This window comes from Pyrus communis, chromosome 7 (assembly GCF_963583255.1).
Source record: "Pyrus communis chromosome 7, drPyrComm1.1, whole genome shotgun sequence".
NCBI lineage: Eukaryota > Viridiplantae > Streptophyta > Magnoliopsida > Rosales > Rosaceae > Pyrus > Pyrus communis.
Window position 1 is genome coordinate 2,335,608 of NC_084809.1, and position 137,798 is coordinate 2,473,405.

At 36.7% G+C, this 137,798-nt stretch overlaps 19 protein-coding genes and 3 pseudogenes across 25 annotated transcripts; 12 read left to right on the forward strand and 10 right to left on the reverse strand.

Moving 5' to 3' along the window:
- The first annotated feature begins 8,350 nt into the window (after positions 1-8,350).
- On the forward strand, positions 8,351-9,200 carry LOC137739019 (uncharacterized). The gene is made up of 3 exons (XM_068478492.1): positions 8,351-8,419; positions 8,513-8,738; positions 9,136-9,200. Exons 1-3 carry the CDS (start codon positions 8,351-8,353, stop codon positions 9,198-9,200), a joined length of 360 nt encoding a protein of 119 aa, XP_068334593.1.
- A 2,866-nt stretch (positions 9,201-12,066) lies between these two features.
- LOC137739466 (serine/threonine-protein kinase PBL34-like) lies at positions 12,067-15,083 on the forward strand. Of its 2 annotated transcripts, none has more exons than XM_068479039.1 (6): positions 12,067-12,794; positions 13,211-13,548; positions 13,678-13,813; positions 13,930-14,066; positions 14,147-14,270; positions 14,471-15,083. In XM_068479039.1, the coding sequence occupies exons 1-6, from the start codon at positions 12,611-12,613 to the stop codon at positions 14,980-14,982; spliced, it is 1,431 nt and encodes a 476-aa protein (XP_068335140.1). In that variant the 5' UTR covers positions 12,067-12,610; the 3' UTR covers positions 14,983-15,083. The 2 variants fall into 2 exon arrangements, with proteins under 2 accessions (XP_068335140.1, XP_068335141.1); XM_068479040.1 differs by having other exon boundaries at positions 12,068-12,794; positions 13,214-13,548.
- A 1,355-nt stretch (positions 15,084-16,438) lies between these two features.
- Positions 16,439-17,898, forward strand: LOC137739467 (hypersensitive-induced response protein 1-like). Its single transcript, XM_068479041.1, has 5 exons — positions 16,439-16,627; positions 16,782-16,902; positions 16,998-17,089; positions 17,157-17,253; positions 17,358-17,898. The coding sequence occupies exons 1-5, from the start codon at positions 16,439-16,441 to the stop codon at positions 17,717-17,719; spliced, it is 861 nt and encodes a 286-aa protein (XP_068335142.1). The 3' UTR covers positions 17,720-17,898.
- Positions 17,899-19,275: 1,377 nt separating this feature from the next.
- LOC137741049 (hypersensitive-induced response protein 2-like) lies at positions 19,276-21,457 on the forward strand (annotated as a pseudogene).
- Positions 21,458-25,433: 3,976 nt separating this feature from the next.
- LOC137740879 (hypersensitive-induced response protein 2-like) lies at positions 25,434-29,580 on the forward strand. 2 transcript variants are annotated; one of them, XM_068480683.1, is made up of 7 exons: positions 25,434-25,665; positions 27,851-28,000; positions 28,252-28,457; positions 28,604-28,724; positions 28,800-28,891; positions 29,007-29,103; positions 29,202-29,580. In XM_068480683.1, the coding sequence occupies exons 3-7, from the start codon at positions 28,269-28,271 to the stop codon at positions 29,393-29,395; spliced, it is 693 nt and encodes a 230-aa protein (XP_068336784.1). In that variant the 5' UTR covers positions 25,434-25,665; positions 27,851-28,000; positions 28,252-28,268; the 3' UTR covers positions 29,396-29,580. The 2 variants fall into 2 exon arrangements, with proteins under 2 accessions (XP_068336784.1, XP_068336785.1); XM_068480684.1 differs by lacking the exon at positions 27,851-28,000.
- Positions 29,581-30,553: 973 nt separating this feature from the next.
- Positions 30,554-31,807, forward strand: LOC137738989 (hypersensitive-induced response protein-like protein 2; annotated as a pseudogene).
- A 291-nt stretch (positions 31,808-32,098) lies between these two features.
- Positions 32,099-34,147, reverse strand: LOC137738982 (glucan endo-1,3-beta-D-glucosidase-like). The gene has a single exon (XM_068478452.1). It carries the CDS (start codon positions 34,145-34,147, stop codon positions 32,099-32,101), a length of 2,049 nt encoding a protein of 682 aa, XP_068334553.1.
- A 511-nt stretch (positions 34,148-34,658) lies between these two features.
- Positions 34,659-37,251, reverse strand: LOC137738988 (mitochondrial outer membrane protein porin of 34 kDa-like). The gene is made up of 6 exons (XM_068478459.1): positions 37,069-37,251; positions 36,869-36,936; positions 36,137-36,247; positions 35,781-35,867; positions 35,413-35,621; positions 34,659-35,298 (listed from the first exon to the last, which is right to left on the reverse strand). Exons 1-6 carry the CDS (start codon positions 37,112-37,114, stop codon positions 34,992-34,994), a joined length of 828 nt encoding a protein of 275 aa, XP_068334560.1. The 5' UTR covers positions 37,115-37,251; the 3' UTR covers positions 34,659-34,991.
- Positions 37,252-39,920: 2,669 nt separating this feature from the next.
- On the reverse strand, positions 39,921-42,092 carry LOC137738987 (probable auxin efflux carrier component 8). The gene is made up of 6 exons (XM_068478458.1): positions 41,456-42,092; positions 41,024-41,198; positions 40,861-40,946; positions 40,611-40,768; positions 40,458-40,534; positions 39,921-40,350 (listed from the first exon to the last, which is right to left on the reverse strand). Exons 1-6 carry the CDS (start codon positions 41,964-41,966, stop codon positions 40,284-40,286), a joined length of 1,074 nt encoding a protein of 357 aa, XP_068334559.1. The 5' UTR covers positions 41,967-42,092; the 3' UTR covers positions 39,921-40,283.
- Positions 42,093-49,302: 7,210 nt separating this feature from the next.
- On the forward strand, positions 49,303-51,747 carry LOC137738985 (pectate lyase). Its single transcript, XM_068478456.1, has 4 exons — positions 49,303-49,708; positions 50,100-50,784; positions 50,882-51,124; positions 51,220-51,747. Exons 1-4 carry the CDS (start codon positions 49,482-49,484, stop codon positions 51,442-51,444), a joined length of 1,380 nt encoding a protein of 459 aa, XP_068334557.1. The 5' UTR covers positions 49,303-49,481; the 3' UTR covers positions 51,445-51,747.
- Positions 51,748-53,310: 1,563 nt separating this feature from the next.
- LOC137738984 (FACT complex subunit SSRP1) lies at positions 53,311-58,820 on the reverse strand. The gene is made up of 16 exons (XM_068478454.1): positions 58,631-58,820; positions 57,818-58,003; positions 57,423-57,528; positions 56,814-56,950; positions 56,514-56,597; positions 56,322-56,416; positions 56,049-56,154; positions 55,740-55,826; positions 55,563-55,655; positions 55,247-55,444; positions 54,997-55,142; positions 54,757-54,907; positions 54,190-54,288; positions 53,929-54,114; positions 53,719-53,797; positions 53,311-53,626 (listed from the first exon to the last, which is right to left on the reverse strand). Exons 1-16 carry the CDS (start codon positions 58,682-58,684, stop codon positions 53,505-53,507), a joined length of 1,929 nt encoding a protein of 642 aa, XP_068334555.1. The 5' UTR covers positions 58,685-58,820; the 3' UTR covers positions 53,311-53,504.
- Positions 58,821-61,461: 2,641 nt separating this feature from the next.
- LOC137738986 (AP2-like ethylene-responsive transcription factor At1g79700) lies at positions 61,462-63,578 on the forward strand. The gene is made up of 7 exons (XM_068478457.1): positions 61,462-61,729; positions 61,814-61,896; positions 62,028-62,125; positions 62,217-62,290; positions 62,390-62,440; positions 62,538-62,614; positions 62,860-63,578. Exons 1-7 carry the CDS (start codon positions 61,500-61,502, stop codon positions 63,465-63,467), a joined length of 1,221 nt encoding a protein of 406 aa, XP_068334558.1. The 5' UTR covers positions 61,462-61,499; the 3' UTR covers positions 63,468-63,578.
- A 567-nt stretch (positions 63,579-64,145) lies between these two features.
- On the reverse strand, positions 64,146-66,402 carry LOC137738983 (uncharacterized). Its single transcript, XM_068478453.1, has one exon. It carries the CDS (start codon positions 66,283-66,285, stop codon positions 64,243-64,245), a length of 2,043 nt encoding a protein of 680 aa, XP_068334554.1. The 5' UTR covers positions 66,286-66,402; the 3' UTR covers positions 64,146-64,242.
- Positions 66,403-67,378: 976 nt separating this feature from the next.
- Positions 67,379-69,035, forward strand: LOC137738808 (AP2-like ethylene-responsive transcription factor At1g79700). The gene is made up of 6 exons (XM_068478281.1): positions 67,379-67,685; positions 67,787-67,884; positions 67,982-68,055; positions 68,150-68,200; positions 68,298-68,374; positions 68,494-69,035. Exons 1-6 carry the CDS (start codon positions 67,379-67,381, stop codon positions 69,033-69,035), a joined length of 1,149 nt encoding a protein of 382 aa, XP_068334382.1.
- Positions 69,036-74,156: 5,121 nt separating this feature from the next.
- On the reverse strand, positions 74,157-77,720 carry LOC137739306 (V-type proton ATPase subunit d2). The gene is made up of 10 exons (XM_068478860.1): positions 77,271-77,720; positions 76,356-76,476; positions 75,995-76,102; positions 75,768-75,870; positions 75,591-75,671; positions 75,397-75,482; positions 75,236-75,295; positions 75,092-75,140; positions 74,666-74,800; positions 74,157-74,558 (listed from the first exon to the last, which is right to left on the reverse strand). Exons 1-10 carry the CDS (start codon positions 77,449-77,451, stop codon positions 74,427-74,429), a joined length of 1,056 nt encoding a protein of 351 aa, XP_068334961.1. The 5' UTR covers positions 77,452-77,720; the 3' UTR covers positions 74,157-74,426.
- An 8,545-nt stretch (positions 77,721-86,265) lies between these two features.
- On the forward strand, positions 86,266-89,222 carry LOC137739882 (plant cysteine oxidase 2-like). 2 transcript variants are annotated; one of them, XM_068479617.1, is made up of 6 exons: positions 86,266-86,554; positions 86,663-86,903; positions 87,496-87,614; positions 87,704-87,986; positions 88,379-88,615; positions 88,716-89,222. In XM_068479617.1, exons 2-6 carry the CDS (start codon positions 86,681-86,683, stop codon positions 88,838-88,840), a joined length of 987 nt encoding a protein of 328 aa, XP_068335718.1. In that variant the 5' UTR covers positions 86,266-86,554; positions 86,663-86,680; the 3' UTR covers positions 88,841-89,222. The 2 variants fall into 2 exon arrangements, with proteins under 2 accessions (XP_068335718.1, XP_068335717.1); XM_068479616.1 differs by having other exon boundaries at positions 86,266-86,903.
- A 7,389-nt stretch (positions 89,223-96,611) lies between these two features.
- On the forward strand, positions 96,612-102,416 carry LOC137738903 (probable WRKY transcription factor 72). Its single transcript, XM_068478375.1, has 4 exons — positions 96,612-96,704; positions 100,623-101,141; positions 101,350-101,463; positions 101,730-102,416. The coding sequence occupies exons 1-4, from the start codon at positions 96,612-96,614 to the stop codon at positions 102,414-102,416; spliced, it is 1,413 nt and encodes a 470-aa protein (XP_068334476.1).
- A 373-nt stretch (positions 102,417-102,789) lies between these two features.
- Positions 102,790-107,184, reverse strand: LOC137740098 (translation factor GUF1 homolog, mitochondrial-like). Of its 2 annotated transcripts, XM_068479906.1 has the most exons (12): positions 106,778-107,184; positions 105,511-106,270; positions 105,215-105,371; positions 105,025-105,079; positions 104,675-104,742; positions 104,498-104,602; positions 104,329-104,400; positions 104,052-104,165; positions 103,647-103,787; positions 103,492-103,551; positions 103,197-103,406; positions 102,790-103,066 (listed from the first exon to the last, which is right to left on the reverse strand). In XM_068479906.1, the coding sequence occupies exons 1-11, from the start codon at positions 107,114-107,116 to the stop codon at positions 103,241-103,243; spliced, it is 2,037 nt and encodes a 678-aa protein (XP_068336007.1). In that variant the 5' UTR covers positions 107,117-107,184; the 3' UTR covers positions 102,790-103,066; positions 103,197-103,240. The 2 variants fall into 2 exon arrangements, 1 of the variants encoding a protein (XP_068336007.1); XR_011069135.1 differs by lacking the exons at positions 102,790-103,066; positions 103,197-103,406; positions 103,492-103,551 and having other exon boundaries at positions 103,938-104,165.
- Positions 107,185-109,927: 2,743 nt separating this feature from the next.
- On the reverse strand, positions 109,928-112,027 carry LOC137739296 (uncharacterized; annotated as a pseudogene).
- Positions 112,028-112,654: 627 nt separating this feature from the next.
- Positions 112,655-115,596, forward strand: LOC137739146 (uncharacterized). 3 transcript variants are annotated; one of them, XM_068478653.1, is made up of 10 exons: positions 112,655-112,798; positions 112,912-113,148; positions 113,335-113,501; positions 113,600-113,698; positions 113,792-113,860; positions 113,940-114,080; positions 114,188-114,277; positions 114,881-115,048; positions 115,158-115,236; positions 115,340-115,596. In XM_068478653.1, the coding sequence occupies exons 1-10, from the start codon at positions 112,669-112,671 to the stop codon at positions 115,465-115,467; spliced, it is 1,308 nt and encodes a 435-aa protein (XP_068334754.1). In that variant the 5' UTR covers positions 112,655-112,668; the 3' UTR covers positions 115,468-115,596. The 3 variants fall into 3 exon arrangements, with proteins under 3 accessions (XP_068334754.1, XP_068334757.1, XP_068334755.1); XM_068478656.1 differs by having other exon boundaries at positions 112,665-112,798; positions 112,931-113,148; XM_068478654.1 differs by having other exon boundaries at positions 112,703-112,842; positions 112,931-113,148.
- Positions 115,597-115,843: 247 nt separating this feature from the next.
- Positions 115,844-119,807, reverse strand: LOC137739147 (serine/threonine-protein kinase PBL34-like). Its single transcript, XM_068478657.1, has 6 exons — positions 119,706-119,807; positions 118,032-118,369; positions 117,785-117,920; positions 116,967-117,103; positions 116,766-116,889; positions 115,844-116,632 (listed from the first exon to the last, which is right to left on the reverse strand). The coding sequence occupies exons 1-6, from the start codon at positions 119,785-119,787 to the stop codon at positions 116,112-116,114; spliced, it is 1,338 nt and encodes a 445-aa protein (XP_068334758.1). The 5' UTR covers positions 119,788-119,807; the 3' UTR covers positions 115,844-116,111.
- A 10,001-nt stretch (positions 119,808-129,808) lies between these two features.
- LOC137740902 (homeobox-leucine zipper protein HAT7) lies at positions 129,809-132,184 on the reverse strand. Its single transcript, XM_068480706.1, has 3 exons — positions 131,833-132,184; positions 131,290-131,699; positions 129,809-130,467 (listed from the first exon to the last, which is right to left on the reverse strand). Exons 1-3 carry the CDS (start codon positions 131,930-131,932, stop codon positions 130,078-130,080), a joined length of 900 nt encoding a protein of 299 aa, XP_068336807.1. The 5' UTR covers positions 131,933-132,184; the 3' UTR covers positions 129,809-130,077.
- Between the last annotated feature and the right edge of the window lie 5,614 nt (positions 132,185-137,798).

A 137,798-nucleotide genomic window follows, 5' to 3' on the forward strand; every position in this document is an offset into this window, starting at 1 on the left:
GGCTCAGAACCCCTTGATTAAAGGCAGCAGCAAGAGTAGATTATGATTCTTTGATGTGAGTGCAATCTAAACTGCAAAAAAGCAGTGAGACTTAGATTAAGAATTTGAGGTGCAAAGAAACAGTTACACTAAAAGTAACTTAAATTGTGATTGTATAATGGACTCAATCTGTGAAAGTGAACTAAATAAAGGGTAAGTCTCAGAACATTAAACATAAAAACTGAAACACCCCTATCTCTCTGCAAATCTTACAAACAAAATCCCAAACGTAATCCTTGAAATCCAAACAGACCTGATTCTGAAACCGTTTCTCTCAGACACCCCATACCATAGAAAATGCACCCTATACCCCAAACATAATGCTCAGTGGGCAGATAGCAATTTGTGCAGGTTGATCAAGATGTCACTAATTAGTTTTTGCCAACAGATGGTTAACCATTTTGCCAAATATTTTTTTGCAGAAAGTGGACCATGTTTAACTTTAAAAGACGATCTCTATTTTGCCTAGGGTTAGATTAAGAGCAGTGTCGATTGACAGATGGAGAGAACTGAATGGTACTAACCGAAGCACAACAATCCTCCAAAGGAAAACAAACAACGAAATGACTTCAAGAAAAATCTGTATCATTTATTCAGTGAAGCATCATAAGTTGGAAAAGAGTAAAATTTAAATTGAAAAACAATAATCTAACAGAGACAAATTTATAACAGAAAACCATTAGAATCTTTACAGAAACCAACAAAAATGGCTGCAAGTTAAAATTCTTAAATTTTGATATTTGGCTTTAAATTTCCCTAGTGTTTATAGTAATTAGTGAAAACAAAATTGGATACATCAGTTAAGAATACACCAAAGCTTAATACACCGTTGTAACATGTTGCAACCATTAGTGCATGTATATACAGACACACATCTAAGATGGGAAAAAAGCCAAAAAAATAAAAACAAATTTTGAAAATACAGCAAAATAAATATATAAAAGCAAATGAGTGCTGCTTCACCTATCTGAAATGAAATGAAAGGCTATACTGAAATGAAAGCTTACCAGGTGCAAATAGAAATAAATTATATAGTTGGGCCTCTTACATGGTTAGATCCTTGGTCTCTAGGAAATATGCTAAAAGGCAGACTAATCAAACTTAGAACTATAGTGTTGTTTGGATTTTTAAAAACTGTTAACTGATTGAAAAACTACACCATTTAAAGAACCAGTGGAGATCAGAATAAGTACGAAATACTACAGAGGTAAATGAACAACCATTAATATAATTTTTTTCTCAGCATGGCAACAACGATCAGAAAAAGAAAAGTAGAAAATCTATGGGATAAATTTAAAGTCTATTTGAAAAGTTCAATATATTTGTTTGGCAAACTCAGTGATCAAACTTCACATTCATGCTTTCGAAAAAGAAAAGAAAACAAAAAAACTGGAATCATTGATAATTCCAAGCAATATAGCAGCTATTATTAAGATCCAAAACGAATTGTGGAAAGTATGGGGACCAAACACTATTAGAAGTTGGAAAGATATGTCGATGCAGTAGTTTGAGAACACAGTTTGGGAAACTTTGGGTAGGAAATATGCTCGCAAGGAAAACCGATAATGGGTGAGTATGACTCTCAAAGTTGGTTTATGTTTAAATTACTAAATTACCATAATCGTTGTTGGTTTGTTTTTACTGATGGTCTACTTTGTATTCAAGTTCTTATAAAGAAAATTGGTTTTTTAACATCCTCTTTTCTAAATTTTAAAAAGGATCGTAATTTTGTAAATAAATTCAATTTCCAAATTGAAATTGCAAAGAAAGTAGATCCCTTAGATGCACATGTCTTTCTTTGTACAGATACTCATATTGTACTTAATTAGCATCACACATCATGATATTAAAGTTCTAATCATGTTAGACCTATGCCGTGTAGCATATGCATGCATTCAACTCAATACCCTAACATTACAGCCAAAATTAATTGATATTATCAAGAAGTTGAGACTTTACCAAAGTAGCAAGGTAGCGGTTGCAAAATTGACAGTCAAAAGCTTTAACTTTGTTTTGATCTGCAAAATACCAAAAAGACATTTACGATCGAGGAAAGAAAACACTTCAGCCATTATCAAATTGTCATCCGAGCGAAATGTATAAAACTATACACATTTACACAGCCAAACTCTATACTTTTTATCAGTTGCTAGTGGGAAATATAAACCTTTAATTAAGTGAACATGTCAGCCAAAAAATTGACAGGATCAGAGCAAAAGAAATCAACTAAAAGGTCTAACTTATGTGGTTGAGCACCATGGGTTAACAAATACCCATCTAACCACAAACCTTTTTCCCCCATCCAAATTTTAATGTTAATTAAGAGATATAAGGAAATGGTAGGCCTTGAAGACCACCTAGATTGTTACATCAGCACAGAAGCCGCCAAGCTACCACTAAAAACTAAGGTATCAGCATCCATGCCCGTTTAGCCTAACAGCGATAAGTGAAATATACACCATGAATGTGGCAGAGACCATTTAATAATATATCAATGTAACAAAACTTGTTGTATCTCGTTTTATACAGTGGTGAATTTGCATCCTTAACTACTGATTAGTTTCGTATCTCCTAGGTTCAAATCAAATTTTATTTTCTAGTGATGTAGCTGTGACAACAGGACTAAAAGTTGGGTACAAAGCTATAACTCAAATCTGGTATAATGGACTCAACCTGTGAAAATGCACCAAACAAACGATAAGTCTCAGAACATCAATTTTCACATCGTCCTCTACATTTGACCAAAGATAAACGCACAAATTTTCAAACAAAGCAAAGAAATTGGAATTTGGTCATCAAAACTAACTAACGAATCATATTGAGACATCTTTGCTTGGTGTGTGGCAATGCTCTAACCCACCATGGGTTTTAAATTATTCTATCCAATTTCAGTGATGAGATTTCACTGGCAGTTGACGACCAGTCATTTATATTTGATGATGTTCTCAATGACCATTTGGATAAAGCTGTTAAATGTGTTTTGGAATCGCACACCCTGTGAAGGCATCGACACCAGGCCACGTCCCTAGAAACGGGCCGTAAAAAAGCATACTCATACCTCCCTTACCCGTTCCCTTTCTTCCAAGTTAGGTTGCCTTGCTGGATTATGGCCAAGTGATAGATCTACCGGATGAGTTGAGACTTGGTTATTTTAACCTTGTTCTTGCCATTGCTGACGGTGACCTATTAGAGCATCAGAGAGCCACAAGTAATGACTTCACTGATACTGCCTTAGTTCAAACTAAGTTATTAAGGCAAGAGAAACTAAGGTTGAGACATGACTTGCAAACTGTGTGCAAGTGCACGTGAGTGCAAGGCTCATGGAGACAAAATCGCAATAGAGAAAATAGGAGAAATAGATCATCAAACGCCATATCAATAACTGAGATTGAATATAATGGGGTGTCATTGTTGTGCTCAACTTGGATACCGGTATATACATGCTCTGACAGTTGGTACGTACATATTTCCAAAGATATAAGCAAGTTTATTGGAATATACATACATACATACATACATACATATATATATATATATATATATATATATATATACGGCGGTTACTAAATAAGAAAACAATTTCATCCCTTTCAGATCTTATATGTATATATAAGCATTCGTTAAACTTCAATGGATGCTTAGTTATCTTAGCCTTGACATTAATGAACAGATACAAATACGCACACTAAATAGAAAGAAACTCAATTCCAATATAAGCATCAGAGCTTCACAATATAAATAAAAAAAGGTAGATAGCTAAATAGACTTTGAACAAAAATGATGGCGTATAATTATATACCTCAAAACAGCATGGAACCAACTTCTTCCTTGAATGATCCAAATTTATAAAATCTGCAAACATTGAAGATCTATTAGCAACTTAGAGACTTTCAAATTTGAAGAGCAAATCTAAAGAAATTTTAGCTAAATGACCAAAGACAGACCAAAAAAAAAAAGAAAAAGGAAATTTACAAATATGATGAATTACAAAACACACCTACTGAAAAATCTCACGTTTGTAAAGACTAGAAGTTTTTGCATGTTAAACCTTCTTAACCACTAACATTACCTCTTGTAATTACTCAAGCTATTATTCATCTATTTCATTGCTAACCCAAGCCCCAAAGGTGGAAGCTGAAGGTGGAAGCACCTGAAGTCAATGCTTCAAGAGGTAAAAAGCAAGCATCGGTCTTCCTAAATTTTGATGCGTAAGATATATATTTGGTAATGGACTGATCCTTTTATGAGCATGTTTATTTACTAAACTTCGATGGTAATAAATTTGGCTTTAAGTTTACTCATGCCACAACCTTGGAAACTACTGCATTTTATTTTGTCGACCCTTTTCAACTTGATATACAACCTCTCCTTTCCCCGCTCTCCCTTATTTATGATTTTAAATCTTGAGTTATGCACCGATCATACCTTGGATGCCCTTGGTTAAGATATTTAAATTTTAATCCTTATGGTAGTTTAGGTTGCACCGGTGCAAAAAGTGAACAACAATCAAAACTGGAGGAAGGTATTTGTTAAATACTCACATATTGGTATTAACATAGCAAAAAAGATAGTGATATATGTGAGTTTTCGTAAGTTTTGACTTGATTTTAGGCATTTTAAGTCTGGGGCATAGTGATAGTGGGTAAGAATCAACTAAAAACTAAAGGAGAATCAAAAGTATTAAACACAAAATATTACATGGCAATGAGAATATATAAACACACACAAAATATTACCTTCCAAAACATTGTCCTCTCAGAAGGACCTTGAAATCCCCACAAAGTTGTCCAATTTCCACTAGAATTCAGCTTCTTACAGTGTTAGATTCCTTCTGGGTAAACCACACAAACCAAAACACCAATCAAATGAAGTAGCTTTAAACATAGGCAACTTATGAGATCTTATCAGATAAAATAATCGAAACAGAGAAACGAGCAACTATATTACTCGGCAAAGATATATTGCTCAGTAAAAATAAATAGAGTAGATAATTTATTTGCGCTGAATTCCCAAGTGCTATTAAACTATCAATGATCAGAAGATAGCTAATGGTGAAAAAGAAGCCTAACCTATTTGAAATGAAATGAAGGGCTATACTGAAATGAAAGCCTACCAGGTGCAAATAGAAACAAACTATATAGTTGGGCCTTGTACATGGTTAGATCCTTGGTGTCCAGTAATTATGCTATAAGGTAGACTAATCAAATGATTACACTTACGACTATAATGTTGTTTGAATTTTTAAAAACTGTTAATTGATTGAAAAACCACACCATTTAGAGAACTAGTGGATATCAGAATAACTATGAAATACTATAGAGGCAAATGAACAACCATTAATATAATTTTTTTCTTAGCATGGCAACAACAATCAGAAAAAGAAAAGGATAAAATCTATGGGATAAATTTAAAGTCTATTTGAAAAGTTCTATATATTTGTTTGTCAAACTCAGTGATCAAACTGCACACTCATGAGTTCCAAAAAGAAAATAAAACGAAGAACTGAAATCATTGACAATTTCAAGCAATATAGCAGCTATTATTAAGATCCAAAACGAAATCTGGAAAGTATGGGGAAATAGTATAAGTAACTAAAACTCTGAGGGTTTTAGCTGTACTTCCACCCTTGAAATAGATTTAGCAAGCACTGGGTTAAATTGACAAAAACATTGAAATTGAAATGCACAGAAGCAAAGGAAATTTAAAAAACCTTAAACCAAATGATAGCCTGGAAATGGAAGCCAATGTGAACTGTTTTTAATCATTCAGGTTCAAATGATTGGCAGGAGAAAGGGCCATTCTTTGAATCAAAATGATATAAAACAGAACATAATTTAGGTGTTCAAATCACCCAAACTGAGAAAAACAAATTACGAAAAGAAATTGACAAAAATAATTAAATTGAATGCACAGAACAAAACAAATTGAGAAAAACACTTAAATTTCTTTATGCAGAGAAGCAAAGGCAAGCACAAAACCTTAAACCAAACCCCAGCCTGGAAATGTCAGAGCTTCAAAGCATGGACATACTCTAAATCTAATCTAATTAAAGCTAATCAAATGAAATTAAAGCTAAGTAAAACAAATAAGAACTTGGAAATAGAAAAGCAGCGTAATAAATAATGAAAAGGCTAAGATTGAAGTTGGATTCATCCTTTACCAAATAAATGTAAAAATGTTTGAAAATTGTCGAATCTTAGGATTATCTTTCATGACACAGAACTTCGGAAACACAATTGACCACTTTCTCATTCTGAGATCATTTGAATGGCCACATTACATCATTGAAAACATATGCAAAACATTATTTGGCATTGGGTGAGGTAGGTTGGAGAAAAGTTATGATGGATGCATGGTATTATAAAATAAAAATAATAAAATCACAGATAATCGAAGCAGGAAGCGATAATTGACAAATTGGTTATTGTTGCTTTTATGGACATTCCTACATAATATATATATATATATATTTATATATACCTGATTGTATATATATTCATTAAGGGTGATTCCACAAATCCAAATAAAAATCCAAGCAAAAGAACACAGCCTGTTTCTCTTCACCTCTTTTTTTCCTTTGTCTTCCACCCCCTTCTGTCCTACTTCTCTCTGCTTCTTCCCCCCTCCCACCCCCCAAGCCCCAAGCAATTAAGGATAATTTAAATAATCATATAATTAATCCAAATTCTCAACTGTACACACAAACCATGTACTTATTCATTAAGACAAACCGTACACACTAACAATACACAACATACCACACAAAAGGCACAAATCAAATAAGTATACAATACATTCAAAATAAGATTGTCAGAATAAGAAAAACGGATGATAACTAAAATTAGCACAAAGCACATGAGGTGTACAACCCTCCAACTTTCTAAATTGACTAAGTCAAAAAACTTTGTAGCAGAAACATGGAGAAGGGATGGAACAAAGAGATCCATTGTGGTGATGTAATAGTCTGTGATGCATGGTAAGTCGAGTTAAATGAAAAAAAAATATCATTTCTTAAAACAACAAATAGACATCTAAACCTACTGTACATATTGGTTGTTAGAAAGTTTCAAACACAGTATAGAGATTTGTATTATAATTTAGTTTGTATAAAAGTTAACAAAATTTAGCAAAATTTTAAAATGGATAGACAAATACCTCAGTAATGGTTGATTTGGTGGCTGTTGTGTGAATGAATGGTTTGATATGTATGCTTGTGTTGGATCTACATGCATATGAAAAATAAAATTAAAAAGTGCATCACACAAATACAGAAGCAACCAAGAAATGGAAAAACAACCTAGCAACATAGAGATATTCGAATGATGTGAAATGGAAAAAGAACGTTTGAGAGATTTTGAGCGTGCTGCTCTCTCCTCCAGAGAGCGTCTTCTCTGTTCTTCGTCCGACGCCCTCTCTCTCTGCGATTTGGGTTTCCCATCGTTTCGAATTCTTTGCGAAGGTACAATCTTTCTTCCTCTGCAACTTCTTCCCATTGTTTCGAATATTGTAAGCATGTATGCAGCGGCAGTCTTGTTGTTCTTCATCTACTTCGGGGGTGTATTCAATTAGGATTTTTAGAGAGTTTCAGGGAATTTAAATCTATAGAATTTGAGAGAGTTTGGGAGGAAAAAAAAAAAAAAAGAATTCCCAGAGATTTTGGGTGAATTAATTATAACTTCCAGAGAATTCACATGAATTGTGAAATAATTTTTACATGGGGTTAGAGAATTGCAGAGAATTTGATCAACAATTTCCTTCTCTTTACAAGCCAAAATTTTCATCCTACTAATACCAAATCGCAATACCAAGTTCATATCCAATGTTTTCAACTAGCTAAATGCGTATGTGATTGATAGAGATTGTTGGTTTATAGTTCAATATGAGAATTGCAGAGATTCTGGCTTTTGTTTGTACTATTGATGGCAGTGCAAGCAATAGTTCAAGTGCTAAATGCGTTAATGGTTATTATACATGATGATCATATTGAACGTCCATTGGCTTGACGACCTATTAGTAGAACTGGATACGATTATATTAACAAGGTATTGAATGAGGATCCTCAAGAATTTCGAGTGCTATATAGGATGTATCCGGATGTTTTCTTAAAGCTATGTGATGTCCTTATGGAAAAGACGCATTTGAAGGGTACAAGATTTATTTGTATTGAAGAAATGGTTGCTACATTTCTACTCACTATTAGTCAAAATTCTAGATATTGTCAAACTCGGGACACATTTCGGTGGTCAAATTTACAACAAGAAAAAATTTCTAAAACATTTTGAAGGTCCTGAACACAATTGCACCAAATTTGATGGTCCAACCTGGATTCACAGTGCCAACTAAAATAAAAGAAAGTACAAGATTTTACCCTTATTTTAAGGCTAGTAATTAGTACTTATCTTAACCATGTCCTGATTAAACTGGTTTCATAAGCATATTAGTACCTATGTATTAATTCTTATAATTATTGTAGGATTGTGTTGGAGCTATTGATGGAACACATATACCAGCAATGGTATCGGGACCCGAAGTAGCTAGCTATCGTTATCGTCATGGTAAAATATCACAAAATGTATTAGCTGCTTATAACTTTGATTTGGAATTCATATATATTCTTAGCGGATGGGAGAGTTCAGCTTATGACTCCAAACTATTACATGATGTTGTATCAAGGAGGAACGGACTTAAAGTGCCAGAAGGTTTGTATTCATTCATTTATTTATTTACACTAGGATGTACCATAAATAATAACTTTATGTGTTTTAATTTTAGGTAAATTTTTTCTAGTGGATTGTGGATTTGCAAATTGTCATCAATTTTTAGCTCTGTTTCGAGGTGTTCGATATCATCTCCAAGATTTTGCTGGTAACGATCGTGACCCTGTAAATGCGAATGAGTTGTTTAATCTTCGATATGTTTTCTTGAGAAACGTAGTGGAGATGATATTTGGTGTATTTAAATCTCAATTCACAATTTTTAAGTATGCACCTCCATTTCCAATTAAAACACAAGCAGAGTTAGTGTTAGCTTATGCAGGGTTGCACAACTTTCTTCGCAAGAAGTGTCGTTCTGATGAATTTCCAATTGAACCAGAAGATGATGAATCTAAAGATGAAGAAAATGATGATGAACTAGGCAATCAAACTCAAGAGCAACAATGACAGATTGCTAATGCATGGAGAGCTGACATAGCTACAAATATGTGGACATATGTTGTGGAGCGATACAAATATGTGGACAGATGCAATTTAAATCCATTGCGTCTTCCGTACAAACACCTGGAGAGCAGCGATATAACCTCGGACTTCGCCAGACGTAAGTTGCTTAATGTGTGTATGAAATTACATGGCACGGTGACAACTAATGTGGAAGTAGGGCCAACTTGGGTTAAGGTTGTATATCTATGTAGACTTGTCAGTCTGTTATTCTTCATGCATTATTGCATTTGTTTCCAATCAACTTAAGCTTTAAGGACAATTGGATATCAACATGGTTGAACGCTGGATAAATCTTTTTGCTTTGAGTAGTTATGTTTTGACACTAATCGATCGGGTTCCTCTTTCACTTTGATAGCAAGTTGAAAACATTGCACATGAACTTGGTATTGCGATTTGGTATTAGTAGGATGAAAATTTTGGCTTGTAAAGAGAAGGAAATTGTTTATCAAATTCTCTGCAATTCTCTAACCCCATGTAAAGAATTCTCTCACAATTCATGTGAATTCTCTAGAAGTTATAATTAATTCACTCAAAATCTCTGAGAATTCTTTTTTTTTTTTTTTTTTTTTTTTTTTTCTCTCAAACTTTCTCAAATTCTATAGATTTAAATTCCCTAAAACTCTCTAAAAATGCTAATTGAAGACACCCCCCCTAAAGTTGTGGAAGACCCTAATTCACAAAAATAGAGACATAATCCTAGCACCCAACTCAACAATTTATAAACATCCATTACAGTTTGAATGAAAGAACAAAATATAAATGGAAATTTTAACAAAGCAAATGGCAATTAGACACTAAACAATGAAAAAAAAGCAGTGCATTACCTTTTGAATCAAGGGAGAAAATTGAAAACTGCCATTCGTCCCTCACCCATCCCCTCCTCACCGTCTCTATGTGTAACCCGTTAATCCTAAAGAATACACACACCCATGTTTTCCGCTCTGTATCTCTCTCCCTGCCCATCTATCTCTCTAAAATGGGAGAAAATCCCATAGATCCTGGCAGAGCACCTACCTAAATCTCTCTCTCACTCAGTCGAAACCCATAGCTTCCATCTTTCTCCAATTTGTCAGGCCGTGTGTCTCCCTCCTCTGTGGTCGCTTTGTCCCCCTCTCTCTGCTCACCAGAGGTACACCCAGCTGTCTTCGAGTAAAAAATGAGAGCGATTGTCTCTCTCTAATTTGTCAGGCGTGATGTCCCCCTCCCTTCTTTCTTGCCGAGTCAAACATGAAATGCAACCAACGGCTGAAAGAAGGTTTTTAAGCCTGAGTGACAATTTTGTAAATTAAGTGAAAGTGGGTTAAAAGCATCCGAGTGGCAATATTGTAAATAAATTGAAATGTGGTCCAAAAAACTGTTCACATGAATAGTGCCAATTTCCCCTCCTACTTTAGACTAAAGTAATTAGAATATCAAATATCAATTGATTAAAAAAACACTCTTGAACATATTACAAGAATTAATTGGCATATAAAGTATACTTTGATATAATTAAAAAAGGAAAAAAATGTTAATGATTTTAAATTCGAGGAGGTGAACCATCCTGGAGTGGCTCAGTGGTTGGACAAATTTTAGGTCCGTATATCATATGATGCATTCTAAGTTTATTTTTAGCACTAAAGAAAACACACGATGGTAATTAGGTGGAGGTTGAAATGCCTTAATGAGTTTTTTCCGCTGTTGAAAATGTAGATTGTCATAACAAAGCCACAAACTGATTCCTTTGTTACGAAAAATGAGAAGTTCGAGGAGGTGATTAGTAGTTGAAGAGTGGAACTAAGATGGATACAATCCAACAGGATCTTCTTCGGATTCTTTTGGTGAGGATTTTGGAAATTTGTGGATCGTGTCCATTCATCGTACGGTTAATTTTTATCAAGTACTATTTGTATTTAATTTTAAATAAAAATATTTAAAATAATTTATGATCGCACAATGAACGATAAACGAATATGATTCATGAATTTTCAGAATCTTTACAAAGAAGATCTGACGAAGAACCGGAATAATCATTATCCATAATATCATGGAGAAGTCGTCGAAAAGAGGAATTAAACTCGGGTGAAAAGAGACAAAAATACTGAATGAACTAATTTAACACCGTGATGACCGACTGACCTACCTAATGCACTATGCATGAGTATGATGATTAATTCTTCTATTATTTGAGTTGATTAAATAAGATTAGTTAGACATTTGATTTGATATCCACTTGGCAACAATTAATTTCATAATAATTCATATCATATACTAACACAATATTATATTGCACAACTTCTTGTGTAAACCACACTTCACCAATATTAAAACCAAACAAAGAAAAATAAATTCTAAAAAATTATACGACTCTATCTTGTTGCATTATTGCATAAATCTGCACTCTGATTTTCCCACATGTCCAAATAAATGTTCATGATTCCCAAACACAAAAAATTATAAAAAGCAGAAATAATTACGCAAAAAATTATAAAATTAAATCTCAAAGTGGCATTAGCAAGTATGCCTTTTGAAATTGGATACAATAACGCACTCATTATTTTGACGATCAAATAATAATGATAGCAAATACATATATTTACATTAATTTTTATAACAGTCACATAATAACGAGAAGAAAATTTTCAATATGTTAAAATACAATTCAACATACAAATATCAATATACAAATATCAATATACAAATGGTTGAATTTTATTTTCAAACATACAAATGCTTATATTATAACATTTGAGATATCATTTTACGTCATTAGCACTTTAAAAAATCTGGACAACGGAGTTGCGCTTTTGATTTGATGTTGGGAATATGCCAAAACTAGTGTTGTGGAGCGGTGCGAAAGCATTCTGCTTTCTCTTCCTCGTCTCTCTCTCATGCCCGACCTGCCCGTCTCCTCTGTTTCAAACCCCGCCCGAACTACCCCCACCATTTCTGAAAAACTTTCCCTCTTTCTTTAAGCAGCACAGCCTTCTGTCCCCCTCTCCCTCTCTCTCCACTATGTCTCTGTCTGTCTGGCCTTTTTGACCAACTGGGTCGGATTCAATTTCAGTTATCGAGCATAAGACTGCTCGATCTTTGCTTCAAGTGGCAGTTCTTGTGAAAATTTCATAGATTTTGTAGTGTTTCTGGGTTGGTTTTGGGTTGCAGTGGATTTTCTGTGGTTCTGAACCACTCTTCTTTCTTTGCTTCGAGTCACATTTATTTGTGAAAATTAAAAATTTCATAGATTTTGTAAATTTTTGGGTCGTTTTTGGTTTTCAGATTGGTGGGTTCGAATGGATTTTTGTGGGTTATGAAATTTCCGGTTCTCTGAGCCATGAGAATCTGAATCTAGAGAGAGTTTGAACTCCGAGGAGATGGGTTTGGTGCTTAATCCTAGCAAGGTGGAGAGTTGGGGTAAAAGTAGCAAATCGAAGGGTAGGAAGAAGAAAGATAAGACGGTGGAGGAACCTGGGTGTTGGGTTAAGCTCAGGTTTGGGACCTGCATGCCTTCGAGATCCAAAGTTAATAGCTCCATCACTGGAACTAGTGTTTCTTATGGTAATTTCTTCACTACCCTTTTCCTTTTTTGGCAATTTCTTGTTGAGAAGCATTAAATTTTGAGGTGGGGATTGTGTTTTTCGGTTGCCCTTTTTCCCCTTTTTGGATGATTAATCTATTTGCTCTGCTAAATTAAGTAAATAGGCATGTAACATCGTATGAGTTTAGGAAAGTGTTTAATTTTGTTTAGGTGATGAATACTGTGTAAATATTGAGAAGACGAATGATTTGAAAGACGATATTCTAAACTACTCTAATTTATGGAGATAAGAGGGGATTGGACCTTATTATATATGGTTGAGGTGTTTGCATTTATTAGACGTACAATTGCAATTTTAGTGTCGGGCATTTATTATACGTTTCCAACAATAGCAACATCTTAGTTGATTCAAGTGTGTTGGACTTTGTGTAACCAGCAGAAACTAAATCTTCGAATGAGAAAAGTAGAGATCGAGAAATTACTCGTGGAGGGTCATCCACCACTACTAGTAATGCTGGCAGTTCTACGTCCACGCCCTATTTTAGTGAGGAACTGAAGGTTGCTTCGCAGCTCCGGAAATTCACATTTAACGAACTTAAGTTAGCGACGAGGAACTTCAGACCTGAGAGTCTTCTTGGTGAGGGTGGATTTGGTTGTGTATTTAAAGGTTGGGTCGAGGAGAATGGAACTGCCCCTGTTAAACCTGGTACCGGGCTTACGGTTGCAGTTAAGACTCTCAACCACGATGGACTTCAGGGTCACAAAGAATGGCTTGTATGGCTTCGCTATCCCTCAACTTACGATTATAACTGTTTTTAACTTGACCTCTTGGATTACATGCGAGTCTCCTTTTCGGTTCAATTTGTATCTAAATCTTCTTCTTTTTTTTTTCATTATTTTCAGGCTGAAATTTATTTTCTTGGTGATCTCATCCATCCTAATTTGGTAAAGTTGATTGGTTACTCGATTGAAGATGATCAGAGGTTGTTGGTCTATGAGTTTTTGCCTAGGGGAAGTTTGGAAAACCACCTCTTCAGAAGTAAGCAACTGGTCCTTTCACATTCTTTGATAATTGCATGTTTACTGAAACTAGCTGTTGAGTTTGCGTTGTTTTGTATTGTTAGTGGTTGCCTAATGATATTTGGTAACAACCAGGGTCCCTGCCTCTTCCGTGGTCTATTAGAATGAAAATTGCACTCGGTGCTGCAAAGGGTCTTGCCTTTCTTCATGAAGAAGTTCAAAAACCGGTCATATACCGCGACTTCAAAACATCTAATATCCTATTAGATGCAGTAAGTGACAGTAACTGAGCATCAAATTCATTTATTTTCCTACTACTATTCTCGTCTGAAAATGGAATGTGTTATTTTAGGATTATAATGCCAAGCTTTCGGATTTCGGACTTGCGAAAGATGGCCCTGAGGGTGATAAAACTCATGTGTCCACACGAGTCATGGGAACATATGGTTATGCAGCCCCAGAGTATGTGATGACCGGTGAGTCCGATAATAATCATCTTTGGCATTTAATAGTTTTGGTAGTTCTATAAAGTTGCAACTCCATCGAATATGCAAAGAGATGGGTTAAAACATCAGTACTTAGCATTTTATCAGGCTTTGGCTTCTGATAAATAATTGCATACCTAGGCCAATCTTGAGCTAGAATTACGAAGTCCTAACATGGCTTTTTGGTTTAGGACATTTGACATCAAAGAGCGATGTCTATAGTTTTGGAGTAGTTCTGCTCGAAATGATAAATGGCAGAAGATCCATGGACAAAAATAGACCAAATGGGGAGCACAATCTTGTGGAGTGGGCGAGGCAACGCTTTGGCGACAAGAAGAGGTTATTCCAGTTAATTGACCCCCGTCTTGAAGGTCATTTTTCAATTAAAGGTGCACAAAAAGCAGTCCAGCTTGCCGCCCACTGCCTCAGCCGTGACCCAAAAGCTAGGCCAATGATGAGTGAAGTTGTTGAAGTCCTAAAGCCTCTACAAAACCTCAAGGACATGGCCAGTTCTTCCTACCAATTCCAAACCATGCAAGAAGCTCGTTCCAGGTCCCTCTCAAGTTCTAAGAACGGCATCAGAACGCAGGCGGTATTCATGCCGAGAAACGGACAGCCCGTAAGGAGCTTGTCGAGCCCGAATGGTCCACCTTCTTCTCCATATTATCCTGGAAAATCGCCTAAACCTAACTCAAAAGAATGATGACATTAGTTTTTGTGTATGATTATGTTAGACTTGACTCTCATATTGTACCAGCTTCAGATTGTTCTGTCATATATAGTACAAACTAAAAAATCTTTTTACTCTCGTGATCTTATCCTCTATGTTTGACTGCAATTAGACACTTGGTGTGACAAGTCCTGCAACTAACTCTTTCGTCAAGGATTACTTTTATGGAAATTTATTTTAAATCTAAAATTATTGGCCGTTGGATTAAATTGTAGTCGTTTTAGTTTTTATTTTTATTTTTATTTTTTTTAAGTTCCATATTCGTTTTTTTTCCTTTTAATTATAGGAAAACTAACGAAAATAATTTGAAATTTTTGAGTTTTAATCAAAATGATAAAAATATGTTGTAAGTGAATACTACCAGGAGTGATTTTTTAGAATAAAAATATAATTTTTCGTTAAAATGAATAGTACATGATGATGTGGTCTGACTATTTGTTTTTTTATAAATAATAAAAAGATAAAGTTCTTGGTGTATGTAAATCCTTTAATTTGTTCATTTACTTTATCGTTTCGAGGTTTTTACTGTTATTTTCACGTTTGGTGGAAATTAAGTGTAATGATCATGTCACTCACTACGTCACTGCATATTTTATTTACGCCGGCGCTCCTCAAAATTTCCAGAGTACAGAATTTTAACCCTTTTAGGCAATCCTTCTGCTTCTTGCTCAAAAGGGTCTCCTAGGTTCTAGATTTCCTCTTCAAATCCAAACAGTTTCATCAAATTATGCGCTTTTTTACGAGCAATGAAAAATCATTGAAGTCGTTATCGAAAAATAAGCAATGCATACACATGAATGAACCGGGGGCAGTTTAAGCATCTACAAATTGTATAAAATCTTGCATCCATTTCTTTCATTATGTGGTAAGATAATTTTTCTCGTACTGCAACTCTATTGAAAGGATTATCACAATTAGAACTGGTAAGTAGAAAAATTAAAAGGCATTTAAGGGAACTTAATGACATTATCCAGAGTCACATGAAAATTTGCAAGTAAAGGAAACTCAATTAATGAAAATGGACAAATTATAGACTTCCTTTCAAATTCATGAAAGCGAAATGAAACAGACTAAGGGTAGTTTTGACTTTTTAAACAGACTAAGGGTAGTTTTGACTTTTTAATCATAAAAGGGTACTGTACAAGGGCAAATTGGTCATTTAGCCAATGAGCTTTGTTCTTTATATCTCAGCAATTTTGGCTTGGATTACAAGAAATAATTCACAAACAACTTTACAACTCTGTCGCTCATTTGGTTGCTCAGAAAATGTGAGTTCGTTTCGTACTCTTTCGCTTTATTTTCTGTTTGGGTGCTGAGAAAACAATAAAACTGAACTTCAACTGAATTTCTTTTCGTAGATTTATGCTTTATTGATTCATATTCTGTTGTGATCTCATACAATTTATGTTACTAGTTTAAGAACTGAAGAATGGGTCAAGCACTTGGTTGTGTTCAAGTGAAGCAGTCAAAAGTTGCTGTCAGGGAGCAATTTGGGAAATTTGATGATGTTCTTAAACCAGGATGCCACTGCATGCCCTGGTGTTTCGGGTACAAGGTAGCCGGTGAGCTCTCTCTGCGTGTGCGGCAACTTGAAGTTCGATGTGAAACCAAAACCAAGGTTTTCGCCTTCTGAATTGAGTCCTTACTTTACATTCCCTGAACGATCTGTAGTGAAATGCATAATGTTTATGTCAGAATTTATAGCATGTGATATATGTCGGAGAAAAAGGGCGAAAAAAATTCTTGCTATGTGACATATTTGGTCTTTTCAGGATAATGTGTTTGTGAATGTGGTTGCGTCGATTCAATATCGCGCCTTGCCAGACAAGATACCGGATGCTTTCTACAAGCTCTCGAACGCCAACTCACAGATTCAGGCCTTTGTATTTGATGGTAAGACTAGAATGCGATTGGTAGAATTCTTGCTTGTACTAGTTGATCAACAGCTAACGCGTTGCCATTCTTTGCGTAACATTCGTTGAGAACAGTTATTAGGGCAAGTGTGCCGAAATTGGAGGTTGATGCCGTCTTTGAGCAGAAGAGTGATATAGCGAAATCTGTTGAGGAGGAGCTTGCAAAGGTGAAACAATTTTTTTGTGTAACACTCGTTGAGAACTGATCGAAATTGTAACCATTTTTCGTTACAGGCGATGTCTGCTTATGGTTTCGAAATAGTAGAGACCCTTATTGTGGATATTGAGCCGGATGTTCATGTGAAGAGAGCGATGAATGAGATCAATGCAGGTAACTTTCACACCAAAAATGTCACGCATGTTGTTCCAAAAGTTCAATTTGTGATTTGTTTGTTGCTCAGTTTGTATATAAGTTTTGCTCTGTCAACGTAACAGCTGCAAGGCAGAGGTTGGCGGCGAAAGAAAAGGCTGAAGCGGAGAAAATCCTACAGATCAAGCGAGCGGAAGGAGAGGCGGAGGCCAAGTTCTTGGCAGGGCTTGGCATAGCGCGCCAGCGCCAGGCCATTGTTGACGGGCTGAGGGACAGCGTGCTTGTCTTCTCCGAGAATGTTCCCGGAACAACAGCCAAGGATGTCATGGACATGGTTTTGGTGACTCAATACTTCGACACCATGAAGGAGATTGGAGCATCCTCAAAGTCATCGTCTGTTTTCATCCCGCACGGGCCAGGCGCGATCAAGGACGTTGCTTCGCAGATTCGAGAGGGTCTCCTTCAAGCTGATCATGCCAAGGCATAGAGAGTGAGAGAGGAAAAAACTCCTTGGGAAATAAATTATCTGCAATGCTTGCGTATTATTATGGAAGGTGTGCTTAAATTATTCATATGAAGAACAAGTTGTGTACTTTACCCAGTACTTACATATCATAAGTTGGCGACTGAGTGCGATTTATTATGTTTATTTTCCTAAATATTATCTGTCTGCAGAAATTAAATGGAAAAATTAAGCGATTTTGCATCAAAAACATCGCAATTTTTGTGTTCATACATGAAAGTTTGAATGCAAAAAAAAAACAAAAAAGAAAAAACGTTGACATTATGTTCTTATTAAGTAGTAATGTTGAGTGTAAGACCTCATCTACCTCTTACCGTAATTTAAAGTAGTAACATTGCTCGTAAGAAAAGAAAAAATAAATAAATAACACATCGCAACATTTTTTATGCATCAAATATCAACCTTAGGGTTTGAATTCTACCCTTTCAAGGATATGCTCAAATCGTATGACAAACTTACAGTGGAGTGATTGTTCAAGTCTACTTGTTGTATATAATTTTTAGTTATTCATCTCTTATGTGGAAACAACATCTTTATAAAACAAGGATAAGGTTGCATACGACAGACATTCCCCTTTACCCTCGCAAAGCATAGAACCTTGTTGGCTTAGAATCGCTTCTTTATTCATGTGGTAAAACAAATAGGAAAGTTGATTTTAACCTAATATCTATAGCATATTTTAGTGAAACCCCAAAATTTTCAAATTTTGAAATTAAGCCCTTTAACCAGCATACCACGTAAGCAAACTTTCCTAAAGTCTAAGGTGAGTCAGGTAGGAGTTATGGTTCAAATAATTTTTATATCTATTTTACCCTTCACGTTCATTAGGGGTGCTTTCTTTTATAATTATTTATTGTTTGTATTTCGATTTTACGCCACTCTTTGATAGGTATGTAAATTTAATCAGTGTTTAAAATAAAATGATGTCATTATTTTAAACACTGATTTTATCAGATCTACCATATAAAACGAACACGCTTAGAGACTCAATTGGTGCCAAAAAAAATAAGAACGGATACAAATAATTCACTTTTTCTTTTTATACTAACATGAAAGCGAAATGAAACGACTAAGGGATTTTTTTTCTTTTGTTGACTTTTTGATCAGATAAGGATATGTACGAGGGCAAATTGGTCATTTAGCCACTGAGCTCTGCTCTACTCTTTATTTCTCAGCAAATTTGGCTTGGACTACAAGAAATTTATCACATTACAAGAACCAGCAGCAGTTTCAACTTTACAAGGTAATTTCCGTACAACTCTGTCTCTTGTTTGGTTGCTCAGAAAATGTGAGTTTGTTTCCTACTCTTTCACTTTATTTTCTGTTTGGGTGCCGAGAAAACAAAGAAAGCAAAAAGGGTTATGTATGAGCTCTTGGGCATTTTGCTCTATTTTCTTTTATAAATGAATATTGCTTTTATTATTCAAATATTAGATCTGTGCTTTAATGCTTCATATTTTGTTGTGATCTGAGTCTTGTATTTATAATTTTGGAAAAATTCAGGATCTTTGTACAGAAAAATGGGTCAAGCACTTGGTTGTGTTCAAGTGAAGCAGTCAAAAGTTGCTGTCAGGGAACAATTTGGGAAGTTTGATGGTGTGCTTGAACCAGGATGCCATTGCATGCCCTGGTGTTTCGGATACAAGGTAGCCGGTGTGCTCTCACTGCGCATGCGACAACTTAAAGTTCAATGCGAAACCAAGACCAAGGTTTTCAGCTGAATGATCTGTTCAATCCATAGTTTTTGTGTCAGGTTATACTATGTGATATATTATCTCCGACAAAAATTTCACCATGTGACATAATTGGTTTGTTTCAGGATAATATGTTTCTGAATGTGGTTGCATCGATTCACTATCGCCCCTTGCCAGACAAGATACCGGATGCTTTCTACAAGCTCTTGAATGCTGACTCGCAGATTCTGGCTTATGTGTTTGATGGTAAGACTTACAGAAAGTGATTGATAGAGATTGTTGGTTTATAGATTAGAAGTAATACTTCGGTATCTTCAGTTATTAGGGAAACTGTGCCAAAATTGGAGCTTGATACCGTCTTTGAGCAGAAAAGTGACATAGCAAAAGCTGTTCAAAAGGAACTTGCAAAGGTGACAGTAAATATCGTATTAGTTAGAAAGGTTATATCTTGGTGTAACTTTTCTTGACATTTTCGTTACAGGTTATGTATGAGTACGGTTTTGAAATAGTCGAGACCCTGATTGTGGACATTGTACCACATGTTGTAGTGATAAAAGCGATGAATGAGATCAGTGCAGGTAAATTTCACAAAAAAAATGTCACACACTTTGTTCCGAAAATTTCAGTTTGTGATTAATTGCTTGTTCTATGTGTTATTTTTCTTTCTGACACAACAGCTAAAAGGAAGAGGCTGGTGGCGAAAGAGAAGGCGGAAGAAGAGAAAATGCTGAAGATCAAGCGAGCGGAAGGAGAGGCCGAGTCCAAGTACTTCGTAGGACTTGGCATAGCGCGCCAGGGCCAGGCCATTGTTGACGGGCTGAGGGACACCGTGCCTGACTGCTTTACACAGATTATGCTAAGGAGGGGATAGAAGCTCCAAACGAACAAATATATCTGCAACGCTTGACTGCAGAATTTATTCATCGAAAACTAGTTACCAAGTATCAACTCTATCAAGTTCTTAAGTTTTAATAGTTGGTGTGACAAATGATAATTATTATGTTAATTCTCTTAAATCTTATCTGTTTTCAGACATCAGGTGTAAAAAAACTAAGTCCTTTTGCATCAACAGCAATGCAATATATGTGTTAAACTGTTTTTACACTTCCTTGAAATGCAGCAACTACATTCTCTGCATGTATGACCTAAGAAACAAAAACAAGACAAGTAAAACGGAAGTTTAGAATCCAAAATCGAAAGCAACAAAGAAAATTTTCCTAATGTCAGCTAAATACCTGCCAATCTAGTAAATCAACAACAACATTAGCGGAAGAATTTTATAGGTTGCATTGAAATTTATTGATTGGATTGATTATGTAACATTTGGAGGTCGGAAAAGGTGAAGATTTTCGAGTTTGGAAGAGAGAGAAGATCTGGTCACACAGAGTGTTCAACCCTAGTGCGCCGAAAAACTCCCTAAACCCTGGTGAGTAAAAAAATTAAAAGGCACTGAAAGGAACTTATTGACATTATACAGAGTCACAAGAAAAATTGCAAGAATGTAAATGGAGAAACTATACTTTTTCCTTTATGCTAACATGAAAGAGAAATGAAACAGAGGGTAATTGTGCCATTTTCATCATAGAAGGGTCGACTGCAAGGGAAAACTGGTCATTTAACAACTGATCCGCTCTGCTACTCTTTATGTCTCAGCAATTTTGGCTTGGATTACAAGAAATAATTCACAAACAATTTTACAAGAACCAGCAGCAGTTTTAGCTTTAAAAGGTAAAGTCCGTATAACTCTGTCTGCCGTTTGGTTGCTCAGAAAATGTGAGTCCATTTTGGTGAGAGACAGTGTGCTTGTCTTCTCCGAAAATGTTCCCGGATCAACGGCCAAGGATGTCATGGACATGGTTTTGGTGACTCAATACTTCGACACCACGAAGGAGATTGGAGCATCCTCAAGTCAGCGTCTGTTTTCATCCCGCACGGGCCAGGTGCGATCAAGGATGTTGCTTCGCAGATTCGAGAGGGTCTCCCTCAAGCTGATTATGCTAAGGCATAGAGAGAGAGAGAGAGAGAGAGAGAGAGAGAGAGAGAGAGAGGAAAAAGCTCAAGGAAATAAATTATCTGTAATGGTTACATATTATTAGGGAGGGTCTGCTTAAATTATTCGTATGAAGAACAAGTTATCAACTCTATCCAGTACTTACATATTATAAGTTGGCGACTGTGCAGTTTATTATGTTTATTTTCTTAAATATTATCTGTTTGCTTGCAGAAATTAATCAACAAAACTTCATCTACGAGGATGTTCTAGCCGACATAACTCTATCAAAATTTAAAAGACAAAACAAAAAGAAATTTTTATTGCGTTTACATAAACACAAATAAAAAAATTCTCATTTTCAGGTCGACAGATGACACTTCATCTCCTTTGTCTGTTTTATCAACTTCCCAAATTAATAAAAATTTGGTTGCAATATTACTACTCTAAATTACTAGGAATTTGAATATGCAACACAGTGGGTTTGAAGAGAAAAAAAAACATTACAACATATTGTATGCATCAAATATATATCTAGGAAAATCTAAAATACGTCTTAGCTAGATTACTAAGTATAGAAATATATGCATCTACCCTTTTAAGGAAATGAAAGAAAAAAGAAGCATATCAACCTTAGGGTTTGAATTCTCTAATCTAGGAAGGGTTGTGATTTTCACACACCCTTAACTACTTTTCCCACACCCTTTCCTATTTTTTAATACTTAATTGGTATCCTACTATTTAATCATCCATATATACCCTTCCTACTTTTTTATGGTAATTAATGAAAGATTAAATAGGGAGGGGTATATATGGAGGGTTAAATAGTAAGATACAAATTAAGTATTAAAAAATATGGAGAAGTGTGGGAAAAGTAGTTAAGGGTGTGTGAAAATCACAACCCATCTGGGAAGTGTCTTGAATATGCTCAAATCGTATGACAAACGTACGGTAGAGTGAGTGCTCAAGTCTACTTGTTGTATATAACTATATGTCATTTTCTCTCATAGCATGGTAACATAAATTTTCTCGCATCACAAATAGTTGGAATACAACTCTAATGAATGCCCTTATCATAAATAAGATTGCAAGTCAAGGAAATTGAACTAATGAATTGTAGGAATTCGACGTGAAAAATTGAGTGTCAGCTGTCGACTACCTGACACCCTCTCCCACTTCCTTTATCCAAGCTTGGAACAGACAGCATAAGTTAACTTACACAAGTGGAGAGACAAAAATTTTACTTTTTGTACTAACATGAAAGCGAAATGAATCAGACTATGGGTTGTTCTTTTTTTATTTTATTTTATTTTAACTTTTTTTTAACTTTTTGATCAGATAAGGATAATACAAAGGTAAACTGGTCATTTTACCCACTGAGCACTGCCGTGCTACCTCTTTATATCTCAGCAAATTTGGATTGGATTACAAGAAAATTATCACAAACAATAATTATTAATTTTACAAGAACAAGCAAAAGTTTCAACTTTATATATACTACTACAAAAAACACTTTGCTCAACGAAATAAGATTTGTTGTGCAAAGTCTGATTTTGTTGCTCAAAACCTTGCGAGGCGAAATTTTTGTCGTGCATGATTGATCGCGCAAAGCTCGTTACGATTGCACGACGAAAATAAATATTTGCCTTTGCGGGTCAAAATATTTCATCGCGTAAAGTTTTTGGTTTTTTATTTTTTATTTAATTAAATTAATTTAATATTTTACGCGATGAAATCAATTGTTTGAAAGACGAAATATTTTGTTGTGCAAGGTATTTTATTTTTGTTTTATTATTTCTCTTATTTTAATTTAATTATAGTAATTGTTTGTGCGACGAAATATTTGGTAGCGTAAGATTTTTCGCATTTTACGTTTTTAATTTAATTTAATTGTATCCTTATTTTTTTTAATTACTTTAATTTAAATTGACCATATTCAAAATAAAATTACATATGAAAAATAGTGATCAAATTATCCATAATATATATTATATTAAAAATGTACACATAAATTAACAAAGTACAATAATAAAATCCTAATACAAGTCTAATGTGGTGGTAGTGGCAGTGGATATGGTCCGATAACGTCTTAGTCCTCAACTTTCGTCGTCAAAGTCTCGACGATTCCCTACAAACAAAACAAACATGGTCAAATAACAAAAAAACAACATAAAATAATACCAAAAAATGGGCATAATCTCCCCTAAAATTGGCATACCCCAAACTCCACCCCACACCAAACCCAATTAATTAACTCCAAAAACACATATTAATGAAAGAAAAAATTTGGGGAGAAAATACCTTTTTGGCAAGATTGAGAGTGAGTGAGAATGAGAGAAATGAGTGAGTGTGAGAGAGTTATAAGAGATAGTGAGAGAGTGAGAGATGAGAGAGAGTGAGAGTGAGATAGAGAAGAGAGAGTGAGTGAGAGTGAGAGATAGAGAAGAGAGATTAAGTGAGAGGAGTGAGTGTGAGAGAGAGGGTCGAATTTAGGGAGAGGGAAAGAGATAAGAGGTAAGAGAATAGAGAAAGACATTGAGAAAATTGTGGAGTAGTTATTTTGGTTTTAAAAACCGTATCACTTTGCATGACAAAATATTGGTCGCGTAAAGTCTTAAAAAAAATTTCTCGTGCCCCATTTTTGGCGCCCACCCAAATTTTTAGGGTTTTGTGCGACTAAGTGTTAGTCATGCAAAGTTTTGTGCAACGAAGGATTCGTCACTCGCAAAGTCTTAAAAAAAATTCCCACATCCCATTTTTGACGCTCACCCAAATTTTAGGATTTTGTGCGACGAAATATATGTTTGCCGCGCAAAATTAAATTTTTTTTTTTTTTTTTATAAATAATAAAAAAGAAAATAATTTTATTTTACAATTTAAAATATAAATAAATTAAAATAAATAGGGTTTAGATGACCAAGTGATTCGTCTCACAAAAAAAAATAATTTAGTTTAACAATATAAAATTAAATAAAAAACAAGTAAATAGGGTTTAAGCGACGAAATATTGTTATTCGTCGCGCAAAGTTTTAAAAAAATAATAAAAACTTATGAAAATAACTATATTTTAAAACTTATAATATAAAATTAAATAAATAAATTGGTTTAGGCGACGAAATATTTGGATTTTGTTGCGCAAAGGTTTTTAAAAAATAATTTTTTTATTTTTGTTAAGACTTTGCGCGACAAAGTTCAAAATTTCGTTGCGCAAAGTAATTTTGAGCGAAGATGTTTGTTTCATTGCACAAAATTGTCTTTTACTTACGCGACGAAGTTTAAAATTTCATCACACAAAGTGATTATGCATGACGATGTGCGTTTCATTGCGCAAGGGGTTTTTTTTACTAGTGTTACTAGGTAATGGCCGTACAACTCTGTCGTTTGTTTAATTGCTCAGAAAATGTGTGTCCGTTTCATACTCCTTCGCTTCATTTTCTGTCTGGGTACCGAGAAAACAAAGAAAGCCGAAAAGGGTTATGTATATATGAACTCTTAGGCGTTATGCTCTTATCTCTTTTATGCATGGATATTGTTTTCATCATTCGAATGTTAGATCTGTGCTTTAATGCTTCATATTTTGTTGTGATCTCAGTCTTGTATTTATAATTTTGGAAAAATTCAGGATCTCTGTACTGAAAAATGGGTCAAGCACATGTCTGTGTTAAAGTGAAGCAGTCAAAAGTTGCTGTGAGGGAACAATTTGGGAAGTTTGATGGTGTGCTTGAACCAGGATTCCGTTGCATGCGTATCGTGTTTCGGGTACAAGGTAGGTGGTGAGCTCTCACTGCGCGTGCCGTGCGACAACTTAAAGTTCAATGCGAAACCAAGACCAAGGTTTTCAGCTTCCCTAGGCTTCCTTTATTTCACATTCCCTGAATGATCTGTTGTGAAATCCTTTGGTTTTCAGCTTCCCTAGGTTTTTCAGCTTCCTATAATTTATATTATACTAAGCCACTAACATGTATAATATAATATAGATAAAAGCATTAAAAAAAGCATTGAAATTATAACTTAGAGAACAAAAGGAAGGGAGCATGTGGAAAGCATAGAAAGCATGAAATTATATCATATATAATTTGTATAACGTAAGGAAAGCATCAGGAAAGCACAGGAAGAAAAGCATCAGTTACCCAGCTCTCGGTACCAGCTGCAGTTGCAGTCGATGGTCAAAGGTGAAGGTCTCCCAGTGGCAGTCTGATTTCTGAGGTTCGAGTGAAGAAAAAAAGGTAGATCCAAATTTTATACAAGGATCAATTTTTTGGTCAATTATCACGATTAAATCATCGCGATTCTCTCCAGATTTAGTGCCATTATCTATGATTTTTTATTTATTATTATTATTTTATTTTTTTTTTGTGATTATCCTCTGAATTTAGTGTCAAAGTATTTGGAAAGTACTGCATCCGGACAATCAGATACACGTATCCCATGTATCCCCACGTGTTAGATATGGGATACGGGGGGTAAACCACTGTGTCCATGCATCGTAGCATCTCATAAGTTGGTGACCGTGTGCGATTTATTGTGTTTATTTTCTCAAAAATTATCTGTTTGCAGAAATTAGATGGAAAAATTAAGTGATTTTGCAACAATAGCATTGCAAATTTTGTGTTAAAACACGAAAGTTTGAACGAAGAAGAACCATGACTTATATTCTAATTGATTGATTTCGTTACATAAAGAATCCAAACCATAATCTCATAAAAAGTTGTTGCAGAGGAAATTAACCAACAAAACTTCATCTACCAGGATGTAGGCTGATTACCACTACGTAAACATACCATAAATTGCATCAACTTTTCCGAATTAATAAAGGTAACTTACAATATTACTACTTTAACTTACGAGGAATTTGAACCTGAAACCAATGAGTTGAACATAGAAAAAATAAAAAACATTGCAACATGTATGCATCAAATATCTAAGAAAATAAAAAAATGCGTCTTAGATTACTAAATATAGAAACATATGCATCTACGCTTTCAAGGAAAAAAGAAAAGAAAAAAAGAAACACATCATCTAAGGTGTATAAATTACTAGATTACATTACATCAACCTTGTACTAGGGTTACAATGCAACCTAGACAATCTAAGCAACAAGTATGTGATGGCAACCAGAGTTTGTCCAAGAGAACCTACCTGTGTGGGACGCCATTGATGTAGGCACGAGATCGTTTTCTACTTCCACTACTCAATAATTCCTTTACTGTATGAATAGGTTTCAATGATTTTAAGGAGTTCAACAAGTGGAAGCTAGCAGGGACTAAACCTCAAATATATACACACACACACACACACATGTATGTATTTATATATATATATATATGTGTATGTATGTATGTATGTATGTATGTATATAGCTAGGGTTCCTACACCGCCGACCTATTAACAGCTGTGTACAACCCTATCAACTTTAACTATAATTGAGTCCTATCATGATTCGATATCTTTGCATTGAATCTTAATAAGGATTCCTATAAGTTAGTTGCATAGAGTTAAGACTCCATGATTCTCATGAAATCAAGATTTCTAGATCACGTGTATCTCAAGCAATCCGTATAATGAGTTGCTTGTAATCCAAGTAATCCAATTCATCACACATTGTCATTCACTGGAACTTTACATTCTCCCACTTGAATGTCAATGAAGATGTCCTAATATAATGAGAACTCATGGGGATCATCGAGTCATCAATATTTTGCGATTAACTTTTCTAGCAACGGGTCACTTTGAATCGAATGCAGCAGAAAACAAAGAACACATCGGGGCACTCTAGGATTGCATCCACATCCAACTTAAAGCACTATGTTACTATCAAAGTCATGATATCAAGAGTTAGTAAGCAAAATGCCAGCTCACCATAAAAAAACTGAGATTGTCATCTGTACAAAAATTTATTAAGATGAAATATGAGTGGTTATTGAATCAAACGTATAAGTTGATAGTACCAAAATAATTCAAACGTTGACTGATAAACCAAGCAAACTTGAACATGGTTGTTCCAGTGAACTGAGTGCTTACTTGCACTCATTAACTGAATCAAAAGTTTCTCTAACACCCATATTGAAAATGTGCTTCTTGAAATCTCCCACTAGTAGAGCCTTTGTCATGTGGGATCAGCTACCATAAGATCTATGCCTATGTGCTGAATATCACTAGTTCCCTTCTTGACTTCATCTATCACCTTCAAGTATTTCATATCCATTAACCTGCTTGCCAACAATCTCTTATTGTTCTTCGTGGAGAACACCTTCAAGTCTACTTGTTGTATATAATTGTGTATCCATTTCTCTCATCACATTGTAAAGGAAACCGAATTAACGAAATGGACAAAAATTGTACTCTTCCTTTTTATACTAACATGAAAGCAAAATGAAGCAGACTAAGTGATTTTTTTGACTTTTTAATCAGATAAGGATACTATACAAGGGAAAACTGGTCATTTACCCACTGAGCTCTGCGCTGCTAGCTCTTTATATCTCAGCAAATTTGGCTTGGATACAAGAAATTTATCACAAACAATAACTTTACAAGAATCAGCAGCAGTTTCAACTTTACAAGGTAAAGGCCTTAAAACTCTGTCCCTTGTTTGGTTGCTCAGAAAATGTGAGTCTGTTTCATACTCTTTCGCTTTATTTTCGGTTTGGGTGCCAAGAAAACAAAGAAAGCCAAAAAGGGTTATGTATGAACTCTTAGGCATTATGCTCTTTTTTCTTTCATACATAAATACAATTCAAAGTTAGATCTGTGCTTTAATGCTTCATATTTTGTTGTGATCTCATTCTTGTATTTATAATTTTGGAAAAATTCAGGATTTGTGTACTGAAAAATGGGTCAATCACTCGGTTGTGTTCAAGTGAAGCAGTCAAATGTTGCTGTGAGGGAACAATTTGGGAAGTTTGATGGTGTGCTTGAACCAGGATTGCATTGCATGCCCTGGTGTTTCGGGTACAAGGTAGCTGGTGAGCTCTCACTGCGCGTGCGACAACTTCAAGTTCATTGCGAAAGCAAGACCAAGGTTTTCAGCTTCTGTAGTCTTTCTTTATTTCACGCACATTCCCTGAATGATCTGTTGTGAAATCCATAGTTTTTGTGTCAGGCTATAATAAGTGGTATTATCTCCGAAATTTTTTTTTGCCATGTGAGTTAATTGCTTTTTTTCAGGATAATATGTTTGTGAAAGTGGTTGCATCGATTCACTATCGCCCCTTTCCAGACAAGATACCGGATGCTTTCTACAAGCTCTTGAATGCCGACTCACAGATTCGGGCTTATGTGTTTGATGGTAAGACTTGCAGAAAGTGATTGATAGAGATTGTTGCTTGTATAGATTGGAAGCTAATATTTTGGTACTCTTCAGTTATTAGGGAAACTGTGCCGAAATTGGAGCTTGATACCGTCTTTGAGCAGAAAAGTGACATAGCAAAAGCTGTTCAAAAGGAACTTGCAAAGGTGACAGTATCATATGAACTAAACTAATTAGAAGGGTTATATCTTGCATAACTTTCGCTGAGAACCGATAAAAAATGTAACCCTTTTTTTTTTTTTTTTGACATTTTCGTTACAGGCTATGTATGATTATGGTTTTGAAATAGTCCAGACCCTGATTGTGGATATTGCACCACATATTGTAGTGATGAATGCGATGCATGAGATCAATGCAGGTAAATTTCACAAAACAAATGTCACTCACTTGTTTTGAAAATTTCAGTTTGTGATTAATTGCTTATTCTATCTGTTATTTTTCTATCTGACACAACAGCTGCAAGGAAGAGACTGGTGGCGGAAGAGAAGGGGGAAGAAGAGAAAATCCTGAAGATCAAGCGAGCGGAAGGAGAGGCAGAGTCCAGGCACTTGGTAGGGCTCGGCATAGCGCGCCAGAGCCAGGCCATTATTGGAGGGCTGAAGGACAGCGTGCTCGACTGTTTTACAGAGATTATGCTAAAGAGGGGATAAAAGCTTCAAATGGACAAGTATATCTGCAATGCTTGACTGCTTAAATTATTCATCGAAGACTAATTATCAACTCTACCAGTTCTAAAGTTTTAATAGTTGGTGTGTCAAATGCTAATTATTATGTTAATTCTCTTAAATCTTATCTGTTTTCAGACATCAGATGTAAAAAAACGAAGTCCTTTGGATCAACAGCATTGCAATATATGGGTTGAAACTGTTTTTACACTTCCTTGAAATGCAGCAACTATATTCTCCGCAGGTATAAACTAAGTTTCGAATTCAAAATCGAAAGCAACAAAGAACTTTTTCCTAATAAATCAGCTAAATACCTGCCAATCTAGTAAATAATCAACAACATTTTCGCCGAATTTTATAGGTTGTGTTGAGATTTATTAATTGGATTGATTATGTTACGTTTGGAGGTTGGATAATGTGAAGATTTTTGAGTTTAGATGAGAGAAAGAAGCGCTGGTCACGAAGAGTGTTCAACCCAAGTGCGCCAATATAATCAAATTGTATGATAAATTTACGGCATAAGCATTCGAGTCTATAAGTTATATACAATAATGCATATATTATGATCACGTGACATGACAAAATTTTCTCCTAAAGCAAATAGTTGACCACAACTCTATGGAAGCCTTATCACTTGGTAAGTAAAAAATTACAACACATTTAAAGGAACTTAATCACATTATACAAAGTCACATGAAAAATTGCAAGTAAAGAAAATTAATTAATGTAAATGACCAAATTATGCTTTTTCCTTTAATACTAGCACGAAGGCGAAATGGAAGAGGGTAATTTTGACTTTTTGATCATAGAAGGGTCGAATCCAAGGGCATACTGGTCATTTACCAACTGATCAGCTTTGGTAATCCTTTTATATCTCACAAATTTTGGCTTGGATTACAAGAAATAATTCACAAACAATTTTACAAAAACCAGCAGCAATTTTAGCTTTAAAAGGTAAAGTCCGTACAACTATGTCTCTCGTTTGTTGCTCAGAAAATATGCGTTCGTTTCGTACTCTTTCGCTTTATTTTCTGTTTGGGTGCCGAGAAAACAATACAACTGGAGTTCAACTGATTTCTTTTCTTTAGATCTATGCCTTATTGATTCATATACAACTTTTGTTACTAGTTTAAGCACTGAAGAATGGGTCAAGCACTTGGTTGTGTTCAAGTGAAGCAGTCAAAAGTTGCCGTGAGGGTGCATTTTGGGAAATTTGATGATGTGCTTGAACCAGGATGCCACTGCATGCCCTGGTGTTTCGGATACAAGGTAGCCGGTGAGATCTCTCTGCGTGTGCGGCAACTTGAAGTTCGATGTGAAACCAAATCCAAGGTTTATGCCTTCTGAATTTAGCCCTTACTTTACATTCCCGGAACGATCTGTAGTGAAATCCACAATGTTTATGTCAGACTATGTGAAATTATGCCGGAGATAAAATCTCAATATGTGACATAATTGGTCTTTTCAGGATAATGTGTTTGTCCAAGTGGTTGCATCGATTCAATATCGCCCATTGCCAGATAAGATGTGGAAAGCTATCTACACGCTCTCAAACGCCAACTCACAGATTCGGACCTATGTGTTTGATGGTAAGACTTGCAGAAAGTGATTGGTAGACATTGTTGCTTGTATAGATTGGAAGCTACTTTCTTACTCTTCAGTTTTTAGGGCAAGAGTGCCGAAATTGAGCTTGATGCTGCCCTTGAGCAGAAGAGTGACATAGCGAAAGCTGTTGACGAGGAGCTTGCAAAGGTGAAACAATTGTTTATTTTTAATAGAAATGGTTATATCTTTGTGTAACATTTGTCGAGAACCAATGAAATTGTAGCCATTTTTTCATTACAGGCAATGTCTGCTTATGGTTTCGAAATAGTCCAGACCCTTATTCTGGATATTGTGCTGGATGTTCATGTGAAGAGAGCGATGAATGAGATCAATGCAGGTAATTTCCACTCAAAAAATGTCACGCAAATTGTTCCGAAATTTCAATTTGTGATTTGGTTATTGCCCTATGTTTTGCTATCTGTCATCATACAACTACAAGGCACAGATTGGCGATGAGAGAAAAGGCTGAAGCAGAGAAAATCATGCAGATCAAGCGAGCGGAAGGAGAGGCAGAGTCCAAGTATTTGGTAGGGCTTGGCATAGCACACCAGCGGCAAGCCATTGTTGACGGGCTGAGAGACAGCGTGCTTGTCTTCTCCGAAAATGTTCCCAGAACAACAGCCAAGGATGTCGTGGACATGGTTTTGGTGACTCAATACTTTGACACCATGGAGGAGATTGGTGCATCCTCAAAGTCAGTCTGTTATCATCCCGCATGGGCCAGGTGCGGTCAAGGACATTGCTTCGCAGATTCGAGAGGGTCTCCCTCAAGCCGATTATGGTAAGGACTAGAGATGGGATAAGAACTTCGGACGAACAAATGCATCTGCAATGCTTGACTCCCTAAATATTAATAGTTGGTGTGATAATTGCTCCTTATCATGTTAATTTTCTTAAAAATTATATGTTTCTAGAAATCAGATGTAAAAAAAATGTCATTTGCATCCACAACATTGCAACTTTTGTGTTAAAGTACGACAAAGTTCTAGTTGATTGATTTCGTTTCTTTACATAAAGAATACGAAATTAAACAAAAAAAATATAAAACTGAACTCATACAAGAAGAAATTAACCAACAAAAGTTCATCTACTGTGAATCCACCATAAGCGATTACTGCGGGAATTCCCGTCGTCGAATTCTTTCAAGCTTCTGATCTTCTCCAAAGCGCCTTCTTTGTCGTACATCCCTTGTAATGCAAATACAAATCCTTTCCATCCTTCCGTGACTCCCGTCCTGCTGAGCGCCGGCAATGCCCAGTTCACTAGCTCATTAGCAAAACCCGCGTCCGAGAACAATACCTCAGTAACTGGCAAAACAGGCAGTATTTGGATTCCAAGTCTGATTTCTCTTGCCTCCGCAGTCGCAAACCAAAGCCCGCTGTCTCTCTTCGTCGCCCATAAAACTCCCACAACTCGGTTTTCCTTTGCGAAATCTTGCTCGTAAATTTGACTCTCTCCTCCCTCTCTTACATGCCACCACATTTGAGCTGCCTGAATTTCCAATGTAGTAAGCAGTGAACCGGTGGCCTCAAGTTGCGCATCGTTATAGGCTTTTCCCATCAGAGAAGCTGCATAGTAAGCGTTAACCGCCTCACTCGTGCTCTCTTGATTCCTCCCGTCTGTGAATTCTGTCAACCCTCCCGCCCACGAGTGCAATTTATAAAGATCAAAGGTTCTCAGACGCGGATAATTTGGATTCGATTGCTTGTCCTTGTTGAGAAAATCGTCCACGAGCGAGTAAGCTTGAGGCTTGTACTTCTCCCCCCATGCAGGATCAATCTTTGCTAACACGGAAATTCCATATATAAAGTACCCCAGATGAAAATGGTGATCGGAATAAAGACCAAACCCGAAATCAGCACCTGGATCAGCTGTGGAGGATTTCGTAACAAGTCCACCCCATTTATTATCGTGCAAAAATCCGTTGCCGCTAAAAGTACCATCCAACCACGGCTCGATTTTCTCCCTTAAGAATGTCCTAATCACGGGGATCACATCAGGGAAAGCTACCTCCTCGGCGATCAGAGCCAGCCTTGCCGCTCTAGCAACCAGTTTCCCATAAAAATATGAAGATGAAGTAGTTGATTGTGTAGAACTAAGAGCGTCAACGTCTCGACGAAGCGCAGATATGATTTCAGGGAATGAATCTTTTTTGACACCTCCAACGGAATTCCAAGTAACTGGAATAGGCTTTGGTGCTAACACCCACGAATCACCAACAACGCCAATCAAATTGCCGTCAATGCTTTTGTACTTAAAATCCTGCAAAACTGTTGCATTGGACAGAAGCTTGAGGTGTAGAGGATGAGCTAGCATGAGCAAGTCTCCACCTATCTTTTCAAATTTATACGACAAAGTATTTGAGTTTTCGAGCACAGCTGCACCAGAAACCGGGTAACAAGAACTGAAGTGGTCAAGAATTCCCTCAGATTTAGGATCAGGATCCGGCATTACAGCAAAACGAACAACCCCAGAAAATTCTTTAAGAGTTAACGTGGATGAGCCGCTGTCGGTTAATTCAGTTGGTAACGACGTGTATACTAGCCATGTTTGATCGTTGTTGAGCTTGACGATGAACTTAGTGTTTGAGCCACTCGCTGAGGATGCCGAGACAATTGTATGATCGGTCGATATAGAAACCGACGTGGGGCGGTAAACAAAACAAGTGAGAAACGGACTTCCTCGAACCAGGTAGAAGCGGAGGTTGGAGGAGGGAAAGTCCAATGTCACACTGAGGTCATTGAAGTCGGAGACTACATGGTGGCCGTTTCTGTTTGAATTTGAGGCGAAGATGGTGAGGTCGGCTTCGAATGGGGATGTGGATACGACGGTAGAGGTGTAGGAGAAAGATGGGTAAGCGAAAGACAGGGAAGAGTTGGCTGATCTGGTGATGTAGGGGTGTATGTACTCCGGTTGGTCGCCATTGTGGAGGACAAAGTTTTGAAAGAATGAGCTGGTGGGGAGTGGGGATGAGAGGAGGTTCGGGGCGAAGAAGGTTGAAGGGTCGGGAAGGACGGCTGATTGAGCTTCCGGGAAAAGGAACGGGGCTGCAGCAGGGGCGGCCTGCGGAGTCAACGCCGAAAAACAGAGAACGCAGATGACGAAAGCAAGAGAAGAGAGCATGCTTGCCATGGTGATGCTTTTGATTTGGTACGTAAGGTGGTTGTGAATAAGACTGTCGATCGGACTTGTTTATTTGTAGGGATGCTTTGGATGTGAAATTTCAGCTTCCGAGTTTAGGTGGGAAATTAGAAAACCTAGTGAGATTTGGTACTTGTTTGGAAAACTAGGAAACATTTAAGGGGTTTTATTTTGTTTGGTCTCCTAATTATATATGGTTTTGTTTAACTTGCTCGTTTTGGAAGAGAGGTAAAAATTTGACAAATAAGACAAAGCTACCCACTACACTCGTTTGCTTTAGGAATTCTTCTGTGTGGAAGTTCTTGGCCGTTCGGCCGAAAAATCACCGGGTAGGGACAGAATACACGGCGGAGGTGGGGCTGGGTGGGGCGGTTTTGTCTTAAGCCGGACAGTGACGGGTTCTCGTCGTCCGAACCTAAGAATTTGCCTTCCGATACCACATCATCAGTATTCAGTAATGAACGGAGTAAATAAAATGCTAACATTCCAAACGGACTTCTCAAATTCAAGATGCCAACGAAGGCCGAAATATCATTGATTATAGGAGGAAGAAAAGAAGAGCCGAAACAGCCACGAAAAATGGTAACAACATTTGAAGACTACCGGGCTTCATCATCCTCCGCTAACACAAGCATGAAAACGGTCGCAAAACATGTCTGAAACCATCGAATTTTTATTTTTACAAACCGAAGCCATCAAAACAGAACGATTTCCCCTACCATATGGACTTGTTCCGAGAAAAAAGAAACATTTAGAACCAAAGAAATGTCAGCCTGGAAAGACAACTATATTACGCTCTACCTCTGCTCCCTGCCGCAGTGAGCAATAAACCCACTCATGGCTTGAGAGCAAGAGCCAACCCAATCTTGGCGCTCTTCTCAATGGCCTTGGTGTCTACCTCTCCTGAAACAGTGAGGAATGACTTTGGGCGCCACTCGTGCTGGATCAGGGCACTTGCTTTGCCAAAGTTGTTTACGCGTGCCTTAATGGATGTCAATGGATCCAGGGCATGCTGGGTGCCAAGAGTGATGGTATTCTCGTTGGTAGGAAACCTGTGGGTCACCTCAGCGCCAACAGCTGTGTTGGAAAGGGGATTGACACTGTGATAGTAGGATACACTGAGGATGTCACCTTTATCATTCCTGTATCATGGGAAAAAAAATCTTTATCACACCATGCACCAAAACTTCAATATCACAAAGCCAATATACATAAAATCAAATAAGCCAGTCGTAGACAACCAAAAGAATACTTACAGGGTCAATGCAGCGACTAGATCAGCATTGGAGAAGCTCAGTCCAGCATTGCATTTAGTCAAATTCCCGGTCTTGGTGTCGAATGACAGATCAGTACCAAGTGCAAGCTGATTGGTTCCAATAACACCAGAGAAGTTAACAATAGGGTTCGCTGTCAAACCAACACTGGAGCTTATCCCTGCATAGTCATGCAGATATTGGAGTTCCACCTGTTAACAATCACCCACATATTAGATAGCAATTCTACAAATGATCCCGATTAATGAAATGCTTTAATACAGAGAGTGAACTCCACCCACAAGTTCTACCACATATTGGCAAACTTAATAGACGAGTGACAGATAAAAAATCAGGCATAACAGTCATACCTTGCCAGACCTCTGATCAGGAACTTTGAAGCTAAAGATTGCCTTCAGGCCAGGAGCAGGTTGATCAACCGTAATAGTGGTGGACAGCTGATAACAAAATAAACCATTGGTAAACCGACTTTAGCAAGAAAAGATGAGTACAAGTTAAAATAATTACTTTATTCGGTTCCAAATGCACTAAAGCTCCTCAGTTCCGTTATATCTGAATGAACATTTAACACTATTTCTAATGGATGTGTGTATGTCCAACAAAAAGCAAAAGAAAAGAAAATACTTTTGGCATTTACAATCATCACCTCAATATGATCCTGTAACAGAATAGATGGAAAAGAAACATAAATGGATGTGGGACTAACATTGGAGTCGGTGTCAACTTTGACATCAGTTGTGACATTCTTGTTCTTCAACTGAGTGTTCACATCAGCCAGAAACAGCTCACCTTTCTTCGTTCCTGAAGAACTGATAGCCTGCAAATATGAAGAAGTAAGTAAATGTAGGATACATGGTTAACTTAGAACTTGTAAACTATATGGCGGATCGAGTTGAACAAAGAGTCGGTAAGAAAGGTATGCGCAAGGCAAATGGCAATGGGCATAAGCATGTAGGGAACACATGGAAAATTATACGAATCACTTTTAATATCAGTGCTGCTCATTAAATTCTATGTTTGGCTAGAAATTTCACTAAATTTCTTAAACTCAGCTAAATCTAATAACACAAATAAAAAAGTTCTACAGAAAAGGTTAACTAACAAAACTAGCAAAGAATCGGCACCCAGGCCAAAATCAAAACGTTCTTAAATTAAACAAAATCAAATAACTAAGACGAACAAGATGCTAGTTCGACTAGCCATTTCAACACATTCACAGCAATAAATCAACAATTGACACTTCCTGCTTAAACGCCACCAAATTCTAAGCATAATATGAAACAAAAAGTTCGAAGTTTTAATCGGAGGCGAATAATTTCACCGAAAGTGGAACAAAATTATATCTCAGAGCATGAAACGAAACCCTACAGATTCAACAAGTGAATATACATATACAAATACAGATCTCAGGGCAAGAAAAAAGTGCGAAAGAACTCACCACTCCAGTGGGAGAGAAGGTGGTGATGGTGAACTTATGGTCGCTCTGGTAATCCCTGTACAGAAGATCTGAAATTTAACAAAAACCCATTAGCAAAAAACGAAATATAAGAAAAACCCATCAATTTTTTACAACCAAATTTATACATATACATGTATATATACATATATCAGATAATATAAAAAGAGGGATAGCTATACCTCTGGCTTTCTTGCCGATGTCGGTGTAAAGCCCAGGTCCCACCATCTTCTCAGCAAAGATTTGGGATTGGAACGCGAACAATGGAAACCCAGAAGGGACTTGGGTGTCTCTGTAGCTCTCTGAGAAGGGGAAGTGAGAAACGGCGAAAGCGACGAGCGATATATAGTGGGGGAGGCGAAAACCCTAAATCACCACCCGATTTCAATTTCACCTTTCTTTTCGGCGAGATTTTGTTTTTACTCTATTTTTTTTATTTCTCGATTAAATGAGGACCGTCGGATCTCGATTTTCTCACCGTTGATTTGCCTATTTAGGGTTTTTTTTTTTTCCCATTTTTTATATAATGTGAATTTATCAAGTGATGCTTGGCGTTTCGGCCAAGCCAATTTGACCGGGTGAATTTACCAAATTGGTCTTTTCATTTCCCAAAAGTAAAGGTCTTTATCTTCTTTTTATTATATAATTGACCAGGAAAATAAATAATACGTTTTATATAGTATATTCATTATTTTTTCTTGGTGTTTAAAGATAAAATGATTGTGATGATCATATGATAACAAACTAGGTGGCTGTGAAAGTGACATCACTTGTTTAGAATTACAAGAATCTTTTTTTTTTTATTGGTCAAAACTCTTACGATCTTTCCTAATAGCGTTGTGATGGTACCAAATTTCATATTTTTGACAAACAAGTCGTACATCAAGTGGCTCAAACTTAGTAGCTAGTCCACTGCATCTTAAGTATCATGTTCAATGCGTGCACAGCCACATGCCACCCATTATAGGTAGGTAGCAAATGACAAATGATTTGTAATATGATAGACTATTAGTACTCACCACATCTTCAATGTGTACACACTATACCCAACAAATAACAAATGATCTATAATATTATTATACTCTAAAGTTGGGGATGAAATTGCATTGTTCGTTAAAGGGCTGATTTTGAGTTACTTACTTTAGCTACAAGTGCAATCGAGGGGGTTTGGTTTTAATTACCTTGCCATGCACTCAATTCCACTCCTAATCCCGAAAATTAATTCCCAAATCCTCAATTTGACAAATATTAATCCTCAAATCACCAATTTAACAAATTAAAACTCTAAATCGAAAATAATTCCCAAATCCCCAATTTGACAAATTAAAATCCTAATTTCAAATTTTAGGATTTGCAAATACTAGAGAGAAGTCGTGGACCCATAGGGACGGTGGTTGGGCGACGAAGTATGGAGGTGGTGGAAGGAAGGATGGGTGGTGAACGACGATGACGAGCTTCTGGTAATCCTCTTCGTACCCTTCCGATCTCGACATACCTCTTGAAAGACCCGTGGGGGTTGTGGATGGGGAACAAAGTGTGGATGTGGTGGAAGGAAGGATGGGTGAAAGGGAGAGGAAGACATAGGAGAGAGCGGGAGGTTTCTAGGGAGAGGAAGTGTGCCAGCAGTGAGATTCAAATCTAAGACCTCTTATTTACAAGTGAAGAAAAATTTTACTAGACCGTAGGACTACGCGACATAAAGACTTTACAATTTCTCTCGAATGCATATCAAAATTTATATTTAAGTTAAACAATTAATGTCTTGCCTTAAGTCATATATGGTCTTAATTAAACAATTAATGTCTTGCCCCAAGTCATATATGGTCTTAATGTGCATGCTCATGGACTTCTTGACTTGGATGTGCATTTAATTTTTTATAAATTTTGAATTATTATTTAAAATTTTAAAGTTAAAAGAGAGTGTTTAAGAAGGATAATATAATTTTGTTTAGTAAATAATTCAAAATTCATAAAAGTTAAGATATAGTGTTTAAGGAGGATAATACAATTTCGTTTAATTGCAATTTAATGTGTTCCTTTTTCAGTTGTAATTGATAATTGGAGGCCTTAAATTAAACTTTTGATTAATCTCTATTTTTCTTTTAATGTTACATCCTGCAAGTGGTATGTGCGAGAGTAGTGTATATTAACAATTTTTTTTTACTAAAAGAAAAGTATGTATACATATTTTATTTATACTTTTTTCACGTATAAATGTATATACATGTATGATGTGTGTCTATCAGTATATTTAAGTTTATACTGATGTAAGTGTGTATTACTTTCAACTTTGTGGCCTAATCTTCACTTCTGCAGTGAAATTACAAATAAAAAATGATAAATAACATATCCAAATTAACACCCGTAAAAGAATGTATGAGATTTTACAAATGTGTGACATGCTATGCTATCAAAGATAGAGATGGATAGATTTATAAAACTATCACTATTCCGTAAAAGAATAAATGAGATTTTACATATGTGTGACATGATATGCTATCAAAGATAGAGATGGATAGATTTATAAAACTATCATTATTTCATGTTATAAATCAAAGTTATAGGGTAATGCTAGAGAGATCATCTAGTTAAATTATATTTTGTGAATTATCTGACATAATTGTTGATGATTGAGTTATTACTTAAGTATTGATTAACGTGCTTATTTCATATTAGTGACACCTCGCATGATTTGCAAATGCAATCTAAAAAGTTAGTTTACTGAACGTTATCTCAAAATACATATCAAGGTCTTTACGGATTTATCATTTACAAATTAGCTTTATTAATTAAAGTACGTGAGTTACACATTCATACACAACAGGACTCGAACGTAGTGTTTTATTTAGTCGCACGCAATTTTTTTTAAAATATTGTCTGTCTTGATGAAGATAAAAACGTCAAACTCACGAATTTATGAAGTTTTGGCACAAGTGAACACTTACGTCGATTGTCCAAAGTGAGTGATCACTTTCTCAATGACTCATGCCTAGGTAGCGGGGTAGACATGCCTGCTATATATAATTAAGCTTGGAATAAAACGTCAGATTGGACCAGAAAATAGGAGTCGGTCATAGTCTGTTCAATAGATACATTCATGTATAAAAGTAGTCGACAGTCGGTACTTTGTTTTCACGTGAATTCCTATGACATTCATGTATGTATGTATGTATGTATGTATGTATGTATGTAGTAAACATATCAGCCATATTACATGTGAAACAAATTCTAAAAAATTAAATGAGAGACTTCCAATAATCTATCCTCATCCCTCTGCAATTTGATCACCATTTCATAGTACCCAAACTGTGCTGCACAAACTTTCGATTTAATCGATTTCGGAACTTTCGAATCGTTGGTATTCTGATCCAGTATCTTCATGGTGAAACTGCGTAATTTACAATCCCAGAAGGAAGTAGTAGGCCAATGCTATTGGCAATGCAATGAGCATCCCAAAAATAACCCTGCAACAACAAAAACAAAACCATATCGTCTCAGAATTGTGTAGTTGGAGAGGTTCTACCGTCTAACCAGTGATATATAATACGAGATGAACAAAATCAATCGTTACCCGGTGCTCAAAATGTCTGGATGTACATTATATTCTTTCGCAAACACGAAAGGAACAATTCCTTGAGGAAGAGTTGCCTGCAGTAATTAAACAACAGACTATTTAGCATTCCTGTGTACCATACACTACAGAGAAGAAAAAATATATATGTACCTGCACTACTGCCACTCTGAGAACTCTGCCCCTTAGTCCAACTGCAAAGGAGGACACCGCCATTATCGCAGGGCCGGCTATGAACTTCAATCCCATGGCTATCATCGCCTTTCGTGTCCCACACACTATTATGCTACCGCGCGATGCCATGAAAAGGCCTATAAGCAGCAGAAATTAATTCATGTGTCCAACTGTTAATGTTCAAGTAACATGGCAGGTGATCAGTAGTTTTTCTCATGTTTCTTCATACCTAAGCTGAACATTGCCATCCCAAGTCCTCCATTCGACAGTATCGCGATTGATTGCGCAATGATTTCTGGCAGCTTCACTTCCCACCTGCAACAGATTATAATTCAACCCGATGCCAAGAAATACACAAATCGAACCAACAAAAGCGACGAAAGTATGCCTACCTGTAGTGTATGCTTGCCCAAATCAGACCCAACAATGTTGCATGAGTGTTTGGGTTGGTTATAAGCTTCCTCCCAACTGTTAACAGAATAGATTTGATCTTCTTGGTATTGTTGGCTCTCGTTTCGTCCTCCGTCTCATCTTTCGATTGCGCTTCGTGAGGCACGTCCATTTCCTCTTTGAACAGAAACAAGACCAAAGGATTGATGATGTTAGAACACAACATGATTTGAAATTAAGAGGCAATGCAGTGTAGCTACCAATTATTAATAGTAACGTTAGAGAAGAAAAAAAATGAAACCGACTCAATAAATGGTAAAACCGTCTGTTCATAAGTTTAGAATATAATCCGGTAACGTGCACGTGTGCCGAATTTGGTGATGCTTTTTTCTTACGCTCTTCAATTTCAAATGCAATGTTTGAATGTTAATTACCTGCAGTGGGTTCCGATGAAGGTGTGACAGACGCCGCCTTAGCGGCCCTGAACTCGAACAGAAACAGCAGCATATTGTACCAGATTAAGCTCTGCAACACAACTATCTGTGTCACAAGCTTGGCCGCCTCATCCCCGTACATGGCCTTCAGCAGCGGAATCCCGAGGATCAACGTGTTAGGAAGCGTCGAAAGAGAGAGGCCGGTTATGATGGAATTCAACCCGCCATAGGAACTGAATTTAGTGACTGCTGCCAGTGCCAGGAATGCAGTCAGTTTTTGGAGGCAGTCCGCGAGGATGAGTTTATGGTTCATTTTGTAAGGGTCGTTGGAAGAAATGATTTGAAAGGACAGAAGAGGGATTGAGAATTTGGCAACAAATTTGTTAATTCCAGAGCATTGATCTGGCGTGAAGAGCTTCCACCATTTCACAGAGAGGTAGGCCAAAATCATGGCAACATATAGAGGAACAGTGGCTGCCACAACATGGTAGACATCTGTTAGAGAAATCATGGCGAGGTTAGAAATTAAACGATGCTCAGCAACGGATATCTACTTCCTGGCTATGTATTTTGGTGATGAATGCTTCATATGCTGGTGGAATTAAAAACAAGAACATAAGAAATCTCTCTTTTATTCTTCTTGTTTGGTGCTTTGTCAGATATGAAAAGTTGAGGAGAGAAATGACTGTTTATATAGAACCTTTATTAAAGTTTTTGTTAATCCCCATATTGGCCTTTGGTGTTGATTTTGTTTGTGTTAGGAACTTAGGAGTGAAAACATAGGTTATTGCCTTTCTATTTGGAGGTGGAGTGTCTACCCTCCCATTTCCATACTCTCTCTATGTCTTTCTGTTTGTGTGGTCACAGTTAAGCCACGTCAACATTTTATATTCCTATTACTTTTTGTTTTATTATTTCTATAAAAAATTAATATAAAATGTTGACGTGACTTAACTGTGACCACACATCACAGTAGGGCATGGGGAGAGTATGGAAATGGAAAGGCAGACAATCCACCTCCTTTCTATTTAGGTAAAAAGAAGTGACTTTCAAGACAATAAGGTTTCTCTCGCTTTACAATCGTTGAAAAGAGAAGGGAGGAAATCTATTGTACGCAATCTTATCCTTACTTTGCAGAGAGATTATTTTCACGACTCGAATATGTGACATTTTGATCACAAAAAAACAATGTTTCCATTATGTCAAGGCTCGCCCTCACTCATTTTTCTTGTTACATGATTGAATAAATCACAACATAAAAACAAAAAAATGAGTGCAAAAGAAGAAAATGTGAATGTGAATGTGAAATCACTATCCTTAAGAAGAAAAAATATACTTTGCTCTTTTCATATAAGAAGTTATTCCTCTTTGAAGAGAAATTAAAGTTCAGACACACTGCATATGGTCCAATATCTTAGTGAATAGAATGTTGAATTTACCTATACGTCTCGAGTTCGAAACTATCCCTCTTCGAACTCTCTCCATTAACAAAATCAATTTTATTTTATCTAGTAATTAAAGATAAAAACACTCCTCCATGCTATTGTGCACTGATTAACTTTTAGCGTATGCCTTATTCCCTTTTTATGATGGTTAAGTATTAAACTATTAATAAACAATAGAGAAGGTCAATCTGTAATTATAGTAAAAATTCAGGGGCTTTTAGTCATCAAATATCAAAAGGTAGATTCCAGTTTGATTTCCTGTGGTCATGTTCTTTAGGCAAAGCAGAGCTATGTAGGTAGGCTGACACATGGTAGCTCGAACACCTTTCTTGGTATCATTTTCCTTCCAAGTTTGTAATTCCTTCTCATTTTTAGTAAAACTTAAAAGAGGTTTATTTAAAAGAAAACTAATTAAAAGAATTTGAAAATTTTGAGTTTTAACGATAGTGGTAAAATAAATAGTAAAGTAAATAGTATCAAGATTGACTTTTTAGTGTAAAAATGTGATTTTTCGTTAAAGTGAACAGTACCGGGAGCTTTTTGTTAAAGTTCCTTTTATTTAATTGCAGAAAATTAATCACATTGCTGACAGCCTGACATAATGTCTAATATACATAAGTGTCGGATAGAATGGAACGGTTGATCTCACCTTTATTAATAGATCGTGTGTTAGTAATAATAATATGATCAGTTTTGTGTCTTCAAAACAGTATCGTTTTAGTTATAAACCCCAAACAACAAATCTTTTTGGTCATTTCAATCCCAATGATTGTAAATAATGAGCTCATTTGGAAGTGTTTATAAAATGATTGAAAGTGCTTCTAGTGAAATAATTTTGGAATCAATCTTTAGTAAAAATGCAAGTGAATTTTCAAAAAGCACTTAAAGTGCTTCTTGTAAGAAGCATCAATTATGTACTTCTTTAAAAAGGATTTACTTAAGAGTTTTTTGAATCCAAAAAAATTTTCGCTAAAAATTCAATCATTTTAAAAACACTTTTAAACGAGTCATATGATTAGAGTTGTTTAACTTTGGAGGGTTTTGAGGAAGAATAAAGGAGTGAAATGAATTGCAAGTGAAGTAATCGAACTTCTGAGTTTATTAACAGTTTGAAGGAAGAATTTTTGCAAAATATGGTCAAAAGTGTTAGAATATGTGTAGTTGGGGAATTTGCTTTTTAAAATGCTAAATTAATTTTCTCTGTAAATGATCATTATCTCTTCCTTCAACTTGTGATTGAATATTTGATTTCCAATTGCTTCGTTGATCTGTTGTTCTTGTCGCAGAACATCACATGAATTTGCCTTTACAAAATCTGAAAAGTGGGTGAATATAAATATCTGTCTGCTGTAGTGCATTGATATATTCCTTCCTGCAGCATATTACGGCAACAGCTAGCATCTTGCATAAAAACCTTATGCAATGTCAAATATTATCACACCAAGGGTGTCGACCATATGAATAGTAGAATACTTAATGCGATTGATTTTACTCTAAATCTTTCGTTAGCGTCAAGTACTTCATATATTTTCTTAAAGTTTCTTCCTAAGTTTTCTTAAGTCTTCCTCTACTACTTTTAACCCAAGTTTCCCTCTCATATTTATTCACATCTTCTAACCGAAGCATCTGTAGGTCTTCGGTTCATGTGTCAAAACCATCTTAACCGATTTTCTCTCATCTTGTTTTCAATAAGAGAAAATCGGTTAAGGTGGTTTGGACATGTAAACCGACCATCTTAACCGATAATGTACAGATACTCCGAATAGAAAATACGACTATACAATGTCAAATTAGCCAAAAACTCTCTCGCGTTTCATATAACTAAGCGGCTTGGCACATACTATCACACATCTAAGTAGGGTTTTCCGACCAAGTGTATTTCTATTAGATGAAAGAATTTAAACAAGTTATAACTCTATATATGTTATCATGCTGTGATAATTAAAGAACTAAGTTTTGTTAATGAATGGTATCAAGGGAATATATTGGAGTATTGATCAATGTTCTGTTCATTGAAGGAAGGAAGGAATGTTTGATATGCTTTCTATATGTAGGTTAGAGAAGGCAAATTTATATTAAAATGCCTTTGTTTTTTGCTACATGGTCATACCAATTTGACTAGACCAAGATCAACTTCACGATTGGAAAACCTTTTTCAATTGTATATATAGGAAATTATTAAAAATTCTTTTATCTTTTTGGTTCTTAATTTAAAATTTTGGCGTCCAATTGTTCACGAAAGCCAAAATAAATTACTAGAGAAGGTCGTGGATGGTAATAATTGTAACTAAGCTGACCAAAAATTTTGATTTGAAACGCTGAGAAACTAGCGATTATTGAGATCTTCTAGGGTGTAAATAGAAGACTTATATTTAGCTACGCCTCTTAAAATTTTATTCTGATCTCATTTTGTTTCTTATAACTCAAAAATCATAATTTTACTCCTAAAACTTAAAATTCATTCTACTTTGACTTTGGACTATCTCTTCTCCCTAAAACTCAAAAGTTGACTCTTGAAACATACGTGAGACCCACCACCCAATAAGATTATGTCACAAGTGCTAATGAATTTGATTATAAATCTTTACTATGCATTAGCCTTCAACAATTTAGAAAATATTAAGTTTAAAAGAAGAAATTAAGAATTGAAATTTTTTGGGTTGTTGTCCTTGAGTTGCAGAGGTGAAAAGAAAATCAAAAAGAAATTGATTAGTCTGGTGCACCCAAACCAAACTCTCATAACGGAATTAACATAACTAAGGCAATATGGAGTGAATTTTGGGTTTTATAGAGTAAAATGACGCATTTTGAGTTTCAAGAGACAAAATGAAATAAAAATCGAGTTCAAATGGGTAAAATGGAGCAGATTTTGAATTTCAAGGAGTAAAGTAGTGACTTTTGAGTTACAAGGAGTAAAATGAGATTAAAGTCAAGTTTTAAGGGGCGTAGAGAGTATAATTTAGGGGGTTTAACTATAAAAAAAATAGAAAATTTCATTTTAATCCTTAAAAAAGATGAGTTTTAGACTATAACCTTGTGTAAGATTAAAATCTAATTTTAGTCCCTGATACATTTAATCATCTCATTTATTAATTATCAATGGCGGAGCTAGGAATATTTTACCAGGTGGGCTAGCTTAAAATTTTAAATTTTTATAAATAAAGAAACTTGATACCGTATTTTTTGTTGAATCAGCTAGCTTAAAAAAATTCACAAGTTCAACCAAAAATTTTTGTAATTAAATAAATACGTGTTAAAATTCAAACAAATCCAAACTTGTACATGTACAAGAAGCGATGAAAAAAAGATGGTATGTAAACTGTATTATATAATTTTATATAGTTAAATCTAAAGAATTCAAATTAATGACTAAATATATGGTGGGTTACATTCGAATATCAATCAAAATTACATGTAAAATTTTATTTTTCACTGGAAGCTACCTGGCTACAGCCCAGGGTAGCCCTTAACCTAGCTCCGCCAGTGTTAATTATATTTTGATGCTTTATTTCTTCTTTTTTCCTAATTTTAATGTATTAATTACATTTAATATTCATTTCATTCATCATAATATATTTTGATGTCTACATTTAGGTAAACTAATTTTTTTATATAATATATTCCAATACAATTTGTATAATATTTTATTTAAGTACATTAATTCATTTGATATATTTCGCCGTATATCCATCGACGGTATGTAAATTTTGGTACATTTGTTCAATATAATACATTTTGGTACAGACATTTCGATATTGACATATAGGTACATTAATTCAATATAATATATTTTGGGACATACATTTAGGTTCATTATAATATCGGTACAAACATTTTGGTACAATCATTTCTATACACTTATGTATTAACATATTTGTATGTCACTAATTTCTTTTATATTTTCTCATTTATAATTTTTTTTTTTTGGTCAAACGATAGATTTTATTAGATTAGATGTTAGATTAGTCACCAGCAGGATTTGAACTCATACCATCATGCAAGCGCTCAACATGTCACATCCCGGCCCAAGCCCCCACCACATCCCGGGCTCGACTCCACCGTAGCACAATATTGTCCGTTTTGGGCCCCGATAGCCCTCACGGTTTTGTTTCTGAGAACTCACATGAGAACTTCTTAGTGGGTCACCCATCTTAGGATTGCTCTCGCGCGAACTAGCTTAACATCGAAGTTCTGATAGAACCCAAAACCAATGAGCTCCCAAAAGACCTCGTGTTAGGTAGAGATGTGAATATACATATAAGGCTTACAGGATCCTTACCCCTGGGCGATGTGAGATCTCACACAACACCTTTTCACCAATGTGGTAAAGGGACACTTGCTTATGTTCATTTGTAATTGAAAGGACTAATATGTGCATATTAATAAAATCAAAATTTAATGTGGGTACATTAAATAAAAATACACCTTAAATAACAAAAATAGAATATAAATTTTAATAAAAGTACGCGTTAAAGGAATAAATTGAATATGTAATCTAGGACAAGGTTTTTTTTAAATTCTAATCTTTTGCAAGAACTAATGTTCAAAAACTCAAAAAAAAAAAAAAAAAAAGTTTATCGGGGTGAAAAAGAAAGAAGAATTATTTAAGGAATAAAGAAACAGAAATATGAAAATGAGATTAAACTATAGAGTAATGGTAGGGAGACTACATTTTTTAAATCAAATTGCAAACCAAATGATGTGTCACCAATAAGAAACAAGCATATTAATCAACACTTAATTAATAATCCAATCATTTCCAATCACATCATTTAGTTAGCAAATTTGGTTTAAAAAATGTTGATATTCCTAGCATTACTCTAAACTATAATTACCCCTGTTATATATAATTGAAACTTTTCTATCAACGATTTTTTTTTTTTGAAACTTGTAAGGCAAAGTTATATTTCTCACAAAGTGTGCATAATTCAGACCAAGAACTAGGAAGTTGGTCTAGTCAAGCTAATTAAAAATTGGTCTCTAAACTCTATTGGCAATGATATTAAACTATACTCTCCCTCTCTATTATTTTTTACAGGATTATGTTTGGATAATATCAAACTTTTAATTAAGGAGGATTCCAAGTTGGTCTTAATCCTTTAAAACATTCCAAATAATTATCCAACGTTTTGAAAAGTGGATATTTGTTAGGTTCACTAGTGTTTATGTGGACAATTATTAGGTTCAGTAGCGTTAAGTGATGATGTGAACAATTATTATAGCAGATTTTTACTCTCAAATCAATTATAGAGTTTTGAATTTCTAAATTGACGCAGTTTAGTTAAGCAAATTTACGACTTAACTTGGCTAAAAGGAGTTGATTTGGGCTCTAAAGACAACAATTAGTAAAGACCAGCTTTAGTATTTGTCCAAAACGTTAGTGGTGACCAACATATTATTGATGAAGTCATCACTTAACACCGATGACCTAACAAATATTTAATTTTTAAAACGTTAAGAAGTCATTTGGAATGTTTTAAAAGCTTGAGACTAATTAAAAATCACCCAAAAAATTGGGTAGTTATCTGTACTTAACCATTTTGCTTATTTTGTGTTTTTTTTTCCGTGAAACTTCATCGAAGTACATCTTATTTTGTCCAGTTGAAAAGAAAAGTAATTATTTTGGGCTTAAAACATGAAAGAGGTTAAACGCTGGGAACATACGACGTCGTTTTTTTCCAGGTTTTTTAAAACTTGTATCATCTTCCTCCTCCATGCTCCCGCAGCGGTTGCTTTCCCCAGTTGCTGCTTCTTCTCAAGCAGATTTCAGGATCTGGGTTGGGAAACTGGGTTCCGATCAAAGGTTTTTTCAGCGTCGGGATGGGCAACTGTCCTTGCTACAACGTGCATCCACCCCTGTATCCATAAATCGTTTCAATTTTATCGGATGTCATTGATCGAAAGAACATATTATTAATTCTGTTATTTTCCTCGTGCATGTTTTGTGGATAGGATAAACGGAGGGAAAAGTATGGTTAGTTATAACTAATAAGCAATTACAACACATGAAAGAGGTTAATTAAGGATATGCTAATTAGGTACTAAACTGGATGGTTGATCGTACGTACGTAGTACTCCTGTTAGCTAACTGCAGTCTAATAGAAATGACCTGTGGATGCGACGGAAAACTTACACAAAATGGTTTCGTTAAAACTTTCAATCTCTATCTTTGTCGTCACGTGAAACCCTATCTCTATCTCTCATCACGTGAAACTGGATGACCGCACACGAATGTGCCGTCGTAGAGGGTGTTCCATTGGGTCCTTTCCTCACATTTTAGTTAGAATGTCAACCGTTAGAAGAAGATGGTTCTCCACCCTTGACGGCTCTAAATTTAGACAATGTTTTTTTCTATAAAACACGAAATTTTCACAGCAAAAACCAAGCCAATACAGTATTAGTATTGCAGTCAACTTAGATTTTTTATTTTTTTTTAGTTCAATTAATCTTTTTCTGGCAAGGTCTAGCTGGGCTGAATCTGATCCCGGTGAAAATCTGGGCTCAATCTCACAGACCTTGACCACTTCTAGAAACATTGTTCTAAAAAAATTATAAAAAAAAGTAGAAGGAAAATACAAAAAATGGTTCTTGGACCAATGGCATCGAAGCTCAATTTGGTCCTCTTTATGATTTCTTTCTGCATGCTGGTTCCAAGCTTGAAGGCTGAGACAGCAAATGACACCCTCAACATTGCTAACTTCGATGCCGTATGGCAGGAACGAGCCATGAAGGCTCAGAAGGCAGCCCTCAAGGCCTACCAACCCAACCCGGAACAAGTCACCGAGGACTTCAACGAAAGCGTTGAACAGTACGTAAATTCGACATTTCATCCTTAATTCTCTTCAAATTTTGTGTATGCGTTTCCCTCCCAATGTTTGTATCATTTCATCTGAATACATACTTTTAATAGAAAATCGACGATAATCAGTTAAATGGTACAAATAGTAGCGCTCGAAATTGATCATGCATGATGATAATGTGGGGTTTTTAACATTCACATTGTACATATATACGTCTCTTTATTAAAAGCGAGACGAGACTATAATTAGTTAGATGGTGCATATATCATTATTCGCAATTGATCATGCATAGTAATGCAGGACAAATAATATTCATCTTGTATATACACGGTTTCGGCAATCAATCAATTAAATGCTACAAATAGCAGTGCTCTTAATCGACCATGCATGATAATGCAGGACCGTCGTTGAGGAGGACCTTGAAGATGATCAGTCTGCGGGTAACAGCACAAGGAGGCATCTGAGAGGAAAACATAACAAGGGCCCTTGCAAGGCCACAAACCCGATCGACCGCTGCTGGCGGTGCCGGGCCAACTGGGCTAACAACCGCAAGAAGCTGGCCAGCTGCGTGAAAGGCTTTGGCCGCAAGACGCGCGGAGGCAAGAAAGGGGCTTACTACATTGTCACCGACTCTTCGGACGACAATGTCCATGACCCTAAGCCCGGAACCCTACGTCACGCCGTGATCCAAACGCAACCGTTGTGGATCATATTTGCACGTAGCATGGTCATCAGGCTGAGCCAAGAGCTCATAGTAACGAGCCACAAGACAATTGACGCACGAGGGGCAAATGTGCACATTGCTCATGGCGCAGGGATCACACTCCAGTTCGTTCAGAACGTAATTATTCATGGCCTCCGCATCCACGATACCGTACCAGGCAGCGGTGGTATGATCAGGGACTCCCTGAGTCACATCGGGATTCGCACACAGAGTGACGGAGATGGTATCTCCATTTATGGGTCGTCTAACATTTGGCTCGACCATCTTTCTATGTGGAATTGCGCGGATGGGCTCATCGACGCCATTCAAGGGTCTACTGCTATTACCATATCCAACTGCCACTTCACCCGTCACAACGACGTACGTTTATTTATTTAATAATAATCGCACGGAGATGTTATTAACACTACAAAATAAGATAACAAAGAATGACTAATTGGTTAAACGAATGGTGCAGGTGATGCTTTTCGGGGCTAGCGATGCGTTTGCAGGGGATGCAATCATGCAAATAACGGTTGCATTTAACCATTTCGGCAAGGGATTGATACAGAGAATGCCAAGATGCAGATGGGGATTTGTCCATGTCGTGAACAATGACTACACACATTGGATCATGTATGCCATCGGAGGAAGCTCTCACCCCACAATTATCAGCCAGGGCAACCGATTCATCGCCCCACCAAACCAGGCTGCAAAAGAAGTACATAGACGAACACAATATTATCAATTAATATATAGGCACGAACACATAATTAATCAAGTGATGTATTAATTTTGTGACGTTTGAATTTATAGGTGACGAAGAGAGACTATGCACCGGAGAGCGTGTGGAAGAGCTGGCAATGGAGATCAGAAGGAGATCTTATGATGAACGGAGCATTCTTTGTTCAGTCTGGAGTGCCGAACAAGAAGCATGGATTTGGCAAGTTAGACATGATCAAAGCAAAACCAGGCACATTCGTCACAAGGCTCACACGCTTTGCAGGTTCTCTCAACTGCAAGGTTGGCAAGAAGTGCTAAAACAAAAATAGAAGTGTTAACTATAATCAATGGCGATCAAATGGATAGGCGGCCGGCCGGTGCCGGAAGGTGAAGTGTGACAAATGAAGAGGAAGAAGCGGCAGTGATGTGCGGAGAAATGTGGATATAGATTCTTTACTTGTTTGTTTTTATTTGTGTTTATGTATTAACAAATCCAAGGGTTATATTGTAGTAATATTTACACCCTAAGCAAATAATGCGAGTACAAACAGCTTTTAATTTTTAGAGTAAATTGTAGCAATGATTCCTTAACTTTAACTCAATTAGAGCAATGATCCTTCAACTAAAAATCTATTACCATTGGTCTCTTAACTCATCAAAACGTGTAGCTATGATCCCTCAACTAAAATTTCATTACCCTTGGTCCCTCAACTTTAATACAACTAGATAAATGATCCCTCAACTTTAACTCAATTAGAGCAATGGTCCCTCAACTTTAACCCAATTGGAGCAATGGTCCATCAACTTTAACTCAATTGTAGCAATGATCCTTCTAACATAACTCATTTTGACAAAATTCTGACGAAGTTGACGAAAATGATCATAGCTACACGTTTTGATGAGTTGAGGGACCCCAAGTGTAATAATGATCATTCTAACTCATTTTGACAAAATTCTGACAAAGTTGACGAAAATGATCATAGCTACACGTTTTGATGAGTTGAGGGACCCCAATTGTAGTAACGATCCTTCCAACATAACTCATTTTGACAAAATTCTGACGAAGTTGATGAAAATGACCATAGCTACACATTTTGATAGGTTGAGGGACCAATGGTAATGAATTTTTAGTTGAAGGATCAGTGATCTAATTTTATTAAAATTAAAGGACCATTGATACAATTTACTCTAATTTTTAATTTTTTTTTTTTTTGGGTTTTTTATATTTTTCTATTGTAGCAAGAAATGTATATAGCTCGATTCATCTCTAAATAGTTATATTGTCTTTCAATTTGTTTTAATTAAACAGAAAATTACTTTATAAAAGAATAAGATTGTAGATAATGGGGCGATATCGCCGACTGTCGTTCGTGGCAACACTACCGTTTTCAAGTAAATTAGAGTTGAAAGTACGAGTGCCTTGAAAGAAAATGTAGTTTTAGATTGATAGTTACAAGAAAATGTTTTTGCTCATTACTGTGATAATGATGTTCACCACCCTATTAATTAATATTGGATAAGTATGATATGAATTAACCAAAAATAATTTAGGCAAATCATAAATGGGAGGCCTAACTATGTTGCACATGCACGGCTAGAACATGATGATTAAAATATAATAAATATTACATATATTAAAAAAATATTATTTCAAATTCATAATATAACAAAATATTCACGCTAGATGTTGCGCATAAGATTAGAGAGAAAGGACTGAGGTTAGGTTGAAGTCAGGAATTCTTTTAGATTTTAGTTTTTATATTTCCAAAACTGCCCCAAAATGTTCTTTTTAAATTTACAAAAAAGCCCTTGTAGTGTCTTCACCCTGTCCAAGCCGTGTCTGAGCCGTGCCCAAGGTACATCGGCGTGTCCGATACTCTACTTCGGGGGGTTTTGGAGTGTCCGTGCACCCAGGGGCCTAATCGACAAATTCACTGATTGGACGATTGTGAAAGAAAATGGAGAGACCATATTTCCTGTGAAGTTCGGGCGTTGCAACAACATCATAGGCAACGGCGGCCACCGCGAATGCCGCCTTCGATTTCAATTAATGAAGATAGAAATGAGGGTTGAGATGGAGGCTGGATGCAGTTCTATTAATGGTGAAAGAAGCTGATCATATTTTTCTTAAAACTTTCCTTAAAGACAACATGATACATGCATGCAAGACACAATACTGGAGTCTTAGCACAAAAACGGGTTTTTTTATGCCTAATTAGGTCATCAAGTATAATGTTAACCAAACATTGTATAAATAAAATACATAGATGCATGAAAGAAACTAATGTAGATCCTACCGATGTGCCAGAGCCAACGGAAACACCACACTGCGAACCAAAAACTGGCTTGTTCCATTTTCTACCTTAATTTATGCACTTTCAATCAGATTCATTCCCCGAATCTATGTTCATGGGTTGGGGGTTCTTGTAACCACTGATTTCATCCTTGTAGCGTTCTTTATCTTGACGAGCCTTTGCTTCATATGGCTCCTTTTCCTCCGCTGAAAAAGGGAAAACATGACACTAAGTAATTCGCAAAAATTCATCATACTGTGGAAGCACAGAAGATGTAATTTAGTCGAATCACGTATACCTGACATCTTTTTCCACTTCTCTCCGAGTGCTCTCCCCACATCAGTAAACGCAATTCCAGGGTTCTCTCTCTTTACATTCTGTGGTCAACACAAATAAGGTCAATAATTTCCTTCAAAACATCAACAAAGAATCTGAACCGATTATTTGAAGGATTATTCCATTCCCAAACCAAAAGTTAGAACCAATCGACAGAAATTAAAACACTCACATCTCTCTCCATATTTGAGAAGAACATAAAACCAGACATTGCTCTTTTCGGCGCATTTGGATCCTTTTTCTTCTTCTGTTTTTTCTTCTTTGAACCATCTTCACCTGCATCTTTGGTTTTTTGTTTCTTCGAAGATGATACCTTGGAAGTTGAAGGTTCCTTTCTAGACTCCTTTTTCGCAGGCTTCTGAAATTGACAATTCATGTTAAATTGACCCTTCTCAAAATTATTAGGCCAACAAAATTACTAGAAATGACTTGCCTCTTTTTCACCTCCACTTTCACTAGCATCTGAGTCATCCTCCCCAGAGTCATCAGTAGGAGAACCTCCATCGTCCTTGTCAATAACAAAATCTTCATCCTGCCAAAGTTCAACATGTTTGACACATTTAGACTGGAATATCACACGACACATGTCAACACAAAGGCGCACTTGCAGAAACACACATACGGATGCATGAAACAACTAGGACTAACCACAATTAAAGCATGCTTTGAGGAAAACAGTCATGACAATACCAACTATCCGAAAAAAAACATTGATCAAAGTACAAACCACACAATTAATGTATGTTTTATGTTAAGTGTGGATGGAGTTTCTATTACAAGTGTACATAAGTGTCCTGTTCACAAACATCCACTTTTACAAACTACAGAAGAACTTTCAGCATTTTACAGATCAACGAAGGATACACTACCAATAGGGAAGAAAAATCCAAGTAGTTTGCAAAACTATCCTAATAGTGCAACCCATGAAATTTTCAATCCAAAGAGAATCAGACCAAAAATAAAACACAAGTAACAAAATAATATAGGATAGATGTTCCACCTCTTCATCGCTCTCATCATCACCAGCTTCATTCTTCACACGAACAAGATGTGGGTCAACAGCATCATCGTCTGCGTCATCAAGAAGAGGAGCCACACCACCATTTGCTGCTTGGCCCTCTCCTAAGTTCATGATTTTGAGACCCTTTGAACTACACATGACGAGTGGCCAAAAGGTCAAATTTTAAAATCCACAGCACCATTGACCTACTATGGAAAATAACCAGTACTCATTACCAACCTGATGAAGTCAAAAAGATTATGATATTCATTCCTCTGAATGTTTCGGAACAGGTGTTCTTGCTCACTTTTGAGTCTGATGAGAAGATCAAAATAGTGCATATTTGAGCCTCCAGCACCATGCCTCTCAAATTCCACATAGTCAATCTAGTAACAGAAACACCAAGAAGAAAAAGGGTGATGTTCCACTTATCAATCAGGTTATTGTTATACCAGCACTCTAATATCGATCGAATGCATGCAAATTCTACCTGATCATGAAGAATAAGGGTGGGAGGTTTTGGTAGGAAAAAGAAGCTCTTCTCAAGAGGATATAGAACTCCATCTTCAGCTTTCAGTGAAGATTTGACAGCATAACCATCTTGACAGCTGCGGAATTTTCCTGGTTTTGTAACTTTGGCACCAGACAAGCCACGCAATATTGTGGTGAACACTTCATGCATTAGTCCCTGTTTATTAAACATAAAAGAATAACAGCAGCACATGTCAATTAGCACACTGTTTCAAATAAATAAAACAACTGTTTGCTAGATTACAATCTTCAGGAGAGTCGAAGGTATTATCTACCTTATAAGATAGTTCTAACTTGTCCTTGTATTTCGTGTTCAAAAGTTCTTCACTCATGGTCAGTTCGGTTTGATACACAAGGTCAGTTTCAAACTTCAAAAGATAGAAGAAGTCAATTGAAGGAAGCATTTAAAAATATCAAACAGGTGATCAACAAGGAAAAGAAACAAACACTACCTGCAATACAATATGCGGGTACAATGTTTGGCCTTTACGGATGGGAGGATCAAGAGTGACAACAACAAAGGTATGAGGCTGGTTAGACTGCAGAAACAAAGAAGAATCTATTAAAGGTATGCCAAAGCCACAAAAACTAGTTCCAGGACTGAAGTAATTAGAACACCGATAGTCCTATTAGCTCTTGAAGAGAACTCACTAATGTGCATGGAACAATGTGATAGGTACTCAGATAATTATGTATAACAAAAGCTTTGAGAATATAACAAGTGAAAAACTAATTATTAAAGCCCAAGATAGGAATGAAACCCTAGGAAGTAGAAACAGACGAACAACACTGCTGTACTGAATTTTGAAATCATTAGCCCCTTGAAGCCGCAAGAATGAAAGATGAAGTTCCACACTGTAGCGACCCCTATATTAAACAAGTACTTCCGTTAGCCTGGCATTGCATATGGAAAGAAATCCAAGCACCAGCATATGACATATGCACATAATCTAATAAATACAGATGGCACATGTTCCCATGAGAGTGTGGATTGATGTAGGTGCACTATCCCTAGTATTTTCATTAATCTGTACCTTGGTGTGAGGATTGCAATGCTATCAAATGTGGTAACAGCATCTTCACCTCCAGCACCAACATCTGCCATTGACATGATTTTGTCACGAAAAACCTACATAATATTCAATTAGAAAAGATGAATAAATCAATTGCAATCAATGAAAAAAATGACCTACAAAACTCTCATCACGTATAAAAAACAAACTCACCTGAGCAGGAGGATGACTCTCGTCACCAACAAATTGAGTGTTGGAGTTAGGTATATGAAAGCTTATTTCCATCAAAGAATCTTTCTGTAGTAAATATAACACAAAAACAAAAATACTCATAAGCAAACAACTCAGGATGGACCTAATAATTACTCGATTTTAACTACAAAAAAACTAGATTTTATGACAAAGAGAGCTTATATCTAACTATGAGTATCTATAGAACCATAAGGATCGATGTAGAAAACTCCCACCATCTTTAGAAAAAAATAAAAGAAACACCAAATATAAGCAACAAACCTCATTAGCTCCTGTTGTATCATCCACGTGGAACTCTAAGATGACATCATTTTTCCCCTGAAGTTGTGTTTGTGAGACATCAGCCAAAGATACCTCAAATGCTTGCTTGGAGTCAACCAAGAAAGTCAGCATATTCCCTGCAAAATAACAGAATATCTGAAAATCATCCAAAATGATACATAGCAGTGTACTGCTTTAACAACCCAATGAGGCAACCAACAGAATCATATCATCAGAGAAGGAATCGTCCATGGAGGAAATGTAAAGAACATCAAAACAGAACTGCAGAAGACCATTTTTTAAGGATACTAAACATATGCAAAAGAAATGTCCAGTCGCTCTAAGACTCCACAAAAGACACATAAAGGTTTAGGTTGAAAAAAAGAGAAAAACAAAAGAACCAACTTCTAGCAGTTTCAGCTGCACATTATGTTTAAAGATGTAGCCAGCTGGAAGCATTTTCCTAACTGTCATCCTATGAGAATCTATCCGCACACCAAAAAATAAGGAAAGAGCAATTTACAAGAAAAAATTGTTCATAACAAAGAATGCAAGGAAGACCAAAACAAGTGATCACAGGCAACTTGAATATAAGAGAACATTACTGACCACTTAAATCGACTTCTCCCCAATTACGTCCGCTGACAGAAAGTTGCTTCTCTGCCGGTGTTAACCCACATGTATTTTGAAAATAATTGGTCAGACTAGTGACATCCTGCAATGCAAGAACAGAATCAAAGAGCCAACAATTAGTATGTAGTTCATATCCCTGCACAGCATCACTGACTAAAAGCTAATTTTTTAGTCTATCATAGTTTTATGAATCAAAATCGCAATTCACATGTCTCAGATGCATGGGAAAAAAAAAATCAGTTTAGTCATCACCTTGTGAAACAAGTTCTTATGGACGCACATTTGATAAATAAGAATTTTTGTAGCATATTAAACAACAGCATAAGACAGGAAGTGGGTCAGTGAATAATTCCATGTAAATATTCACCAACCTGGTCACGAAATCCAATGAACTTGTAGTATAACCCGTCTTTAATCTGAACACTAAGTTGGTTAGTCTTTGGGACCTTCATCCATGTTACCCCAACAATGTCAGCTTTATCAACCTCAACTGCTTTACCCCCTCCCTGTTTTTTCCATAAAATCCCTCCTGAAAATATTTTTAGCTGCCCCGGATTCTGCATTCCACATATGAAACAACGAGTGAGTTTACATTTCCTCCATAGCTCAATCACCACTTCAGGTTTCACCATGTCAACAAATTCACAAATCTGAATATAAAGCAATAAACTTCTACTGAATGCAATCAAATTAGGGTTTTACAAGGAAGAAACTTGGGAAAAGGAACAATTTTCATGGCAACCAAACAGAGGATAACCCAAATTTCTCGTCACAAAAAGTGAAAGAATTTACTCAAAATTAAATTAATGGAAATTCAACGCGAACACCTGAAACAAAAATACGATTTCCTTATCCCCCAACCCTACGATTCCTGCTCTGCACAAAATTAATAATTAAAAATTTCCCCACAACCAAATTGCACAAAAACCACAGAAATCCGGGAAGGAACAAATTAGGGTTTCAATTGGACCAGTAGAAAGAAAACCCAGCAATCGGAATCCCCAAAATCCTCATTTCAACACGAAATTCGACCAACCCATATAAACCGAGACCACCGACATTCCCAAATCAAAAAGGACCCATTCATATCGCGCTGCGAAATTTCGGAAGGCAAACCCCCGATCGAAGAACGAAATCCCAAAAAGTCAAGCTACGGCGAATCGGAATCGGGAAGAGAGACTCACCGTGCCGCCGCGGCCGCCGAGGGAGATATTGTTGAAGAGGTGGCCGTCCGTCATAGTTTATCACTATCGAGGAATCGAACCCAAGCTGCGGATTTAAGTTTCGAGCATGAGAGTACGAAATAGTGAAGAAAGTAAGAGAGAGGGAGTGTGCGTTTGGTAACGAGACGGTGGGAGGGGGGCGGTGCGCGCCAATTCAGAAGCGATTTTGGTGTTGCGCCGTTATTTTGAAACCCAAGGAAGCCCAACTATAAACTAATTGGGCTGGGTTGGTATCTAGCCCGTTCACAGGCCCGGTTGTACGGATTTGATTTAATTTTTTTTTTTTTTTTTGGTACAATGAAGTTTTAATTATCGATTGAGTTCAAGTGCGGTAATTCCTCTTCATTTGTGAGTGAGAGGTTTTAGGTTCGATTTTCGTTAAAGACGAAGTTGAACCACATTATTACTAGTCATTGTGAGGTTAATCTCACATCATCTTCCTTAGTGTAGATAACATCACTTGTTTTAAAAAAAAAAAAGTTGTAACCGGTATTTTTATCATAAAAAAGAAATGTATGTGGAACTCATATATTGAAAGGAAGTGTGAAACTAGTGAAGTTAGTTTTGTGTCTCTAAATAATATCATTTTTCGATATGTGATATGATAGAGGAGAATCGTGCACGAGTGCATGCTCTTAACAGCTTGAGAATCAAATTTTAGACCGAACATGCAACACCTCATGCCCCCCGTTTCACCATTGGCGTCGGTCATACCCACCACCATCTCTCACTTTCTCCTTCATCGACCATTGTTAATACCACAGTACATAGTAAAAGTTGTTCACGAATTCCATGGTGTTATAAGTCAAATGAGTCAAGGTTACGTGAGAAAGAGAGAATTCCCACGCATGTGATATGTCATCGTGGCATCCGGCCGGCCAATAAACGCGATGTCATTTGAGAACATGGAAACACAGCATCACGTTATTAGTCCATGATGTGACCGTGACATACCAAAGCGTAGCTAAGTCCTCCGATTTAAATAATTCATGGCAACAGCAAGCAATGAGTCAATATGTTTCAAACTTTCAAGTACTCAGCAACGTAATGTCTCCAAGACTCCGAAATTTCAACCCAAGTTTATTAGAGGCGACGGAGACTCATGATCGATATAGCACCACCCATTTCACCGCTTGATCTTGTAATTACCCGAACCCTTTGGTCACTTACTACGACCTTCCCAAAGGAAGAGTTCATAAAGCTCAAATCCTTTCTGGTTTTTGAGTTGGGAAGAAGAAGAGGGGGTTTCAGCAAGTATTGGTTTTCCATAAGCTTCTTTGTTTTTGCGGGTATTCAAACTTAATCCAAAGTAAATAATTAGTTTTCAGTTTTGCTATTTAGTTGAATTTTTCGTTTATTTAGGCAAAAAATAGTCCATTGGATACAAAGAAACAGGAGAAGACATCCATTATCGGTTAAATACGAAACTACACGTATATAACTAATAGCATCAACTTAAATAATTTTAAAACCCACAACATCGAGCCGCATTTTTGCTAGTATATACTGACAGTACAATTAACAAGCTCATTATCAGCTGTAAAATAATATATATTATTATTTTCAAAGAATATTATTATTATTTTCAAAGCATCTAATTTCCTAGAAAACACCGTCGGATCCGTACAGGGAGCAAACTCCATAGATATCAGCCTCAAAAAAGCATCAGAATCGGAATGTAATTAAACATATTAATTAAAAAGTAATTAAACATGAACAGTCCTAACTCTCCGATGAGCCCTAAGGAATGCCAGAATAAGAAACCGCCCTACTGTTTTAAAAATCATTATTTCTACAAACATTCCATCTTCAAAGTGGTTATCTTGATTTTTCTAGAGTGTTCTGGTTATATATATACATATAATATATACACAGACATATATATAAAAATAATAAGATAAACATGGTTGGCTACAATGACCAAGGTCAGCACACGCATTCTTTTTTTTATCTCTTATGTTTGTTGGATTGTTTTAGTCACTTTGTGCCAGCTGCCTGAAACTTGTTCGATATGCGAGTAATTGAACCTGTTCGATCATCAGTTATATTTTACAAAGCTATTATGTGCGTGTCTCTCTTATATCATGTGACTAGATAGAGACATAGTTGCATATAGCTAGTAACATCGAAGAATCTCACACCGTAAATATTGGTAGTAGAATAAGAGCAAAATGAGGTTTATGAGTTTTAGAAATCACATATGAACAAATAAACAGTGGATAAATTTTGGGATTTATTTTTGACGTTTGAAAAGTTAGTTGAGTCTAACTTATCTAATCACTGTAGATGTGAATCAAGTCAGTTCATAAGAAACGTGCATGTATATGTAGATTAAATCAGTTGATCACGACAATGTGTCAACTGATTTTATTGCGCCCGAGTTTGAATACTCCTCGCATAAAGTCGAATGGTTGGTAAAAAATAAATGATTATCTAATAATTAGTGAAAGGACGAGAAAACCCTTCAAGAATTGAAACTGGCATGAAACCTTGCACATGCTATTACTGGCATGCCGCATGCAGCAGCTAGCAACGAACCGGCCATATGAGCAACTCCAAAACCACATGGATCCATTAGAATTTTGGATCTTTGTGTTTACTTACTTACCAGAGTACAGACATTCAAAATTTTCTTAGAGGCTTTGATTTCATCGTTCCCCTAGTTTTTTGACCCAAAACAGTTGTGGCAACACAAAACAAAAACAGCATAAATCCAAAACAAGCACACAAATTATATATACGTTCAAATCCTTCCTTCAGGTTCAAGCAACCACGGAAACAAGGACCACAGAAACAAAGAAAGAAGAGTAAAAAAAACAATCTGATCGAGATGGAGTTGATGATGGTGAAGAATGAAGAAAACCGTGGGAGGCGCCGCCTGAGTGCAGCAGACCGCGAGGTTCAGGCAGCCCGGTGTGTCAAGAGAAGGAGACGAGACCCACCTGCAGTCACGGTTAGTTCTGACAACAACCAGATTGAGCTACAGTTGCCTCAAAAGCCGGCTGATCAAACTCCTGCTACCACCATGAAGAGAAGCTCGAGATTTCGTGGTGTCAGCAGGTTAGAACAGAACAAAAGTTCCGATGGTTTTCTGGTTTCTTCTTTCGTGTGTAAAAATATTAAGGTAATTTGTTTGTTTAACAGGCATCGATGGACTGGTCGATTCGAAGCTCACTTGTGGGATAAGCTCTCTTGGAATATAACACAGAAGAAGAAAGGGAAACAAGGTATAGATTATAACGTTCATTTTTTTTTTTTTTTTAAATTTTACTTCATTACGTTTAATTATTTATCCTTCTGGTATTGATATCTTGTGTTCTATCGTATCGCTTTTGAATGGGCTATTTGGACTGAGCAGTTTACCTTGGAGCTTATGATGAAGAAGAATCTGCTGCAAGAGCATATGATCTAGCTGCGCTTAAGTATTGGGGTGCATCGACCTTCACCAACTTCGCAGTACGCATTTTTCGCTCATCGAATCTGATCGGCAAGTTATGAGTTTTTGTATTCTTTTGGAAGTTTAACATAAAAACCCTACTGCTTACAGATATCGGACTATGAGAAAGAAATCGAGATCATGCAATCTGTGACGAAAGAAGAGTATTTGGCCTCGTTAAGAAGGTACGACTTCAGACATCTTCTTGCAGTAAGACTTCTGAAATTCGGAATTTCCTTGATCATGAGTTTCCTAAAAGATTATTTGTTTCTTTTTTGTTACAGAAAAAGCAGTGGATTTTCAAGAGGTGTATCGAAGTACAGGGGAGTTGCAAGGTAATAGTCTTATTATTTCGATGATCTTCGAATCAAATTCTTCGAAAAATTATTAACGAGAAAAATGTCCAACGGTTATTTGGTGCATATTTTGCAGGCACCATCACAATGGCAGATGGGAAGCGAGAATCGGACGAGTTTTCGGAAACAAGTACCTCTACCTTGGCACTTACGGTAAGTTATCTTCAAATGCAAATACTAGCTAGGAAATTGGGAAATAAGCTTTCACAAAATAGGAAACTGAAAAATAATTTGTGCAGCACGTTTGTTCTTTATTAAAAACGATATATTCACACATTATTGACGATATATCAACAATCAGTTCTTTATTAAAGAACAGACGTCCGCTCCATGGACTATTGAAATCATAAGAAATAGAATTTGCACATACTGAGCAATGTGTTTCCATGTCATCTCAGGTACGCAAGAGGAAGCAGCTCGGGCCTACGACATTGCAGCGATTGAGTACAGAGGAATCAATGCCGTCACCAATTTTGACTTGAGTTCTTACATAAGATGGTTGAAGCCAAAAGCAGGCGACACCATAGCCACTCAAGAACTAGAGGCAGTCACAGAGCCTCAGAAAATGCCATTCATGGCCAACGGCTACATCCCTGCTGACGAAACGTCCTTCCCACACACCAATCCTTTTCCCTCTGACTGCCTGAACTCTCCGCGGAACCAAGAAGTCACCCGAAGCAGCACCAATCTTAACGCCGGCAGCAAGTCATCCTCTCCCACCGCGCTTGGCCTTCTTCTTCAATCTTCAATTTTCCGAGAGCTGGTTCAGAAGAACTCGAATCTCTCCGAGGATGACAGCACTGACGATGAAGAACCAAAGAACCAACCGCAGGCTGGCAGCGACGAAGAGTATGGTGGGATCTTCCATGCTGGAACCGGTGAAAACCCTTTTGTTTGCTCCTCCAGCACTGACGGCGACAATCCATGGAACAACATCGCAAGCACGATTTTGCTCAATCAACCCACAAAGGCAAATGCTTCAGACTCTCTATTTTTCTTTTCTTAGATAAATGCCAAACAGAACAAGGACTCGTTCGTACGGGAAGAAAATTTTGTAAAAACTGGCGCTTCAAAAGTACATAGTTTGAGATTGATGCAGCATATCGATGTAAATTAGACACCTTAATAACGTCAAGTATATGGTTTTGGGAATGTAATGTCTATAAACTCTTTCGGATTTGCGATAATTTCATCTTGCCTTGGTTTGAATTATGCCTAATCACACGAAAACGAAAGAACTTTTTCGATTGAGGAAAGTCATTCAAGCCTGCGTAGACATGAAATCGACAGGTACAACAATGGTTCTTGCGCAAAAGTGAAGCACAATTGTAAGTTTAACCATTTGATCTCTGTTTTCCAGTTCATTTCTATTCCGTTTCTGCACCAAACACTTCATTCAAATTTTTTTTTGGCCAACCGGCTTCGGCAATCCGTGGAACCAAGTGTTAGCTCGCATCAGCTATGGTCTCACACTGGGTTCCACAGATCGTGTATACCTGTGTTGTATAAACGGTTCACATGGAAGTCGGTCTAAAAGAACAACTAAGAAACAACGCCACCATAAAAGTAACACGAACCCTAGAATTCTACGAACAGCATACCGTTAGTGGTAATTCGGTAAGTAAGGAACTCAAAGAAGTAAATGGGCAAAGTAACAAGTTAAAATGCAGTAAAGTTATGAGCAAAACTGAAGACTAGTGCCTGACATACGAATCGTGTTTCTTACAGAAACAGAGTGTAGTATTGAAATCAAAAGATACAAACTTCACTTCCTCTAAGCTTCAAAATTGCTTACGTTTATTTCGAAAGACTTTATCTCGTTTGGAATGAAGATAAAAGGCAAAAACGATAACAAATGCCACCATAAAGATCCCGTTCCATGGAATGGGCGGGTCCTTGAAACATACAAGGGATGCCTCCACGTCCTGGGTGGCTTGATAGACGAGAGACTGCATGGCGTATAGGTCGTGGTCTGAGACCCGCAAATAAAACAAAGCCATCTCGAAATCCAAAAGTGACATTGCAGAGACTGATTTGTCCAGCTTATACTTGAACAAGTTCCACCTCTGTATGAACTCAACATGTTGACTACGCTTAAGGAGCTTTCTTTCCCCACCATGTGCAGCTAAGGATTCGAGAACATCTACAGCAGTTGATATGCTGTAATTCATTGATGTCAAAAGAACATTTCTCCGAGCAGCATCCTTCTGCACAAATGATAAGGATGAAATCTCAGAGAATGGCCCAAACGGAGTCTGGCCGATACTCCATGTGTAATCCACCAATGTAGTATTGTGCCTAGGGCTCCAGAGCATATGGGTTGGTGACACTCCCCACATGCTCTGCAAAATTGAACCAACAAGCGGTCTCTCAAGCTCTCTCGTTTGCGTAAACACATGATGCCCGTTACAGCTATAATCACTCACAGTCTGCGTGCTCTTTGTCCTCACTGCAATAACCATGTCTTTGAAAGCAACCGATTGGTGATACCTATCGAGCAACAACAGAATGTTGTAGTCCAAATCAAACACATAAACAGGAAGAACCCGACCAAAATCCTCCTCAGCGAACCCTGCCACTCTCCTAAACTCGTCAGCCGAATCAGACAATATTTGATGCAATCGCTTCGAGTCCAAATACTCACTTGCAATCAAAGTATAGTTATCAAACAAGAACCTCGATGTATACGAGTTAATAGACCTCGAAATCGCAAATGAACAAATCGGGCAATCTGAGTAACTCACCCTATTAGTCCTGAAACTCAAACTCTGACCCCCTAACAACAAACCATTACTATTTGCCTCATCCATAAACGTCCTCTCAATCGATTTCCAATCCAAACCACTCGAGTCCTTACCGCCATTGGACCCATAAACATGTATAAACTGAACGATCAATGAATTCTCAAACTGAACAGGAATTCTCAAAGAGGGAACAAGAAGAACCTGGTAAGCACTCCAAGCCAAGGATGCCAAGTTAGCAAGCAACGCCTTTTCAGACCTTGGGTGGCCGTGCAACGCCGCTAACGGATGAAATTCGCCTCTGGGCAAAACCCCATCACCTGAAAGCGCCGGGCCATAATCGACCGGTCCGGCGCCCAAATCGATCCAGATATACCGGTCTTTCCCGGTCCAAATGCTGCCCAAACACTTGGTGAATGCAGGGGAAGAGTCCCCAGATCCGTAATTGTAAGCATAGGGTTTGGATTGCTGACCCAAATCGAGAAAATATAAGTAAACCCCATGAACCGGCTTCTCCTTCTCGAAGTCCTGCTTGATGATTTGGTCGATGGAGTCGTAGGGGATTGAGAGGAGCGGCGATCGGAGGCTGGAGGTGGTTTTGGCGAGCTCAGAGCTTAGGGTTTTGGTGAGGAGGGAGGCGAGAGAGGGGGAATGAGAGACGTCCAGGTGGAGAGAGTGCTGGACGGCGAGGCGGTGGGAGAGGGATTCGTAGGGCGCGATGACGTGGAAGTGGTTGGAGGGTTGGGAGGCGGCGGAGAGGAAGGAGGAGAGGAGGGCGGTGGAGCTGGCGGGGAAGGAGGGGCCGACGAGGCGGACGTGGAGTGAGAGAGGGAGGGAGAGGGAGAGTAGGGAAGAGATGAGGGAGTGGGGGGCGTGGGAGAGAGGGGAAGAATGGGAAAGGGAGTTTTTGAGGGAGGAGGAGAGAGAGAGAAAGGAGTCGTTGGTGGCATGGCGGTCAAGGCGGGATTGGTGGGTGAGGATGGTGTCGAGACCGAGGATCGGAGCTGAGCTGGCGGTGGTTATGGCGGCGGTTAGGATCAGGAGAAGGAGCAGAGTAGTGGTGGTGGCCACGGTGGTGGCCATGGCGGTCCTCGACGTCACTGTGATTTCACTGATTTGGCGGACTGCAATGAAGTTGTGCGGCTTGGTCCGAGACTCTACACTATTTCGTTTTTCTTTTGTTCTTTCTTGTTTAGGGAAAAAAAACGAGGCTGGTGTTTGGGGTCTTTCTGTTCAGAAAGCACTTGGGCAAAAAATATTCAAAAAGCACTTTTCTTCACGAGTCTTTGTTTTTTTATTAAAAGTGCGTTTTTGATAAAATATTAAATAAAATAAAATCCAAAATTACGTTCTCACAAGCAGTTTTAACTCAAAAGTGCTAACGATAAGTACACTTACATGTACTTCTTAAAAAAGCACTTTTAAATGTTTTTACACAAGGTAGTGTTTTTCACACACTTATCTCAATTTTTGACCGTCGAATCGAATGAATTGAAAAAGATTAATGACAAAAAATTTAAAAAGGTGTGCGTAAGCAATTCTAAGTATATGAACATTTACTTACAGAAACACGTCGTAAGTAATGGCACAACTCACATTGCAACATCTTGATAAAATCAAGCGTTATCATTAGCATCACAATTTAGTAATATTTCTAATTGCAACGTATTAAGTTCGACTTTTATAAATGATAAGCCAGATATCTAATCGTGGCAAGCTCGACCATTTACTTGATTGACAAGTGTGGAGTTACACAACAAAATGAATCGGCGTTTTCAATAATGGCACTGTTCTTTCTTTTACAAATTTCCGACGTAAGCAGACAACTAATATGAACAAAAGACATCGGCATATCCGTAGGCATTCTTATATTTTAGGGTTCACTGTTGGTGTTTGTTAACACTCAAATCCAAAAAACCACATCGAACTTTTGGGTCTTCGGGTTTAACAAACATAGTACGGACACAAAAATGTTGTCGCAGAATGCTCCGAGATCATCGTCTCCTTTGTTTTCTGTTACAAAACGGTTGTGGCAACAGAAAACTAATCAGGATACATCCAAAACAAGCACACAACTTATATATACACTCCAACATCCTTCCTTACAGCTCAAGCAACCACATCGACAACCACCACCGGATTTGATAACGACGAGGGGAGCAGTTTATTTGGAGAGATGGAGTTCATGATGGTGAAGAATGAAGAGATCGCGGGGAGGCGCCGCCTGAGCACAGCAGATCCCGAGGCTCAGGCGGCCCGGTGTGTCAAGAGAAGGAGAAGAGACCCACCTGCAGTTGGTGGCAACAGCCAGAGTCAGCAGCAGTTGGCACAAAAGCAAGCTGATCAAACTTCTGCTGCCACCACAGTAAAGAGAAGCTCGAGATTTCGTGGTGTCAGCAGGCATCGGTGGACTGGTCGATTCGAAGCTCACTTGTGGGACAAGCTATCTTGGAATTCTACACTGAAGAAGAAGGGGAAACAAGGTAGGTTATGACTTTCATCGTCGCATTTTGCCTGCATTTCTTTTTTCGCCTGGATACTGATATCGTATTGCGCTTTTGAATGGACTATTTGGACTGAGCAGTTTATCTTGGAGCTTACGATGAAGAAGAATCTGCTGCAAGAGCATATGATCTAGCTGCACTTAAGTACTGGGGAGCATCGACTTTCACCAACTTTCCGGTACGAATTTTACATAGTATATCGAGTTTATATTCAGAAAAGCTAAGAATTTTAACATAAAATATCTGGTCTTAAACCTTGATGATTCTGCTTACAGATATCTGACTACGACAATGAAATCAAGATCATGCAATCTGTGACAAAAGAAGAGTATTTGGCCTCGTTAAGAAGGTAACATCTTCAAACATCTTTTCGCAGAAAAGACTTTCACTGAGGATTTTCGTTTAATAGTTTCCTGAAAGAATTATTTGTTCCTTTGTTTCAGAAAGAGCAGTGGATTTTCAAGAGGTGTATCTAAGTACAGAGGAGTTGCAAGGTAAAATTCTCAAAATTTCGATGATCTTCGAATCAAATCCTGCGAAATATACTAATGAAGAAAGTGTCTGAAGAAGTGTTTGATGAATATTTTGCAGGCATCATCACAACGGTAGATGGGAAGCGAGAATAGGAAGAGTTCTTGGAAATAAGTACCTTTACCTTGGCACTTACGGTGAGTTATCTCATTATTTTTGTTCGAATCCACCTCTCTCCAAATATCGCTCGTATCAGGAAAATATAATGAAAATGGAGTTTCCAATTACTGAGGAATGTGCTTTTATCGCGTTGCAGGTACGCAAGAGGAAGCAGCTCGTGCCTATGACATTGCAGCAATTGAGTACAGAGGGATCAACGCCATGACCAACTTCGACTTGAGTTCTTACATAACATGGTTGAAGCCAAGAGCAGACGATGTGATAGCTACTCCACAGGTACCAGAGGCAGTCACAAAGCCCAAGAATGCACCATTCGCGGCCAGCAGCTACATCACAACCGAGGAATCTCCCTTCTCACTCACAAATCCTTTTGCCTCTGATTACGTACACTCTCCTCGAAAGCAAGAAGTTATCGGCAGCAGCAAATCATCTTCTCCCACTGCGCTTGGCCTACTCCTCCAATCTTCAGTATTCAGAGAACTGGTTCAGAAGAACTCAAGTTTCTCGGAGGATGACAGCACTGACGGCGAAGAACCAAAGAACCAACCTCAGGCTGATAGCGATGATGAGTTCGGTGGAATAATCTACAACGGAATCGGTGGCAGCCCTTTTGTTAGCTCTTCCAACATTGATGGAGACTTTACATGGAATAACTTTACAAGCTCGATTTTCGCATAGTCGATCAACAAAAGCGGATGCCTCAGACTCCAAATGTTTCTTTTTTTGGACACAAACGAAACGAAACAGAACTTGTTCATACTTGTAAATAGCAGAAATGGCGCATCAAAAGTAAATAGAATGAGATTTGGTGCTGCATTTCGTTGTAAATTAAACCACGTAAAGCATTGGTTACATGTAATATTCTCAATAACATCGAGTGTACAAACTCTTGATTTTGCATCTCACCTCATTTTAATCTATAAGACTATTAGACCGAGACTAATACGCTTTCAAGTTTTTGTTTCACCCATTCTCCTTCGTTTTTGAATTTCAGAACTTTTCAACATGATCATCCTTAGAAAAAAAAGACAGGACAAGAAGCATTGGCGAAGTCCCTAAAGAGTAGACATCCGACTTCTGCAACATCGTTGACACTACCAGTAACAATTCGACTCCCGTTGACAGCCAGGGCACAGCACCTTGTGCTGTTATTTGTTCCATTTTCAATACCACATGTCAAGGAATTGGTCGGTGCACCAGTGTTGGCGTCCAAAACATTAAAATGCCCATCCACCGGACTTCCTGTAACTATTTTGTAGGGATCCATGTGCAAGTACGTCACTGGCCCTCCGTGTCCACCATCTACCGCTATTGGTTCTGAATTCAAGGTGCCCGAGTTCCTCCTTGTATCATAAAGCATCGCTCTGCACACAAGACCAATGAACTTGGAGTTGTATAAAATGGTTTTTGACCTCAAACGAAACATGGGCATTAAAAATAAATGAAACCAAGGGAATTGAATTCTATGCGTCGTACCTGCCATTGCTGCCTACGCAGAATAAAGATTTCGAAGGCATTGCTTGAAAAGAATACAGAATTGCATCTGCTGCTGCAATGACAACTTTCTGCATCGTCCTCAAATCGATTGCTACCACAGAGGAACCAGCAGCAACATAGGCTAGATGTTCATGACACTTGATGCCTATAGGGTAACCGAGAACAGAAGTCGTCCCACCAGCAAACGAAGAACTGGCAAGCAGTGCTGCCTCCGCATCCCACACCATCACCTGTTAAAAACCACAGTAATCAATTATCAGAAGGGCAATGGCAAAATAACATAATTTTTCAAGAGGATGGCCGGATTGCTTAAGAACCATAGTTGAATGGATATACAAAACTAAGGGTACCTTCGAATCTCTCGAAATCGTTACCAAGTGAGAGGGGTTGTCCCTACCAGTAAGACCAAAATGAATACGATTACTATGGAGTAAAATGTGTCACCGCAATCACAAGAAACATTTTCAAATGAGTCCATATCATTACAAGGAAAGAACTCGTACATGGAAACTGACATCAACTGGATGGGATTTTTATGCCCGAAGAAAGTCCCCAAAGAATGCTTGCCATGTTTCCTGGAAGAGCTAAGAGACCAAAGGCGAACTGTGCCATCCTCCCCTCCGCTTGCCAATACTTTTCCGGATCCATTGCCTAACAATTTATCTGAGAGGGTTGTAACTTGGCTACTGTGCCCCCTAAATTCTAGCCAGCAAAAACCCTGTGACAATATTGGTCTAGGAAATCACATATAATATATAGGAAAGCTTAAAAAAAACAGATATTTGATAGATTTGTTTAGAAAAAAAGATTAAGAGCACACCTTCCTCCATAGCCGAATGGAACTGTCACCGCTTGAAGTTACTAAAACCTTCTCCTCTTCATATGCTTCACCTAGATAAAAAGACGTTTCATTCCGTGGAAACAACCTGCAATTTATGTCAAGTTTCTTAGGGTTAAAAAAACCTGAACATTCCGAGAAAATTTAGTTGATAAACAGTGTGTCATCAAGTTAAAAATCATTAGACAACGACTAGAACTCAAAAGCAATGTATATCAAGTGGAACACAAGAGCTCGGTAAGCGCCCCCAAAAGCTTAAGTTAAAATGCTCAGCTGATAAGGCATAGCGAGGGAAAACCGCACACAACCAACCTCATGCAAGTGATTCTTTTACTGTGACCTCTAAGTCTAAGAGTGACGGGTGTTCCACTTAACCAACCATCGGTCCTTATCATGCGTATCATTGAACCCTAACAACAATCAACCAAAAACAAAAAAACGAAGCGAAGTTAAAACGCTCAGCTATTCAAATACATGGAAGAATGTGGTGTAATATGATCATATATATTTCTACATACCTGAGAGAAGATTAAATCTTTCTCGCTCAATAATACTTGGTCGAAAGGATTTGAGTTGGTGTTCATATGCAAAGTGAAGGGATCGGAAAACTTGAACTGCAGCCCATCCATACGCCGGGATAAATAGGCTTCTCTAAATCCCGAAGTTACAGAGATGGCAGAAGGTAGTGTTTTCTGGGGCCAGCGCTCCCTGCAAAGAAAGTTTTATTTCTTTGAACAAATGAAAGAAAAACAAAATTGGGAAACTTGCACAAACACCACCTCTACGATTTGGAGTGTGCATAAATACCACCCATGCTAAAAAATTTGACAGTTTAAACTAATACTCCACTTCTAGTGTAAATGTGTCAATCTCCGTTAGAAATCGCATCGATACTCGTCGTGCCAAAACCCCTAGACGATTTGGGGTAAGAATTTGTTTGCTACAACTTTGTCTTTGAGAAAACGAAATATCTTCGGTTCGTGTGGTATTTGCGCACACCCCTAGTAGTCCATGTGATGTTTATTCAAATTTTTGCTTGGCAAGAAAAAAAGGAGTAGAAGAAGTACCTGAACAACCGCTGCCAAATAGTGTCAGAATATGCCATTTTTCTGAGATATTTGCAGGTCACGGCAAAGTTGGAGAGGTCTTGGAGGCTAATGGAGCTGGCGCATTGGGCCAGTGTATCCACATTCAGGTCCGTGATGCTCGTCGCCGGCGGCGGCAGCAACCGCGACTTACCCCTCCGTTGCTTGCTCATCTGCTGCTGCAGAAATGGTGAAGAGAATGGCCCAATTTCTTCCGTTGAATATTGGTTAGCTGTAACGATTTGCTTACACTTCAAGTATGCATGCTGTAATGACTTCCACAGTTCCACTGCTACATTTATAAGAAGTGTGCAGTCCACTTGAAATCTGAACTGTCAATCTGATCAAACGGCTGAGGATCAGGCTGCTCTCTGCACTCCTTTTTACTGCAGTGCAGAAGTAAACACTGATTTGGAAAGATTTGGGTTTTAATGGTGGTGATTTTTTTCCCAGATTTGGCAGAGGATATCGTGAAAGTTTTGGAAAACAATTAATCGGGCTTTAGTGCAAACTGAGCACAGCAGGTCAAAGCTATACTTTTACGTACTAGTACAGTTCTGCGTGAGCTTTTCAATGGCAGGGGGCACCTGCCCACCCAGACCTGAAAAATTGCCCCTACCGGCTGAAATTTTGCCCGCCCATACAGGAAAATTGATGAGCCATGGCAGCTAAGCTTGAGCGAACGGCTCAGTCAAATCCCGGTTGTTAAATTTTATTTTTGACGGAGAGGTGTCGTAGCATTAGTCCGGCGGTGGAAGTTGCAATTGCAGAGGAGGTTGGCTTCTGGGAAGAAGACGACACTGTTTTTTCTGTTTTGGATTCTTTAAAATCCTTGTTTGAGTTAAACGGGAAGTTTTGGTTCGTCGGCGGAGGTGGTGGTCGGAAATGAATCAAAGCCTTAACTATTGGGATTTGGGAGTGAAGAGTTCACAATTTGGTGGGAAACTCAGAACGGAAGAGGACGGTAAAAAAGTTGCCGTTTAACTGTTTTGTCACGAAGGAGTTGTGTTAAAGTTTTGACTGTACCAACTTACGAAAGACTTTTGTAGAGGGGGAATGTTATTCTTATCATAATTTTATATTATATTTTTTTACCATTTTTTATGACAGATGAATTGGACGAGCTACATTATTTAATTTCAATCTTTTTATTTATTAAAACACTTAAATAATGTTAGGTGGAAGATAGAAACTCGTCATATACCACAATCATCATTTAGGGGATGTAGTCAAACTTGGATTCAAGAGGATTTTAAAATACTTTAAAATTCTAGTTAGTCAATTAAAAGATTTGGATGGATTTTAGAATCCTTTAAAATCTAAGTGTAGTCAATTAAAAGATTTTAAAGGATTTTAAAATCCATCCAAATCTAAATGTATTAAAAAAATTAAGATTTTGAAGGATTTCTATAAGTTGTGGATTTTGTAAGATTTGAGAGTCAAAAGTATATATAACCAAAATTAAAAAGAATCCAACCTCACCCCTTAGGATTTCAAATCCTTCCACCACAATCCATTCAAATTCTTTAAAAATTCATATGAATTTTGTAGAAGTCTCTAATCCTCTTAAATCCTATCAAATCTATCACTGTTAAAATCCTTTAAAATCTTAGTTTGACTAAATTTGTGAATCAAGGCCTGCAATTGTTCAATTGTTCACCTCTTTGCTGTACCTTGGTATCGACCTTCTTTGCAACATACACTACCAAAAGGCTAGGGCGAAGGTTGACCATGTTAATTGCTGGGATTTTCTTCATAGTTGATACGGTTCATAATGCTTCATTTCAAGTATTATACAGTTATGGATTTTGGAGATGTATTTTCTAAATAGGTGTAAAGATAAATTTACATATTGAATTGAGTCTGTGTGGGTAGTTTAGGTCCTAAATTTGGATTTGAAGAAATATTGATAGATTAGTTAAAAGTAATATGGGTGTAGAAAGTAAGTTGAGTGTAAAAAATGTTATATGAATCCAAATAAAATTTCTCGGATGTAATAATTCAATGAAATGAAACTTGATAAAAGAATTTTAACTAATTGTAATATGACACTTGGTGTACCTAACTGCATTCGGACACTGAAAATTTTATCATTTTGAGAATCCATCTGAAATTGCCAAAACCACTTATGAATTTATTTGACAGAAGAAAAATAAAGGTGCTTGTATTTTATAGTTGTTTTTTCTAAGAAGTACTCGTTAAAATGCTTTTTCAAAAAGCACTTGTGAGTGCTTTCTGGTTGAAATTTTAATCAAATATCAAAAGCATTTACAACAAAATAACTTCTGGCAGAGACGCTTATGACCATAAGTGATTTCCGGAGAAGCAAATCCCAAATGAGGACAAATTTTATGAACTCACTACGAGACTGCTACTATATTAGCTCTCAAATTGCAACATATATATTCAATTTAACCTCACAATTGTAACATGCTCGATTTCAGAACATGACATATTCCCTCTATGTAAAAACAACCGGAATAATATATGTAAAAGTGCTTATGAGGAAGGAACACCGGATATTGCAAACAACGCTACTGCACCCATCTCTACAATTCGTTCGGGGATAAGATGGGGAGGAGATTTACAGAAGATTATGCGAAAGAACGAAGGATTATCTGTAATGGTGTGTTCTGAGTCCCAATCCGACTAAAATATGAAGACCACGCTGTCGTGAACTCTGGACTTCTGGTTCTGAGCCACACACTCAGATATCCACATCAGATTTCTGATCTCCTGCTCCCTCAATCTCATGTATGCGAAGAAAACACCGTAATGGAACTGCAGGTCAGAGGAGAAATAGAAGTGTTCAGTGACCGAACGGAGAACTGAGGAAAACTGAAGTAGACTACGAATACACATGGCTGCAAAGTAACGGCAAAACGAACCTGTTGCTCAAATGCTAAGCAAAGCCTTTTCACCTCCTCTTCATAAAATGCCTTGTCAAGCATCTGGGTCTCGCCATAGGATAGCTTTGAAAAAATAGACTGATAAGGAGGATATTTTTCCATGCAACCACGGACCTACAACAAACACGTTGTCAGCTTAGGCGAAACCATACTACAATGTGATAACGTTAAGAGATAAGCTAATCAACTGATATTAGCATGTAACAGAATCTAGGACAGCGATGGAAGGAATTGAGAAATATATTCGTACTGATGATGTTATACAGAGAACATGCATGATGTCGTAAAATTTTAATTTACTCAGTCTTGCCCCAAATAAGCAGAAGGCCTTCACAAGAAGATGGAGCAATATCTAAAGTATCATTTTCGGAAAAGAAATAAAAGTAAATGAGGCACACAGCATACCTGATCAATGTCCTCACAAACAGCAAGTTCCTCATGGCCATAGGGATAGCTGTACGAAATAAGCAAACAGTTGTCAGTGATGGCAATCCAAAATATAACATAATTTACAAGTCATCAACAAATCAGGATGGCCGAAGAACTTACAGTAAACCAAAGCTAGAGTACAACTTCCTGCGATCATCTCGAGTAAGCTCAGTTCCGATACTGCAGGGTGTGAACAAATAGCATGAGGCCATGAAAAGAATGCTTAAGACCTCTAAAAGTACGACATAAGAAAACTTGTTGACACCTCAACATTAGCTTACCTATTGATGGTAATATTGACAGCCCTTCTGTCAGCCTCAAAAGCAAGTAAGTCAGACATGATCTCCGCTGTGGCACCACCTAGTTTCTGTCCAAAAGATCAAAAGCAGATTTATGAAAAATGACAAAATATTTAAATGAAAAACTGCACAGATGGAAATACATGCATACTCTCGAGTTAGAAATCAAAATTTACCTGACAAAACCTGTAAAAGTCTTCCAGGTATGCCTTGTAAAGAGTGTTCCTCATGATTTCAATGTTCATGTCATCCAGGTCCTGGAAACAAGAAGGATGGATACAAATCAGAAACCTTCCACAACAATCAAATACTAACCCATTGGAAAATAATGGTATAGGATCACTAAATCGTACCTCAGATGTAATGCATTCAGAAAAGTAGGGAGCAAGTGGTGTGTCAACAAGCACCAATCTGTAAAGCTCCCGCATATTCTGTGCAACAGCCAGGGTGGCAATACTGATGAGAAAACACGAGAACGAGATGAGATTTATAAGAATGTCTAAGTCATAGAAAATACTTAAGAGGGAAAAAGGATAAATCAAAGAAAATGGAATACATGACTCTATGAAAATGACAATACCTGTCAAACATGCCCAAGGGGTGGCATTTTTCCAAAAGTTCCTGGACATCTCTCTCATGCAAGGTTCCAGTAACAATCAGGACAACATTGTCTATCATGTGACCATATCTGGATGAGGATAAGAAACATTAAACTCCCCAATTAAAGCTAAAATTAAATACCGATAAATACCTATATAATTAAGATTGTAATTTTCACACATCATAGAGATCCTCCAGCCTTGCCGGAGCAGCGGCCTAATGTTATATGCTGAGTACCGAACCAGCCTAAGGCCCGAATCAGGTTTATGTTTTCAACACTGTTCTAGTATTCTAATAAACACAACTCAAATTACCAAACAGAAAATATGGCAGGTACATACGTAATATACTCCAAAAAGGTTGACAAGGGCTCAGTAGCTTGGCATAGCATGTGCTTATACTCATCAACCAATTTAAGAGTGCACTTCTCCACAATTGTAGTTGTATGCAATGGGGAAGGTTCTGCAAGAAAATCCCCAGATAAGCAAAGAACAATAATAGACCAGAGAGAGAGAGAGAGAGAGAGAGAGAGAGAGAGGACAACATATGGGTTTATAAGTTAAAAATGATCATGCATGTATAAGACATGACATATACGCTCGTAAACCCTCCTCCTGTTCCGAATAGATACTCTCAAAATATCACTTGGAACCTTATGTCTCATATGTTACCCAAATTATTACTAGTAAAAGGTTAAATTAACCAAAATTCTCTTAAAGATCCATCGGTTTTCCAGTAAGCTCAGCATGTTGTTTCCTCTTCAGTTTCGCATTTACACAGTTCCTCTCACAAACATAATACTGGAATACCTTAATTGTTAATACAACTGCAGATATACAGAGTGATATATCAACTCCACTCTAAATCACTTAGACATAAGGATTTATTTCAATCCATGACAGAAAAGTATCAAACTTTTCATGTGTTCTTAACATTTTCTTCTAACAATTTAACCTGAATATACAAATTCAAATCCCTCACTAATGCGACCTAATATATTCACCTACTGGCAGAATTTGCGCATCCAACATCATAACTTTAGTAAATCACTAACGTTTCGAACACAAAGTGTTGCTTTTACTAATCTAAATCAATGGCACCACCTCGAAATTTAAGCCCTAATTCAACCTAAATTTCAGATCGAAGGGCTGGATTAGTCCATTAATCTAAGCGTACGATCCAAAATTCAGTTCCCAATTGTGTTCCTTTCCTCAATAAACAGCCAGAGGGCTCAAAGAGATGTATAAAAAACGCACCGTTTTGGAGGTAGGGGCCGTACTCGGTGGCAGAGAGGTGCATCTTGATATCGTCGAGCGTCTCGCACTGGCACAAATTGTTGTAATCGGCAGCGGTGAGGAGGCCGGAGCGGTGACCCCGCACTATGGCCTCCAAGTACCCGCCGTGAATGTTGAAGGTCATCGCTTCGAATCCGTACATTTTCGCCGAAATTTCGAAAATTTACGCGATCTGCCACTGCCCGATCCGAAATATTGAAGGTCTCGCGGGAGAGAGAGAGAGAGAGAGAGAGAGAGAGAGAGAGAGTGAGAGAGAGGAAGGGGACGATCGGAGAACCAGAAACCCCCTTCTGCAGCGAAATCAATGGAAACCCTAGCGATTTTCAGACGGAAGCTGAAATCTGGAAATTTTGCAGGTTTAAAGAAGGAGAGACGATGACTGGCGATGAGAGCTCGAATGCGGTGGTACCAATCCAGATTCAGAGAAACAAATCTGGTACGTTATTAGAGGTTATGGAATTACGAGGTTGCCCTTCTTGTTTTACGTAATTGCCAAAAACCCTTTTCGGTTGGCGGGTGCCGGGTGGCCCGTGGCGGGTGATATTTTGGGGCTTCGTTTACCATGGACTTTATTGGGCCTCGGTAATGCAACCAGGTCCAGCTACTTGTTTGTGTCCGCCCTTTGATGAGCCCATAATTGGGCCCACGTTCAAAAAGGTAAAGGCCACAAGATGAGTTGGAGAGATTTTTCTGCATGCTTAGAACACAAGCACATATATTATTATCGTTATGTAAAGGAGAGACACTTCGAAAAAAAAATAAATAAATAAATAAAATTTCTTCCCTCCACTTGTATATTAACATATGGCACACCGCCCTCTAGTCCGGACACATTGAAAAATGTCTCAATAACTTTATCATCTTTTCCTTTTATTCTCAAATAACAGTTTGACATACATGTATAATTGTTTTTTACTTGCCTAAAAAGATACAAGACGTGTTCGTTATTGTGTCACATTGTGATCTTGTGTGAGCGATTAACTCATAAGATGATCATTTATGAATATGTGTCTAATTGTGATTAGTAGTTAAAGAATCCACCATAAGTTGGAACGAATGAGATAAGGTTGTGGAAATGTTACGCAACTCAAAAAATATGAGACCAACTGTCTACACGATTAACACGATGAAGACATTGTTAATTTTTAAGCTAATATTGTATTAATTAACTTGATAACTTTTTCTTATTTTCTTTATAAAATAACTTGGGTTCTTATATTGTCGTGTTATCTTTTTATTATTTTTTAACGTATCATAACAAGTGGACATAATATACTTAGGTCAACCAGAACATAATACATGACCACACCTATATGAATACTATCTCTATCTTTTCTTTCGTTGTATTGTTTTTAGCAAGTGGATTAACATGAACACAACAAATATAGAGTTAACCCAATGACTAAACACGCAGAGGCAGATCCACTTTAAGACAAGGTGGGTCAGCTGAAACCCTCTCCCCTCCCAAGCTCAGAAATTTCATGTGGAAGAGTTAAGTGATGCTTTTTGAAAATTTGAGATGTCCTCAAAAGTTGTCCTCCGATTACTCCGAATTGTGCAGGGTAGACGCTACTCATGCCTTTGATGCGTTGCTATGAGCATATGTAGATAGACTTACTTGACATATGTCGGCATCTGCATGCATGCTTACTCAAAACTATTGACATCAGTGGACATGCTCATTCGGAAGTTGTTGACATATGTCAACAAACGTGCAATATGACATGGTAAATGATCCCAGGACCACCAAAAATCGACGAAATTTGCATGTTATTCTATTAAAAAATATTTGCCGGTTGCATGTTATTCTTACTAACCCCGCAATAATATTTTGTGAAGCCGCCACCACAAACACAGTACATTACCACCAAGTATGAGTGACTCTATCTCTCTCTTTCTCTCGTAAAGAAGTAATTAAATAACATGGTGACGATTAGTTTATGCAGATAATTTTCACATGTCAGACTTGGCAACGAAGGCAACAAAATCCTCCAACCATTGCGTTTGGTGTGACTAATTAAAAGAAAAACTAATAAAAATGATTTTAAAATTTTGAGTTTTAACGATAAGGACAAAACAAAAAGTAAAGTGAATAGTAGCATGATTGACTTTTTAGTGTAAAAATATGGTTTTTCATTAACATAAACAGTACCGGAAGATTTTCGTTAAAATTCTCCTAATTAAAATATACCTCGAATGGGAATACAAATCGAATTCAAATCTTGGGTTTAAGGTAATTAATCATATTTTAATCATAACAATGCTTGTTTAGCGCTGTCAAGCATCTTCTTAAAACAAGTGCACAATATCAGATCGGATGTCATACTAAAAAGAACACACCGCTTAGCTGTTGCAAATTCAACAACCGTTTTTACATCTACCAATTACACATAAACATGTATTCTAATAATTGGAATTATAAATACAGATTAAACTCATGTCCATTTATGATTACATAAAAGCACGAGATATTGCTAAATTTACAGCAGTCAAGTAGTGTTCTTAAAAATGTCCAAGCAAATATATACAGTGGTGGTCTCTCCCTGGTTTGATCTCCAAACCCTTGTTTTCCTTCCTGTTTGGCTGTGTGCCACGTAATACCAAACAAATAGATTTGGATGTGTGCCACGTAAAACCAAACATATAGACCACGTGACCTGCGAGGTTTTCCATGTGGAAGCCATCAGCCAGATTATTTTGCCACGTGACCAATGCGCGCCATTATTCAAAGCCGTATGCTTAGTTGGCAGGTGTAGTGGCCACATGACATTCATGCGGACCATGTATGCCCTTACTTTTTTGTATAACAAATAAAGGGATACATGCAAAAATTATTACGGAGATCATATTTTTAAATTGTAATTTTTTTTAACTATAATAATAATGTCACTTCTACTTCAGTATTACTATTATGGAAGAAAAAAAAAACACTAATATGAATTTATTGAAGAATAATAAAATAAAGATACGATAAGTTATAGGAGATATAAAGTCATACCCTAACAAGAAGTAGAAAAATATTAGAAACAAAAATTGATTAAGACAACTCGTAGCATAAATGAAAATTCAGAAGTCCCGAAAGATTATGAGCAAAAGCCACAACTGCACACTGTGAAAAAAAATCCCACCAATGAACTCCAACATATGATCAAAAATATAGTTTATAAACAATGTACCACATGATTTTCTTCACAATCAATGTGCAAAACCAGATATGCATGAAAGAGAGAATGGTACAACAATTTACCCCATCAACCAATAAACACCAAGTCAACCGAGAAAATCCAATATAAAGAAAATGCACTGCCAACGAAGAATTACACTCAATTCAAAAATAATGTTAACCCAAACAAAAAGCCTGATGAAGAGCTTGAAAACTCCTCACCCCAAAGACCCCCTTCATTTAAAGAGGCACAACACGTCATATCAATTAATGAGTTTATTCATAAAATTTTGGTTACATGTATCATTTATCATATATTATGTAATACATCAGTGTAATCTCTCTAACATTACCTGATACATATTAAAAATTGGAGCTTCACCCCAAGCCAATACAATAAAGGTTAAAAAGCATTTTGAGTCGTAGAAGGAATTGTATGATCCCATAAGTAAATCCCTTCGACTGAATGTACGATAGTAATTGTAGCATCTGTCATAACGCTAGCTTCCCTCTACACATGATTTCAACAGATTGATGTCAAAACTGATTAGATCGGCCTTGGTCGCCTTGACCTTAGGGACGATCGATAAGCCGAGTACATCTCAATCAAGAACCGTATGGAACAAGGAAAAGAAATGAAACTAGAAATGGGCAATTACTTGTATGATGTTAGAGCCTCAGATATTGTGATAGCGATGAATGAGGAGGCATGCAGTTACATATCGGATGCTGTGGTCATTGCTTACACAATAAACTGATATAACTGCCGCCCAACTACGTACGTCGCTGGTGGTGCTTATCAGTTATTCCTTCCGTCAACGGTCTCATTTCTTACTGGGTCCAACAGGCATGGCAGATGGCGCCATGCCCAAGCTCTGCAAAGGCTTTATGTTTAGAATATTCTACACGCAAAATTAGGAATTGATTATATATAAACATGATGCAGTGCCTAATAATTAAATTATTTATGAAGAGAATGATTTTCTCTTTAAAAAACAAGTATTTGACGTGATCATGTTTAATGAATTCATGATTAGCAACGTCAAGCAAACTGTGTTGCCCTTGATTGAGTGATTTCCAAGAGTTCTATCCCCCATCTTTTCGAGACCTTCGGATTTTTCTCTGCGTCCATACAATATACATATATAACACTAAATGTGTGCCGCGCGTATACACTTCATTTTTCTTCATAGCTTAAGAATGCACAATAACACGCTTCAAAACTTTTGCTTTCCTATACACAAGCAAACCAATATAAGATACGTAGTTTACAACTTTCCTTAATTTCTCATTCCATACTTCATGCTTACGTTTTGTGATAAATTGTAATGTGATATTGAAAAACTGTCAAGCATATGACAACCCTCGTATTTTTTTTTCAAATATAAACTCGTTGTCTATTCATATTGTATTACGTGCACTGAAATAAAGGCACGAATAAACAGGAAGTCGAAAATTCCTCCCACGTTAATCCCTTAATCGGCCTCTTGAGTGTGATCACTTAGTCAACCCTTGTTTAACAAGCAAAGCCTGAAATTAGTCAAGACCCCCTTCAATAATCGTTTTTTTTCTTAAAAGGGATTAAAGATGATGTATCCTTAATTAAGGATGATATATCGATAATTTAAGAAAGATGATGTATCGATAATTTAAGGAAGAAATATAGACTTTTATCCAGGGAAAGTATCCATCCATATACATTCCAAATCCAAGCATATATAGAGAAGATGCCAAAAGAAAAAAAAGAGGGAAAATATAAAATGACAGAAGGAACGTACAAAGGCAGAACAAAACAAAAAAAAGTTAATTTAGGTTTTGTGGTCCTAATCGAGAACTTCTTGTTGTGCATCTTCATGCATGTCTGTTAATTTTTGTAGGCCTACTAGATATTTTTTAATGTGCCAAAATACAGGCAGATATATCATATGTTATTATAAAAATAGAGGTAAAGGTTTTTTTTTTTTTTTTTTTTGGTGTGTTTTAAATATACCTCTACTTATATTCTGAGCATATATACTAAATAATCTCCATAGCCTCCAAGTTAAACCTACCTCCGTTTCCCTCCCACAAAACCACGTACACACGTTTACCAAAGGACAAAAAAAAAAAAAAAAAACAAAAAAAAAAATCCACGTACACACGTTTACCAAAAGGAAAAAAACAAAACAAAACCACGCACAAAATTTTCTTTTACAAAACTATTTACAATATTTAAACTGACTAATTTTGAAGAAAATAGATTATTCAAACTTGATCGTAATCATGTAGAGCGAATATATTAATGTTATCAAGTGACTTAACTATTTGCACATTTATCAAAAGAAGAAAAAAAAGCACTCACACACTTTTCTTATACAAAACTATGTACAATATTTAAACTGTATAATTTTCAAGAAAATAGATTATTCAAACTTGATTGTAACCATGTAGCGAGTGAATATATTATTTTGATCAAGTGACTTAACCATTTGCATACACTCTCTCGTTAGTTTGTCGTCTTGTGTTAGCCAGTTAATATTACCAACAAAACAACTTTGGCTTCCTTAAATTTTTTGTTGTTGTCGGAAGGATAAAATTATTCACACACTTAATTATTATTACTGTTATTTTTCGACAAAAACAATTCAACCCACCACTAAACCATTCTCTACGTATACGCTACAGCACTTTTGGGCTTATAAAAGGGCACTTTTACGGTTTTACCCCATTACTTACAACCGTATGAATACGAAAGTATTGATTTCAGTTATTTTTAAATCAATTCTCTTTTGTTATTTTTTTTAATTAATTCTCTTTTTTATGTTGGATATTTGTTAATTAATTATTTTTAGATATTATTTTTAATTAATTTTTTTTATTTCACCGTATGTATGAAGTATGAACAATCAGAAATAGTTAAGCGGGGAATAAAAGCCTATTATAATATATAATTCAATTAGCCTCATGGCACAATAGCACAATGTTAATTAATAAAATGAAGATATTTTTTAAACCCATAAATGTAGTGGGGAATAATTGGCTGTCCAAAGACACTCTACGTGTACCATTATTTGGTACATGGTAGGCATCCAGAAATGAAAAGAACACTATAATTTTTGAAAAAGAAAAGAGTATGTACACATCGAAAAAATTTCAGTGTGTTGTGACCACATCAATGATACACCAATTATCATAATACAATTGATTGAATTTTTTTTAAGTGTCTAACTAATTGTATTATTACACATGGTGTATCGAATATTGCTTATTAAACTTAATTGTGTACTTAGAGTTTCCTTTTCAATCTTGTTATAATCAACAAAATATAATGCAAGAGGAGAGACTTTTTTGTTTAGATGTGATATACATGGCTTTTGGAGTAGGTAATAGATATTTACAATTATATAATATGATAACCAGAAAATATCATTTCGGATGTAATATTATTGGGTGGTAATTATTTTTCTTTTGGAAAAGATATAATCAAATTACCATATAACACAAATCTATTATGTGAAATATAGAATACCACTTATAAAAAAAGAAAGGGTAAATTAAAGAAAATATAGTATACTACTTATAAGTGAGAGATTTTAAGTTATTATTTTCGCTATAATATTTTCGGGAAAGGGATCCTCACCGGATCTCTTCCACGAAGTTCACCAAGGCCACAAATCCGGACCTTTGAAATTTGATTGAATGGTTAAAGTTATTATAACTTTTAAAATAGATCATTGTTTGTAGCCGTTTGATCAAATTTCAAAAGTTCATATTTATGGCCTTGGTGGACTTGGTGGAAGGGATCCCTTTCCATATTTTAGGTAAGTAATCACCTGACTTTTGGAAAGAAGATGAACAAATAACAAATCTACCGTTTGAAATATAGTACTAGTAACTTCTTCTTCTTCTTTTTTTGTCAAATACATTAGTAACTTCCTCGTAGGTAATTCATGTGCTCAATTGAAATTACATCATCACCCTTGGTTATAATAATAATTATTATTTTTAACTCATTTAATATAAAATGGACATAATACATTTATTTATTTAATATTTTAGGTGGTAAGTTGTTTGAATTTAATAATGTTTCAAAATTATTTTTAAAAACTAGCTAAAATAATTAAATGTGCTCCACTTTCTACATTCAAGTTTGGAATCATTTTCATATAGTTTTGATGAATTTAGAGCAATTATCTTATTGCTTTTTAGAATAAAAAGTTCTAAGAATTCACGTATAAGTGGTTGCATACATATATTTAATATTGAGTATCTTTCACATATTTGTTAAATAAAATTGTATGTTTCGATAAGCAAATTAAATATTTATTGCACAGTTTATATTAGAGGAGTGTTAATCTCATTTTCTTATGATTGTTAACAATTCAAACCCTCTAATTTTTGTCTTCCTTGAAAAGTAAAGTTACGTTCGAAAAAAAAAGAAGAAAAGAATCATGTGCCGTATTAACACAATGAATGGACTAGTGAATCCGTTAGTATTAAATTTGACTTTATGTAATAATCATTATTATAATTTGACCAAAAAAAAGTTGTCCGCACGTAGAAAGTTTTACTAAAATTTTGCCTAATATTGTAAGTACAAAAAAAAATCCAAAATTTTCTGTGACATCCCACATCGCTCAGGGGAGTGATCCTTAAATGTATATTCCAATCCCTACCTAGCACGAGGCATTTTGGGAGCTCACTGGCTTCGGGTTCCGTAGGAACTCCGAAGTTAAGCGAGAAGGAGGCTAGAGCAATCCCATGATGGGTGATCCACTAGGAAGTTGCTCATGAGTTCCCAAAAACAAAACCGTGAGGGAATGGTAAGCCCAAAGCGGACAATATCGTGCTACGGTGGTAGAGCGGGCCCGAGAAGTGATCCGCCCCGGGCCGGGATGTGACATTTTCAATATTGACAAAATGCGCATGAAATTTTGAAGAAATTGTGGAAAGATATTGCTTTACCTTACTTTCGAATATCGGCAACCCCACTTTACAGATATTTCAATAGGATAGAAAATATTTAAAACCTTGCTTATACATGATTTATCAATATTTACATGTTGTATTATTTAATTTATATCCATATTTACAAGTGTTTAAACTATAAAAGGCATACGAAAAAAATTGTATCTATATTATGCATCTTTTTATTTATTGAAAGTGATAACTGTAAAGTACAAATGACACGTTGTGTTAGTACTCTGAAAAAAAATTAATGAATCGGTTACTCTGTCAGTGATTTCGCGAGTAATAATTACAAAATCCAGCATAACGGGTCTATGTTTGGTGGCTTATACAAAGTCAGCTCTCTTAAGAAGAGGTGAAAAAAATAAAGTAGATTTGGCGTTCACCAAATCCAGAGGTAGTTTTCTCCCTTTCGACAACGCAAACCAGAAACCACAACCAGATTTCTAGTATCAAAATTCGACAAGGCAATCTGTGTGTATCGACTTATATAAAGTCCGATTTCTCAAAAACAAGTGTAAAAATACAAAAAAATTCCGGATTACCCAAATACAGAGGTAAGTATTCTCTCCCCACAATGCAAACCAGAAAACCACGACAATATCAAAAACTAGGTTGGATAGTAGAAAGAAAAGTTGAAAATTAAAAAAAATAAAAAGAAAAGAAAAAGAAAGAAGAAAAATCAAATAGAAAAATTAGTGTAAAATTCATATGTAGTGTTGGAGATGTGAAAAATGGGGAAAGAAGGGGCAACATGGGAAGAACAAAGAAAGATAGAGAGGAGGGAAGTGGATAAAAATCCGCTGTTGGAATAGCCCACTGGAATGCCAATCCATGGCCCCTGGTTTTCCCTCCCTCTTTCCAAAACCAACTGTCTTTCTCTTTCAGCTAACCCAAGTCCCTTTGTCCCCTTCTTTTATACCCATTCAACCCTCTGCCCCTTTCTCCAGGAGTTCTCCTCCTTCAACAGAGCTGCCAGATTTCACATCGATGTCCTCCTTTTACCACCCATCATTCTCCAGTACAAACTAACTTTTATCATCACTCCCCACTCTCTCTCTATCTCTCTCCTCCCATGTTCCCCTGCTCTGTTTTTTTGTAGTCTAATCCATTTTCGTACGTTTTTCTTAATTGGGTACGCAGATTGAAAGTTTGATTTTTTTTTTTTTTTTGTTGAGTTTTTTGAAGTACCCAGATCGAAAATTTCATTTCTTTCAAATGGGTTTTTGTGTTTTGATCAAAGGGAGAATTTTGGGTGTGAATGGGGATTGAGATGGTGGCGCCCAATCGCAAACGCAATAAGGAGTTTCTGGAATTGGCGGAGGTGACGAATTCGAAAAGCAAGACCAGAAAGTGCCGGCGGCGTCAGCGGAAGATGTCGCCGGTTCAGAAGCTGTACGAGACTTGCAAGGAAGTCTTTTCGTCTGGTGGGGCCGGCGTTATACCCCCCGCTGATGATATCCAACGGCTATCCTCTGTTTTGGGTATATACTTTTATCTCTGCTTTTGCATGATTGCCTGAATTCAAATTTGTTCTTGCTCTAATTAATGCTTTGTTCATGTGTGGTGTCTCAGAATTTCATAATTTGATTGGATTAAAGCTCAATTTTGGTTTTTTTTAAATGAATTTTGAAATTGGATTGAATTAATCATTCTTCTGTGTGGAATTTGCATTATCTTGTAGGTTGTCTGTTATCGGCCAGTGCCTTTTTTTTTTTTTTAAATTTTTTAATCATATCTCTGTCCTTGCATCTGATACTTTCAGTTTGCGGCTGTATGCATGCAGATTAGTGTATGTATATATGTGTCTGTATATATATATGTGTGTCTGTGTATCTCCTCGGGGTTGGGGATACAATATACTGTATAAAAAAATGTTTGTGACAGAACATGTGTGTTTTCATGCCGGAGGAGGTCATCCATATTTGCATGGTTTCATTTCTTTACATCTGGATTCTGTTTTTGTTGCACAAATGGTATATTGACTTGTCTTCCGATGTTGTTTGCAATCGTTTTTCTTTCCTCTTCGGATTTATTCCCCAATGTGGCTTATAGGGTTTGGTTGTTTTGATGCAGGTGCCCTGAAGCCTGCTGATGTCGGCCTGACTCCTGCTTTGCCGTACTTCAGGATGACAGTAGCTAGATCAACCCCGGCAATAACCTACCAGCACCTTTACCAGTGCGAAAAATTTTCAGTAAGTTTCTTCCTGGTTAATTTTCGCAATCGACGGAGTGAAAGCAGTCGGCGTGGCTTTTGTTCTTATAATGTGTTACCTATATGCAGATGGGGATATTTTGCTTGCCGCCTTCCGGTGTCCTACCGCTTCATAATCACCCTGGAATGACGGTTTTCAGTAAGCTTCTGTTTGGGACAATGCACATCAAGTCCTATGATTGGGTGGCTGGTGCCTCGGAGAAGACATTGGCAAGTGCCCTGGAGGAAACGTTGGCAAGTGCCCCGGAGAAGACATTGGCAAGTGCCCCGGAGAAGACATTGGCAAGTGCCTCGGAGAAAACATTGGAAAGTGCCCCGGAGAAAACATTGGCAAGTGCGAATCCTTCATTAGGTAAATTCGTCCTTTGAAATTTGTATTATTCTTAACCTATATGTAGAAAGTGCGGACTTGATTGGGGTTGGATGAGACCAAAAGACAGGGGCCACGTGCTTTTGTGAGCTTCCCCACGGATGATGTGGTCCGGTGCCCCTACACAAGTTTTTCTGTATGTTAAAGACACAGTATGAGTTATCGCGTTGTATTGCATCTTACTTGAGATAACCTGTGGGACTTGATGAGAAATCCCCCATTTGATCTTTTGAAGTGTAATTGCTTGTGGCATCTTGAACTTTTAGACTATAAGTTTATGATTATGACTTTTGATTGCTTAACATTTTGTCATGAAATTATGTCACGAGGACCTTCGGTTGTGAAACTATTTTATTCGTACAAAAAATATGCAGTTGGTTGTTCTCTCGTTCAAGCACCGCCTGGTGTTCGTCTGGCTAAAGTTAAGGTTGACGACGATTTCACTGCTCCTTGCGACCCTTCCATCCTCTATCCAGCTGATGGAGGCAACATGCATTGCTTCACAGCAGTGACAGCATGCGCAGTGCTCGATGTGCTTGGCCCTCCATATTCTGATCCTGACGGTCGGCACTGCCAATACTACATTGATCACCCATTCTCTCGTTTCCCAGGTATCAGTGTGGTTAGATTTTCCTTTCCAACTCAAAAGTGAGAGCCCATCTCGTTAGAACTTTGAGAAATCTCGACGACGGTTCTGTTTTTGAATTTCAGATGGGGGAGTATCTGTGCCAGAAGATGAGAAGGACGGCTATGCTTGGCTTGAAGAGATAGAGAAACCTGAGGACTTAGCTGCAGTTGTAGCCGAGTACAGAGGCCCCAGAATACAGGAGAATTGATGATCTCACCAATCTATATCTCTGTCGTCATTCCATTTCACTTGTCTGCATCTCCATTCCATTTTCCCCATTCATCCATCCGCAGCCCCCTCCGCACCACAGTTCCGTCGCTTCCATCGATGCCATCAGTGGATGCTGCTCAATTCAGTGCAGCAGTAGTAGTGCTTTTGTCTCGTTATGTTTTTTTTTTTTTTAGCTCTGTGTTTTGTTGTTTTTTCTTCTTTTTGGTGGGACATGAGGAGGCACTTGGTGCCTTATTTTTTCTTCTTTCTACAGTTAATGTACATACCCAAAAAAAGAAAAGCAACAAAAAGAAGAGAAGGTCTCTTTGTTCTAAGCGCGCTTGAAATTAGAGGATGAAAGTGCATTAGCACTCTTTTCATGATTGGTTTTTTAAATTTTACACTCTCTCTCCCCCAAATATTTACTTGGTTAGTTTATACTTTACGATGATGTTATTGTTCATTTTTCAGTCAGAGATGATGCAATTTTCAGTTGCAGTCCAAATCTGAAGATCTGTGGTTTGTCTTGTTTTCATGAATAGGGAATTGTGGTTTGGATTGTTTTGTTGTCACTTGCCAGAGGAAAAGAGTGCGTGCCACCCGCCCTAGCCATTGGAAGAGATCTTTGCTGATCCTCTAATCACATTCGTTTGTTTATTGTACATCTTGCGGTTAATTTTTATCAGGTATTGTTTATATTTAATTTTAAATAAAAAAATTTACCATATTTTTTGACATGTACGATGAACAGATGTGATTAAAGAATTCTTAGAATCCTCACAAAAAGGATTTGGTGAGGATCCTCCTGGCTAGCCATTAGCTTGTAGGGAGTCCTTCCGGCGTAGGTACGCTTATAGGGGGTGTAGTTGGAGAGATACCGACATGTATCCTAAACCCTAGACGTCACAGTAGCAGTATTTCAAAGTATTACTGCAGTGGTATTTCAAAGTGCTCATGTAGCGGTAGTTCAAGGTAATAAGACACAACTATGTGTCTAAGGTTTCTCGGTATGTTATTAGTTTGAGAAATTACCAGTGATAGTTAACTAGGTAAGCCTACAGAACAGCAGTCATGGATGTAGTCGATTTTCGATGACTTTGTGATAGTAGTTTTGAGAGGCTGTCATAACGGTATATCTTGCATGTAAGTTTCTTTTGTGTACGTGTAGTATCTGGTGCACGTAAGTCTCTAATATGTACTTAAAGTACTCGGTGTAGGTAAGTGATCTCGCTCCAATACTTGGGCTGGACAACGTGACGTGTGGATGACATATGTGGTAAACGATAATTAAAGTCAAAAGTGAAGTTGTTGGTGTTGCGTGGGTCATAGGTCATAGGTCATGTGTGTGTCTGTGTGTGTGTGTGTATATATATATATGAATATGCATGATCTTAGGTTATATATCAACGGGAAAACGAAATGATGATGTTGATGATCTCTGATGGGAGTGATTTGTCGGACCTGCCCTTAGAAGATGGAAAGGGATCATCTTCTTATCCCTTCCAACTAATCTTCTTCATCAAACAATCTGAATCATTGAAATTTGATTCAACGGCTAAAAACACAAGCTTACTTTATAAGTTACAATAACTTTAGCCGTTGGATTAAATTTCAAGGACTTAGATTGTTTGATGAGGAGGATTAGGTGGAAGAGATTCAAAAGGATCCTTTTCCTTGAAAGATTGGGACATGTATATGCCTTTGGAGACAGCTTCAAGGGACATGTCTATGCTGTGACGTGTTTCCATGGGGAAGCACCAGCACCAGCACCAGCACCAGAGAGAGCTGCATCTGCATGCACGTGTAGAGAAATATGAAGAACTGATTAGATACAAAGGGTTTCTTGAAATCGAAAAGCTAGCGAACATGTTTTGCATATAAATTACCCTTTCATCTGCTACTAATTAACAGGAGTAGTAAAGTAATTTAAACAGGTTAAATTACTAATTAGCTAGTAATTACAAAGCTGTTTCCAGAAAGATGATATTTCTAATTTTGTGAGCTGTTGGAAAAGCCCGTACATATCATATTCTCTCTCTCTCTCTCTCTGCTAAACCAATATTAGGGTTTGTAAGTTTGCGCGTGCGTCACATAGACTCGTGATGATATCGTTCAGAAGTAGGTTATCTGCATGGCTGCAATGACTTGGAAGTTTCTTTGAGAATATTATTTTTATCAAGGTACAAGATTCCTGTACTTAACAGTATTTATCTGCTATACATATTATATAATTTATAGACATCGATTGATTAAGCTTGGCAGTACTACAAGAAGAGTTAAGAAGAAACACTGGAATCAGCAAGTGGTATGACTGTAGAATATCCTGATCGTCAGAACATTCTTCTTCAATTCATTGCATATCGCATTCAAACTCTACCTCGTGTACGTTTCACGTGTCTTAACTTTTTAGGCATGCTGCATGCATTTGGGCCCAATGGGTTCACACTTCGCAGATTAGTAACCAAGCTACTGTATTTGAGACTGAAACAAGAGTTACCAACTTGCCAAGGTGATAGCCCCACTTCTTGACCGGCTAAGCCCACAACTCTAGACCAGATACAAACTCTATTAACTCTGCTAATTTAGCTTACTTGCAAGAGGAAAAACTACAGAGTTCAAATATCTATAATAGCAATAGCATGTTTAGTAATTCGTAATCGAAAATAAAATGAGGAGTTTGTTTGGACTACAGGTTGCTCCACTGTTTACTGTGTCAAAGCAAAAATGATAAGTAGTACCATAAGGAGTAGAGAAAGACTTAATTAGTAAGATTTTGAAAGATACTTTAAGAAGAAAAAAAACATTAAGTATTTGTAGTTAATGATAAACTTGATTTAAAACTGAGCGCAATGATGTGCTAGGATTCATATAGCCAAATTTACTTAATAAGATAAGACTTTATTGTTGTATTACTTTTCATAATCTATAGCATCATCACCGTTTCAATAAAACACGTTCACCAATTCCAACCCAGATAATACGCAATGAAAGCTACTTTTTAATAAAATTAGTCATATATTAGTGATAAAGTTAAACGCCTCCAGTTGCTTAGGCAATCCATATGGAATACAAAAATGCAGATTAATATTAAATCAGAAGTTGATTGATTAATTCAAGACGGCTAGCTAGCTAATTGAAAGCATTGACCTAGTTGATTATAATAAGCACTCCATGGCCTTTAAGTCTCTTTCCATACGTCAACTAGTAAGACTTAAAAAATCTTATGTCTTGACAACCTAGTGCAATTAAATTAATGTGACCTCTCTCTCTCACTCCCTCCCTGAGTCTTCAGTCTTCAGTCTTCAGTCCATGATTTACAGAGTCAATTTGTTTGCAAGTGCCAGTAAACTTCATGCTTCCCTTATGTGCAAGACTATCAGTCTATATATATGAAGTAGCATCACTTACTTTTATATATTTTTAACACACATTTTTTGTTGGGCTCATTTAGTAATTTAGTTTAATGACCTTAACTATCTTTTAGAAAACTATTCATATGGATTATTCTTGAAAAAATTAGAGAAATCCAAAACTATTAGGACATTCATTTGTAGTGAAGAAAATGAACTATTATGGTTTTACAAATAACCCCTAAACCATTAATAAAATGGTAACATGGGATTTGGACTATTTTTTGTAGACATGATATTTGAGAGAAAACATAAAAGACAACCGGTTTGAATTGTTAAATACATTACAAAATGAGTCTCATAATGTGCATTAAAAATTGTGTAAAAAAGTAGTATCATGAATCCGTCCTCATATGTATATAATAGTAGTATATATACATGCTGGCGCATGAGTTTTTACATATTTCATGGCCGTACGATTGAAACTTTTTAATGAGGCAGAGCAAACTGACAAACCCATTTTTATGTTGTTTCAAGACCCAATTAATCCACGACATACCTGCAGACCCTGCAGAGTTGCTTCCATTATATTCCTTTCTCTTTCCTTATCAAAGTAAATTGTTTAAAGTTAATTAAGGTGGGTGAATGGCTCCTTACGTTATATAAGTTAGTGACTCCATCAACCCTATTCGAAATATATATAAAGAAGTTGGAGACATCATGCCTTGCATGCTATCACGATTTTTTTTTATTTTAATAAACGATATTCTCTATACTAAGAAAAAAGGGTAGGTTTAGCCTCATAATGGTTTAGCAATAATGTGGTTCAATTTTGTTTTTGGCGAAAATCAAACTTAAAACCTCTCACTTACAAGTGAAAAGTAAAACCACTAGATTGTAGTACTAAGTGACGCTACCACGACTTGTTAGAAAGCTGCTCTCGTAAGGTCTTTATTTTGAGAACTTGTGAGAAGAAGGTTTCACGTCATATCAAACCCTTTTCTTTGCAAAATTTAGTATTCTCATCGAATATCTAAACCAGCAAATCTAATTGCATAAAACCCTAATTTTATTAATAATATTCAAACCCAGTTAGTTACAAAGCACCAAAACAATTGAGATTGTGTGGTTTCAATGTGACATCCCACATCGCCCAGGGGAGTGATCCTTATATGTATATTCTCATCCCTACCTAGCACGAGGCCTTTTGGGAGCTCACTGGCTTCGGGTTCTATCGAAACTCCGAAGTTAAGCGAGAAGGGGACTACAAGTCTACAACAATCCCATGATAGGTGACCCACTGGGAAGTTGCTCGTGAGTTCCCAAAAACAAAACCGTGAGGGAATGGTAAGCCCAAAGCGGACAATATCGTGCTACGGTGGTGGAGCGAGCCCGGGAAGTGATCCGCCCCGGACCAGGATGTGACAAATTGGTATCAGAGCCTAACCCTGGTCGCGTGTGTGCCGACGAGGACGTCGAGCTCCTAAGGGAGGTGGATTGTGACATCCCACATTGCCCAGGGGAGTGATCCTTATATGTATATTCCCATCCCTACCTAGCACGAGGCCTTTTGGGAGCTCACTGGCTTCTGGTTCTGTTGGAACTCCGAAGTTAAGCGAGAAGGGGGCTAGAGTAATCCCATGATGGGTGACCCACTGGGAAGTTGCTCGTGAGTTCCCAAAAACAAAACCGTGAGGGAATGGTAAGCCTAAAGTGGATAATATCGTGCTACGGTGGTGGAGCGGGTCCGGGAAGTGATCCGTCCCGGGTCGGGATGTGACATTCAAAGTATGGGATCCCCTTCTTCTTGAACGCTTGAAACCTTTCTCATATGAAAATTTCAGACGAAGGTAAAAAAGTTGAAAGGGGTCCATCTCCATTTTTCATACATTAAAAGGGAAAAACAAAAAACTCGGGTGGAGAGAAGGGGAGTGAATGATCGAGAGGGAGATATGGAGAGAGGAAGAAGATGTGTGGATCCGAGGAGAGAGATGGTAGGGGAAGAAGACAGAAGGTTTTGCGCGAGAATTTTTTTTTAAATTTAATCTCTTTGCAGAATTATTATGTTTTGGTGTAACATAGATTATTTAAGTTGATAGTTGAATTTACCATAAGATTAATCTGAAGGCTCATATAAAAATGATCTCACACGTCCTTATTTTGAGGACCTTATTAGGAGAGCAGTTCTACAACTTGTTATATCAAAACCAATCACAAATTTGTACTGCATTAAACTATAAGAGGAATGTTAACAACTTCTTATTTGAAGTTTTTCATTTTACCTTCTTGACTCTCATTCTCATTATGACCTAAACCGTTCATTTTTAAGTCAATATTTAAAAAATTATCTTGGCAAATAATTACTAAATTTGAAATTGTTTAGTCATCTAAACAGTTATCCAATAAATATATAAATCATGTTTCTGACTTAAACACTGAAATTCTGGACAACATTAATTGAATGGTTAAGCAATTTTTATTTAGTTAATTTTTTGTAGAGTTAATCTTTGACTACAAATTACACGTTCCAATCATCAAACAAAATTTCAAGATAAAAAGAAGAGCTGAGAAAGTAAAACAAGAAGGTAGTAAGAAGGTTGTTAACACCCTAAAATAATGATTAGAAGGTAAATTTTAGGAGGTAAGAACCTTCCAATAATGAGGTTTTGCCTTTGGGTAGTTCAAATTTCAAATCATTGAGATTAATCTTGAGATGAAAAGCTCACACGCATGATTAATTTGTTCCATTCTGAATTTTTGAAATGGCAGGCTTGCCCTGCTGATTACCCAGATGACCTAAAAACTCCATCCTCAATTATAAGCACTTCTTAAGTATTTAGAATCCTCTCATAGTCATATAAATTCAGCTGATCAATAGTGGTGATAGGATCTGATGGTTTTATATAAAATGATTTTAGGTAACCATACCGTTAGGGTGTGCAATAAATACAAAGCCTGTCATGTGTATACAAACACAATTTCGTTTCAGATAAGTTTAATTATTTGATTATTTAAGATCAACCATAACAATCGGTTTAATTTTTAATACAACAGTCATCTTGTAGTTTCAAAAGATCAATATATATTTTTAGGGTTACAGTTTCAAAAGATCACACACATATAATATTCACTTATCTGTCAATCTTCAATGGATGAGATTTGTATGCATAGACCCAAACCAATTATTAGAAGTACTCCTGGTACTCATATAACTTTTAATTTGAACTCATAACTTTTTTCTACACTCAATTTAAACTTTAAATGTGAATTGTTTTTCTTACCATATTGCATAATTATCATCAAGTACACGAAAAGATCCACAATTAAACTAAAATTTATCCATAAACTCACACTCAATAATTAAACCTTAGCTTCACATAATGTTTATCTTATGTTCCATTCTGGCTAAAATCATAAGAGCTCTTATAGAGAAAACAAGCTTTTTTTTATCGATGACTGATGAACATGCTATCAAAATTCTGAATAACTTTGTACAAGGCGTCGATTTTTTGTTAAAGGAGAACTTTGTATAGATAATGTATCAATATTATTACTTCAAAATGCTTTACCATGAAATATAATATAACGACGATTTATCAACCATCCGTTGGACGAAGAAAATGGATTGGTGGTAACATTGTCATCCACCACGACGTATCAACCTTTAGTTTGATTTCTCTAACGTATATACAACCCAAATAGGTCAATTCAATGGAAATTTATAGATGAGTGAATTCTCAAGTCTCTCGCCATGTATGACAATTGATTGCAGACAACAAATATAAATTATATTAGGTTATAATATACAGTCTTTAAATATAGAGGCTACAGTCTGCACTGCAGCATCAATATATACTAGAAGTCTAGAAGGTCACACGACTGACGACTCACACCTCAAATACTTAAAATTCGTATACCTTGACTCTTTGCCATGTGACGTCTCCCTTGTACGTTTCAAAGACGAACTGCACTACTCATATGTGTGTGCGTCTATATATATATATAATTAGAAATTGTTATTAATACTTTAAAAATCTCATTCTATACTTTTTACATGTGTATTTTTTTTTTCTAACTATAAAAAATTGTAATGCCAAATGAGTATTTTAAAATGCTAATAACAATTCTGATATAAATTATCTGTAGTACAATCGGTGCCTGCAAATTCAGCTCTCTCTAAGCACATTAATTTGTTCATCTACTTGAAAAATGTTGAAACTTATTAAAATCTTATTGTTAATTTATTTGTTAGTTTAATCTAGAAAAAGTAATATAAAAAAGGGGTTGCAGAGAGTTGACATTTTGTGTGTGCCTACGCAATGGGGCAAACAGATGATCACTGGATTTCAAATTTGCTTTCATACCATGTCTGAAAGTTATGGCTTAAACCCCATCTATTAAAATAAAAGGCAATTGAGAATGCTGAACTCCAATAGCAGATCATCATCTGCAGAAAAGAAAGTTGATCAATCTGTTGGATATCAGGAGGTTCACAGTCGGGATTTAAGAAAGGTAAGTAAATATACAGTTATACCTTCTTCTCTTTGTCGCAAATTAATTTTGGTTTTGATTAATTTCTGTATGTTTTCTCATAAGATCAGTTGATCAAGCTAGCTAGGATTATGGTTGAGGTTGTTGAATATGATCATCATTTTCTATGAAAATTCTAGTTTTTAGAATAGAATTTTTTTTTTTTTTTCAGTTTTCTTAATTATGTATTTTTACGTAGAGTTTCTGATCATATCATAAAATGTTCATATTGTTGTCACTAATTTCTGATTAAATTTTGGGAACTATGCTTTAGTCTTAGGGCTCATTTGGAAATATTTTTAAAATGATTGAAAATGCTTTTATAGAACATGTTTTTTGGTTCCAAAAGAACTTGCATTTTTATTAGGAATTTGTTCCAAAAACAGTTTCATCAAAAGTGTTTTTAGCCATTTTAAAAGTATTTTCAAACGAGCCATTAATTTCTTCAAATATCAAGTTGTATATATCCATTTAATTTTGATTTTCAGTCAAGTGATTATTTCCTTCGGTTTTATATATGACCAATATATAGGAGAGTGAACTTGATAATGCCAAAGCTGAATTGGGAGAGGTGATGGAAGAAAATGCTAGATTAAAAATGGCGTTAAATCATATGGAGAAGGATTACCATTCTCTCCAGCTGCGGTTTTTTGACATCCTCAAGCAACAGGCTTCCCAAAAAGCTGTAAATGTCGCGGGTCATCGAATAATCGAAGAACCGGAGGAGCTCTTGTCTCTTTGTCTTGGAAGAAGTCCAAGGGAGCCTAAAAGTGATCGTGAAACTACTGCCAGCAGCAACTTCACAAAACTTGCACAAGTTGATGATGGTGAAGAGAACTTGAAGGCCAATCTTACTCCTGAATTAGGTTCTGATGAGACTAGTTTGGAAGAACCTAATAAGAATCATGCAGAAATTTCAAGATAAATTACACGTTCCAATCATAAAACAAAATTTCAAGATAAAAAGAAGAGCTGAGAAAGTAAAACAAGAAGGTAGTAAGAAGGTTGTTAACATCCTAAAATAATGATTAGAAGGTAATTAAATTTTAGGAGGTAAGAACCTTCCAATACTGAGGTTTTGCCTTTGGGTAGTTCAAATTTCAAATCATTGAGATTAGCCTTGAGATGAAAAGCTCACACGCACGATTGATTTGTTCCATTCTGAATTTTTGAAATGGCTGGCTTGCCCTGCTGATTACCCAGATGACCTAAAAATTCCATCCTCAATTATAAGCACTTCTTAAATATTTAGAATCCTCTCATAGTCATACAAATTCAGCTGATCAATAGCGGTGATAGGATCTGATGGTTTTACATAAAATGATTTTAGGTAACCATACCGTTAGGGTGTGCAATAAATACAAAGCCTCAAAGTCGTGTGTGTACAAACACAATTTCGTTTCAGATGAGTTTAATTATTTGATTATTTAAGATCAACCATAACAATCGGTTTAATTTTTAATACAATAGTCATCTTATAGTTTCAAAAGATCAATATATATTTTTAGGGTTACAGTTTCAAAAGATCACACACATATAATATTCACTTATCTGTCAATCTTCAATGGATGAGATTTGTAAGCGTAGACCCAAACCAATTATTAGAAGTACTAGAAGAGCTGAAACAGTTAGGTTTTAAGCTTAGTTTAGCATAATCATAATGCAATAGAAAATTTTAATTTGAACTCATATATTTTCTATGCTCAATTTAAACTTTTCTTACCATATTGCATAATTACCATCAAGTACATGAAAAGATCAACAATTAAACTAAAATTTATCCATAAACCCACACTCAATAATTAAACCCTAGCTTCAAACAATGTTTATCTTATATATGTTCATTATGGCTAAATCATAAGAGCTCTTATAGAGAAAACAAGCTTTTTTTTATCGATGAATGATGTTTTAAAGTTTTAAATCTTCCAATTAAGGTATGAATTGATTTATGCAATTTTTTTTGTTTGATTTCAATTTTTTTTTTTTAAGTTGAGAAGATGGGATTAAAGAGATATTTAATTAAAAATAATATGGGTATAAAAAGTAAGTGGTGTAGAAATAGGTTATAAGGATTCGAATAAAATTTTCCTATGCAATATTAGCAGCTACATGAAAATTAAACCATTTCTCACCTCATAGGAAATTGGTCATATATAGGATGCTTGCAATTAATGTTTTTGTTAGATCAAAATTATGAATATATATATATATATATATATCAAAAACCAATGAAATAGATGTTGTAAGATTGCAAATCTTATAGAACATGCTACCAAAATTCTGAATAACTTTGTACAAGGCGTCCATTTTTTGTTAAAGGAGAATTTTGTATGGATAGTTACAAATATTATTACTTCAGAATGCTTTACTGTGAAATATTATATACCGACGATTTATCAACCTTCCGTTCAACGAAGAAAATGGATTGGTGGTAACATTGTCATCCACCACGATGTATCAACCTTTAGTTTGATTTCTCTAACGTATATACAACCCCAATAGGTCAATTCAATGGAAATTTATAGATGAGTGAATTCTCAAGTCTCTCACCGTGTATGACAATTGATTACAGACAACGAATATATATTAGGTTATAATATACAGTCTTTAAATATAGAGGCTACAGTCTGCACTGCAGCATCAATATATACTAGAAGTCTAGAAGGTCACACGACTGACGACTCACACTCAAATACTTAAAATTCGTATACCTTGACTCTTTGCCATGTGACGCCTCCCTTGTACGTTTCAAAGACGAACTGCACTACTCATGTGTGTGTGTATGTGTGTGTGTGTGTGTGTGTGTCTCTCTCTCTCTCTCTCTCTCTCTCTCTCTCTCTATGAGAACTGTTATTAACACTTTAAAATTTTCATTCTATACTCTTTGCATGTGCATTTTTCTTTCTAATTATAAAAAAATTGTAATGCCAAATGAGTTTTTTAAAATGCTAATAACAATTCTGATATAAATTATCTGTAGTACAATTGGTGCCCGCAAATTCAGCTCTCTCTAAGCACATTAATTTGTTCATCTGCTGTGGAAAATGTTGAAACTTATTAAAATCTTATTGTTAATTTATTTGTTAGTTTAATCTAGAAAAAAGTAAAATAAAAAAGGGGTTGCAGAGAGTTGACATTTTGTGTGTGCCTACGCAACGGGGCAAACAGATGATTGGATTTCAAATTTGTTTTTATGCCAAGTCTGAAAGTTATGGCTTAATCCCATCTATTAAAATAAAAAGCAATTGAGAATGCTGAACTCCAATGGCAGATCATCATCTGCAGAAAAGAAAGTTGATCAATCTGTTGGATATCAGGAGGTTCACAGTCGGGATTTAAGAAAGGTAAGTAAATATACAGTTATACCTTCTTCTCTTTATTGCAAATTAATTTTGGTTTTGATTAATTTCTGTATGTTTTCTCATAAGATCAGTCGACCTAGCTAGCTAGGATTATGGTTGTTGAATATGATCATCATTTTCTATGAAAATTCTAGTTTTCAGAATAGAATCTTTTTTTTTTTTTTTTTTTTTTTTTTTCAGTTTTCTTAATTATGTATTTTTATGTAGAGTTTCTGATCATATCATAAAATGTTCATATTGTTGTCACTAATTTCTGTTTAAATTTTGGGAACTATGCCTCAGTCTTATGGCTCATTTGAAAATATTTTTAAAATGATTGAAAATGCTTTTAGAGAACATGTTTTTGGGTTCCAAAAGAACTTGCATTTTTATTAAGAATTTGTTCCAAAAATATTTTCATCAAAAACGCTTTCAACTATTTTAAAAGCATTTCTAAATGAACCATTAATTTCTTCAAATATCAAGTTGTATATATCCATTTAATTTTGATTTTCAATCAAGTGATTATTTCCTTCGGTTTTATATATGACCAATATAGGAGAGTGAACTTGATAATGCCAAAGCTGAATTGGGAGAGGTGATGGAAGAAAATGCTAGATTAAAAATGGCGTTAAATCATATGGAGAAGGATTACCATTCTCTCCAGCTGCGGTTTTTTGACATCCTCAAGCAACAGGCTTCCAAAAAAGCTGTAAATGTCGCGGGTCATCGAATAATCGAAGAACCGGAGGAGCTCTTGTCTCTTTGTCTTGGAAGAAGTCCAAGGGAACCTAAAAATGATCGTGAAACTACTGCCGGCAGCAACTTCACAAAACTTGCACAAGTTGATGATGGTGAAGAGAACTTGAAGGTCAATCTTACTCTTGGATTAGGTTCTGATGAGACTAGTTTGGAAGAACCTAATAAGAATCATGCAGAAGCTGGAGGTGGAGAAGCGTCGTCGCCGCCATCGAGTAAAACGCCGAAGACGATGAGGAATGAAGACGGTGAACCTCCACCGCAGGTCAATGCAAAACGAGCCAGGGTTTCTGTGAGAACAAGATGTGATGCCCCAACGGTATATAATTTCTTCAATTCTTCTTACTTAACTACATCCATTTTGTTACAATGATTTTGGCTTTTTACTTTTAGACGTAGGTTGGGTTAGTTAATTAGAGTAGTGTGCCTGCCTCTTACACTCAATTTCGAATCACCCTCCCATATAATATAGTATTGTAAGAAAAAATAAATCTAATTAATATATCTACTTGATTTCCTATATATAGATGAATGATGGATGCCAATGGAGAAAATATGGACAGAAGACTGCAAAAGGAAATCCATGCCCGCGAGCATACTATCGCTGCACAGTTGCACCAGCGTGCCCTGTGAGAAAGCAGGTGCGCATATATAGTTATCTTCGTTATGAAAGTAAAGTATTGCAAACATGAGTTGTCCAAACAGGTCCTTAGTTCATAGATTCGGTTTATTTTTTATTTTTTGATACAAGCGATATTGGGAGGAAGATTTGAACACATGATCTTAGATGTAGAAGGCTAAACGCTCTTAATCACTTGAGCTACATGCCCTATATGTAGCCTTTACGAGTGGTACCAAACTGTTTTTGAAATATTAACTAATATGTTACTTCTGTAAATGATGTCAGGTGCAAAGATGTTATGAGGATATGTCCATCTTAATCACCACCTATGAAGGAACTCACAACCACCCACTTCCATTCACAGCCACTTGCATGGCTTCCACCACCTCTGCCGCAGCTTCCATGCTTTTGTCCGGCTCTTCCACATCTCACCCGGGTTTCGATTCCACAGCCACCCTAATCAATGGATCAGAATTTCGTGCCTTCGATAACTCAAGAACACAACTCTACATGCCCAAATCTGCCCACCCTTTGCTCCCCACAATCACTCTCGACCTCACTGCCTCTACATCCTCTTGTAGCACATTTCCTTCAAGTCTAAGCTTTTGCTCCCCGTCAGATTCCAACAATTTGCCCATAAGTTGGGGCAATGAATACCTTAGATATGGCTTGCTACTGTCCGACAAAACTCAAGTTGGATCCTACAATCTTGGAAAGGCATCCCAAGAGTATTTCCATCAAACTTATGCAGAAAAGATCCATAAAGCTTCCTTCCAGGTGTCTTTGACAGAATCACTAACCAACGCAATCACGTCCGACCCGAATTTCAAGTCGGTAATTGCAGTAGCACTTTCATCTATGGTCGGAGGTGGTGGTGACGCCACCCATAGGAACCAAGGCGAAGGCGGCGAAAGAATGGGACAACAATTGAAGTGGGGTGAAGCTGCTCATCAGTTTACTTCTCGAAAGTGAAACTTGAAGCTTCCGCACGTTAAACTACCTCTGCTATCTCTGCTATCAGGGATAGAAAATTTGTAAATTACGATATGAACCACTCGAAATTCTCTTTTTCAGCCGGAAAGTCGCAGATGTTGTGTTGCCAAACTATCAATCTTGACCATTGATCAAGTAAACTCTTGTTCAATGGCGTGATTCAGATTGAGAGTCTAGCAACACAATATACCTCGCAAAGACATTATGCGCAGTTATTGTAATGAATATTTGACTGTAGCAAAACACAAGTCTGCATATAATATTCCTGCAGGCGTAGGATTACAGAGCGCAAATAACGGCTCACAATCTCTGGAATAAAAGGCATATTATGCATACATCGCAAGATCAGAACTGAACTTCGAAAATTCAGAAATTTCCATTCCAAAGAGGGTTCTTTTCCAATACAAGCTTTCAATTCCCACCAAATAACCACAAAGTGTTGTTATTTTATCAGCAGCTATAACATTAACGTATTACAATTCAGTTCTGCGTGAACCGTAACGAGGACAAAGCTATCATTGACGACCGCACAAGTGATATTTCCTCCACATTGACCTTTCATAAATCATGGGATGGCCCTGTTCCCTAGTTATTTCCTCACCGTGGAGATTAGCAAAACAATCTTTCATCTGACGACCATAAAACAAGGAGTGGATTAGCTGCTGAGCTGCTGAAGTGCCACTGCTACAATATGTTAGTCACGTAAAACACCAAAATCTTATAATGCTCGTGGAGCATGAAAGGAGAAACGGTAATCACCAATTTGGCGGTCACAGACATACGCTATTATTTTGGATTTCTTTCTATGAACTCTTCAGCAGATCATGAAATGCCTCCTGAGGTATATCAACAGAACCGACACGCTTCATTCGTTTCTTTCCTTCCTTTTGCTTTTCTAACAGCTTCTTCTTTCGAGTGACATCTCCACCATAACACTTGGCCAGAACATTTTTCCTCATGGCAGATATCCTAAAAACACACATAGAAGTTTAGGTGAACGGTAAATGTTTCAAGAGCTATAACATGGCAAACAAAAAATTTAACAAGTACTTACGTCTCTCTTGCAATAATCTTTGAGCCAATTGCGGCTTGTACTATTATCTCAAACATTTGCCTGCTCCAAATCAAAACTTTGAGTTGCTTAAGAAAGAATCGAAAAAAAAAAATATTCAGAATTTACCATTTAGTATAGCCTATAGATAAACAGACCTGTCTATGTGTTTCTTCAACTTCTCCACCAGTTCTCGACCAACGCGTTGCGCCTTCAAGTTATGAACTATTGTTGCCATTGCATCAACCGGTTGTCCATTCAAAAGGATGTCAAGTTTGACCATATCAGATTGTTGGTATCTATATTACATTCAACGAAAAATTTGCATCAGGACATCACAAATAAAAAACAACAGTCGTCACTTGTCTATTACATCTAATGAGTCATGAATTAAACAAAGGCAGTCAAGCATAAGGCTTAAAATAAATTACAACAATATAATGCAATACCACTGTGGTTTCTTCCTTGAGTTTAAATCATCAAGAGCAGGACTTGATCCTACCAAGCTTTTACACTAGGAGGATCAACCACATAGAGAAAGAGAGGCGTGGGCTGAAACTTACTCTGCATCCTCATAATCAAATGATGCATATCCTGATGTAATACTCTTCAATTCATTGTAAAAGTCGACAACAATTTCCCTCAGAGGCAAGCGATATTTCATAAAGACTCGTAGACTGCATGCATCAAACTACACAGAATCAACATCTCAATTAAAGATGAATTCACAATATCATTTGTGAAACACTAATCCACTTTAACAAAATATGAGTGGCAAAGTAAACGTGATGAAGGTGAAACCCATCCAAAACAAAGGGCCAATGATTATTGAAGAATTACCTGTCTATGAATGAATACTCCAACTGCTCCCCTCTCCGCTCAGAGCAAAGGGTGATGACAGGCCCCACATACCTTCAATTGAAGAACAAATTACTTCTGGAGTATGGATGAATAAATGCCTCAGTGCTGAGAGGGGGAAAAAACATGCTAAGGGTGCCCGAGAGCTTACTCACTAGGAATAATGATGGTAGCTAGAACTGTGGGTTCCCAACAAGCTGTTACTCGTTGCTTGGGGTTCGAGGGCAATGTGGCAGGATTCTGAACTTCAAGTTTGCTAGACCAGAATCAACACTATTTAAAAACCATACAAGACGACAATCTTACAAGAATAACACTAAATACATACCTTCCATCAGAATACTCAAAAATGTAAGGAACAGTTGGAATGGTAGAAATAACATGAGCTCCATGCTCCTATTATCCATAAAAGAGACATGAATTCTTATTTTGTCAATCACTACAAGAAAATTGTGAAACAAGCAAACCACAAAGTTCTTAATGATGATTCCTTTTTTCTAAACAAAATTTTTCTGATAAAAAAATATATTTTCCCATTCTGATTAAGAAAAGTATCTTAAAGTTTTCTTTTTTCTCACAAATAAAGGGGAGAAAACATTTCTTTTGTTCTCGCACAGAAACTAATACCTCGATTAAGAAAAAATTCTTTTAACATATCCCAGAAACTGCAACCATTACCTGTTCAAGCCGTTGGTGAAAAACATCCATGTGGAGTAATCCTAAGAAACCACACCTGTAGTTGGACACAGTAAGCATAACATGTCCACTTCATATGAAGCTTATTGAATATAAAGCATGGACCTGAGGTAGAAGCCAAATCCTTTATTTTGAAGTTAAAAAGAAGAGCTATTAGTAGTAAATGCCATACCTAAAACCCATACCTAGTGCCGTGCTACTCTCCTTGACAACAGCTACACTGGCATCATTGCAGGTCAGTCTCTCAATTGCATGGTTGAGTGCTTCAAAATCAGATCCATCAGCAGGGTAAAGACCAGAGAATACCATATGTTTTGCAGCCTTGAACCCTACAGGTTGATCACTATCAGTGACAATAAAAGTGAGCTAGGTTTTGACATTCCTTTTGGAGCTTCTATTACTTCCGTTAAAGGAGATTTGGGAAATAAAACTACCTACTGGTGAAGAAAAAGAACGCGATGCATATACCTGGAAGGGGCTCAACAGTCGTTCGATTATGATAAAGTGTGTCTCCAATTCGCGCCTCTTTGGTCGAGCGCATACCAGTAACAACATACCCTACTTGTCCAGTATGAAGAACTCCAGTAGGAGTTAGCTCAGGATGCATGAACCCGACATCCAAAATTTCATAACCTTGGCCAGTTGCAGCAGATAAAATTTTGTCCCCCTTGCGCAGCATGCCATCAACAACTGCAACATGGCATATAACTCCTTTATATTCATCGTAGTATGAATCCAGTAAAAGCATACGTAAGGGTGAACCACTCTTCCCAGGAGGCGGTGGAATGCGTTCTATGACTGCAGGAAGGACATGCTCAAGACCCTGGCCTGTTTTGGCTGATGTTAAAAGAGCATCACTGGCGTCAAGATCAAACATTGATTTTAGTTGAGCTTTAACACGATCAGGATCAGCAGTTGGCTGGTCAATCTTGTTAATAACGGGTATTATTGTCAGGTTGGATTCAAAGGCAAGATAGAAGTTTGCAACAGTTTGTGCTTGAACACCCTGTGCAGCATCAACAACCAAAAGGGCACCTTGGCAAGCAGCTAGAGATCTTGAAACTTCATAGCTAAAATCCACATGACCAGGCGTGTCAATCAGATTCAATAAAAAGCTTTGTTCTTTTTGGACACCATTGTTGTCTCTCGCACTGTTAAGACTCTGCTTGTAGTTGTAGAACATGGTAGCTGTCTGCGCTTTAACAGTAATTCCCCTTTCTCTCTCCACCTAATAAACCCCAAATCAAAATGACTGGCACATAAACTAGAACCAACAATATAAACAATATTCCAAAACAAAAATCGACAAGCTGAGATACAAACCAAAATTAATTGTAAATGCACCTCGTTCCCGAACTACGAAAAGTATGAGAAGAGCTTCAAATGCAAGCAAACACAGCTAACATGTTCATAGGTTCATAGAAGCAGAAAATACACCAAAGAATACCCAATTCTCTCTCTCTCTCTCTCTCTCTCTCTCTCTCTCTCTCTCTCTCTCAAGTTCTCATTACTGAACTATGAAAAGAATGCAAGAGCTCCAGATGCAACCAAAAAGTTGAACTTTAAGCATAAAAATTGCTAGCAAACCAAATTATCATGCTCATTGAGCCAAAAAAGCCAATCCAATATACCAAACAACATTCCAAAGGAAACCCATCTCTCATTTTCTCTCTCCTGACACACACACAGACTCTCTCTCTCTCTCTCTCTCTCTCTAAAAAGATTGGTATTACACCTGCAATTTGTCGAGGTACTGAGGCTGGCCATGGCCTCTCTTGATAGTCCCAGTGAGCTCCAGAAGCCTGTCGGCAAGAGTAGACTTGCCGTGATCGACATGCGCGATTATCGAGAAGTTCCGAATCCTCTCCGTCGGATACTGGCTCAAATCTACGGCGTTCTCTTTGCTGTTTTGGCGTGAGTAGGAGCAAAACGCATGGCTCAGCCCGAAACGGCAGTAATCGAAGTCGTTTCGAAGTGGGTTGCGTCTGGAAATGCTAGAGAGCGAGTTGTTCTGCAGCAAAGAGAAGTACTTGGAGGGCTTCATGGTTTTGGAAGCTCTTCTGAGACAACCCATTTGGGGGGTTTAAGGAGCTCTATGGAGGAGGGGCAGAGACGACGAGTGCCCTCTGCGGCGGAGGTAAAATTCTGAAATTTCGGTTGGCGAATGTGTTAATAGCAGAACGACGCCGTTTTGGGTGGGATTGAGTGGGTTGGGCCAGTTAGGTTCAATTGGGTTAACTGGGCTGGTGTAACCAGACCCAACTTAATTTATTTTCACTTGGCCTCTATACATGTTATGTTTTGGCGGTAGTGATTTTCACACACTCAGTTTTTTAGTTTCCCTTAATTTTGGCGGCTAACAAATAATGAGAAGACTTAGATGAAGATAAAATGAAAGTGCGAAAATCACTTATCTTAGCCAAGGTCGATTGTAAGCGAAGATCTCTAGGAAAGTGGATAAAAGCTGCTCTCTTTCTTACGCAGTCTGGTAAGTTTTGAAGGGAGCCCTAATTAGTTTCTTCAAGCCACAGGTCTTTGGTTTCAAATTTGAAGAAATTTGAGTCATTTGACCAACATAATTACTATGTGTGGATTAGGTCAGTTAGTTAGGGCAATATCTTCGTTCTCTTACACTCAAGCTCGAATATAGTTTTTCATGCTTGTTAGAGCAATATATTCATTCTATTGCACTCAAATTTGAATATAGTTCTTCGTAATATTTGAATATAGGCCTCCGGATGAGAAGGCACTGTCTGATTGTTTTCCTTCTCCTGGCATTCAGTTATCCGCGGAGGAGCTGAGTACGGGTTTGATGTGGCGATGAAGACAAGGTTCCGAGGGACATCAATGGAAGGGCTGCTTCCACATATTGCTGCTCCTGCATACTCGTTAAACTTGCCGAAATTGTCAAGCAGCATGAAGGTCTCTCACAGGATTTTGCCTGTTCGGACGTCTAATTTCGATACGGTCCCACGAAACGTGCAAAATTGTTCAATTGTGAGTCCTTCTTCTAGTGATGATGTTCCAACATAGCAACCCCTACAATTTGAAATTTGGTGCCATAAAATTACAGTATTAATACAACACTTTGTGACTTAAATATTATTGATTACATTACATTATTTCCAGCAAAGTACATGTGATGAGGATTAAAACAAAAATTAATGTTGTGTTGAAAGGATTAAAACATTGTCAGGAAACTAATAAAAAACTCGGATGCCAAGTTGCCAACAGAAGAACGTATTTGTATTTGTATTGTTTCTTAACGAGTGACACAATAGTTGAGTTCTTAACAAGTGGCACAATAGTCTTTTATTTTGCACTTTATTATTTCTTCTTGTATTATGAGGGGTAAGGTTTATACCCTCTGACTAAGTGTAACTTCTCTCTAATTCAATAAAATTTCGCTCGTACTGTCGGGTTTCTCTAAAAAAACAAAAAAAACTGAGTCAGGTTTGTGTTTGAATTTAGAACCCATTAACTTATAGGATGATATGACACGACGTATTGAGATAATGGGTTAACACATGTCTCGTTTATCAAGTCGAACTAAGTGGCTAGATTCATCATGTATATCTGTATATATATCTACATTGTTTCAGTTTATATTAATTATGAATGTAATTGTGTAAATTCTAAGTAGATTAGAAATTCTATAACATCTAGAAGATCTCCTATTAGTGTTTGTAGTACTTGGAGAGAAAAAATTTCTTTTTCTTACTAGTATAAATGAAGACACAAGGCATGAGGAATATTATGACATAGATTTCTCAACCCACTATTCTCTCTCTCTCTCTCTCTCTCATTTTCCCACACTAAAATGGCCCTACAACATATATAAATAAAGGCACGAGGAATATTATCACAAAACTTTCTTTGCCCTTTTTTTTTTCTTTCTCTCCATGTGCTGCACCTTCTCCGCTTCCCTACAATATATAATATATTCCAAAACAAACTAATTAGGCAAGAAATTTTGGCTTATCTAGTTTTCTGCCTTGATAATTAGATATATTCCGAGACTTCCAATATAAATTAGTAAGAGATGTGGATGGTGTTTGGTCTTCAATATATATCATTTTTTTTATTGATTGATGTATATAACCGTAACTATATCCCTTGATTTGGACGATTTTACTGCAAAACTGTGCACGTATTGGTCGGCATCATGATTAAAAATTAAGTTGAATCAGTCTGTATGGTACTATTCTGGTATGTTGAAAAAGTAAAACGTGAACTGGATTATTAGATTAATATTTATTGTTACTGGCTTAAGCGGGAAGTCTTTGCCCTCAAAAAACAAGAAATGTGCATTTTTTGGACTTAAATCTAAGAACCCCAATACAAAATCAGCAAAGAAACCTTCATATGTTCTACTAAGTGCTTCTCTAGAAGGGGGAAGTTGTTTTTATTTCACAACTAAGCTGTGCTTCTCTAGATGGGGGAAGTTGTTTTTATTTCATTAATAAGCCTTTACTGTAATTGTGAAAAGGTTGGAAGATCTGGCCAGAGAAGGTGATAGCCCTGTAGATTCGCTCTCATGGTTTAATCCTTCTTAGTAAAACGCGTGTTCGAATTCCGATCGCTTTTACGCAAGAAAGGGGGACCACCCTCTAAGCCTAAGTATTCCTGACTGATAGCATGCAAGTACCGGGAGGATTCGAATAGCTTAGATGCATGTATAAGATTGAATAAAAAGAAATTTAAGTGTGGGATATAAAACCTTACTATATAGTCTTATCTGTGTTACTCTTACTCTTCAAATTAAAGTTTACTTGGTACATTTCCCTTCATGGGTTAACATCAAATATCATACAAGTGATGCTTTCTTATTCCATGGACTACAAAGATGCATTATGAATTAACATTCTTCAATGAAAGGGTTCGATCATTTGACACAGAAGGCGAAAAGTGAGGTCCCGGCAGTAAACGTTGGATTTATAAATCCGAGATTAACTTTATACCCACTTCCGACATAAATGCATCCATTGCTTATTGACATGCCACCATACACGGTTGCTCCGGTGTCATAAGACCACAGGATTTTTCCACTCCGTGTCCATTGCGTATATAGAGCCTTGTGGATTTGGAGATCCAGCAAATAGAACGCCGTTGGCGACACGGACTGGGCTAGGTGAAGCTGCACCAGTAGGGCTGGCAGTTGACCATATGATTTTTTCACCGTGAGGATTCATTGCTACCCATCCGCCACCAATGATGTTATGTTATTTGATGGTTTCAGAGTAAAGTTTTTACCATCAGCGTTACCGATGTTGGTGTACACCATTTTCTTGTCAGTAGCTGCTCCCCAAGTTCCTCCTCCTTGAATGCTACCAGGCCCAGCCTCCGACACAGCACATAGATATAATTTACAGATGACACACATGTGTACGTGGCATTCATGTAGTGATTGATTTGAATCGAGTACTAATCTATTGTTTCTTTATTTCATTCTCGTTTTTTATTTCTAAAAGAGTAAGGTTTATGTCCCTCCTTCTTTTTTATGTATTCCTTTTTATTGTCTCTAGTTTTTTAGAGGTAAGGTTTGTCCCCCTGGCTAGATGTAACTTATTTTTTCGTTATCAATAAAATTTTCATCATACCGTCTACGTTTCCCTAAAAAAAAACAAAAAAAAAAGAACAACGTGTAAAGTAGGTATATTGCAAATTGATACCTTATACCAAACAATCTTTTTCTATGTAAGTTGTGGTGGTTTTCATGCATGAGAGACTGTTGAGTGAGTCCAAATCAACTTACCGTTGACCACAAAAGGCTGCCATTATTCCGATCTAGAGCCCAAGCAAACCCACCTTTCTGAACGGCAACAACTATATCTCTATTGGTTCCATTGACACGAGTTCTGAGCATCATTGGTGCTTCTCCAAAGTCAGCATCCACGTTTGGTCCAGTAGGGCAAGTTGAAACGTTTAAGAAAAAAGCAAGAAACCATACATCGTAGCCACCGAGCTGACGGTACCACTTGATATCGCCGCTGTCCAAATCAAGGGCTAGAATTGAGTTGCCATGATTTTCCGGCTCGGCACACACATTTAGATGAGGGGGCATAGTTGAATTATTCTGATTTTCTTGGCATTGGCTTACATGTTCAGGAACTGAGTAGACATTTCCGGTAGCAATATACACGTGTTTTCTATGGACGTCAATGGACGGACTGCTCCCCCATATAGCTGCCCCGGCATACTGTCCTAGCTCTCCATGGTTATCGGACAGCATGAAGGTCTGCCATAACACGGCACCGGATTTTACATCTAATTTCGCAAGGCTGCCGCGGAAGGTACAACATTCCTCAGGGCTAGACCTTTCTGCTAGTGATGTTGTTCCAATGCAGATGTTCCTATAACAATTGCACTAGATTAATATGTGCAATTATTAATTTTTTATACAAGGATACACACACACACACACTAAGAGGTGGATGAATAAATTAGTTTCAATTTGAACCTACGATATTTTATTTACAAGTGAAAAAAAAAAATATCACTAAATTATTCGTGGCTTCCCGATTTTCGTTTCTCTTAGGAGTTTTCTTAATTGTTATTTGTTTTTAATAGCTTTCTACTTCTTATTAGAGTTTGGCTTCATGTCCCCTCTAACTTATTGTATCTTTATTTTTCTTCTTCTTTAATATATTCATAACATTGTATTTTTCCATGACAGCAATGCTAGAGTGATGACATAGTTGTTTTAACTAATGTCTAACAACTTAGCCACCTCATTCCCACCGGCAAAATAGCTTCCGTAAATGGAACCCCGTACGACTTCCTCAAGCCTGATGCTGTGGAAAGCAGGATCAACAACTGCCTCAACAGCAGCGCAGGCAACAAACCGAAGCCCGCCGTGGTGGTGCACGACAAGAAGTCCGGGTGGGTTTTAGAGCTGTCGACGAATGCACCCGGTTTGCAGTTCTACACGAGAAACTTTCTCAAGGATGTGAAGGGGAAAGGAGGCTTTGTGTATGAACCGCATGCAGCGTTATGTTTGGAGACAAGGGTTTCCGGATTCTGTCAATCACCCTAATTTCCCGTCCACAATTGTGACTCCTAAAAAGTCTTACAAGCCTTATCGGTTGGAGTAAACGCAGAAAAAGTCGAATTACTCATGTATTAGTAAACACGCTAAGAATCAAGGATGAAAAGACTTTTTCTCATTTCAGGTAAGTAAACATGTCCTCAAACTTATGATTGTGCAAAGGACGGCTTATTAAAGCCTCTTAAAACAACCCCTATCCTCAAAATTTAGAGAAAATTTTTAGTGTGTCGAGAAGACAACCTGTTACATTAAGTATAATCATGCAAGTGGTTGAAAATTATTTTTCTTTTAAGTATCTATCTATTTGTATTATAACGCTTAATATACAATGTAAGAGACTGTATTTCCAGTACATGAAAAATTGCTCCAAAGTTTTTTTTGTTTTTTTTTTTCTTTTGTTAAACTCCATTGCTCCAAAGTTTGATCAACGGATGGGCTTGTTTTCACGAGCCATTAGCTGAACCGTGACTCGTTCTGGGTCGACCCTCAACTTTCCGGTCCAATTCGGGTCGTTATTAGAAGTTTGAAAACGTCGGTTTGTTGTGATTTCCTGTCGATACAAAACCGCCGTTAAAACGATGGCAGTTGAGGTCCTTGGCGCGCACCGGATTATATCTCCAAGACTCCATAGACGAAAAAGAAAGATGGCTGCTGGTGTGCTGCATGCTGCTTCCTTGGCCAGAATCTGCTCCTTGACTCCCACCGCAGGTTGCTGTGCATCCTCGCTTCCCATGCCACCAAAATATCTGAAAGTGAATATTTTCAGTCAATTTAATTATAAATTTTTATTATATATTTTGTTTGCTGATTAATGTTTGCAGATAAATGGAACATTTGCAGATTGATTTCGTCGCACAGACACTCAATGGTTTCCCAGAACTCTTCCTCCGCCACCGCTATTGGGTCTTCCACGACGTCGTCTTCGGGGACGTACGGCGAGTCGAAGAGGGTGTGGGTGTGGACGGAGAGCAAGCAGGTCATGACGGCCGCCGTCGAGAGAGGCTGGAACACCTTCGTCTTCCCCTCTCAAAGCCGTGAACTTGCCGATGAGTGGTCCTGTAAGCTCATTCAAACTTTTCAAGTTTTGGGTTTTGCTGTAATTAATTGAAGATAAAGGGGGAAAACTTTACAATTTTAGGGTTGCCCATTTGGGGATTCTTGTGGAATTCCATATAATTTCACCTTAGAATTTGTTTTTTTTTTTCTTTCTCACTTTTGATGATTTGGGTGTGGAATGTGAGCAGCAATTGCATTGATAGATACTCTCTTTGTCGAAGAGGGAGCGATTTTCGATGGTGAGAACAGAAGAGTTGCCACAATGCTTGAGGTCGCCAACCCCAAGGAGTTGGAGCTGCTTCAACCCGATAAAGCGCTCGGCGAAAATGTAGTTGTTGATTTGCTAGATTGGCAGGTATGTTGTTTATTGATCACGAAAATGTAGTTTGTTGCTTTTTATTTCGGTTTCTAAACCTTCCCGGGGTTTTTTTTTACCTTGTTTTTGTTTCTTAGGTCATACCTGCAGAGAATATAGTTGCTGCATTTCAAGGGAGTGGGAAAACAGTGTTTGCTGTTTCGAAAACCGCATTGGAAGCACAAGTCTTCTTTGAGGTATATATCAAACTTTTCAATTGAACTTCGGACTATCGCTTAGATTCTATGCATCCTTAAATACTGTTCGTGTTTATTATCTTGCGTTTGTAGGCCCTCGAGCATGGTTTGGGTGGAGTTGTCTTAAAAGTTGAAGAAGTAAAAGCTGTTCTTGACCTAAAGGTAATTAGTTACTGGCTAAGGGCTTGTTGGCCTTATGGAAAGCATTTTGTTTTCTTCTTATATTGGTTGTTATTATCAGGACTATTTTGACAGAAGAGATGAAGTGAGCAACATGTTGAACTTGACAAAAGCCGTTGTAACTCGAGTCCAAGTAGCTGGAATGGGGGATCGAGTTTGTGTTGATCTATGTAGTCTCATGAGGCCAGGGGAAGGACTACTTGTATGCTGTCACTCTACTTTCTATTATCTTGCTGCTCTCTTTACTCAGATGAGTTGGTTATCTATGATGTCATTGTTCTTATAGTCTAAAATTTTAATATCCTCAAGGTTGGCTCCTTTGCCAGAGGATTATTCCTCGTTCATTCGGAATGCTTGGAATCAAATTACATTGCAAGCAGGCCTTTCCGTGTGAATGCGGTGAGTTTGGTTTTGAGTTTCCTGGAAATTTTATAAACTGTGATCATGTAAATTGGTGCCTGCTGCAACAGTCATCATGTTCACTACACAGCATATTTACAGAAGATTGATTGCATTACATTACTTATCCGGATCATTTTGGGTAATAGGGCTTTCATTTAAAAATGATATCATTGTAAAAACTTTACTATATTCCATATCATATCAATCTAGTCCGCTCACTTTCACTTCAATAATGGAAGCCGAGAATAAATCCTTTCAGTTTCACGCAATTTCCACTTACCTTCTATATTCTCCCCATATAGAAAATAATCTGGTACCATGAGGCTTTTGTTATTTAGAAAAATCGAGATGAAAATGAAAAAGGATGTTAACATTATTTCTTTATGTCCCGTTTTACCTTTCTCTTCGTTTTGGCTGAATACGTAAACAATATTATTACTCTACAAGTAAAGTTGATAATGTGTGCAGCTTAGTCGTGGACGAACAAATAAACTTTCCTATCACAAGAATTATTGGATTATTTTGGAGCTACATTTTTGGTGGCTTCAAAAATTTATTTTCCATTGCCTATTTAACCAAATGTATGTGTGAAATGTGCAGGGACCTGTACATGCTTATGTTGCTGTTCCAGGCGGAAAAACGAGCTACCTCTCAGAATTGAAAGCAGGTAAAGAGGTGATCCTGGTTGATCAGAAAGGCCATCAACGAACAGCAATTGTTGGGCGTGTAAAGATAGAGACTAGACCGCTAATCCTCGTAGAGGCAAAGGTCTTTAACAGCTACGTTCACAAAATTTGATTAATCTTTTAATTAGAGTTGGGTACTTTTGCTGGTTAATAAACTTTATTGTTGATACTGGTAATATTTTTGCCTTCAGAGTGATTCGGATGATCAAACTTTCTACAGCATCCTTGTACAGAATGCGGAAACAGTTGCCTTGGTTTGTCCCTCCAAAGGTCTTCCTCACTCTCGTAACCGGTTTATTAAGTTGAATTATATTGTTTTTCCTATTCTCCGTTCATCTTACAGTTGCTGAACCTTCACTTACACTTGCTGCAGAAAGCGAACTGCAGAAAACTGCAATCCCTGTGACTTCGCTTAAAGTTGGAGATGAAATTTTAGTTAGATTACAGGGCGGGGCTCGGCATACAGGAATTGAAATTCAAGAATTCATTGTGGAGAAATAAGAAATGGAAGATGATGTGAACATGAAATTTGTCGAGATTTCTTACAGCCATGTAAATTTGTAACTGACATAACTGATATAACTAGATCATTTTTTTGGCCGTGAAATTGCTTGTGTACTACTTTAGTCATGTTTCTTGTTCAGCAGAATATTTAATCCAAATGCAAATGCAAGGAACAATTTATCACGTGCGCGTACACAATTGTCCGCAGTGGATGTGTTTGCTGCTTCGAAACTTCAGGCAGTTTCATGCACATCAACGGTTGGCAATTGCTCAGGCGGTTCACGTATGACACAAATAAATCGACGAGAAACACAGATGCAGATTACCGATAAAGACAGTTACTAACGAAGAAACAAGAAAACACAGGAAACCCTTTACACTTGACATACAACCACCACCTATAAGATTCGTTTCTTTGGCTAGTTTAAATGTTCCTTTGGTAAATTTCTATGCTCAATATCTATGTCTAGCCATACAAGTTAAGCTTGATGGCAAAACCCTATAAACTCGACTCTACGAAGAACACATTGACATTTAACTCAATACAACAACTGAGGTCTTTTCTTTTCCCACAGTTATATCCCTTAAACGATAACTTCTGACGCAAGGAAACGAAATGGAAATCAAAGAGGAGCTCAATCTTACGATTGTGCAGATTGCGAAATAGGTCTAGGTGATCGGTTAAGATAGTTTAGGTGACATGGTGAGGCATGCGGACCATTTGGCATGGATCGGGTTCTAGTTGGTTGTCCGTTCCTTGAAACCCCGACCAGCCCTCTACCGCCATTTCGAGAACTTGGATTAGACCCAGGAGCTTGCAAGGCTTGGTAGTAAGATGAGGATCTGGCCATGTCATTGAGGTCAGGAAGAGGCTTCAGCACTTCAACGACTTCACTCATCAGAGGTCTAGCCTTGGGGTCACGGCTAAGACAACGGGCAGCCAAATGAAACGCCTTCTGAGCACCTTTGATAGAGAAGTGGCCTTCAAGTCTAGGATCTATTAGACGGTAGAACCTTTGCCTGTCTCCCAGATGCGGGCGTGCCCACTCAACCAAGTTATGCTCCCCATTGGGTCGGTTTTTGTCCATAGATCTTTTACCAACCAACATTTCAAGCAAAACCACACCGAAGCTATAGACATCGCTTTTTGAAGTGAGGTGTCCTAATAGAAGATAGCTTGCATTATATAAATTACTTTACATTCCATGAAAGCAGAAGAGCATAAATGACGAGATGCAGTCAGAACTGTTGAGAATAAGGCAAAAAAAGAGATTCATATAGTTTATGATACCAACCTGTCATTACATACTCAGGGGCTGCATAACCGTAAGTGCCCATAACTCGGGTGGAGACATGAGTTTTGTCTCCCTCTGGAGCATCTTTTGCGAGCCCAAAATCAGAAAGCTTAGCGGTGTAGTCCTGGAAGAGAATCATTGATTAGAAGAAGAGGTACCAGGTAAAAACAATGACATTCAAACCTGAGCTCAATAACGCACCACATCCAGCAGTATATTAGATGTTTTAAAATCTCGATAAATCACTGGCCTTTTGGCTTCCTCATGAAGAAAGGTAAGACCCTGTGCAGCACCAAGAGCTATTTTCATCCGGATAGGCCAAGGGAGCGGCAAGGTCCCTGAAATGGGGGGGGGGGGGGGGGGGGGGGGGGGAATTATTACTGAAGCACGTGACAAATCAAACTACCAGAACTTGTACTGCACACTCTCATACACATTTTACTTCCGTTTTTTTCTTTTTTAAGGAAACATCTCATGGAAAATTTTCGAGGTGTGGTGATTTGAACTCTAGCTTTCTTACCACCTCACTGTATTTAATTGTGAAGTGCACCCAACTTCGGTAAGTTTTAACCCCTTTCTTTATTTAGATGTAAATTAACAGGAAATAAATCGTAATCCACAACCTCCAAACATGAATTTAAGACTGTCGTATCACATTTTGCATATGAATAGCATCTAAAACATAGAAACTTTTCTTTCCTAAGAGAAACACTTTCAAACATACTATTAACAAGCAAAAAAACTCTAGGACCTGTGCTAAAACAGTATCCACACGTCAACACTAATACTAATAGAAAACTGGTCACCAAAAACTACAACCATCATCATCCTTATGGCCTTCATCATCACATTAAACTCTATCCTAGGTTAAATTCAGTACGAGTCACAATAGTTCAAATCACTCGCAAGCATAAAAGGTGAGCATAAATCTTCGAGCCAAAAGAAAATACACGTCTAATCACTTGTCACAAGGAAAGACCATATTCAAATTTCGAGGAGATATAGTTTTGAGCACATACTTCTAAAGAGGTGATTCTCCAAGCTTCCTCGAGGCATAAACTCATAGACAAGTAACCTTTGATCATCCTCAATGCAATAACCATATAGCTTGACTAAATTTGGATGAAGTAGGTTGCCAAGATAATTAACTTCAGCCTACAACACGGAAAAGACACAATGTTATCTTTCATCCACAAAAGTGAATAACAAACACGCCATAATTCTAATTAGTGGTAATGGACAAAAAGTGGTAATGAGGCTCCATACCAGCCATTCTTTATGACCTTGAAGTCCCTCATGGTTCAGAGTCTTTACGGCAACTGCAAGCCCAGCTCCAGGTTTTACTGGAGTAGTTCCATGTTCGTCAATCCAGCCTTTATATACACAACCAAATCCACCCTCGCCCAAAAGATTCACAGGCCTAAAATTCCTTGTTACAGACTTAAGCTCATCAAAGGTGAATTTTCGTAGCTGAGAAGCAACTTTCAGTTCCTCAGCTGCCTTGGGAGTAGACACAGTACTTCCTGTGTTACTGGTGGATGAAGACGAAGCAACTGGAGCAGCTGGCTGGTCTTTGATCGAGTCATTTATACCTTTACTTTCCCCTGGTTTACAAACGACACCATGTCAAATCATCATGTATAATTTAACACAACCAGCTTAGCTTTATATAAAGAGCAGGCGCAGATTCTAAATTTGGCACAACTAGGATATGTAGATGCATTGATAGAGAAGTCCGCATAATTATCAACCTTTGTTAATGTATTTTATGCACCAGAACGCGTAATAAGAATATGCTCTGCCAATGTGAGCATCCCGTTAAATGTTTGCCTTGTCTAATTTTGTTTTTTATTATGGGAAGCATACTTTGAGGATATGTGGAATTACATACAGATTAACTTCTAGATGATCATAAAAAATTGGACAAGGCTATTTGAAGGAATAGGTGACCATGATAAGAGCCCTCCCTACTAAAGATAAGCTTGCTAAACAGTTAAACAGATACAGGTAACACAGCGTCACACCTACGTTACTTTCATGAAAGAGTTTTGTTTCAGTCAGTTGCCCACGTGCACGTGGAGAGTAATTGACACTAGCATTGCTGTTACAAAATTTACATACAGAGAGACACGTCTCATCACGTTAGAGATGCATTAATGGTCAAGACAACTCTAAAATCTTCCGCCAAATGCAGAAACATAATCATTTCACATAGCGCACATCCAAATTAACACGTGCACAGAATTTATACATAACGATGAAAGGGTTCTACCTGCGTATCCCTCTTATCACGCACTCAGTGACACGAGTCAACAAAATCTAGCCACATTTCATATAGAACAGAGCGAATCAAACACGTGCACAGCATTTATCCAAAACCACAAAAGAATGATCTAGCCCTATATCCTTATGTTTGGGAGCATCCAGAAAGCACAAGTCAAAGTCGAATCTAGATAACAGAACATACTTAAAAGTCAAAATCAAACATGCTGGAAATACTTATGCACGTTGGAATGTTCGGTAGAATTAGTACAATTCTAATTAGAACACCTCATGGTAGAACTTTCAAAAGTTCTTAGCCATTCTTGATTAAGAAGCAACAAAACTACCAACTAAGGAAACCTTATCACTGGATAAAACCAAAACCCAGAAACAATGCACTAACAGATACGATCACAGAATAATCAATTTATCCAACCAGAATAACAAACGCAGAACCGAATGAAGATTTGATGAGCCTAATAAGCTATTTTAAACCAAACATCTATATCTATATGCAATGGCGCACCGACGTGCTAAATAACATGATCACACTAGTACATTGTCAAGGAATCAATCAAAATCTAATCTGAAAGTAAAACCGCAACAATTGAGACAAAATGTATAAGGAAAACATCGTAAAACAAAAAACGAAATTTTAAGGAATGAATTGAATTATACCAGCTGGTGAGCTAGTTCCACTTGTAGGCCTATTCAGCTTGGTCTTTGGAGACATGCACATCCCCATGAACCTTAACTTCATCCAACATCCTGTCACTTCATCTTGATCATCTTTCTTTTTCTTTCCCTTTGATTTTCCGACATTCTTACATACAACAGAAGCACCACGTCCCAATCCCATGCTGTCAAAACCCTAAATTAAGAAACCAACCTTTCAATCCCCTTTGAAGACGAACAAATATGGAATTCAGAGAACAACTCCGAAAGAACAACTTCAAAAGAGAAAAACTGCCCAAAAAAATCAAAATTCTAGGAAACGCATTGGACCCTTTTCAGATATGAGAATCCTGAATTCAAAAAAACCCAAAAAACACAGAAACCAACTTGAAAAATCGAGCTTTTTTGCTTCAAATCACTCCACCGGACAAAACCCTGGCAAGAAAAACGACATGCAAGCCAAAACGACGACCACCTAGTAAAATTTGCAGCTAAAACATAAGAGAATGCCGGACTCAAAACGAGCAAAAAAACCCAGAAACAGAATCTCAGAGGGCGACGAGTTCAAAGAGAAAGAACACATTTTGCACTAGAAAATCATCACTTCATCTCTCCCGGCAAAACAGAAAAAAAAACACGCATTCACTAACACAAAAAGAGACATAGAGACACAGTGACAGAACGAAAACAACTGCGAAATCGCGTCGAGGTTAAGCTAACTAGAAACCTAAGAACAATGCGGTTTGGTTTGGTGAGAGAGAGACAGAGAAAGAGAGAGGAGGTAAACGTGCGTTAAGCATGAAAAGGAGTGAAGGACAAGGGTGAGGACTGAGGAGGATGTTTGAGAGGCGTTTTGAGAGAGAGAGAGAGAGTGAGGAGGGGAAAGTGTAAAACAACAGGCAATGAGCGAGCCCCCCAAAAAAAAAAAAAAAAACGGTTGCCGGGCATCCTCCAACTTGTGACTCTGAATCGTTACCATGCCAGTGCTCGTTTGCCACAATTCATGTGTTCTTTGGTTAAAAACGAAATAAATTTGAAAATTTAAAAAGATAATTACAAATTTTGATGATGATGTGGAGCTCATGCAGTTGCTCAACATGTCGTTTGATTGCATAATTATGGTGTTATTGGGACTTAATTTGTCCTATTATTGCTTGTTGAGATAGGATCCTGCTGTCCACATACCGTTCTCAATTTTCGATCATCGAGTTGAATAGACTGAAGAAGATTAATGTTAAAAAATTAACAAGGTGCGAGTGAGGTAAAATGGGTGTGTGAATACCACTTTTGGTTGAGATAAGGGTTTTTCTTTGCAAATTTGCATTAGGCCAATGTTAACTGAGTTCAAATTTCTCTTATTGTAAATTAGAGTAACTTAAACAGGCTAACAATAATGTTGTTTACATACACAAAATTAACAGACTTGTTGACACAATCTCTAATCTAGGTGATTTCTTCTATTATATGTCTAGATTAGTTGTGTATCAATTAGAAACATAAAGCTGCTATCATTGTTCACACACTGTCTATTTACAATGGCATAGCCATCCACAAGGCTAAGGTTGGTCGTAGCCCAGAGAGGTTTTCTATGAGGGTAGTGTTATCCATGCACTCATTTTTACTTCTTACACACCTCTCTTAATTGCCGGTTGTTCAGATTGAATGAATTGAAAATGATCACTAACAAAATATTAATAAGGTTGTGTTGGAAGTAAAATGGGTTTGTGATAGATCTATTCTTTTGTAAACTCATGCTTATAGCCTACTCAATTTCAATACAGATTATTATTTAATGTATATTTAGTAGAGGAGAGGTAGTAAATAATACGTTTTCTGCTAAAAATTATAAATTAGTTATATCTCCAGTCCCTCTTTATTCTATTATTTAAAGGAAAAGACCATTTACCATATGTAATTTAGCTTATGTGCTTCTTACTCAAGAAAAGATTAATAAAGTTCTTTAAATGCACAATTAAATCCCTATCTCCGCAATTCTTGACTTTCTGTTGTAATTTTCCAATGAATGTCACATTTGGTACATTCTTAATCTCTTTATTTACTTATTCTTGATTTAATTGGTAGGTTAATTATTTATATGGTCATTGAATTTATCGGTTAGAATTATGATTTTGAGAATAGTTTATATTATATTGTTGTTCTTTTATATTGATTATTATATAATTTTATATAAGCAAAAAAAAATAAACATATCATTTTATGGTACTATTTTCAGCTAGCCCACCCAAGAAAAAAATCCTGGCTCTACCCTTGGCTATTTAGACACACTTTATGACACACTGGTAACTTTCACATCGTTGTAATGTTATTTAGACATAGATAGTGCTACTCTCACAGCTAATTGTACCTCCCACAGACCTTTACTATTTTTTTGTTCATTAATCTTCTTCTATTCATTCAATTCAACAACCAAAAATTGAAAAAGATGAGTGAGAGTTAAAAATAAGTGTGTAGATAGCACCTCTCTTTAGACACACTTGATGACACATTAAATGCAGTTAGATAAGTCCCATCTCATTAAATAGTGTGTCAACAATGTAAATATGTTTTATGTGTCTAAATTGCTTTTTGAAAAATTAGGAGAAAAAAGACTTTTCCTTTTTACTTTATCTTTTAGTGGTGTGGTTTTATGGTATTAACTTTCTGCTATCTTTTTTAATTTTCTGTTGAGGACCCTTTTAATGCATTTTTGTCGGTTTTTTCAACTTTTGTTCTTGTTTTTGTCATGCAATCCCATTTGCCACTCGCCACGCGCGCGTAACGGGTTCTCTTCAGATTTTCCCTCCTTCCTTTTATATTTGGGCTATTTTCAAAGAAGCCCATATTTTCTTTCTTGGGTTTACTTGTTTGTTGGCCCAGTCAAAAACTCGAATTATATTTTTATTAATGGGCTCAAATTAAAATGGGAAATAATGGTAATAGTTTGGTAGATCATGGTATGTTTTAATTGTTACAATTAAATTAGTTATTTCCCTCCAAAAATAAATAGTTAGGTTAATAAATGAGGCTATGAACAAAATAATAGTGTCATACATCATTTGGTAATTTGATTGCGTGCCTTTTAAGGTTGTGAAATAAAATGTGGGTATAGTTATATTGGTTAGAGTTAATGTGTTGCTCCTTATGTATTTCAATTTATTTTTTTTTCGTGGAATTTAGATTAAATTATTTTGTATTTTAGTTTCCTTTTGAAGCTATAGTTTGCTTAGACTCTTACATATATAAACAACTTTTAGGGTTGTATTCCTCAATTCATTCATATTATTGTCAATTAATTTTAGAGTTTTCTCTATTGCCTAATGGATTTTGGATCGTTGATGGACTTCAGCTTATATTCTAAGATTTAACGATGATCGATCCTACATATCCCCTTTTTCACTGCATCAACCAATGTCATGAATGAATTTTTTTTCATCTTTTAAGAAGAACCAATAGTAGACATGAATTTATTAATTTTTTTTTCCATAAAATCACTTTCAAAAACGCGAATGCTTCTCTTTCCAAATGGGCCCTAAAATCATTATCACATGCCTCCCCGTGAAGTTGGGCTTACACTAAATGAGGCCACATCTCCATCTATGGATCTGGGCTACAAAATTATGAAGTTTGTAATTTTTGGGTTTTTCCACTTTACCCAAAAAGAAAAGAAAATAAAAAGGATAAAAAAGAAAAACTCTGGTGGATTGTACAGCCAACGGCGGGAGTGGAGGGAGAGAGTTGCACACCGCCGTTCATTAATCCGACATGCATCGAGAAAGTACAATGCCCAATGCATCAAACCACTGCGATACAGACTCTAGAAACATGCTCCTTCAGAATTTATATTGTAATATATAATACATACTAGCAACCGGCACACACACTATACGTGTACAACTCAAATTTCTTTTTATTGTGGTATGAGTTATAATCAATGTGCACTGTATACATCATTTTGAAGAAAAAAATCTTTTCATTGTGGTATGAGTTACATGAACTTATGAAAACAATTACTAACATTAGAGAAATAAAACCAAACTTATGAGTTAGGCAATACTTTCATAATTTTATAATAATTTGTAAAGATATTGTTACATGAAACACTAAAATCATCACTAACTTCAGTACATCTCCCAAAAGTTGTATAATGTGGAACTCTACTTGGATGAAACCAAGCCCTGTAACAGAGTAAAAACAATCGAATGCAACAACATAAGTAATTGAGGAGTGATAAATCATGATTAATATATGTATTTCAATGAAACATCGAATGTATTGCAAGGGATTTTAAATGCTTAAAACTTTCTTCCTCCAGCCTTGCATAAGATGCAGAAACTAAATAATGAGGCTCATACCTTCAGAACATTGGATGCCCATTCATGGTGGGAGGGCCTCCAGTCTACGATTCGTGGGTCAAAGCGACAAGGGGCGGTGAAATAGGGGTCGTGCGGGAAAACGCAGAGGATGTGGGAGAAGTTGTTGGGTGGTGGGTCTAGCAGAGGGCAATTAGGGTTGGAGGAGAGGAAGAGCCTACATAATTTGTAGGTGGGTTAGAGGCAGGCGGGGTGGGAGAAAGGGATGAAGGAGGTGGGGTGGTTACAACGGTTGAAGAGGATTTTGGCGAGAAAGAAGAAAAGAGTGATAGAGAATGTGAGAGTGGGAAGTTTTTTTTTTTTTTTTTTTTTTTAATTAGAGATATGTTAGGATTATATGTAAGTGAAACTTTGGAAGGAAAAAAAACAAAAAACAAAAAAAAGAAAAAAAAGCAAAATTTGGTTGTGTGAAATTACATTTATGCCCATATTTCTTAGTCATGTTCTGTTTTAATTAAAGGGCTAAACTGGTAATTTCATAGGATTTTGGTTGACAATGAGTGTTTTATTAATTAGTAGAGATTATAGAGAGAGAGAGTAAGAGAGAGATTTGATCATATCAACAAACATCATGCCACTGCAAGCATGGTGTTCAAGACTTGGCATCCATTGTGTAATCAACGATTTAAAACGTAAATTTAAAGATATTCGAATATATATATATATATATATATTTTGTTAGTTTTCCTTTTATTTAAATCTAATCTACATACAAATAGAATCTTCTTTGTCAATCAAAAGAGGGTGACTATAATTAAAAAATATATATATATACACTAAATATACATTTTAACATGGCTCTGCGATTTCTTATGGGCACACTCTGTATTTTTCACTTTTTTTTCTTACTTCTTCTTAAATATTCTACTAAATATATACTAGTTACTCAATAAATAGTAATACATTATAATGATTTTCTTAATGCTCATGGAGAATATTTCGAGAAAATAAAAAATTTGTATTTTTTACAAAAAAAACTTGGATAAAGACTCATGGTTTTTCAGTCGGTTTTACAAATTCATACATAAATCACCGTTCAATGTATTTATTTTCACTTTCGCCTCACTATGAAGTTTTGAAAATTAAGGTAAGACTTTCCATTGAGATTCCTGAGTGTCGAACCCTATTTGACAATGTTATGGGGCTCACTACTATATTTTTCACTTATTTTTTTAGTTTTTGGCTCAAATATTATACTAAATATGCATTTTATGCTCAATTAATTGTAAAATCACTTCCAAATTCCTTAAAAAATTTGATTTAATGCTCAGGAAAAATATTTTGCAAAAATAAAAAATTTGCATTTTTGTCAAAAAATATGGGTGTTAGGTTGGCTCGATCACGCAAAACGAGATAGACCATGGCACACAAAACAAGACGGCCTCCGCTCGTAGAAAATGGGGCGGGCTTCTAGGACGCAAAACGAGAAGAGCTCGCACATGAAAAATGAGGCAAGATACGATGCACAAATCGAGGCAACCATGTGCATGGAAAACAAGGTTGTCTCCGTGCATGCCAAAACTATATTTTTGTTGTAGTGGTAATAAAAGAAAAATTAACAAAAATGTAGAAAAATGACTCAAAGTCTAGGAGTGGTAGAAAGTCGCCCCACAAAGTCATGTGTGACTTTTTGCCACCCCTAGACTTTGAGTATTTTTGTACATTTTTGTTAACTTTTCTTTTATTTCTTTTACCACTAGAAGAAATTATCATACTCATGCTCTTCAAAATATACTTTTCCGTGCAATTTTTTTTATTAATTTGAAGATATTTGAATTTTTTTTTTTTGTTAATTTTTCTTTTATTTAAATCTAAACTACATGTGAATGGCTATTTAACAAAACAAAATATTGCTATTTTATGTTTACGCCTCACCTACAACTGATTCTAACATCTCTAATTTCAGGAAAAAAAAAAAACTAAATATACATTTTAACACTCTGTTGAGATTCTTCAATGTCGAACCCCATTTGACAATGTTCTGGACCTCACTACTATGGTTTTTTTTTTTTTTTTTTTAAGCTATTGGCTCAAATATGCTACTAAATATACCTTTTGTAATGCCCCGCCCCAAAACAATTGTTCCAGGATATAATTTCTGTGATAGGCCAAATTAAACTCTTGTTTATTTAACTACCATTAATCACAATTCTTTATTTAAATTCCTAATTACTCACAAAATCTACAACCAAAATTTACTTACCAAAAACATAAGACTTAATTCCATCTTATTCATCAAATTTCTTTTCTTAAATCAACTTCCCAACAAAATATAATTCTCAATTATTTAAGGTTGCATCTAACCCCTGTTAGACTGTCTACGTACCCTTGAGTAGGATCAAGCCTTTTGTAGTTCACTATTCATCCTTTTATCCATTTCCGAAAATACTCTAATAACGGCAATAGTCAACATTAGATTTCACAATCAAACCACACCATATGGATACCAATTACAGATTTAAACTATCAAAATCCGCATGAAAAGATAGTGTCGGCCCATAGGCCACGCGCCACCACAGGTAGCGGTTTTCGGTGAACGGAAACCTAATTTTCCAACTAACTCTAAAAATTACCAAAATTTACAAGCAAGTAGATTTCAGTGAGAGGAACAACTTTCATACCTGGGCCGAAAGCCAAATTTGGCCGGGAAACACCTCAAATCACCCTTGGACCGCCATAAACCCCGAAAGTGGGTGAACCTCAATCCATCGAATTTGAAGCTCCACCGCCCCCAAACTTGTTTGGGGTTTGTTCCTGGGCTCAAGAGACACCTGAGGGCGGTGGTGCTTGGTTGAGTTTGCTTCAGGAATGGCGGATCGCCCCATAAGGCCCGTCACACCCACCAGTGATATTCTTCATGAAATGAAACCAAATCTCGTCAGGTTTGGGGTGGAAATGGTAGAGGGAAGGTCGTGGGGTCAAGTACAAGTGGTGATGTCAGTCAATTCGTCGAAAAAATCGACGATTTCTCTTCGGAAATTCACCCAGAGACTGGGTCGGGTCATGCAGGAACTGGGTCAAAGGATCCGGTGCACTTCATTCCTCTCCTTTCTCTCTTGTCATTAGTCCATTCATGACCTCCCCCTCCCTCATTGGTATGGTTCCTCCCTTTTCTCTCCTTTCTTTTCCATCTCTATCGTCCATTTCTCTCATTTCCTTCAATCTTGGCCACACACGTGGCTCCCCAGATTTTGCTCCAAAAATCTGAAGCCTTCTAGAATGAAGGAAAATTACCAAAATGTCCTTAACTTTAAATGTTAATAACTCATTCGTTATAACTCCGTTTCACAAACGGTTTTCGCCTACGCGCTCGTAAGACCGAGCTCTATCCACATTTAACAAGAAATAATTTAATCTAAATGAGTATAAAATACGTCCTTAGATAATTAAGTAAAACCAACTAGGGCCATTTTCATATTTTTCACTTATCGATACATTTTACGACGTAACTTATAATAATTTATGGTAATAAAATTTAAAATTTTCTCAATTAAATTTTCATAACCATAAATCGATTTATTTTCGATTTTCTCCACATGTTCATAATTATGAATATCAAACTCATATACCTAAATTTTTTCAGGGTATTACACCTTTGTTGATCAATAAACTGTAAATATGCTTCCAAATTGCTTAAAAAACTTGACTTAATGCACAGGAAATACATATTATTCATGAGCACCCCTCTAATGTTGTGATGATCATGTCAATCGTATACTGCAATTTCATGTCAGTTGAAACATGTGACTAAACTGAATTGTTGAAGGAATTTGAGGTTCCACCATAAAACTAGTTGGTTATATGAGGAGTAGCCCAACTTACTTAGAAGCACATGTAGGTCCCTTCCTTTCCCTACATGAGATTCAATACGCCTCTTACGTGTGACAAATTTTCAAGCCAAACACATGAACAATACAAACGGTGTGGTGTAAAGCATGTGTGGTAGTTGGGCTTCACTTGGAACAACCTGCTCTAATACCTTAAAAAAAATTGAGATTTCACTCTAAAACTAATTAATTTTATGATGGAACCCTAGCTTTCTTCAATTCTTATGGTCTAAATTGGAGGAGACAAAAGCCTTACATTTTCACATGTACTCCTACACAAGCTTAAGCTAGTACTAGTATACGTGTCTTGCCAAGCGTATACATAATCGTAAAACTTGCGTGTTGTCCAACAGTTTTGTGATTACGACTTAAAGAAATCGAACTATTGATTTACCCTAATTCTAACTCATTCACTCACCGACCCTCACAGCATATCCCAGGCTTATATATATTGGTTAATTAGTGGGTTGACTGTTGTGAACTCTTTTTCATTAGTTAACTTGATATGATCATTTCGGTCTCCTAAACACAAACCCAACAACACAAATCTATATTAAATCCTATTAAAAATGATACGAAGATTACACAGGAAAAGAGATCTTTCGTAATAGTGCCTAACTCAAGAAAGCTACATATATAGAACTTGAATGATGTGACGACTCAAAAAATAAGTACTCGGGTACTCTGTTGAAAAAAAAAAATATATATATATATATATATATATATCATGAAAAGTTAACTTCTATATCTTTATCGCAAAATAATTACAAGGGCAAATTAATGTACTTTAATATTATGAATGTAATTGAGGTTTCATCTTAAAATCAATTAGTAATAAAGAAGTATTTGAATTATTTTTAAGTTCAAACAAAGTTTTCTAATTACTCTGACTCGAAACTCATACTCTTAACAGAAGTATTATCGCAATGATATTTTCATTGTATGAATGTGCGGTGTAAAGTAAGACGGATGTAGTTGTGTTGAATGAAGGATAGGAAGGGATTCACATATGGTGTGGTAGTAGGTCACATGGATAGGATAGTACACAGTTAGATACTTTCTCTTGTTAGATGGAAATGTACAGTTAGATACTTCCTCTCGTCAGATGGAAATTTACAGTCCAATGACCATTTCCTAACTCCATTTGTTTTCTTTCTCCTGCCGTCTTTTTGGCTTCTTTCTATTTGGAATGTGTGCTCAGAATCTACCGTTCAACCTGAAAGATTTTTCAATATGATCGGTACACATAATGATATATTATGTATTATTATATAAATAGTGAGATGTGTGTGTTAAAAAATTAATAATTTAAAAAATAAAATTTCGCATCACTTATATTAAAACATATGATGTACCACTTGTGTTTCCGTCATAATTAAAAATTTCTCCTCAACCCTCTTTTCTCCATCTCTTTCATTGGTCCTTCGATCTTTACCTCCCACAGAGATTTTCCTCAGAGTTACGTTTAAGGCTTTAATCTTCATGAACATTTCTGTAGCTAATCTGCCACATGAAGTCAGCCTTTTTCTCATCACTGCAAGTATATCATGATTCCCAAAGAACCAACAAAGAAATTAAGAGTAAAATTGAAAATTTTGCCGGGTAAGAGAATCCTTTTGATCTTATTCATATCCCATATGCTCCATGGCAGTGCTGGAAATCCACTCACTGGCACATGTATATATCTCCATTTATCTTAATTATTTAGTAGTGTACCATACGCCATCTTGCGAAATTGAGCGTAATTAAGTTGCTATTAATTCTTTTGCACCTAAGATTGAATATCTTCATGTAGATTAGATTAGACTATAACATCGCTCGAACAAGAAAAATTCTTAATATGATTTATGATCTAAAGCCCAAACTAAGAAAATTAGTAAGCCTAGACAATCAAGAAAAGTATGGGATAGAAACTATAAAGTGTATTATTCAGAGCCAAATCCTACACTTATTTTTCAGCCCAACTGATGAAATTGATGGAGCAAAAATATTGATCTCTGTACATCAATAAATCTACAGCAAAAAAAAAAAAAAAATGATTATTTAATTGAAACTCATAGGAAAAAAATTTCCTAATTTTTAATTAATTACTTGTCTGATCACAGAGCCTGGGCCAAACTTGCTTCAGAATAATGTAATTAATCTTCAGGGTTTGGAAATAATTGGATGATCAATTTATTAATGAAAATGGTGCTGCTCAGGCCATGGCCAAAACCCTTGATGCTCTTGATCAATCCCATTGAACATGCTGCACAAGCCTTCATCCTGAATCATCTGATCAACTTTGAGGCACTGAAGATCTGACCGTGATGATCCTTGGAGGAGTTGGGTTGTGCTTGCAGACCTGAGGGAGGAGGAGGACGGTGGGAAGAGGTTTTTTCCATTCATCTCATGAGGAGAATCAGAAGGCGGGCTGCTGGTGGTTGCCGGTGTTCTTGAAATTTCTAGGTTGAGATGGTGGTGGTCTGAACTGTTCTCACTTCCGTTGCTCCAAGAACCCTGATCAGTTTCTTTCTTGAAATCAAACCCCCCTTCATTTGATGAATCTTTGCTTTTTAGAGCCAATAACTGCACCATAATTCATTTTAAACCAGACAAATATAAATATGTAAATAATCGGAATGGAAAATGTAAAGAACATCTTTTTAGACGGTATGTTGTAAACCACCTTACACGACGGTTGATGGTTAAATTTTTTATTTAAATAATTAAATAATTTCAACCATCAAATATCATGATGTGTGATCTACAAAATATGATTTAAGTAAATAGTATCTCCAGCATAATCTAATTGGAATTAGGTTAACTTTTGAAGCAACTGAGATTAAAATACTTTTGTTCATTCAGATGCACATCTGACAGACTGGCACTGATTAAGAGAAATTAATTAGGGAATCTTACTATGAATTTTGATGCTAATTTTATACTTTTATGTGCATTGGATCAAGAGCTGATCCGGAAACCAGTAGAATTAAGATAAGATGTCCTAGTAATCATAGTGCACCATAATCCATGCTGATGCTATAGATAAATATTCCTCTTATAATAATAATCAATTAAATGTTCAAAAGAGAAATTAGCATTTCCCTAGCTACTTCAAACTCTATGTACATCTCAGAAAACCAAGAGGAAGGACGAACAAAATCAATCTGCGGTGAAATTATAGAGAGGGAGATTCAAACTGTAAATTTTGTATTCATCCCAGAAGAAGAATGAGAAATATAAGAGAAAGTCAGTCTGCTATATTCTATTTTAATCTAATATAGATTAGACGAAATTCAATTTAGAGTGCAGAGTAAGAGTACATCTGCTCTATTCAGCTTGGTTATGCTAAGGATGCAATTTATTCTTCAAAAGTTAAAAGCTTGAGCTAAAAACTTAACCAATTACCTCAGCGTGAAGCTTCTTATTGTGAGCCTGAAGAGCATCATTGTCAGCCTTAAGAGCATCAAATTTTTTCTTCAAAATATCATAGTCTTTCTCCAACTGCTTTGTCTTCCACCTCGCCCTCCTGTTCTGAAACCATATAGCAATCTGTCTCGGTTGCAAACCAAGCGCCTTAGCCAGCTGCATTTTTCTCTCCGGTTCGAGCTTGTTCCCCATTTCGAAGCTCTTCTCCAGAGTCTTGACCTGCTCAAGATTCAGCCTCTTCTTCTTTTCTCCCATCTGGGATCCGTCGTCCGACAAATCATCCTCTCCTCCTCCATGCAGCGCCGCTTCTTGGTCGTGATGGTGGCATTTATTGTTCTCAACACCTGAAAACGATAGTGATCTCTTCATCATAAAAGGCATCCCACCACCTGCAAAGACCACACACAAAAACCACACAAATTAATCAATAATTAAACACCCCATTTATTCATAAATAATTTTGATTAATCACAAACTATACAAATGAAGAAAAAAAAATAAGAGAGAGAAAGAGAGAGAGACCGTGGAAGTGCTGAGGAGGGCAAGAGGAATTAGCAAGGTGGAGTTCTGGATCTTCATGGTTTTGAAACATGAAAGTGTGACAAGGAGGGAAGGCCATCATATGTGATGTGAGCTATGAATAATTATAATATTATGATTTTTTTTCATGCAGGAATGAAAAGCATAGCATAGAAATATGGAAGCATCATGTACTGAAAATCCCAAATGGTACTGTGAGCTTTTTGGGACAAATTTTATAAGGGAGGGAGCTTTAGATTATGGTGGTGCTGGCTCTCACTCTCATGGCTGACAGGGATTTCAGAAAGAGAAAGGGGATGGGTGAGATGGGTGCACAGACTGAAAGACAGCGATTTTTAGGTGAGTAGAGAGAGAGAAAGAGAGAGAGAGAGATAGAGAGATAGAGATCCATATCCTAGGATGGGTCCACGAAAGCTCCCCTCGAATATTATACACAAATACCTCACACTCAATTTACTGAGATATCTTTAATTAACTATGGTGAAAACCGTGAAATATTTTAAAAACTCTCCTCTAAAAAAGTGTAACAAGACCAAATCATAGTAAAATTAATTCTAACTTTTAATTTTTACATTCTCATTTTCTCTTCATGTAAAAAATGTGAAAAGAGGAAAGTATAGTGTGAAACATTAGTACAATTCAACATAGGACAATACTTCCGTCATTTCCGAGAAGGAGAATATTTAATTCTTTTTATAAATATCTAAAGATCCTTTTAAAAAAATTCATTTTATTTGGGACTGTTTAGTCATCTGTGTCGAACAAATATGGTAACAAGAAGAATCCGAATTATGAACCGTTGATTTCTTGAATTCATACGTGCTAAATAATGAAAAAAAAAAAATCCCACATAGACCATCCTAAAATAATTGTATGAAGGTATTTTGCATAAAAACCCTACATACCTATTGGTTGCACATAAGGTTAATTAAGTAGGAAAAGTATTGATGCGATTAGTGGTGGACTGTGGCCCACCTCTTTGAAAACTTTAACTTAGAATTAGAGCACTACTTTAACTTTGTATTTGATGCACATTTCTCTAAAACTTTAATATGATATCAGAGCAAGTTTCAAATTTGAATCTAAATTATTAGATTTATATATCACCCATCTTACAAAACAAATCACAACTTATATCAAATCATTCCCTACTTAATTATATCATACTTTTTGCATAAAAACTCCACCCCTATTGGTTGTACAAGTAGTGAAGCGGAGACAATATTGCAATTAGTGGTGAACCACACGGCTCGTCTTTTTAACTTTTAACTGAGTGACTAAACGGTCTTCAAATTGAATGATCAAATGATGATGATAAAGAGAATGAGCAATTTCAATTATAATGTTTATGTAGTGAAACAATGTCATGTTAGTGTGAAAGGCCCTCTTTCCTGAGAACGAGGGAAGTTTTGTCTTTTAATTTAGGGTAGTGATATTCACACACCATGTTAAGTTTTGTACTTTGATTCTCTTCAATTTATATGATCCGACGACCATAATTGAGAGTAGTATGTGGAAGATAATTAAAAAGAATGTATGAATATAGCACCACTCTTAATTTATTATAAATTGATTAAAGGAAAGATGAGTGGAAAAATAGGGCAACATGAAAAAACCACAAAAGAAGAAAATCATATTGACAACAAATACTTCCCACATGCATCGAAAGATCACATCATGTGTGACGACGAGGAAACTGAGCATGCATGCAACATGAGAACCCAGAATCCAAGGGGATAAAAATAATAGACAATGATCACGGCCATGACTACGTGTTTCAGTCGTTTAATAAGTTAACGTTTCATCATCGTGGACCTTGCATTATCAATTGGTTAATTAATTCGGGTCTGGCATTTGCTGGAGAATTATGGTTATTTTTTTATCAAACGTTATGGAATATTTTATATGAGCTGTTCTTGTGTCACCTTGGGATTTGAAACGTAGTTACTAATAGGAGGAATACAATCATTAACAATTCATTTTAGCATGGTATTTTTATAAAATCCATGCATTTTAACCTATATTCTCAGATATCATACATGATAGATATTGAAGAATACTTGATTCCTTAGGTGTAAATAATTATTTTTCTTTACAGATTAATCACAATTTGAAACACACACAAAAATGATTGCTTATGTTTTATGATCTGATTCAGTTGTAATATAGATACTTTAGTAATGAACAATGTTCTAAAAAACGCTAGACGTTAGTTGGGCGGTGGGCTAGCGCCTAGGCAGATTTAATTAAATTTCTTATATATTATGTAAATAAGTGCATATTGACATTTACAAAAAATTATACTTGTATGAAATCCATGGAAAGATAATAAAAGAATGATAAAATGCAAAAAGAGTATCCAACAAGTCCAAAATTTAAAAACACATTAAGCATATATGCCACCATAGTGAGGAGTATTGTAGGATGACACATGTATAATAAGTTCACAATTTAAAACAACATAAAATGATAAGAGGAAAATAAGGAAATTTAGTAATGTAAGATACTTATCTTTAGCATCCCGGAATTTAAGTTGATACACAACACACCTATTCTATAAAATTAACAAAATTTCAAGGTATAATTAGAACTTAGACTTTAAACAAATTTCACAAAAAAAAAAAAAAAAAAAAAAAAAAAACCACCCAACCACCTAGCACCGCCTAGAGCCACCTTGATTTTTCCGGCCGTTTTGCACAAAATCACCTCAGTTCCAAGACGGCTAGGACGTTTTTTAGAACACTGGTAATGAATAAGTACATTTGTTGATGACTAAATCCAGAGTCTTGTTTATTTTTTACCGCTATGTGTGTGTTAGAGAATAAGACTATTTTTGTAGTTCGATAAACAACCTTATGAGTAGTTCAACTCGTCTAATCCTACATCATCCTCATTAAAATAAATAAAAAAGTACATTTGCTTGGCTAGCTACAATGCCTATAAGAAACACTAGGCTGTTTAGGGTGATATCTTAATTAGTAGACCTAATTAATTAAATCCCAGCTATGAAACCACCCGACAAGACATATTTGAGGTGGGTATTGCATAACGCATGAGGTTCCACATTGGTTGAAATTAGGGCATCTCTCTCTCTCTCTCTCTCTCTCTCTCTCTCTCTCTCTCTCTCTCTCTCTCTCTCTCTCTCTCTCTCTTTCTACAAATGATGGGATATGTGTGTTAAAATGTTAATAACTAAAAAAATAAAATTTCACACCAATTACATAAAAACACGTGGTGCACCATTTGGATTTCCATCATAATGAAAATTTTCTCCTCTCTCTCCCTCTCTCTCTCTCATATTAGTCCTTTAGTCCTCTCATAATATTATGGTTTGAAAGCTGAGCAGATAGGCCTTCAAAAGGAAAATGGATCGGATTTGTTGCTTTCACTTTTCTAGTGTTAATACCTACAACCAAACCCGACTGTGAATTGTTGTGTCTAGAGACCACGGAAGGCTAGGGCCACCATCTCCACTTCTTCGAGAAGAATTTTTTAGTAACAGGAATGTCATTACATTTGTATCTCAAGTTAATCTTGCATTGTCAGTGAAAAAAATTTAAACGTATAACATTGCATATTTGGCTTCAGAGACTACCAAAATAACGTTCCTCGCTATATACAAGTGATAAGGTGTATGTCTGAGAATGTGTTCGTATGGATGCAAAATTTTTCGTTGTTAGAGACCCACCTAGGGCTAGGGCTACCACCACCACCCCACTTCTTGGAGAAGAATTTATTATTTACAGAAATTTTGTTGCAACAATTTTATTTTCAATTAATCACATACTGTTACGATGAGAAATTAAAATGTCTGATAATATACATGTTCAGCCTCACATACCGCGGCAGTAATACCTCTCTCGTTTACATGATGTGATGGTAGGGTAAAGAAGTGGGGTTTTTGGGGCAATGTGGGACCTACTAATGGTACAGCATTTGGGCTGGCCTACGACAAAGCTCCTCTTGCAATCACATGCCTTTATTAGAAGTTGCGAGGGTACCCCCTTGTGAGAAGGGTGTCTCCATGTTATTCTTTTGTTGCTCACTTCAAAAATAAATTAAAGAAACAGAGCTTTGAATTTTCTCCACATGGCCTCCTGTTTCCATGTGCCCTGCTTCCAACTCCTTCCTCTTCCTTCTTCTCTGATAGGGATTCTTCAATGATCTTGTTATTTAATATATATTTTTATGTTCATTGTGCTTCTTCTATTCTCCAACCATGAAGATATTTTATTGCTTTTTTTAATTGTTTATGACATATATAATATTTTTATGGGGTTGTTTTGATACACAAAACTTATTAATCATATAATTTAATTTGAGGTGGTACACTGAAAAATCATCATTGAAAAGAAAAACTTCCTTTTTATCCAAAGGAAAGATTTCTTATTGTGTTAAGAGCACGAGACAGTACATACATAATTATATAACTGGAGGAATATTTGAAAAAACAAAACTTTTCACCACTTGTATAATAATATGTGGCGCATTCTGGGCATATTGAAAAATTTATCCATCCAAAGAGATGAGAAACAAAAAAAACAAGCATTGAAATTGTGGCATCCACTAGGTATCGTGAAATCGACCTAAACAGATGGGGTATTCCTCAGATGGGAAAGAAGAACAGACACATTTGAAAGCTTACGCTGTTTTTGCATCCACTAATTAAAACCAACAAGAGAGATAAAAGTTTTGCAAAACATAATCAAGGAAAATAAAATGATTTTCACACGCTTTTTTACTTTTTTCTTCACTCTCAAATCTTTCACAAAATCGGGTCATGGGTTTTAATTGGGTTTGCAAAATTTTAAATCTTAAACTCTTGTTTCTTCTCTTTGTTCTCCATCTAAGTTCCTTATTGTTTAAACTGCAAACTCCGAACGGTTTCTCTAGCCAGTCATGGTACTCTCTCTTCATCATTGAATATGTTATGCTCATTTTCACGTTCCTGCTCTCGCAGAACATCTTCTTTCCAGATTGAAAAAAATAATAATGCTTGTATTCATTCGTGTCCTACCTCCTGGCTTGAATAGGATCATGCGGGATTGGAAAGGATCATAGAGTTTGCAAGATCTCTTTCTTTTTATGTTTTTGAGAAACTTTGTTTACCTCGGTCTTTTGCCTTTTTCGATGTGTCTAGCGCTTCCCTAATTTTGTTTGGCATCGTAGACTAGAACATGTCTCCAACTCATGGATTGTAACATTTTCCTTATTACACGTACAAGAGAAATAACGAAAAAAAAAACTAGTTTCAGTCCATAAATGGACCTTTGACCTCATATGTTCCCTAGAGAAAGCCCAAAATATTTGAGTCCATTTTGCAGATGGATTAATGGTCTAGAGTCAAGAGTTGCTAGAAGAAAGCCAAAATTGTAGCTGAAAATATTGACACTACCATTTGGCAGCACAGACTACAACATCTACGCTGGCCCAAGCCAGCATTGTAGACTTATTCCTCTGAAAATAGGAAGCTAATCCAGATGCCCAATTGATGCCGAAAACATATGAGAGATTCTACCCTATTCGAGATATATCCCTGAACGATGATTGATGTTGACGAAATTAAGATTTCACAATAAAATCAGTTAGGAATATAAGGAATAGTCTAACTTCTTACAAGCTCTTAAAAAGTTTTTCTTTTCACCGATGTGAGATTCTTTTACCTTCACATCCTTGCATGCCTCCTTACTTGTGGTAAATTTTTAAGTCAAACATGTGGATAACACGAATTATGTGACATGTAGCACGTGTGGCCATTTAGCTTCATACATGGGTTTACCTTCTCTGATACTATGAAGAAGTTGAGGTTCTACCATAAAACCAATTGACAGTATGAGTAATAGCCCAATATCTTATAAACCTTTGCATACTTTCTCTTTTCACTGATGTGAACTCTTTTACCTTCACATCCTCACACATATACACTTGATAACCTAGTAATAAAAATT

What these genes read in the sequence shown, in the direction of transcription:
- LOC137739019 (XM_068478492.1), top strand. Translation starts at nt 8,351, where the DNA reads ATGGTCCAACCTGGATTCACAGTGCCAACTAAAATAAAAGAAAGTACA. An exon ending in GATTTTACCCTTATTTTAAG is followed by an intron (nt 8,420 to 8,512) that starts GCTAGTAATTAG and finishes TAATTATTGTAG; the next exon opens with GATTGTGTTGGAGCTATTGA. An exon ending in CGGACTTAAAGTGCCAGAAG is followed by an intron (nt 8,739 to 9,135) that starts GTTTGTATTCAT and finishes TTGAACCAGAAG; the next exon opens with ATGATGAATCTAAAGATGAA.
- LOC137739466 (XM_068479039.1), top strand. Translation starts at nt 12,611, where the DNA reads ATGGGTTTGGTGCTTAATCCTAGCAAGGTGGAGAGTTGGGGTAAAAGT. An exon ending in TGGAACTAGTGTTTCTTATG is followed by an intron (nt 12,795 to 13,210) that starts GTAATTTCTTCA and finishes TTGTGTAACCAG; the next exon opens with CAGAAACTAAATCTTCGAAT. An exon ending in CCCAGAGTATGTGATGACCG is followed by an intron (nt 14,271 to 14,470) that starts GTGAGTCCGATA and finishes TTTTTGGTTTAG; the next exon opens with GACATTTGACATCAAAGAGC.
- LOC137739467 (XM_068479041.1), top strand. Translation starts at nt 16,439, where the DNA reads ATGGGTCAAGCACTTGGTTGTGTTCAAGTGAAGCAGTCAAAAGTTGCT. An exon ending in TTGAGGAGGAGCTTGCAAAG is followed by an intron (nt 17,090 to 17,156) that starts GTGAAACAATTT and finishes TTTTCGTTACAG; the next exon opens with GCGATGTCTGCTTATGGTTT. An exon ending in GATGAATGAGATCAATGCAG is followed by an intron (nt 17,254 to 17,357) that starts GTAACTTTCACA and finishes TCAACGTAACAG; the next exon opens with CTGCAAGGCAGAGGTTGGCG.
- LOC137740879 (XM_068480683.1), top strand. Translation starts at nt 28,269, where the DNA reads ATGGGTCAATCACTCGGTTGTGTTCAAGTGAAGCAGTCAAATGTTGCT. An exon ending in TCGGGCTTATGTGTTTGATG is followed by an intron (nt 28,725 to 28,799) that starts GTAAGACTTGCA and finishes GGTACTCTTCAG; the next exon opens with TTATTAGGGAAACTGTGCCG. An exon ending in TTCAAAAGGAACTTGCAAAG is followed by an intron (nt 28,892 to 29,006) that starts GTGACAGTATCA and finishes TTTTCGTTACAG; the next exon opens with GCTATGTATGATTATGGTTT.
- LOC137738982 (XM_068478452.1), bottom strand. Translation starts at nt 34,147, where the DNA reads ATGGCAAGCATGCTCTCTTCTCTTGCTTTCGTCATCTGCGTTCTCTGT.
- LOC137738988 (XM_068478459.1), bottom strand. Translation starts at nt 37,114, where the DNA reads ATGGTGGGACCTGGGCTTTACACCGACATCGGCAAGAAAGCCAGAG. An exon ending in AAGTTGACACCGACTCCAAT is followed by an intron (nt 35,868 to 36,136) that starts GTTAGTCCCACA and finishes TTTTGTTATCAG; the next exon opens with CTGTCCACCACTATTACGGT. An exon ending in CTGATCAGAGGTCTGGCAAG is followed by an intron (nt 35,622 to 35,780) that starts GTATGACTGTTA and finishes GATTGTTAACAG; the next exon opens with GTGGAACTCCAATATCTGCA.
- LOC137738987 (XM_068478458.1), bottom strand. Translation starts at nt 41,966, where the DNA reads ATGATTTCTCTAACAGATGTCTACCATGTTGTGGCAGCCACTGTTCCT. An exon ending in TTCATCGGAACCCACTGCAG is followed by an intron (nt 41,199 to 41,455) that starts GTAATTAACATT and finishes TTCTGTTCAAAG; the next exon opens with AGGAAATGGACGTGCCTCAC. An exon ending in CCAGACATTTTGAGCACCGG is followed by an intron (nt 40,351 to 40,457) that starts GTAACGATTGAT and finishes TTGTTGTTGCAG; the next exon opens with GGTTATTTTTGGGATGCTCA.
- LOC137738985 (XM_068478456.1), top strand. Translation starts at nt 49,482, where the DNA reads ATGGTTCTTGGACCAATGGCATCGAAGCTCAATTTGGTCCTCTTTATG. An exon ending in TTCAACGAAAGCGTTGAACA is followed by an intron (nt 49,709 to 50,099) that starts GTACGTAAATTC and finishes ATGATAATGCAG; the next exon opens with GACCGTCGTTGAGGAGGACC. An exon ending in ACTTCACCCGTCACAACGAC is followed by an intron (nt 50,785 to 50,881) that starts GTACGTTTATTT and finishes CGAATGGTGCAG; the next exon opens with GTGATGCTTTTCGGGGCTAG.
- LOC137738984 (XM_068478454.1), bottom strand. Translation starts at nt 58,684, where the DNA reads ATGACGGACGGCCACCTCTTCAACAATATCTCCCTCGGCGGCCGCGGC. An exon ending in TCGGCGGCCGCGGCGGCACG is followed by an intron (nt 58,004 to 58,630) that starts GTGAGTCTCTCT and finishes TGTGGAATGCAG; the next exon opens with AATCCGGGGCAGCTAAAAAT. An exon ending in AAAGTGGAGGTGAAAAAGAG is followed by an intron (nt 54,115 to 54,189) that starts GCAAGTCATTTC and finishes TGTCAATTTCAG; the next exon opens with AAGCCTGCGAAAAAGGAGTC.
- LOC137738986 (XM_068478457.1), top strand. Translation starts at nt 61,500, where the DNA reads ATGGAGTTGATGATGGTGAAGAATGAAGAAAACCGTGGGAGGCGCCGC. An exon ending in AGATTTCGTGGTGTCAGCAG is followed by an intron (nt 61,730 to 61,813) that starts GTTAGAACAGAA and finishes TTTGTTTAACAG; the next exon opens with GCATCGATGGACTGGTCGAT. An exon ending in TATTTGGCCTCGTTAAGAAG is followed by an intron (nt 62,291 to 62,389) that starts GTACGACTTCAG and finishes TTTTTGTTACAG; the next exon opens with AAAAAGCAGTGGATTTTCAA.
- LOC137738983 (XM_068478453.1), bottom strand. Translation starts at nt 66,285, where the DNA reads ATGGCCACCACCGTGGCCACCACCACTACTCTGCTCCTTCTCCTGATC.
- LOC137738808 (XM_068478281.1), top strand. Translation starts at nt 67,379, where the DNA reads ATGGAGTTCATGATGGTGAAGAATGAAGAGATCGCGGGGAGGCGCCGC. An exon ending in CGACTTTCACCAACTTTCCG is followed by an intron (nt 67,885 to 67,981) that starts GTACGAATTTTA and finishes TTCTGCTTACAG; the next exon opens with ATATCTGACTACGACAATGA. An exon ending in CCTTTACCTTGGCACTTACG is followed by an intron (nt 68,375 to 68,493) that starts GTGAGTTATCTC and finishes ATCGCGTTGCAG; the next exon opens with GTACGCAAGAGGAAGCAGCT.
- LOC137739306 (XM_068478860.1), bottom strand. Translation starts at nt 77,451, where the DNA reads ATGTACGGATTCGAAGCGATGACCTTCAACATTCACGGCGGGTACTTG. An exon ending in CGGCCCCTACCTCCAAAACG is followed by an intron (nt 76,477 to 77,270) that starts GTGCGTTTTTTA and finishes ATTTTCTTGCAG; the next exon opens with AACCTTCCCCATTGCATACA. An exon ending in TTTGTGAGGACATTGATCAG is followed by an intron (nt 74,801 to 75,091) that starts GTATGCTGTGTG and finishes TGTTTGTTGTAG; the next exon opens with GTCCGTGGTTGCATGGAAAA.
- LOC137739882 (XM_068479616.1), top strand. Translation starts at nt 86,681, where the DNA reads ATGGGGATTGAGATGGTGGCGCCCAATCGCAAACGCAATAAGGAGTTT. An exon ending in ACCAGTGCGAAAAATTTTCA is followed by an intron (nt 87,615 to 87,703) that starts GTAAGTTTCTTC and finishes ACCTATATGCAG; the next exon opens with ATGGGGATATTTTGCTTGCC. An exon ending in CCCATTCTCTCGTTTCCCAG is followed by an intron (nt 88,616 to 88,715) that starts GTATCAGTGTGG and finishes TTTGAATTTCAG; the next exon opens with ATGGGGGAGTATCTGTGCCA.
- LOC137738903 (XM_068478375.1), top strand. Translation starts at nt 96,612, where the DNA reads ATGCTGAACTCCAATAGCAGATCATCATCTGCAGAAAAGAAAGTTGAT. An exon ending in ACAGTCGGGATTTAAGAAAG is followed by an intron (nt 96,705 to 100,622) that starts GTAAGTAAATAT and finishes TGACCAATATAG; the next exon opens with GAGAGTGAACTTGATAATGC. An exon ending in CAAGATGTGATGCCCCAACG is followed by an intron (nt 101,142 to 101,349) that starts GTATATAATTTC and finishes TCCTATATATAG; the next exon opens with ATGAATGATGGATGCCAATG.
- LOC137740098 (XM_068479906.1), bottom strand. Translation starts at nt 107,116, where the DNA reads ATGGGTTGTCTCAGAAGAGCTTCCAAAACCATGAAGCCCTCCAAGTAC. An exon ending in TTCACCAACGGCTTGAACAG is followed by an intron (nt 104,743 to 105,024) that starts GTAATGGTTGCA and finishes TATGGATAATAG; the next exon opens with GAGCATGGAGCTCATGTTAT. An exon ending in AAGATTATTGCAAGAGAGAC is followed by an intron (nt 103,407 to 103,491) that starts GTAAGTACTTGT and finishes GTGTGTTTTTAG; the next exon opens with GATATCTGCCATGAGGAAAA.
- LOC137739146 (XM_068478653.1), top strand. Translation starts at nt 112,669, where the DNA reads ATGGCAGTTGAGGTCCTTGGCGCGCACCGGATTATATCTCCAAGACTC. An exon ending in ACTTGCCGATGAGTGGTCCT is followed by an intron (nt 113,149 to 113,334) that starts GTAAGCTCATTC and finishes GAATGTGAGCAG; the next exon opens with CAATTGCATTGATAGATACT. An exon ending in CTTGGTTTGTCCCTCCAAAG is followed by an intron (nt 115,237 to 115,339) that starts GTCTTCCTCACT and finishes CACTTGCTGCAG; the next exon opens with AAAGCGAACTGCAGAAAACT.
- LOC137739147 (XM_068478657.1), bottom strand. Translation starts at nt 119,787, where the DNA reads ATGAAGTTAAGGTTCATGGGGATGTGCATGTCTCCAAAGACCAAGCTG. An exon ending in CTAATATACTGCTGGATGTG is followed by an intron (nt 116,890 to 116,966) that starts GTGCGTTATTGA and finishes ATTCTCTTCCAG; the next exon opens with GACTACACCGCTAAGCTTTC. An exon ending in CCCTGAGTATGTAATGACAG is followed by an intron (nt 116,633 to 116,765) that starts GTTGGTATCATA and finishes ATCTTCTATTAG; the next exon opens with GACACCTCACTTCAAAAAGC.
- LOC137740902 (XM_068480706.1), bottom strand. Translation starts at nt 131,932, where the DNA reads ATGATGGCCTTCCCTCCTTGTCACACTTTCATGTTTCAAAACCATGAA. An exon ending in CCCTCCTCAGCACTTCCACG is followed by an intron (nt 131,700 to 131,832) that starts GTCTCTCTCTCT and finishes TGGTCTTTGCAG; the next exon opens with GTGGTGGGATGCCTTTTATG. An exon ending in ATAAGAAGCTTCACGCTGAG is followed by an intron (nt 130,468 to 131,289) that starts GTAATTGGTTAA and finishes ATTATGGTGCAG; the next exon opens with TTATTGGCTCTAAAAAGCAA.